Below are 129,446 nucleotides of genomic sequence, written 5' to 3'. Positions count from 1 at the left end.
CCGTGGGGTGCGCTGACACAGCAGGGCTGGGAGGGGGGCGGCCAGGAGTATGGGACGTCAGTGTGACAGATGGTCCCACATGCACTTCTAGAACCTCGCAAGTCCCCCATCAAGACGGGGAGTCTGATTCTTCTTCCCCTGAGTTTGGCTTGGGACCCCCCTAGTAACCAGTGGAAGTGACAGTGTGACTGCAGAGGGGGTCATACAGGGCACCACAGCCTCCACCGTGCCCACTGGAACACTCACTCTGGAAGCCACCGGCTGCCATGTAACAGCCCAACTGCCCGAGGCCGCCGTGTTGTGAGGAAGCCCCGACAAGTCCACGTGGAGAGACCGCCAAGACCACGGGAGGGGAGAGATGGCTGGCCAACCTCCAGCGGCTCCACCCATCCAGCCGAGCCCTCCCTCATTCCTGACACACTGAAACCGTGAGAGAATAAACTGAGTGTTGCTTTAAGCCACTAAGCTGTGGGGCCATTATTATGCAGCAACCATAACTGGAACATCCTAAAATAATTTTTCAAGTGACATGGGTCTAGTTAAACTCATGGAAAGATCTTTAGAACATTGCTAAGCATAGAAAAGCACTGCACAATGAAATGTCCAGCAAGAGAACGTTTTTGGTGCACATACCAGATCCTGGGTGTTGGCTCTGAACCATGTCACTGCCACATAAATGTTTAGAGAAAGGTCTATCAGGATACACCCCAAACACACCACATCCTGAACCGCTGTTACTCCTAGGGACAAGGGATAACAGGATGGAGTTGGGAGCTTCTCCAAGCTAGTGAGGTCCTGGACACATGTCCTTCCATTTTAGGAACCATTTCTTGATTTCTCACCAATGTTGAATTCACCAGAATAGTTGGTTTCTAGTTTATTTCCCTGTCTCAAAGATTTCTACTGCAGTGAGGCCATTCGTATCTTCTGGAGCATTCATACTTACAAGGTGGCCAAAGCCCAGCTCATCACAGCCTCCCACGTCCAGTTCTGACCCTGTGTCCGCACCTCACAGGTGGCCCCAGTGGCCCCCAGCAATCCGAGTCAGCTGTCATCCCTTTCCCTCGGGCCCCACCATCCCGCCAGTCTCCCAGTGCAGCCTTGTCTAAGTACCTCTTCAATCCGTCCACCTCTCCCTCCATCCTTGGCTCCCGCCTGGTCCACTGCCGCCACCATCGCTAGTCTGGACCAGTGTGGTCGGCTCCTCCCTGGTTCCCCAGCGTCCACCCTCACTCCTGCCAGGCTGGGCTTCCCATGTGGCCAGAGACTTCTAGACTCCTGCAATTCCTGAGTGCCCAGGGGGCCCTGATCACGTGAGCCTGCAACCCTCCAGCCTTGGCTTTGCTGAAATTTACACCACTCACTTCTGGGCATTTGCACACGCACCTCCCTCTTCCTGAAACGCGCCTTCCTCTGAGCCTCATCTTAGATGTCGCTTTCCTGCCCCTTCTCGCCTTTCTTGGTAACCAGGAAGAGGAGGCACGTAGCCCCTCCCGAAGAACATCCTGAAAATGATGTTTCCAAAGCGTCTCCATGACACCCATGAAGGCTGGTTGCTAAGTAACCAACAGGGGGCGGATGTGGTTAAGAGATGAACTGATGGAAACTGAAAAAGAAACACTAGCTTGTTTGCTAAACAAAATACACTTTGAGAAACCGACAGTGGAGTTCTTGCTGTTTGCCATTTATCTTCAGAAGCCCCACCGAGGAACCAAAAAGAAATACGAGTGCGCACGTGAAAAAAAGGTTTAGTCCCATTTAATCTCATTAACCACCAAGTGAATGCAAATTAAAACAATGATGAAATACTTCATCATTATTTTTTTTCTTAGCAAATTGGTAAAGATTTGTTAAGTGATAACACAATGTTGGCAAGGCGGTGGGAAGGCGGGCCGTTGTATTCACAACTGTACATGGACGCGGCTTTCTAAAAGGCAGTTTGAGGGCCGGCCTGGTGGCGTAGTGGTTAAGTTCACACCCTCCCCTTCAGCAGCCCCCGGGGTTCTCGGGTTTGGATCCCCAGTGCGGACATAACGCACAGCTCATCAAGCCATGCTGTGGAGGCATCCACAAATGAGGAAGAGGGGCACAGACGTTACCTCAGGGCCAATCTTCCTCAGCAAAAAAACAAATAAATAAAATAAAAATAAATAGATAAAAAGCAATTCAACAAGATGACTTAAAAATGGTTATACCTTTTCTCAGGAATTTCTCAGAGAATAAGAGATATGTGAACGGGTATCATTTCCGTGGTTTTGGTGGAAACAAAAGTGCTCAGGGGCTGGCCCCATGGCCAGCAGTAGTGGCAGTAGTGGTTAAGTTGGGCACACTCTGTTTTGGTGGTCCAGGTTCGCAGGTTCGGTTCCCGGGAGAAGACCTACACTGCTTGTCAACCATGCTGTGGTGGCGACCCACATACAAAATAGAGGAGGATTGACACAGATGTTGGCTAAGGGCCAATCTTCCTCAGGAAAATAAAAAAGAAAAAGAAAGAGCTTAATGAAAAGGTAGTGGCAACGCCTGCTCGGTTTCACCTGGAAGATACTGAACAGCCGTTAAACATCCTATTATGAGCATGAGAAAGGGCTTATATAGGGCAGAAATGGGCTACAAGATGATATTAGTCAATGAAATCCAAGTTAAGTCTACGGTCTTGTTTTTTTTGTTTTTTTTTTCATTAATCTTTTTTTTTTTTAATAATTTTATTTATTTATTTATTTTTCCCCCAAAGCCCCAGTAGACAGTTGTATGTCACAGCTGCACATGCCTCTAGTTGCTGTACGTGGGACGCGGCCCCAGCATGGCCGGAGAAGCGGTGCGTCGGTGCACGCCTAGGATCCGAACCCCGGCCGCCAGCAGTGGAGCACGCGCACTTAACCGCTAAGCCGCGGGGCCGGCCCTATGGTCTTGTTAATTGTACTAACATCAATTTTCTGGGTTTAAAAAGTACTATAGTTATGTAAGATGTTACTTACCATTGGGGGAAGCTGGGGGAAGGGTCCATGGAACTTCCTTGTATTTTTGTGTGTGTGTGAGGAAGATTAGCCCTGAGCTAACATTCGTTGCCAATCCTCCTCTTTTTGCTGAGGAAGACTGGCCCTGGGCTAGCATCTGTGCCCATCCTCCTCTACTTTATATGGGGCGCTGCCACAGCATGGCTTGATGAGCAGTGTGTATGTCCACGCCCCGGATCTGAACCTGTAAACCCGGGGCCGCCGAAGCAGAGTGCGCAAACTTAACCACTATGCCACCAGGCTGGCCCCTTCTTTGTATTATTTTTGCAACTTCTTGTGAGCCTGTAATTATTTCAAGATAAAAGTTTAAAAAAATGGTATCCGTCACGACAGGCTGGTTATATGCTACCGTAACAAACATCACCATTGAATAAGTGGTTTAAATCAACAAAGGTGTTTTTTGTGTGTGTGTGATGAAAATTGGCCCTGAACTAACATCTGTGCCAGTCTTCCTCTATTTTGTACGTAGGACGCTGCCACAGCATGGCTTGATGAGCAGTGCATCAGTCCGTGCCCGGGATTCGAACCCACGAACCCCAGGCCACCAAGGTGGAGTGTGCAAACTTAACTGCCACGCCACCAGGCCAGCCCCTTAATTTTTTCCTTCACATGTGACCAGTTTGTGTCATGGTGCTCACTCAGGGACCCAGGAATGTGGAGGCCCTGTCTTGACATGTGCCTCCACGGTCACCAAGACAGGAAAATAACACTTAGAGCATCTCCCTGGAGGTGACGCCTCTGCCCAACATCCTTGGCCACGACTAACTTCACTTGGGGACAAAAAGAGTAGTTTTGGGAGCCTAGAATAACAAGCATAGTGACTTCCACATTCTGCATAGCAAATACTCCCATTTCGTAAAGATGTCCATATCACATATGTGTGCGTAGAGAGGACTGGAGAAAATAAAATACAAACAGCAATGATCATGAATTGACTGTGGGTGTCTGTTGCTTTCTTCTCAGTAATTCTAAGTTTTCTGCTTCCTAAGGCTTTTGTATTTAAGCACGTGCGGTCATCAAAGATAACAATGAGAACAGACGGAATTTAGATCGACCTCAGAGGAATGTTCTAAGCGTCAGAAAGCTGAAAATTTGTGGATGTGGCACCTGTGGTTTTCCAGCCTCAGGTATGGGTTACCTCAGTTTGGTTTAATCTAACAGACGGTTTATTAAGCAGGATTCTTGTTTGCAAGCAGCACAAACCAGCTTGCAAAGGCTTCAGAATCAAAGGGAACAACGGGGGCCAGATGCCTAGCCTGGCTCTGGGGTCGAAATCGTGAGTGTGAGGATGTGATCAGCCATGCCCGGGTCACACGCTCGTGTTCTTGTGCAAGGCATGCTGGGAAAGCGATATCCGGCCTTCGGAATTTCTAAAGTCAGAGGTGGGAGGCAGGTCCCCACATGCAGGAAAGGGGATCAGACGCTGAACAGACAAAGCGGGGGATGATTGCCCGAGAAAGGGGAGACCAGCTCTGCCACCAACTTGCTGTGTGACCTTGGGCAAACCCCTTTCCTTCTCTGTGCGTGTTTCTTCTTCTGTTAAAGGGGGGATGAGCGATTTTGCCCATATTCTCCTTACACAGACAGACATTTAATATTTTAAAGACTTCTTGTAGAAACCGAAGTTTACTCGATGAAAATTCGTTCAAGCTCTGGGTGATTTCTTTAAGATGGGACACAGTGACATTCAGACTGAATTAACGTCTTCACCACCACCTCCTGGAGGGGTTTTTCATAAGGCGGAGGTTTGTAAACCTCTTATTCTTCGAGAATCTGATAAAAACGGGAGTCCCTTTCTCCAGGAAAAAAAAAAGCACATAGGCACAAAAGTTTTCATTTGATTTCAGGACATTTTAAATGAATAAAAATAACAATTTTCATTCTTTAAGTGATTCTTGAGTAGACTTTGGGAACTCCCGCTGTCAAATAAGGTTTCTCAAGGAAGTATTGCATTTATCATTCATTCACTCATTTATCATTTATTGAGCTCCATGTGGGAGCTGGGATGCTGAGATGAACAAGAATGAGGTCCCTGCCCTCAAGCAGTCCCAAGTCTAGTGATGGGAAAAGGCACCGAAAAAATCACAATCCCATATCGATGCATAGGGGAATCATGGGAGAACATAGGAGGAACTGAGGCCTCCAGTGGTGGAGGAGAGACTGGTGGGGCTTTTAGGAAGTGTGGTACCTGAGCTGAGCCTTAGAGGATAAGAGTTCATTTGTCATATCTGCCAGGGGCTTCAGTTGAGTGTGGCAGAAACTCAACCCAAACTGGCTTAAACAATACGTAACTGAAAAATCCAGGGATGCCTTCAGACATGGCTGTATCTAGGTGCTCAGATCTAGCCATGAGGTCAGGACTCCACATCTTGGCTCTGTTCCTGCTTCTCCGGGGGCTTCCCTCTTGGTGGGCCCTCCCCTAGTGGTGGCAAACGGAATGACTTCCCATTGCTCCATCCTCCCCAACTCAGCCACCCCAGCAGAAAGAGAGCTCCTCTCTCCCAATCCTCTCATTGGCTGGCTTGAGTCACACGCCCATCCTTGAGTCCATCTCTAAGGTTGGGGGTGATTTATTATTCTAATTGGTCAGGCCAGGGTCACGTGGCCTGTCCCTTGAGATTGGCAGGCAGGGACCTGGCTATGGCCTGAGAATCAGGGAGAGATGGGCCCTTCCTCCCCTTTGTTACTAGAAGAGGGGCAGAATGGCTGCTGGGCAGGCAATATCCCCAAAAATGCCTTGTAAGTTTAGATGAGGGGAGAAGCAGGAAAGGCATTCCTGGCAGAGGGAACAGCATGAGTAAAGGCAGAGTGTGTGGCACTGAGTTCAGGCTGAGAGAGGAGACCGGGAGGACCCGAATGCCATGACGAGATGCCCAGGCTCCCAGGGGCCCAGCTGGCATCCCCACACGACAGTAATAACAATAGCAGCTAATGCCACTAACTCAGTTGTTCCAGATGCTCGTCCTAATCAGAGAGCGATCCTCATCGCCATTTGATGAAGGAGGAAAGCCAGACCCAGACGAGTCAAACCACTCACCCCAGGCCACACAGGCAAAGGATTTCTCCTCGCAGGGATGGTAGTCTTACTGGGGCAGAAATTTCTACCTGCTTCATTGATCAGAACTGGCTCTCGGGGCTGCCGGCAGCAGCAAAGGAGTCTGGGAAAGTGTTTTTACCTGGGCACGTTATAGCCTGAATCAGGGTTGGGATTCTATAAACAAAAAGGAAGAGGAATGTAAATTGGTGCAGCTGCTGTGGAAAACAGTGTGGAGGTTCCTCAAACAATTAAAAAGAGAATCATCCTATGATCCAGCAAGTCCACTTCTGGGTACAAACTCAAAAGAGTTGAAAGCAGGGTCTTGAAGAGATATTTGCACACCTGTGTTCACAGCAGCGTGATTCACAATCGCCAAGAGGTGGAAGCCACCCAACTGTCCACCCATGGATGAATGCACCAACAAGACGTCGTCCATCCAGACAATGGAATATTATCCAGCCTTAAAAAGGAAGGACACTCCGAACAGGCTACACCATGGATGAACCTTGAGGACGTGATGCTGAGTGAAACAAGCCAGACACAAAAAGACAAACACTGTGTGGTTCCACTCATAGGAGGTCCCTAGAGGAGTCACATTCACAGAGAGAGGAAGTAGGATGGTGGGGCCAGGGGCTGGGGCAGGGGGATGGGAATTAGTGTTTAATGGGGACAGAGTTGCAATGTGGGAAGGTGAGAAAGTTCTGGAAACGGATGGTGGCGATGGTTGCACAACACTGTGAATGTATTTAACGTCACCGAGCTGTACACTTAAAATGGATCAGATGGGGGCATCCCGGAGCCCTATTCTGAGTTGCTGCTGCTTCAGGAGCCGAGAGGAGCGGGGAGGATGGAACTGGGGATGCAAAGATGAGTGGAGCCCTCCCTGCGGTGCCTGGGGTCACAGATCTGTAGGAAACCCCAGCTTGGCTGTGCTGCGGGCCGCAATGAGACGCAGTGGAGAACAACAGCCCCCCGACCTGCCCATCCAGGGTTCGACAGAGGCTGGGAGGCCCAGATGTTCACAGCTGACCCCAGATGGTCCACACAGGGCCCATTACGGCTTTGGCTGCATCCGCCACCCCGAGGTGCTGCCCGTCTACGCAGAGCTCCACCGGCCCTCCAAGCACAGAATGCTGGCCGAGGCATGTGGCCATGGCCCTGATGCTGCTCGTCTTGTCAGTGTCCTCGTCATGTGTGTGCCCACCATTCGGGATACCTTTGGGGTCGTCGGGTCCCCCTCAGCCCCCAGCCTCATCTTCATCCTTCCCAGCATCTTCTTCCTCCGCATTGTACCCTCTGAGGAGGAGCCCCTCTACTCCTGGCCCAAGATCCAGGCTCTGTGGTTTGGTGTCCTGAGGGTCCTCTCCATGGCCATCAGCCCAGGCTTTATGATGCCAGCTGGGCCACCGGCCAGAGCCACGTGTCTGGACACTGACCACGCCCTGCCCCTCCCGGGCTCCCGTGCGCATGCGCCCGTGCGTGTGGCGGAAGATGGGGTCGCTCTCCCCGGTCCCTCCTGCCTGGCGTGTGGCGGGGGCTGGTGCCCGTCAATGTGGCTGCAGAGTGGCCCGCTTCCCCCGCCCCAGGAATGCCGAGCTTGGACCACGGCGCCAACCCCAACCCCCAGGAGGGGGAGGAAGAGGCCAGATCCCTGGGGAGTCCCTGCCCAGCCCAGTCCTTTCTGCCTCCGTCTGGTGGAAGATGTTTGTCAGGATCGCCCTCGAGCTCAAGGGGGAGACTGAAGATGCTGAGTTGCAAAAAACAGACAAAATGGATAAGATGGTAAATGTTATGTGTGTTTCACCACAATTATTAATTTTTTAAATAAAAAAAAAAAAGAAAAGGAGAGCCCTCTGGGTGCAGGCAGCTAGCAGTGGCCAGGGCACCTGCAGACGGTGTGACACCCCCGCCCCCCGCCCCGGACCCCGAGTGCCAGTCCACTCTGCCCAGGAGGTCAGAGCCCGGATTCCAGGCAGAGATCGGGCGCAGGAGGGCGGCGGGCCCCCGGGGGTTCTGGCGGCCTTTCTCTCCCTGGGGTCTTGGGGGTCCTGGAAGCGGAGAGAGAGCAGTGGGGAGAGGAGGCCGTGCGCCCTCGACCCTGACCTGGGGCCCAGGCTCCCCGGGCTGACGCACGAGGGCGCAGGCGCCAAGGCCGGGATGAGCTCCAGGAGCTTGCCAAGGGGGTGGGGGGTGGGGGGTGTTTCTCTTTTCTTTCTTTTTTCCTTCCTTCCTTCCTGTTTTCTTTCTTCCTTTCTTTTGCCATTTCTTTCTTTCTTCCTTCCTTCTTCTCCTTCTTCCTTTCTTTTGCCCCTTCCTTCCTTCCTTTCTTTCTTTTTCTCTCCCTCTCTGTCTCTCTCTCCCTCCCTCTTTCTCCTTCCTTCCTTTCTTTTTCTTTTTCTTTTCTTTTTTTTTTTATTTTTAATTGTGACAAAATACACACAGCCATAAAATTGACCATCTTATCCATCTCGGGTGCACAGTTCGGTGGCCTTAAGCACATTCACACTGTTTGTTGTTGTTGTTGCCCTGTTCTTTTTTTCTTATGATTTTATTGAGGTCATAATGGTTTAGAACATTGTGTAATTTCAGGTGGACATTATTATAGTTCAGTTTCCACATCGACTGCATCGTGCTCACCACCAATAGTCTAGTTTTTATGCGTCACCAGACATATGTGCCCCTTTACCCCTTTCACCCACCCCCACCCCCTTCCCCTGGTAACCACAAATCCGTTCCCTTTGTCCAGGTGTCTATCTTCCACATATGAGTGACATCCTATGGTGTTTGTCCTTCTCTGTCTGCCTTATTTTGCCTAACAGAATACCCTCAAGGTCCGTCCATGTTGTTGCCAGTGAGACAATTTTCTCTTGTTTATGGCTGAGTAGTAGTCCATTGTGTATGTACCACATCTTCTTTATCCAGTTATCAGTCAGTGGGCACTTGAGTTGCTTCCACATCTTGGCTATTGAAGCTCATTCACACTGTTGTGCAACCATCCTCACCATCCCTCTCCAGAACGTTCTCATCTTCCCAAACTGACACTCTGTCCCCATTAAACACTAACTCCCCATCCCCCTCCCCCAGCCCCTGGCCCCACCATCCTACTTCCTGTCTCTATGAATCTGACTCCTCTAGGGACCTCCTGTAAGTGGAATGGTGCAGTATTTGTCTTTTTGTGACTGGTTTATTTCACTTTTTTCTTATCACAAGTAGGAAGTAATTACATGAATAGGACACTTCCTTGTGAGACGTCAAACATCACAGGAGGACACAGAGTGAAAGCATCCTTTCCCACTCGCCTCTTCAGATTGGGACCCAGGGCTGTGCGCCTCCCAGGGTGTAACTCCTGGCTACCCGGAGAGGTGACCTGCAGTCTTAACCCGACTGGTGTCGGGGCCTCCCACCCGCTTCACTCCTGCCCACATTTGTGTCTCAGCCTCGGTCCTTCAGCCGGCACGAGAATTCAGGGACATGGAGTCTGTTCCCAGCCACTGCAGGGAGATGCGAGCCCAGCTCTGCCCACCAGGGGTTGTGCCTGGGAGGCCTCTCCGCCCAGACCTTCACAGACCAAGAGCAGATCGTTGGTAAACAAAAACCTGATCTTGGTCTTTGGGACTCCCATGGCGTCCCAGCCAAAATGTGAACAGCATCTGACAATTCCTCATCCCCTCCACAGCCCCAGCCTGGTCCAGCCCCATTACCGCTCACCTGGACCAGTACAGTCACCCCATTCTCCTTTCCAGCTCCCACCCTGGACCCCTTCAGTCTGTTTCCCTCCACAGCCACCAGGGGGCACCCATGAGCACCCGAGTGAGGTCCCGTGCCTCCTCTGCTCAGAACCCTCCATGGCTCCCACCTTACTTGGGGTAAAAACCAAAGTCGTCCCGCCGACCACAAGGGCCTGCATGACCTGCCTCGTCCCCTCCCTGCCCTCACCTCTCCCACTCACTCCACCCCAGCCACACTGGCCTCTCTTCTGCTGGAACATTCTAAAGTTTATGCACTTTATTATATGTATATCTCAATAAAAAAGTAGTAAAAATAGGCATCTTCCACACTAGTCACTCTTTTTTATGTTATCATGAATTTGGTTACCAGAAACCATCTTCTTGATTTGTTTCATGTCCGTTTCCCCCACCGGAATGTTAGCTCCTGGAGGGGTGGGATATTTGTTTGTTTCTGCTGTGTCCCCAGTGCCTAGAATGTTCCTGGCACATAGACACCCAGGAAAAGTTTGTTGAATGCGGAATAAATATGCAGAAGTGAGACACAGAAAGGAGAAGTGATTTGTCCAAGGACACGGAAGTGATGTATTCGGGATGGAGCACTGACTCTTCCCACTACTGGCCAGAATTCCTACACCTCCAGAACTTTCTAGAGTCTTCCAGATCATTCCAGATATTTCCAAACCATTCAGGAAACCCTTCAACCAGGAGCAGTCTATAAGTAACACACTTCACACGGATATATTTCATAAACCATGACAAGGCGAGGACAATTAATCAGCAAACTTTTTATTTCGGGATTCATGTAGATTAATAACCAGCCCTCGTGTTAAATATAAAGTGTAACCTGAGAGGTGTTGACTCCTCCCTCTTTCCCTATGTCTCTGCCCCTCCCCTTAACTCTTTCTCAGGCCTCCTGTCCCCTTCCCATGACCTGAGTCATCTGCCAAGATTACCACTTTCATCCTGCCACACCCAGTCTTGATGGCCTCAAAGTCTTCTCACTACCCCCAAAATAGTTTCCTCCATTCAAAGGGCACTCGGAGGCCTCAGGTGTCTATCCCAATTTTATCTCGACCTCCCACCTTTCCACACTCGCGCCCTGCCCTTCAGCCAACTTCTCTCCCTGTCTCTCCCTCAGCATCTCTCCTGCTATTCTTAGAGCAGTTTTTTTTTTTTTTAGGAATTTTGGCCCTGAGCTAATATCTGTTGCCAATCTTCCCCTTTTTGCTTGAGGAAGATTGTCCCTGAGCTAACATCCGTGCCAATCTTCCTCTATTTTGCATATGGGATGCCGCCACAGCATGGTTTGATGAGTGGTGTGTAGGTCTACACCCGGGATCCAAACTCATGAACCTCGGGCCACCGAAGCGGAGGGTGCAAACTTAACCACTACACCTCTGGGCCAGCCCTTCATGTCTTTTTAGCACTGACTAATATTCCATTGTCTGGAAGGACCGTAGTTTATTTATCCATTCACCTGCTGAAGGACATCCTGGTGGCTTCCACATTTTAGCAATATGAATTTGTGTGCAGGTTTTTGTATGGCATGGGTTTTCAACTAATTCTGGTAAGTACCAAGGAGTGAGATTTCTAGATTGTATGGTAAAAGTATGTTTAGTTTTGTAAGAAACTGCCAGACGGTCTTCCAAAGTGGCTAGACCATTTTGCACGCCCACCCACAATGCATGAGGGTTCCAATTTCTCTGCATCCTCACCAACACCTGTGATTTTCTGTTTTGGGTTTTTTTATTTTTATAATGGCCATCCTAATGAGTGCGAAGTGGCCTCTCGTCGTTTTGATTTGCATTTCCCTAATGATTAGTGATGTTGAACATCATTTCATGCCCTTATTGGCCATTTTTTATATCTTCTTTGGAGAAATGTGTATTGAAGTCTTTTGCTATTTTTTAATTAAGCTGTTCGTTTTTGTTGTTGAGTTGTAGGGGTTCTTTATATATTCTAGGTATTAATCCCTTATCAGATACAGGATGTGCAAATATTTTGTCCCATCCTATGTGTCACCTTTTCACTCTGTTGATAGGGTCATTTGATGCACAATTGTTTTCAATTTTGATGAAGTCCAACTAAATCTATTTTTTCTTTTATTGCCTATCCTTTTGGTGTCATAAGCAAGAAATCATTGCCAAATCCAATGTCATGAAGCTTTAAAACCCTATGTTTTCCTCTAAGAGTTTTATAGTTTTAGCTCTTACTTTCAAGTCTTTGATCCAGTTTGAGTTAATTTTTCTAAATGGTGTGAGGTAGGGATCCAACTTCATTCTTTTGCATGTGGATAACCAGTTCTCCCACCACCATTTGTTGAAATGACTGTGCATTCTCCATTGAATGGCCTGGGCACCCCTGCAAAAATCATTTGACCGTATATGCGAGGGCTTATTTCTGGGTTCTCTATTCTGTTCCTTTGGTTTATATGTCTTTCTTTATGCCAACACCACAATGTTTTGATTACCGTAGCTCTATTGTAAGTTTTGAAATCACGAAGTATGAGACCTCCAACTTTGGTCTTTTTAAGATTATTTTGGTTATTCAGGGTCTCGTGAGAATCCATATGAACTGTAGTGTGGATTTTTCTTTTTCTGCCAATAAAAAACATCATTGAGATTTTGATAGAGATTGCATTGAATCTGTAGATCGCTTTGGGTAGTATTGACATCTTAACAATATTAAGCCATGAACAGAAATAAAACCTATTTATTTGTGTCTTTAATTTCTTTCAGCAACATTTTTTAGTTTTCAGTGTACAAGCCTTTCACCTTCTTGGTTAAATTTATTTCTAAGTATTTTACTCTTTTTGTTGCTATTGTAAATGGAATTGTTTTCTTAACTTCTTTTCAGGATTGTTCTTTGCTAGTGTACGAAATGCAACTGTTTTTTGTGTCTTGATTTTATATCCTGCAATGTTGCTGAATTCGCTTATTAGTTCCAACAGTTTTTTGTGTGTATGTGGACTCTTTAGGGTTTTCTACATATAAAACTTCTTTTCTATTTCTTCCTTTCCAACTTGGATGCCTTTTATTTCTTTTTCTTGCCTAATTACACTGTCTAGAACTTCCAATACTATGTTGAATAGAAGTGATGAAAGTGGGCATCCTTGTCTTGTTCCTCATCAAGGCTTTTTACTTTTGAACCACGGGAATGTTTCAACTCTTCATACTAAACGAAAATATACTTTTTCTCAAGTACCTTTCCACTTCTCACACTAAATGCAGCCTCTGAATTCTCAGGCATTGCATGGGCCCATTGTTTATAGACGATCCTGCCCTGTTCTCTCTCCTGGAGTCCTGGAGGACAAGGTCGTACCTTGGTCAGTTTTGAGTCTCCCCCGACCACCGACTCAGGGCTGTCTCTGTGTCCCCAATACAGGTTTGCTTTCGAGTCTGGTGTTCTGTCTGAAAGGAAGGACTGGCAGCCCAGGACAAAATTTGAGTTCCTAATCATCAAAATCCCAATGCAAGTGGAACTCAGGAAGGGTGCATCTCTGCTGTTGTTGCAGCCACGCCAACAAGAATTTCTTTCTTTTCATTTACTCATTTTACCTTTACTGCAGGCAGGCAGGGAAGGTACAAGCCATGGACTCTGCCCTCACGTGGCTTATGGGGGTTTTATGGAGATGATTGATGGGGACGGGGTCAAGGCAGGTCCCTAATGGAACCTACTGGAAGGCACCATGGCTCACGCAGTTATTCACTCTCTCTGCTGCCTGCTGGGCCACAGGCCAGACTGCAGCTGCCATGGCTCCCCCTCTGCCCAAAGGCCGGACTCCTTTGGCTGAAGACCTACTCTGGTCTGAGCCTTCTGGTGAACTAATGAGCCAAAACCCACGACAGGTGGGCTGTCTATTAGAATGAGGAAAACGCTTACCCTGGGTTGTCTCAGATGACTTTGCCAGCCCAGGATCTTCCAAATGAAGTGGCTTCCATGGAAGGATTATTTTTAAGTGCCTCTGAGGCAGAAGGTCTTCCTTGAGGGAAGAAAAAAAAAAAAAAATAGATGCAGTTGCAACACGAACACAGCCAAAAAAAAAAAGAAAAGCAAACTCCATATTTGGTGCTTATGTGCCTTGCACGGTTCTAATCGCTATATACAGACAGCCCTCATTTTATTGCTTTTCACAGATAATGCGTTTTTTACAAGACCCTCCACCAGCAGAAAGATTACTACTCGCTGAAGGCTCTGGTGATGTTTAGCATTTTTTAGCAATGAAGTATTTTTTAATTAAGGTATGTACATTATTTCTTTAGACATAATACTATTGCACACTTAGACTGCAGGATAGCGTAAACATAACTTCTGTATGCACCAAGAAACCACAAAATTTGTGTGACTCGCTTTATTGCGATATGCATTTTGTTGCTGTGGTCTGGAACGGAACCCACCACATCGCCGAGGGATGACTGTATATATATTAATTTACTTAATCCTCACGACAACCCTGTGAGCTAGTTACGGAAGAGGAAATGGAGGCTCCAAGAAGCAGACTAGAGAAATTACACAGCGTGACCCCCATCCTCAGAGCAACACGTGACCAGGTCCATTCGTGGCAGGGACAGAAGGGGCCTTGAGATTTCCAGAGGAAGGTTCAAGGCGGAGATGGGGAGAGGTGTCCTGGAGACCTTGCTTGGGCTCAGGACTTGGCACCCGAGGAATGTTCTTTCCAGGCCTTTTGTGGCCCTTTTCCAGGTCTGCCCTTACATCAGTGTGGAACTAGCTCTGGAAACATGCTAAACTAAGTTCCTTCCTGGAAGAAAACCTCTTCCCGTTAACCCTTTCGAGGCCCGTTGGGGAGAAAAGGCCTCCCACCACCAGATACAGAAAGTTGAGCTCACAACAGAAACCGAGCTTGCCAGGTCTTGTAATTTTTCTGAAGGGCAATCAAACCCAGTGCTCTTACAGACATAAAAAGAAAAAAAATGTGGCGTTCGGTATAAGGAATGGAATGCGATGGTGACACATTTGTAAATGTCGTAACAACTCGGAGAACTTGCCCATCCTTGTAAATTTCTCCAGGTGGTTGCTAACGATGTCCTCTGACCCTGACACTGAACCTGCCAAGTAAGGGAAGCAGGCTTATCTTCTCTGAAGGCTGATTGACTCGCCCTAGGTCTGTCCGATTTCCCAGCTGGGGCTCTGCACTGCCCAACTCTCTGCTTGTAAATTTCTGGATTGACCACCGGTTTTCTTTCTGAGGGTTCAATTGCCCCCTCTCTGCCTTCTCTCATAGGTTTCCCCAGCAGCCTGCTGAGAGGTTAGTACATCCAGCCAAGCTCGGTTTGTAAGACCCCAGAGAAATTCCTGGGGGAACCCTCCAAGTCTGCCAGACTTTTTGTGGGGTTCAGACAAGATCCCCACATGTGCTCTTTTGGCAAGGGGCCTCTGGCAAGCAACCTCATGAATCCCAAAACAGACTCTCTAGGGGCTGGCTTGGTGGTGTAGTGGTTAAGTTTGTGCGCTCTGCTGTGGCGGCCCGGGGTTCACAGGTTTTTCCCGGGAACAGACCTACACAGTGCTCATCAAGCCATGCTGTTGCGGCATCCCATATAAAATAGAGGAAGATGGGCACAGATGTTAGCTCAGGGCCAATCTTCCTCAGCAAAAAAAAAAAAAAAACAGACTCTCTGATTCTTGAAAGCTGCTCTCCATCAGCCCTCCGTGGCTCAGGCAGTCAAGTTCAACTCTGAAAGCCCTCGTTTTCTTTGAATTTTACTTTGGGGAGAGGAAGCTGCCCTTCTGTTTATGCAACTCCTTCTCCTAAAAGAATACATCAATATTTACATCCAGACTCCAGGTATCAGGTCACTTAACTTTAAAAATATTTTGGCTCATATGTCAAGCCTGGATCCCAAGAAACAAAATCAGTTTTTGGCTGTACTTTTGAAGATTTTTCTTAAATGCCTCGTTGATTAGTTTATATGGCGATTTGGAAGAACCACCTAAAAACTATGTACAACTAAACTCAGTTAAAATCTATCTGCAATTCCTAGAAAGGAAAAAGCTGGTAGAGAAAGGAGAGGGAGACATTTTCCAAGATTTGTACTTTTTCCTTTCGAGGCAGAGGGGAGATGTCGTTAACCACTTAGGCCATTTGGAAGGACAGATGGTTATCAACAATCTTTGGGTACCAAAGGGAAATGTGGCAATTAAAAGTTAAGACAAATGAAAGGGACATCTTTCAGGAGGCTCATCTCCAATTTGGGGGGGGCTCAGCTCTTCCGGGCTACCAAACCAATGACAAATCAAGCGGCCTGCCCTGGAGAGGCTTTGGAAAGGGCTGGAATGCGAGTCAGGGTTTCAGGGGTTAAGAAGCCCATGTAACATCAGCCGTTCGAAACTCCTCCTCTCCAAACTCCTCCTCCGGCAGTGAGGCGAAGATATTTGAAAATCACCCCACTGCAAACTCCTCCCCCGCGAGAAACCTCATATTGAAATGCCGCAAATGACTGGGGCCCCGCGTGCAGTCGCTGCCGGGCCGCGCGAAGCCCGGGTTTCCAGGGCCGACACAGCTGACAGGGGCCGGTGCCGGGGCGCTGCTGGCGGAGGCCGGGACCATGAGACTCGCGGGCTGGGGGCTGCGCTGGGCCATCGCCCTGCTGCTCGCCGCGGCGGGGGCTGCAGGTAAGGCTGGCTCCAGGCGCCCGCGCGGGGTGCGGATGAGCCTCGCGAACTCGGGGAGCCCCTTGGTAATTTTTTTGGGGGGTAGAGCGAAAAATAAGTCCATCTTTGGGAGGCTTGTGGGAAAATGGCACGAAGTCCTTCGCCAACGGCGAAGCCGCGTGGGGGAGCGCGGAGGGGGGCGCGGGGGTTCGGAGCAGTCAGGGGAATCGGGGTGTGGCTTCCCCCCCCGGGTTTCTCCCTTGTCTTCCTCAGAGCGGGGTACCGGCATCTCCAGCTCTGGGGAAGGAGGGACCCCCGTCTAGAGCCATTCTAGGGGCGACGGTGACCCGAAGCCCGGCTGCTCAGCCTGGAGGTCCCTGCGGGCGCTCCCCCGCGCGCGTCCACGGGCAGGGGTCACCGCTGCGGCCAAGCGGGCTTTGTGCCGCTCAAGGGCGCCGCCGGCTCCCGGAGCCGGTCGCCGCGCATCCTGCCCTCGCCCCTCATGCGCCCTTCTGCCCAAAGCCCCCGCCCCAGCCCCGCCTCCAGCCCCGCCCCCAGCCCGCGGCCCCGCCCCCTGGCTCCTATTGGGCGCGGTTCGAACAGGCGAGCCTCGAGCCACTCCCCTTGGCCAATGGGAGGCGGCGACTGCGGAGGCGCGCGCGGCGTGGGCGGGGCTTGCGCACGAGTGGGGCGGGGCTGGCGCAGGGCTCGCTCCACACCTCGTTCTCGGTGAGGCGACGACGGCGATGCCTCGCGTCCGTCCCGGGCTCCTGCCACAACAGGGCGACACGTCCCGGGCCCCTGGTGTCGCCTCCGCGAGCGTGGATGAGGCGCCCGTCGGGCGCCCGGGTGCCCCCGGTTTCCTCCCGGATCTGTCACAAGGCCTTCGTCGCCATTTAGTCCTCGGGGCCGCCCTCGCCCTGCCCGCCCGGGTCAAGTTCACGGAGGTGTCCCCAGGCCACCCTCAGGGCCCCGGTTCCTTCCGAGGCGGAATGTTGCTTCGGAAACACTCGCCCCTCCTCGGTCGGACGCGAAGGGCACTTGGCGGAGACCTTCAGCTGGGGGGCGACAGCGACACCGGACAGACCCCTCAGGGTTGCGTTGTTTGTTCAGAGGCTCCCAGCGGGTCCTGAGGACTTTTCATTTTAGGGAGATTCAGATTGAGGTTCGGGCAAGAGGCGAGTTGGTGCGCGATCCTGAGTAATCCGGTGGCTGCAAGTGAGCTGCCAGAGGCATTTGACGTCGCCCTGGAAAATAGATAAATGGTCCTTTTCCTGCTCAGAGCCAGCCCAGCCGGGCATTGGCTGCTCAACAGAATGGCAGGAAGCCTTTTTCATTGGCAGGGAGGTGGCTTTGAATTCGGAATCCGACCCTGTGACACATCCGCTTCCGCTGGGAGGGGAGGAAGGGAGGTGGCAGCCCCACAGAGCAGATTATTCTAAGAATTCTGCCACCCAGGTGTGTGAAGCCGGAGGAGAGAGGCTTGCTCAAGAGACACTGGGTTAACCTGTATTTCACACTGTGGGACTCCTTCCCTAAGAGAAAATAATGGCAGCGAAGTCTTGAGCAAGATGAGTGGCTTACTTTAGTTTCCTCTCTCACTGGGTGGCTGAGGATCTGATGGATCTTCGGTTCTCAAGGAGGCTTTCAGTTTTGATGTGCTCCCCAGACCCCGGAGAGCTGGCAGCTACGTCTCTCCACTGGGGTGAAAACCCTGTTGTGTATTTGTCGCAGCCCTGGCTGCTCCGGCTTGCTCCTTAGCTGTCTTCAAAGCATTTGCGGGAAAAGGATTTCATGTCCGTTTCCTTTGGCAATAGAAGTAGCTGGGCGCTGAACTGTGTGCCTTCACTTAGCCAGATCAAAAGCAGTTAATGTTGTGCGTGGGGTATCGAGTGTGCCAAGGGCACACCCAAACTCAGAGAAAGGAGAGCCTGCTGCTAAGAGCTGTGTCTGCTTTGGCAACATGCCCCAGGGGATTCACTGGTCATTACAGAGTGTACTTTGTTCCAGGACAACATTGGCCAAAGACAGGGAGACCTTTTTTGAGACTGCAAATCTTCAAGGAGCATTACATGCCTTATTCTAGTTAGTTCTGCTCAGATCTGTGGGGTTCCTCCCCTGATAAGATCTAATTCTAGATGCCTTTGTTGTTCTTCACATTACGCATTAAGTACATTAATAGCATCCCCACTTTGCCTGGCTGTCAAGCAAGTGACCGTTTGTTGCTAAGACACTGTGGAAGTAACAGCCGTGAACAGTGACAGAAACAGGCTACCCCTCCCCAAAGGAGCTGGCAGCAAAATCTACCATTGAGACCACTCCTGGGGAAAATACCTTGACGTCACCTAGTTTGGAAAAAAGTGCTGGTAAATTGATTTCTCATCATTTTCAGCTGAGTCTGGTAACGCCAGCCGTTTCTTTTTGCAAGGAAACATTCCACCTACCATTCGATTTCCCTGTACAGCGAGTATCTTCAGTAGCATGGGAAAGAAAACATCGACAGCATTTACCACCTCATTTGTGTGCTGACGAAAAAGCAGAAATGTGTATTCTCCTTTTCTGTTTCGATAACCTTGTTCGTGATCTGTCACCCGTGACAAGAGAGATCTAAGGGCTACAGTTTAGAGGGTTTTTTTTGCGGGGGGGCATGCACTGCTTAGGTAATTTTAGGCATCCTCAGGATGAGGAGATATGGGAGCCCTGTTCCAGTTTGCTTTTGCTGAAATTCAAATGAAACTGACATGGCAAAGCCAAACCTTGCTTCTGCAATGGGGAGGAAATAACGATGTCCAGTTTCCTGGGGCTGTGGTGTTGAAACAGGGCTAGTTCTGTCCGCTTGCTCAGGACGGTGTTGCCTGCTGTGGGCACACTCGTCTGATGTGTTGTCACTCGGTGCTCCCTGTTCCTGATCCCCGTCCCCGCCAGCAACGCATGGAACTTATTTCCCAGCTCATTGCTGTCTGGCTGCGCCTGGAACAGTCAAATCCATCCACTTTTCAGGCAAATGTTGTCTGCAGCTGTTGGCCAGCTGTTGGATGACCCGTTCTGATAAAAATAGGTAGTGGTGAAGTCTTCCTTCCTTCCTCTTTCCTCACCTGTTGGTGAGGGCTTCAGCCACCTGTGGCTGGCAAATACTTGGAGCACTGTCACCAGGGGAAGGCTTGCGGTCCAGGAAAGGCATTATTGTTCTTTATCATTACCCCTCTTTAAAGGGCTTTAAGATATTATTAATATCTCCAGGGGCATATTTTGTTTTTAAGACGGGTCCTTGTGCAAAGGCTGGGAGACGAGAGCAGTGGATTTGCGATCGCCTGGCGGCAGCAAGGCAGGGAAGTGATAGGGACGACAGAAGCTCCTCCTCCAAGATCCTCACTGGGAATGCCCCTTGCCTGAACTTCCTTTTGAATGTTTTCTAAGAGTCCTCAAATTCCAGTTGCTTTTTGCCCACCTCGTGTGCCAGCGGCGAAGCGAAGTGAGTCATTTCCCTATCCTGGCACAGTTATGATTCAGCTGTGAGTCAGTGGGGTGTGGGGTGTGGGGTGTATCGAAGAGGCCCCCCTGGGGGAGACATCAGTTGGGATCAGTGGTTGAGCAATGCTGTTATCAGTATGTATGACCCCCGCAGAGTCCATTCGCTTCTCTCTCCCTCTCTCTCTCCTTGTCACCTGGGCTCCACTGTGGCGACCTGGAGCACAGCCTCCTAGTAATTCAGTTACCAAGTTCTGTTGATTCTCCCAAACCCCCCTTGTGTTTCTCCATCTTTATCAGCTCTATCCTCTTCCTGGCCTGCCTTATATCTCTCCTAATCTCACCCAGCTGGTTTCTTAACCTCTGGCAGGAGCGTTGGACTTGAACTTTGAAGCCCTAGAATTCCTTTTCCTTTGAAATTGAGGTGTAACTGACATGCTAGAAAATGGACAGCTATTAAGTGAACAACAGTTCGGTGAGTTTCGGTAAATGTCTCTGTCGATGTAACCACCTCCCATTAGGATATAGAATATTTCTAGCCTTCCAGAAAGTTCCCTTGTGCGCTTTTCTAGTTCACTCAAACCCTCACACACCAGAGGCAACCGATAATCTGATTTCGATCATTATAGATTGTTTTGCTGAACAAGAACTTCACGTAAATGTAATCATAGTCCGTACTCTTGAGCAAAAGAAGCCAGAAGCACACACATAATGTTCCAGCGATTCATCTGTGTCAGTGTGTTTATCGGCCATTTGCCCCTTTTTATTGCAGAGTCATGTTCCATGGAATGAACACATCACCTGCTCCTTTTTTGTTCTGTTCTTTAAGCCTCAACAACACTCTCCTGGGACTAGGTACTGCTCTTCTCCCCCATTTTCCAGATGAGGAAACTGAGGCCCAGAAGGATTAAGTCAGTTACCCAAGTCGTTCTAGTGAAACGGCCTGGAAAGTCATTTATACCCAAGTCTGTCTGTCTAACCACCTCGCTACACTGCCTCTCAGGGAATCTACACGAAAGTGCTGGGTGAATCCTCAAAGCAGAAATGGATGAAGGAGCACATTTTTCTTCCGTGGATCCGTTTACCAGACATATCACATCAGATTTCTCCCTCTGTCCCTGCATAGTTAAGAACTCAAATACATACATACATACATACGTAAGTAAATAAATAGCAAATAAAGAAATAGTTATTAAAAACTTTTACGAGGAAAAGCAACCCAAATGTTAGTTTCCTCGTGCCCCATAGACTCCAGGGCGGTGAAAGATGATCTTTTTCCCAGGTCTTCCAAAAACCCTAAAAATGCAGAACATTCCTTGACACCTGGAATCGGGTCGTGGAAAATCATAAACCATCTTACGTTTTCCTGGCATCCTCCGTCTTGGGTTAATGTAATACGCTCATCTAGATAGTAGGACAGTTTACCAAAGCAAGCCAGAGGAAGTAATCAAGTACAGCAAATGGTGTCCCATTCTCCCCGACGGTGGTTTCAAACTGGGCCCCAGAGGCCCTGACCCGCAGAGCCCTCAGCCCAGGTTGGAGATTGGGTTCGAGGCTGGGTGAAATGTTCAAGGGCGTCCAGAGGTCTCTGGCCTTGTCAACCCCGTTGGAATGACCGAAGGCAACAAAAGCCACTTGGGAGGTTATAGAATGGGAGTAATTAGGGCTACAGCCATAGATATGCACTGACTGTTATTTTAGTTCTTTCCCTTAATTATTTTTTCTTTACTTAAAAATTTCAAGAACAAAGCATTCTGAGAGGAAAACCGAGTAATCCTGAAGTGAATTAAAGAAGCCCCCTTCCCACTGTTTCCTATGCAGAAACACAGATAAGATTGTGTTTCTTAGAGAAATAGGATCACACTGCAGACTATTACAGTCACGTGTCGCCTAACGACGGGGACACGTTTTGATAAATATGTTGTCGGGTGATTTCGTCGTTGTGTGAACTTAGAGTGTGCTTACACAAACCTAGATGGTACAGCCTCCTACACATCTAGGTTGTATGGTCCTAGTCTTATGGTCCAAAATATTGTGGGTAGCTTTCCACATCACAACTTAGGATGTTGACTTCATCTTTTTCAATGGCTGTAGAGAATCCACATTATTATCATAGATAGATTTTTCGGGCCGGCCCCGTGGCTTGGCAGTTGAGTGCTCGCGCTCCGCTGCTGGCGGCCCGGGTTCGGATCCCGGGTGCACACCCACGCACTGCTTCTCCGGCCATGCTGAGGCCGCGTCCCACATACAGCAACTGGAAGGATGTGCAGCTATGACATACAACTATCTACTGGGGCTTTGAGGGAAAAATAAATAAAAAGTTATTAAAAAAAAACAATTTATAAAAAAAATAGATTTTGCGTATATAGCTATATATCTACATTTAGATATAGATACACACTTTTAAAGTCAGGTTGTGTATTAATTATCTATTGCTGCATATCAAATTACCCCAAAACTTAGTGGCTGAAAACAACACACATTTATTATCTCACAGTCTCTGTGAGTCAGGAATTTAGAAGCAGCCTAGCTAGATGGTTCTGGCACAGGGTCTCTCATGGAGCTGTAATCCGGGTGACTGCAGGAAAAAAAATATTTGCAGGGGCTGCAGTCATCTGAAGGCTTGACGGAGGCCGAAGACGCCATTCCAAGATGGCGCACTCGATGGCTTTTGGCAGAAGGCCTCAGGTCCCCACCTCATGGAGCTCTTCCTCAGGCTGCTTCAGAGTACCTCGTGACATGCTTCCCCCAGAGCAAGTGACCCAAGAGAGGGTACAATCCAAGACATCACTGAGGAGGCTGCAGTGCCTTCATGATCTAGGCTCAGAAGCCACACCTCATCACGTCTGCCTTTTTCTATTGATTACAAGCAAGTCACTAAGTCCAGAGAACATTCCAGGGGTGGTGAACTAGGCTCATCTTTTCAAGGGAGTGTCACAGAATTTGCAGTCATATTTTAAATTACCACCAGTGGTTCCCTCCCTTTCTCTATTATAAGGAAGACTTTGGGCCGCCTTGAACTTAACATCGTTGAACACATGTGTTAGTATTTTTTCTGAGTCCCAGGGACTTTGCACTTTAAATTTTGACAGCTTCTGCCCTGTTACCCTGCTAAAAGGTAGGTCAGGGAAGAGCTGCCCTATTCGGGAACCTTTGCCCAGCTAGGTGATGGACCCGCCCTGATTTTCACCTACCTAGTGAACAAAATTATTGTGACTGTGTCAGGCATTGGGCTGTGGCTGTGTCATGCTGAAAGGATGAAAAAGACGTTCCTTACCCACAAGAGTTTGAGTCTAGGCTGGGAGATACACAGGTAAACAGCAGATTTCAATGTAGTGTGATAGGAGTGAGAAATGAGTGTTTTAGGAGCTCATGGGGGTGCCAAACCCAGTTTTTTGGAAGGTCACCATCAAAGGGGTGGGAGTCGGGAGGGCATGTTGCAGGCAGAAGGAACTGCAAGGATTTGGGGTCTGAGGTTGTGAAACGTTTACGGGATCCAGCACAGGGGCAGGATGTGTGTCACACGTGGGGTTCATTGCAAAAGGGGCAGAAGAAGGCTACTTCCACAGTGTTGCAATTCACACAGCTTTGGGGTGGGGGACGGCTGGGGAAATCTGGCGACCTCAAGGGTACTTTCTTTTTCTTGCTCGTAGGGAAGCTTTCGATTTACAGAGAAAACAGAAGTCTGCAGATGTATGTGGATGAAAGGAAAAGGGATGGGCGGAGAGAGTGCCGGCCATACATTCATGCTCTTGGAATGAAAGTTTCTAGCCATGTCCTTTCTGCTCCCTTCCGGCTGCGGGCCACCTTCACCTCTCTGCCGTCATATGTCTTGGCGTTAACTTAGATAGCGACCACAGTTCTTCCATTTGGGCCAAGAATGGGGTGAGCTGGAGACTCATAACTCTTCATTCTTTTTTTTTTTTTTTTTTTTTCTGGTGAGGAAGATTGGCCCTGAGCTAACATCTGGGCCAATCTTCCTCTATTTTGTATGTGGGACGCTGCCACAGCATGGCTTGATGAGTGGTGTAGGTCTGCACCCGGGGTTTGAACCCATGAACCCAGGGCACCGAAGCAGAGCGGGCCAGACTTAACCACCACGCCACAGAGCCGGCCCCTCTTCCTTCATCATTTTAAGGTCTTGCTTTCACATGGCTTCAAGCCCTAAAATCTGCCCCCCACTGCCAGAGATTCCACAAATCTTTATTCCCCTTCATTGTTCCTTTTAAAGAACTGAAGTCTTCTAATGTATGTAATCTTTCACCTCAAGGACTTTAAAAAAAATAACATTTTTATTTGGGAATGATATTAGATTTACAGAAAAGTTGCAAAGCTATTACAGCGAATTCTTGTCTACTCTCGTCCAGTTTCCTGCAACGTTAATATCTTACGTACCATGGTACATTTGTTAGAACTAAGAGATTAGCATTGACATATTACTATGAACTCTGGACTTTATTTGGATTTCATCAATCTTTCTTCTAATGGTTCTTTCTTTTTCCAGGATCCAATCCAATATTTCACGCTGCATTTTGCCCTAAAGTCTTTGATCATAATTTTAACCAGTTGGTTTCCAAACTCCTAATCCCACACCCGCAGAGATGAAAAGATTTTTATTACCACATGTCACCAACTGATAAAAGTTTGCTTCGATTCCAGTTTACACATAACGATGCATTCTAAACCAAAGCATGTTATCTAAAGCTAAGTGCAGTGAATATTATTTTGATCTCTTTTCCAACGCACAAAAATCATGTGTTTTGGGAAATTTCTCGAACGCCTACTTTGTCTTCAATTTTATCTAAAAATCCAAGTCTTTGTTTTCCTAGAAAAAGTTTTTCTTATTACATCTTTTGCTGCTATTTCTGTCCATTTCTTTTGATTTGACCTTCAGGTATATGATTATCTTTGCTGCTGGGTTTCTGCTCTCTGGCCTCCATATTAATAATTTCTCATAATTTTTATCTCTTTGTATTTCCTCTCTATCTGGTGGAGGAAGCTCCTCAAGTTTCCTTTCAGCATAATGGTTTTACAGTGTCAGTTTTCCTCATTACCATTTCCAATACAGGCTTGTAATATGCTAAATAATTTTCGTTATTCATGTGCACGGAAGTTCTAGTATTTTGTTCCCATAACCCACTCTTACACATTGTTGACAAGTCTCTCTCTTGGATACATTCTTTGCATCCTCCGCTGTGCTTTTGTTTCATGAAATTTAATTTATTGTGTGTGTTTCATTTCCTGGGAACCGAACGGTTACGATAGGATTCTATTTCTGGTGCGTTCTTCAGTTGGCAGGAAATAGACACAGATGATATGATCCATTTCTGATTCTAGCCCTTCCTTCCTCTTTCCTTCTCTCTCAGTGGAAGACAAATGTGGGAGAAAGGAGTTCCAGTGCCGAGACGGGAAATGCATCTCCTACAAGTGGGTTTGCGACGGGAGCGCTGAGTGCCAGGATGGCTCTGATGAGTCCCCGGAGACATGCAGTGAGTGCCCTTTGGACGTGACATGCGTCCCCTTTTTTGATGATAGTAGGTGCCAGACAAGGTGGAAATCAACCATCGGATTGATGTGTTCAGCCATGAATTGGGAGATGGGGAGAGAAGATATTACTGAAACTTTCCTTTAATGGCTCTTTTTTTTTGTTTGCTGGGAAAAATTCACCCTGAGCCAACATCTGTTGCCAATCTTCCTCTCTTTTTTTTTTTTTCATCCCCAAAGCCCCAGTGCATAGTTGTATATTCTAGATTTAAGTCCTTCTAGTCCTTCTATGTGAGCCGCCGCCACAGCATGGCTACTGACAGACCAGTGGTGTGGTTCCGCGACCAGAAATTGAACCCAGTCGGCTGATGCGGGGCGCAACGAACTTTAACCCCGTAGGCCATCAGGGCTGGTGCTCTTTTTTTTTTTTTTTAATTGAGGTGAAATCCACATAATATAAAATTTTCCATTTTGTTTTATTTTTTTTTTAATTTAATTTTATTTATTATTATTATTATTATTATTTTTGTGTGTGAGGAAGATTAGCCCTGAGCTAACATCCATGCCAATCCTCCTCTTTTTGCTGAGGAAGACCGGCCCTGGGCTTACATCTGTACTCATCTTACTCTACTAACATCCGTGCTCATCTTCCTCTACTTTATTTGGGATGCTGCCACAGCATGGCTTGACAAGTGGTGCGTCAGTGCACGTCCAGGATCCAAACCTGTGAATCCTGGGCCACCAAAGTGGAGCACACGCACGTAACCACTACGCCCCCAGGCCAGTCCCCTAAAATTTACCTTTTTTTTTTTTTCTTTTTGTGAGGAGATCAGCCTTGTGCTAACATCTGCCAATCCTCTTCTTTTTTTGCTGAGGAAGACTGGCCCTGGGCTAACATCCATGCCCATCTTCCTCCACCCTGTATGGGGTGCCACCACAGTATGGCTTGCCAAGCGGTGCGTGGGTGCGTGCCTGGGATCCGAACCTGCGAACCCTGGGCTGCCGCAGCAGAGCTTGCGCACTTAACCGCTTGCGCCACCAGGCCAGCCCCTAAAATTGACCATTTTAAAGTGACCAGTTCAGTATTGTTAATACATTCGCAATGCTGTGCAACCACCACGTCTATCTCGTTCCAAACCCTTTGCATCACCTAACGTCTGATTTTTAACAAGCTCCATTAAACGCCCTTCATTTTGACCCAGAAAAGTGGGATTGGGACTGACACCCTCTTTCCGAAAACTTGGGGTTTTTTCTCTGCAAAGTGAGGACTGGCAAGGCAGATCGGTCTTCCCTTTGGGTTAAGGCTGGCTCCCGTCTCCCCACAGTGTCTGTCACCTGCATGGCGGGAGACTTCAGCTGTGGGGGCCGTGTCAACCGCTGCATTCCTCATTTCTGGAGATGTGACGGCCAGACGGACTGCGAGAACGGCTCGGACGAGCAAGGCTGTCGTAAGTATGGGCCCTCACCTGGCAGCCCGCGTGCCCTGGCCGTGTCCACGGGGCCCGACCAGGTTCCGGGCTGCAGTCAGAGTTTGTCCCCAAGCGGTCCTGCCCCGCCTGAGTGTTGGCTGCCCTTCACCTGCCTCCATCTCTTGGGGGCTTGCACCAAGCCCCCTCACACCCCTTGAACCCCGCCTTGACTAGGGGGCATCATAGGGGCTAGTGATGGTGCCCTCTCTTAGGGTCGTCAACACACTTGGTGAGGCTTTCTTTGCAAAGTGCCCCCTGCCACATGGCACACACTCCGGTGAGCCATGGTGACCCCTGCCACCAGCCACCCCGGGAGGCTGACCACACAGTGGGTGCTTGCTGGCCGAGACGCAATCACCCAACTGACCACTGAGAAGAGAAAAGCTTCCCCTTGTTTCCCAAAGAAACAAGGCTGAGAGCCCTGGAGGTAGAGGCACTTGGAGGCTGGATGTCTGTCTTGGCTCTTTGATTTTATTTATTTATTTTTTTTCAATTGTGTAGATTTTTTGTTTAATGGTAAGGCTCTCAAAAAAAAAATCTGGGAAAAATTTAAATAACTAAGATCACATCAACTCTTCACAAAATACAAAAACCTATAAGAGATTCTTAAAAAAAACCAAGCGTATTTGCTTATATTTGCCTTAGAAATGCACGTCTAACCTTGATGAGTGGTCATCTGATGAAACATCTCCTTTATTATAAAATAAAATAGATTGGTGTTCTTTTCCAGCCACTCGTTTTTTTTTTCTTCCATCTTTAATGAAATACAATTGACATATAACATTGTGTAAATTTAGTGTGGGACGTGATGACTTAATACACGTATATATTGCGAAATGACTACGACAATGAGGTTAGTTAACGCCTCCATCACCTCTCATAATTACCACTTTTGGGGGGTTCTTTTCATAATAATAAGCAAACCCTTACATAGCAATTCCTGTGTGCCTGGCCCAACTTGAGAGCTTGGCACCTGTTAACTCATCAGTCCTCACAACACCGTGAGGCACATACAGATGAGGAAACTGAGGCACAAAGGGGGCCCACGAGCAGGGCAGGGAGTCCCACGTGGGCAGTGGCTCCCAGTCTGGGACCCACTCGCTACCCTCACCACCTCTTCGGGGTCTGCTAACCGGGGTCCAGCCTCTCCGTGCCTCAGTGTCCCCATCTGTGGAATGGGCTGGTGTTGGGAGGCGGGGGGTCCCCGGTGACCGGGCTGTCTTGTCCCACCCGTCCCCACAGCCCCCAAGACGTGCTCCGAGGACGAGTTCCGCTGCCACGACGGGAAGTGCATCGCCCGGGAGTTCGTCTGTGACTCGGACCGGGACTGCCTGGACGGCTCCGACGAGGCGTCCTGCCCCGCGCCCACCTGCGGCCCCGCCAGCTTCCAGTGCAACAGCTCCGCCTGCATCCCCGAGCTGTGGGCCTGCGACGGTGACCCCGAGTGCGACGACGGCTCGGACGAGTGGCCGGAGCGCTGCGGGGGCCGCGACACGTCGGCGCCCCGGGGGGACGCGGGCCCCTGCTCCGCGCTGGAGTTCCACTGCCGCAGCGGCGAGTGCATCCACTCCAGCTGGCGCTGCGACGGCGGCCCCGACTGCAGGGACAAGTCCGACGAGGAGAGCTGCGGTAGGGGCGCCGCGGGCCCCCGCCCGTCCCCCCGCGCCCCCAGCTGTGGCACCGGCAGCGCCTCTAGGCGGTTACACGCTTTGCAGCCACACGCTGTGTAATTCATGTCTCTGGTGCCCAGAGGAGCGAGCTGCAAATTGCAGTATTATTTGGGTCCAGAAAGGATCCTGGGCTCCAGGCCTGGCTGGTGACATCCGAGCTGTGACCCTCGGCCAGGACTCAACCCCACTGTGCTGTGGTCTTTTCCCCTGCCGAATGGGGCAACAGCGTTGGCCTTTGCCACCTCATCAAGTCCAGCGCCACCCCAGAACTTTCTGTGATGTTGCAGCTGTCTCAAGTCTGCGCTGCCCCATGCAGTAGCTGCTAGCCAGTGTGGCTGGCACGACTGAAGAACAGAATTTGTAGTTTTATTTAATTTTAATGAGTTGAACGTTAAATAGCCACACGTGGTTAGTGGTTCAGATAAAGGACACGGCCCTGGATCTGGCCGGGGGTCCTGCTCCTTGAATGAGGGTTATTATCGCTTGGCTAGTAGAACCACTGTGAGTCCAGAACGTGCTTTCGTTTTCCTGTTTCTTTGATATCTTTGCCCATGTGCCCAGTTTCGATAGTTGTAATTGCTGTGTAGATATAATTCGACTTTTTTAAACGTCACATTTTAAAAACAATTTAACTTTGCATATGATCTGATTTAAAACTTACCACAAATTCATTTAATCTCCATAATTTGTGAGCAGGCTTACCCCCCACTCTTTACAGTTGGGGAAACTGAGGCACAAAAAGGCTGACTCCCCTTCTGAGGACACACACTTGTGAAAACTAAAAATCCCGTCATTGTACTCAGAGTTCGTGTTTTGCTAGAGCTGTGTGCAGTTGGTTTTTCCCTCAATGCAAAGACATACAAAAGGATTACAAAGAGGATCATTCTCCTTTTTGCACATGTCACAGCTCAGCAAGTATCCACTTGAACACACAGAGCTCCAAAAATTTGCATATTTTTTTTTTTTTTTTAAAGATTTTATTTATTCAGTTTTTCCCCCCAAAGCCCCAGTAGACAGTTGTATGTCATAGGTTCACATCCTTCTAGTTGCTGTACGTGGGACTCGGCCTCACGTTGGACGGAGAAGTGGTGCCTCGGGGCGCTCCCGGGATCCGAACCCGGGCCGCCAGCATCAGAGCGCGTGCACTTAACCGCTAAGCCACGGAGCCGGCCCGCATATTTTTTTAAATGGTGAAGGGGGCATCGTTCTGCCCACAAATTTATTTTCTCTTTTCACTGTGATCCACAGGAAAGTGTGTAAAATGTAAACATACAGCTTAACAAATTAGCATAAAGCAAAAGCCTGTTGATTTGAAAAGTCTCAAAACGAGTTTATTCAGCAATAGCCAAAAGAATTACAATTCAGGATGTGCACGCTGGGGGAAACCATAGGCAAATCCAGAGAACAAGGCAGGGGAGCTGCTTTTATAGAGAAAAGGGGGATTGTGGGGGGCTGTTCTAAAGGAAAGTCCATTGGTGGAAAGTAACAGTTCAGGGTGGCAACGGCTTCTCATTGGCTGGGCTGTTGCCAGGTGGGGAGAGAAATCTTCCTTCAGTAGTGAAGTGGTTTTACCTTCCGCCCAAGATGCCAGCTTCGGTCTCTTCCTGCTTGGTGTAATTGACGATGTGTGATAGGGCGTGAGGGCTCCCCCTACAGGCCTTCCCAACTCCAACTCAGTTAAGATTTCTTTTAATTGCCACAAACCTGTGTGAGGTCGAGGTCTAGACCGCGGCCAGCATTAACCTAATCCAGTCACCAGGTGCCTCCTCCGAGATTTAATTGTAACAGCGGGTAGCGTTGTCTCATAACCATTTTTCATGTTCTCAGTCTTAGTCATTTGAATGGCTGTATTATCCTCCATGGTCTTGATCTGATTTATCACAATTTACTCGGCCTGCCTCTGTCAGGATTGGGACCATGTCATGGCTTTTCTGCTGAGAATGGGGCTTGCTGGGTCTGTAGCTTTTGAATGAATTTTCAAAGAGCTCCTGGAGAAAAACCCACACGTGCTCTGTCTTTTTCCAGCCGTGGCCACGTGCCGGCCTGACGAGTTCCAGTGCTCCGACGGGACCTGCATCCACGGCAGCCGACAGTGCGACCGGGAGTATGACTGTAAGGACATGAGTGACGAGCTCGGCTGCATCAATGGTGAGCTGTGCTCCACGCCGAGGGGGTCCTGGGCCGTAGGGGGACGAGCATGGTGGATCCTAGGTGAGGCAGCAGCCTCCCAGGCCAGCCCCCCACCAGCTGTGTGTCCTTGGGCAAGTTACTTGACTTCTCTGAGCCTCACTTCCACTTATCTGAAAAATGTGCATAAGAAAGCACCTCCTTCAGGACTGTGAGATTGAGCGAGGTCGAGTGACCCAAGCTCATGTCTTTGAGCTCAGAGTTATATGTATAATACAATTCCACGTGAAGCATTTTCCTGAATTTATAATGCAGCAGATCCACTCCGGGGAACGTCCTTGGGAGAAACTCACACTCGTGCACCAGGAGACAAAACAGCACTGTCCTAACAGCAAAACACTGGAAGCAACCTGTGTTCATCAGCTGTAGAACTAATTTTTAAAATTTTTAATTGTGGTAAAATACATATGACGTAAAATTTACCATCTTCACCATTTTTAAGTGTGCAGTTGTGTTAAGTACATTCACACTGTTACTCACCAATCTCCAGAACTTTCTCGTCTTCCCAAACTGAAACTCCATCCTGGTTAAACACTAACTCTCCATCCCCCTCCCCCAGCCCCTGGCCCCCACCGTCCTACTTCCTGTCTCTGCGAATGTGACTCCTCTAGGGACCTCCTATGAGTGGAATCACACAGTATTTGTCCTTTTGTGACTGGCTTATTTCCCTGCGCATAATGTCCTTGAGGTTCATCCATGGTGTAGCATGTGTCAGAATTTCCTTCCTTTTTAAGGCTGAATAATATTCCATTGTCTGGATGGACCGTATTTTGTGTATCCATTCATCCATCGATGGGCACTTGGGTGGCTTCCGCCTCTTGGCTGTTGTGAATAATGCTGCTATGAACATGGGTGTATGGAAATAATTTTAAAATAGTGCTGTAGTCACACTGTGGAATATCAGACAGCGGAGAAAATGAAGCTACAGCCCCCAGCAGCAGCTCGGGCGAACCTCATAACCTTAGGGTTGGGAGCAAGAGTCTATTATAGGAGATTACTGGATATGGTTACTTTACAAGGCTCACAAACCAGCAAAATTCAATATATTATTCGTTAATACATGTGTGATAGAACTATTCATGACAGAATAAGGAAATGGTAAGCTACAAATTCAGAATTATCATTACCTCTGGGGGTGTAGCAGAGGGTAGCCGGATGGGACAGCTCAGGCTGTTAAAATGATCTAGGTCAGGGGTCCACAAACCTTTACGTTAAAAGGCCAGATAGTAAATTTTTCTGGCTTATGGGGCCATAGTCTCAGTTGCAACTCACAGCAGAGTCGAGTTGCGACTCAGCTCTGCTAGTGTAGTGTGAAAACAGCCACAGACAATATGTGAACAAATGGGCAGGGCTGTGTGCCAATAAAACTTGATTATTTTTTAATTTTATTTTTTATTATTTTACTGAGGTCATAATAGTTTATCACATTGGGTAAATGTCCCATGTACATTATTACTTATCAGTTTCTGTATAGATTGCATCGTGCTCAACCCCAGTAGTCTAGGTTTTATCTGTCACCATACACATGTGCCCCTTCACCCCTTTTGCCCTCCCCCCACGCCCTTCCCCTCTGGTAACCACTAATCTGTTCTCCTTATCCATGTGTTTGTTTATCTTCCACATATGGGTGAAATCATACAGTGTTTGTCTTTCTCTGTCTGGCTATTTCGCTTAACCTAATACCCTCCAGGTCCATCCATATTGTTGCAAATGGGACGATTTTGTCTTTTTTATGGCTGAGTAGTATTCCATGGTATATATATACCACATCTTCTTGATCCAATCATCAGTCGAGGGACACGGGTTGCTTCCACTTCTTGGCTATAGTGAAGAATGCTGCGATGAACATAGGGGTGCATAAGCCTCTTTGGATTGTTGATTTCATGTTCTTTGGATAAATACCCAGTAGTGGGATAGCTGGATCATAGGGTATTTCTATTTTTAATTTTTTGAGAAATCTCCATACTGTTTTCCATAGAGACTGCAAAAACTTTATTTAAATAAACAAAACCGTGGGCCCGTTTGGCCAAGGCGGTAGTTTGCCAACCCTGCTCTGGGTGACATTCTAACTCTTAAGCTGGGTGGGGTTCACGCGTGTTCAGTAATTATTCTGTTTGATTAATGAACACATTGGCATATCTTCTTGTATGATTAACTGTGATATTACTGAAGAGCGCTGAGCAGGCCCCTGGCGCTCAGAAGCACTTGACCCTCCTCTTTGGTTCTCAGTGACCCTGTGCGAGGGCCCCAACAAGTTCAGGTGCCACAGTGGCGAGTGCATCACCCTGGACAAAGTGTGCGACTCGGTCAGGAACTGCCAGGACTGGTCGGACGAGCCCCTCAAGGAGTGCGGTGAGCCCTGGGCTGCGGGCGCGGAGGACCCGGGCATGGGTGCTGTGGCCCTGGGGAAAGACAGATGTGAGGGGGCTTCAGGAAACGTGGATTTGCTTCTCAGCCTCAGTTTTCACATCCATAGGATGGGGCAGTAACTGCTCACACACCCTAGGGCTGCTGTGCGCTGGCTGACGAGATGCTTGGGAAGTTTCAGGAGTCTCTGTGGTCCAGAGCTATGTCAATATTTTGCACTTTTCAGGCCATACTGTCTGTCACAGCTATTCAACTCAGCATTGTAGCGGGAAATCAGCCATACGAATGTGTATGTATGCAACCACATGCGTGTGGCTGTGCTCCCAGAAAACTTGATTACAAGACACTGAAGTTTGAATTTCATCGAGCTTTTATGTGTCACGAAATACTATTTTTCTTTTGATTCTTATTTTTCTTTTTATTTGCCAGGAAAGATTCGCCCTGAGCTAACATCTGTGTTGCCAATCTTCCTCCTTTATTTCCCCCTCCCCAAGGCCCCCAGTGCATAGTTGTATATTCTAGTTGTAAGTCCTTGTGGTTCTTCTATGTGAGCCGCCACCACATCATGGCTACTGACAGATGGGTGGTGTGGTTCCGTGACCGGGAACCGAACCCAGGCTGCTGAAGCGGAGCGTGCTGAACTTAACCCCTAGGCCATCCGGGCTGACTCTTGTTTTTCTTTTCAATGATTTAAAAATGTAAAAACATTCTTAGCTTTCGGGCTGTGGAAGAAGAGGTGGTAGGCCGGCTTTGGCCCTCACCTGGTGGCCAAGACGCTCAAGAGGGCGAGAGCACGGATTCCACAGCTAAGCGCCCTGGCTTCCAGTCCAAGGTGTGATCTCGGGCAAGTCATTTAACCTGGCTGTGCCTCAGTTTCCCTAGCTGTAGTTCAGCTACTTTTAGGGTTGTAGGGAGGATTAAATGAGTTAACATATGTAACTGGAATAAGTAGTATGTGCTTTTATTTTTTATAATTAAAAAAAATATTAATTGTGGTAAAAAACATAACAAAGTTTATCATCTTAACTATTTTTAAGTGTACAGTTCAGTGGCATTAAGCACATTCACATCGCTGTGCAGCCATCCTCACCACCCATCTCCAGAACTTTCTCACCTTCCCAAACTGAAACTCCATCCCCATTAAGCTCTGACTCCCCACCCCCCTCCCCCAGCCCGGGCCCCACCATCCTTCCTGTCTCTATGAGTGTGACTCCTGGGGCCCTCCTGTGAGTGGAATCACACAGACCTTTGTGATGGGCCTCTTTCACTCAGCGTCACGTCCTCCAGCTTTATCCGTGGTGCTCATGTGACAGTTATTTGACGTCCTCTTAGGGGTCATGTTATTTCACCGGCTTCCAAGTCATCGTTGTGACTGTGATAAAGATGGTGAAATCGCACTGGGTGACGGGGAAGGGGCGTCTGGAGGCCAGAGGGTGACCCATCTGTGTCCCCCGCCTGGTGCAGGGACCAACGAGTGTCTGGACAACAAGGGCGGCTGCTCCCACATCTGCAATGACCTCAAGATCGGCTATGAGTGCCTGTGCCCCGAGGGCTTCCGGCTAGTGGACCAGCGGAGATGCGAAGGTGAGTCCCGAGCAGGGTGGGATGGGCTCCGGGCCTCCTCAGCCCTTTCCCCAGACGTGGCCAGCAAACCCTCTGTGCCTCAGTTTCCCCATCCATTAAGTGGGCGTGAAAGCAGTCCACACCTCACAGGGCAGATGGGAGGATTTAATAAGATGCCCAATGCATGAGATGTCTAGCTGGGCCCTGAAGGAGCACTTGGTTCTTGCCTTTTTTTTTTTTTTTTTGCTGAGGAAGATTGGCCCTGAGCTAACATCTGTGCCCATCTTCCTCTATTTTGTATGTGGGACGCTGCCACAGCGTGGCTTGATAAGTGGCATGTAGGTCTGCACCCAGGATCTGAACCCACAAATCCCGGGCCGCTGAAGCAGAGTGCACAAACTTAACCGCTACGCCACTGGGCTGGCCCCGGTTCTTGCCTTTTGGGATTAATAATTAAAGAAATTGCAACTGATGCATTTCGTCCTGTTGGCTGTGCCCCTGAGGTGAATGGTGGGGTCGGGGTCACCGTTGGAGACGGCACCTGTCCGTTTCCATGATTCCATTTCTGAACCCGACCGTCACCGAGACCCTGGCCTCGGAGATCCTCCCCACCGGGGACGGGCTGGCCCCATTTGCCATCAGGAGGCATGGCTTTCGGCTGGAGCCCATCGCTCCATCCACAGCCCGTGGGGAAGACGCCCCAACCCCTTCTCTGTCCCGACTCGCAGACATCGACGAGTGCCAGGACCCCGATGCCTGCAGCCAGCTCTGCGTGAACCTCGAGGGCGGCTACAAGTGCGAGTGTGAGGAGGGCTTCCAGCTGGACCCCCTCACCAAGTCCTGCAAGGCCACGGGTGAGCATGAGGAGGCGGCGGCCAGGCTGGCCAGGCCGCCCGGGAGCAGGTGCGGGGCGGGGGGGGGTGGGATTTCGCCATCTGAACTTCGCACGGACTGAAGTGACCCAGGAGGGTGGGCTGTTTGCTCCCGAGACCTCTGGCCCAGGATGGGCAGCCCAGCTGGAAATCAGACTTGCTCAGAGGCTGCCCGCACGGGTCCGGCAGACACAGGTCAACCCCACGGGGGACAGCTTGCCGCCCCCAGCCCCACTGTGGCCTTTGGGGGGCAAGACGTGGAAAGCCGTGGCCCCAAACAGCCTGCACCCCCTCCAGCTGTTCTTATTAGCTGAAGGAACTTATACCCCAAAAAGCAAATGCATTTAAAAGAGACCAAAATATAATAGCTCATAAGGAAACAAAATAGAAATAGTTGAGTTTCTTTTCTACCTGAAGTTTAGGTTAGAACTGCAGCCGTGCACTAATTCTCAGAATCACCGAAATCAAGGAATCCCGTGGTTTTGGAGGTGTCATTGTCCTGGCAGAGTTGTCCGGTCACACAAATGCCCTTTGTTGCCTCATATTCCGCTCTCCCTGTGTGATTTCAATGAGGCCAGTTTTGCAGAAATATTTTACAGCTGTTTCTGTTTCCCCAGGGTCTCTTAGGCTGTCAGTCTCTCTCCCCTGTTGTCACCCTTTTGTGACAGCTCCCTGGCCTCTCTCTGTCACGTCCCCGTGCATGGCCCAGTTCTGGGCAAAGTGGGGACTGAGTCCGTGAACCCCTCCGGGATGTGAGATTTCACTGTCATCCCAATATGTGGGGGTCAGTGTCTAGACAGATGCCATTCCGGGGCTGGGAAGGGATATTCAGAGTGAGGTCAGTTGCAGAAGGGGTCAGTTTGTTGGTGAAGATTGGTGTCTTGGCTACAGCACAGCCCCCAGAGTCGGGGCGACCCAGGTTTGAATCCTGGCTCTGCCACTCCCTGGCTGTGTGACCTCGGGCAAGTCACTTCCCCTCTCTGAGCCTCAATCCTCTCATCTGTAAAGCGGGGTTGCCTCATAGGAGAGTGAGGATCGGTGAGGAAAAACAAGTAGGAAAAGCAGTGAGCAGGCTTCCCCGCCCTTAGGACTCGCTCCATACACGTGAGCCATTATCATTCCTTCATCTTTATGTTCTAGCTGTAACATGCTGGGGCCCAGGTGGTTCAAAATGGAGGTTTGATTATTATTCCGCTGTGGTGAGGCTAACAGATCAGGAGACGACTGCCATTGAAAGGCAGCTTGTTACTCACTGTTCCCGAGAGGAGGGGGCACAGGGCACCACGCAGGGCCACCCGGGGAAGCACCAGGGTTGGTCATGAGGTGGGGGAGGGGGGAAATGTGGGCAGGAGCCTTTGCGTGGTTTCCACCGGAAGGAATGGGCGAGTCAGGGTAAGCAGCCTTGGGATTGGCTTCAGCAGGCTCTGGGGTGTCTGGCCTGTCCCTGGTTGTCTGGTACCTGGGTGACCAGGGCAGGGGGACAGTGGCCTGGTTAGTTTGCGTTTTGAAGTCATTGACCATCCCTAGGAATTGGCTAGCTCTGGGGGGGCCGTCCCTCCAGGATCTGCGAGGCCCCAGTGTCAGAGTGTCAGAAGCTCGTGGTTAATACCCCAGGGAGGCACTTTCCCCCCTGTGTTGGGGGTCTCCCCTGGTTCAGCCACACCCTGCAGGGTGACAGGTGCGGGCTCGGGGTCCCTTCCACTCCCCTGAGCGTCCTTCCTGGGTCCTCAGGCACCATCGCCTACCTCTTCTTCACCAACCGCCACGAGGTGAGGAAGATGACGCTGGACCGCGGCGAGTACACCAGCCTCATCCCCAACCTGAAGAACGTGGTCGCCCTGGACACGGAGGTCGCCAGCAACAGAATCTACTGGTCCGACCTGTCCCAAAGGAAGATCTACAGGTGAGCCTCAGCCGGCGCCCGGCCCCACCTCAGGGTGAAGTGAGGGCCCTGGTGCTGACACACGTCCCCTTCCTCAGCACCCAGATCGACAAAGCCCCCAGCTTCTCCTCCTACGACACCGTCATTGGCGAGGACCTGCAGGCCCCCGACGGGCTGGCAGTGGACTGGATCCACGGCAACATATACTGGACTGACTCCGTCCTGGGCACCGTCTCCGTGGCCGACACCAAGGGGGTGAAGAGAAAGACGCTCTTCAGGGAGAAAGACTCTAAGCCGCGGGCCATCGTGGTGGATCCCGTGCACGGGTGGGTATTCCTGAAGCTGACGGGCACAGAGACACTGAAGAGCCAGCCGGGACTCCCGAGGGGGACTAGACAGTGGGGTGGGGGCTGTCCCGAGATCAGCAAAGAGCAGATCAGCAAAGAACAAGGCCGGGCATGGTGGGCCTTCCCCACTTCCTCTTTGGGGGTCATGGGGGGCGTAGGTCCCTCTCGATGTTGCTGTGTTACCTGAGATGGAATCAGAGCCTGACAAGTCCCGTCGTCGGAATAAGATTCCAAAATCAGAAATGAAAATCCTGATGGAAATTGGTATTAGAAGTGAACACTTATCAGAAATTAGAAATTTCAGTTCTGATTGAGTATCTATGGCAGAGGGTCATCCTATGCCAGGATAGGATTGGAGAAGAGTAATAACCCTCACGTCCAGTTAGTTGCTTGACAGTTGTGGTGAGGATTTCATGGGGTGTGAAGGTCGCCACCCAGTGGAGCCCCCAGGAGGGTGTCTGCCGGGCCCGGGGCTGACTCAGCAGCTCCAGGACCCACAGTGTCCCTGGCGGAAAGCGTGCCCCCCCCCCGCCCCCGCGAACTCTGCACCTGTCAGACCACATCTGCCGCCTCAACATGTCACATGTGGAATTGCACAATTCCCCAGGGCACTGAGAGCCCCGATGGGCAGCCTGATCTGGCTGCAATCACTGGAGAAAAGGGAGCTTTGGCCCCAGGGAGAGAACAGGAGAGAAGGCACACCTGGCCGTCTTCACGTGGTCTCCAGGGCTCAGTTCCGTCAGATCAGATGGAACTTGGGGTGAAGGGGGGCCATGGGCGGGTCCCAGCTGAACAGGACTAATGCTCTCATTTGGCAGAGGGGCACGCGGTCCAGTGAATTAGCCCCAACTCCCAGAAGAGAGAGGCTTCCAGAAAACATCCACTTAGATACAAGTGGTGGGGACTGTGTGTGTGTGTGTGTGGTCTGCTCTTGTGTTTCTCTTCCCCTGAACACCAGCACACTTCTGCCCTCTGTTCCCCACCTGCCCCTTCCATTGGCCTGTGGGGTTTGTTCCCTGTCGACTGGGTGGGCCGTGATTTAATGATCTGCTGTCCAGCACGTGGAAATTTAGATTTTTTTCTTGACCTCGCACTAAGCAGCTGTGAATACCTTTGAATGTGAGTCGTGGTGGTTTATTGGCAGGATAACATTCTAGAAGTTGGATTGCTGGTTCAGAGGGTGCGTGCATGGACATAGCATCATCTTGTCCTTCCAAACGTACATTGTAAGACTGACCCTCCCGCCAGAGGTGCACAGAGGGCCCGTCCCTGGTTGCCAGTCATGGCGGGGAGCGGGGTTTCAGGGTCATTTGCATTTGTATTTGGCTACTTGTGAGTGCGTTGGAGCATCTCTTCAGAGGGTTGGAAGCCCTTGGAGACCCACTTGTCAGTGTGGATGCAGGTGAACTGATAGCAGGGACGTGGACAGATATTTGCACACACATTCGGGTCCTGGCCTGGCGGCTTCGGGTCGAAGCTGCTCTTGGGCGTGGGCTGGGAGCCTCTGCCGACCCCTCACGTCTGCTCTCGCTGCTCTCCCACCAGCTTCATGTACTGGACGGACTGGGGAACCCCGGCCGAGATCAGGAAGGGGGGCCTGAACGGCGTGGACATCTACTCGCTGGTCACGGAGGACATCCAGTGGCCCAATGGCATCACGCTGGGTATGTTGGCAGGAGGTCGGGGTCGGGCACAGTCTGGAGGAGAGAGGAGAGTGGACAGGCTGCCCCTGGACCAGACCGCACAGCTCCCTGGGATTTTGTTGTTTGTTTTTTGTTTATTTTTTTTTGCTGAGGAAGAGTGGCCCTGAGCTGACATCTGTGCCCGTCTTCCTCTGCTTTGTATGTGGGTGGCCGCCACAGCATGGCTGACGAGTGGAGCAGGTCCACACCCAGGATCCGAACCCACAGACCTGGGCCACCAAAGCGGAGCCCAGAGAACTTGAACCGCTCGGCCACGGGCCGGGCCCTCCCTGGGGTTTTTATAATCTGTAACCAAACTGCCAGGCTCACACACGGTCTCTGTGGTCAGAGTTGCTTTCTGGGCTCATCTCTGCCAGGTCGTTTGGGGGCTCCTTCCTGTGGGGAGCGGAGAGGCCAGTCCACTCTGGCGTCAACACGTGACCTCCTTCTCCCCCCGTGGGTTCTAGATCTTTCCAGTGGCCGGCTCTACTGGGTTGACTCCAAGCTCCACTCCATCTCCAGCATTGACGTCAACGGAGGGAACCGGAAGACCATTCTGGAGGACAAGAAGAAACTGGCACACCCCTTCTCCTTGGCCGTCTTTGAGGTGGGGGCTGGGGGCAAGTGGTCGCTCCCTCCGAGCTTGAGGGAATTCAGGCCAAGTGCTGTTCACTGAGCGCCCCTGATGTCCCAGGCGGGGGCGCTCACGCTAACAGTCGACAACCTTGTCCAGTTCTTTTGAGCCTGTGACTTGAAGAGCTCTTAGACCTGGAATTATTTCCATTTTCTTATCAAAAGAGTCTTGAAAGGTCTAAGTCAGCAGTTCTCAATCAGAGGCTGTCTTGAACCCAGTGGCCATGTGGCAACTTCTGGAAACTTTTTAGTTGTTGCACTTGGAGTGGGGTTACTACTGGCATCTCGTGGGGGCCAGGGATGCTGCTACACACCCTCCAAGGAGATGAGGGTCCCCCCACACTGGGGTATCCGGCCCCAAGTAGCACGACAGTCAGGATATCCGTACACCCACGCTCAAGCAGCATGATTCACAGTAGCCAAGAGGTGGAAGCAACCCGGGTGTCCATCGACGGACGGCTGGGTGAACAAGATGTGGTCCATCCACACAGTGGACTATTATCCAGCCTTAGAAAGGAAGGACGCTCTGACACATCTACAACGTGGATGAACCTTGAGGACATGATGCTGAGTGAAATAAACCAGTCACGAAAGGACAAATACTGTGTGATTCCACTCGTAGGAGGTCCCTAGAGGAGTCACATTCATAGACACAGGAAGGATGGTGGGGCCCGGTGCTGGGGGAGGGGGATGGGGGGTCAGTGTTCAATGGGGACAGAGTTTCAGCTTGGGAAGATGAGAATGTTCTGGAGATGGATGGTGGTGATGGCTGCACAACAATGTGAATGAACTTAATGTCACAGAGCTGGACACTTAAAAATGGTTCAGATGGTAAATTTTATGTTGCATGTATTTTACCACAATTAAAATTTTTTAAAAAAGAAAAAATGATGCCACAAGCTAGTACTGCTTCTTCCCAGAAAACCCCAGAGATTGGGGGTGAGGGGGAGACAGTGGTCTGTGTCCTATCCCCATGGTTAATGGGATCTGTCATTTTCCTTAATGCCCATGTAGGATAAAGTATTTTGGACGGATATCATCAATGAAGCCATTTTTAGTGCCAACCGCCTCACGGGCTCGGACATTAATTTGATGGCAGAAAACCTGTTGTCGCCGGAGGATATTGTCCTTTTCCACAACCTCACGCAGCCCAGAGGTAAAGATGAGGTGGCCGACCCCACCTCCACTTTCCTGCCGGTGCTCTGGGATTTTCTGGAATTTTCTAGAAATTTCTGACCTCGTTCTCACTCTGACTCCCACCTCTTCCACCTCAGGGGTGAACTGGTGTGAGAGGACCGCCCTCCGCAACGGCGGCTGCCAGTACTTGTGTCTCCCGGCCCCGCAGATCAACCCCCACTCGCCCAAGTTCACCTGTGCCTGCCCCGACAGCATGGTGCTGGCCACGGACATGCGGAGCTGCCTCACAGGTGAGGGCGCCAGCCTGTGGGGGCAAGTCCTGCGGCTGCCCCCCTGCAGCTCGGCCCTGCAGCTGGACCGTCCCGAGCCTCTCTTTTCTCATCCGTCAAATGGGAGAGCAAGGCCCTGGGAGGCCGTTGTGAGGACTCCTGAGTTGGGGTAACCATAGTTGCCCTTCTCGAACGCTGGGGGGTGCCTGTTTTAGACAGACACCGAGTGAGGAGATAGCCCTCTTCTCGGTTCTTCTCACCCTGGGACAAAGTCACGATTTGAGGCCAGTGTGTCCGTAACACTCACAGATCTCCCTTTTGAACAACAAATAATAACGACAACAATATTAGCGGGTTTTTATTTTCATGGCATTCATTTTCAGTTATTTCTTTGTGGCCGATGGCCCTCGCTTCCCACCCATTGTTGTTAGCAGCACAATCATCAGAGCAGTGCTCGGGCCCCGGGCACTCAAGGGTGGTTCCTTCTTTCAGAGACTGAATCTGTTGTGACCACCCGGGGGCCCTCTACGGTGAGGATGACGGTCAGCTCAACAGCCAGCTCGACGGCCGTGGGGCCGAAGCACACAGCCAGCCCGGGGTCCGTGGCCAGCCCTGAGCTCACCACAGCCGAGACGGTGACAGTGTCCCACCAAGGTAAAGGCTGGGCCCACCTTGGCCCGGTTCCCTGGGATGAGCATCTAGATGGGCCCCTTCCGAGGCCCAGAGTGTGAAGAGAGGGAGATAGTCTTGGCTCCTGCACTGACTGTCTCTGCCAGGGCCCGTGCATCTCTGAAGCCTCAGTTTCCCTACCTGTAAAATGGGGCTGGTACCAGTGTCTGCCCACCTCCCGGTAATAATGGAGGCCACATGTGATAACGTGTGTGAAGGGCCTGAGTGCACAGTGTCAGCTTATTCGAGTCCTCCAGGCGCGGCCTGGGTGTCTAAATGTTATCAAGGCCCATTTGCTGCCCAACAGGGCCAGGTCTAGGGTGAGACGGGGTGGCACCTCTCAGGCAGCGTCTGAGGGGGAGCCAAAATCCCAGGCCTCAAATAATATTTTAATGCGATAATATTTAATGTGATATTTAAAAAAGCCGACCACTTGGTCTCATAAATCAAGTTTGATTGGAGCGAGGGTCCCAGTGAGGCGGGATCGTGCAAGTGCAGAGTCAGATCCTGTCTTTCTAAAAATTTCGATAGTTTGTACATCATGGGGTATTGGCATTAATTTTGATTTTTTTAAATAATGCATTAAGATATTACTAGATTACTGAGTTTTGGGGGGCCCTTCAAGTTTTTTGCATGAGGCCAGTGCCTGGCTCTCCTCACCCTAACCTGACTTCAAGGTCATGACCTCCAGCTTCAAGGTCATGACCTTGTGGGAGGCGGTCAGAGCTGGGCTCTCAGGGAATTAACGGAAGACCTGCCATTCATCGCTTTGTCCACCAGAGGGCGCCGGGCCTGGTTTTTGAGCAGCCGGGAAATGGAGTTCGTAGACTTTTCTAGGCAGAAAAATAAAGCACATCAGCAATTTTCAATTTTTTTTCTCAGCTGAAGTCTTTGTTCAGCCACAAACGAGCTAAAACAGGAGCTGCCCTGCTCGAGGGAGGCCCAGAGCCTTTCTGGCTCCGGGGGGGCCACTGCTTAAAAAACTATTTCACAGACAAGCCCATCCAGGGCTTCTCGAATTTCGCCAAGGAGCCCTTTTAAGGGAAAAACTTCTCAAGGACCCCACTGCTGCCCTACATTATTTTTATTACATGGTTTCTTAAATATGTGCAAATATAAAACTGGGTATAAACTCCGTACACACACGTCCAACGGCCGTAGAATGAAAACCCAGGGGGGTTTGACTATGACCGTGGTGTCAATCACGGCTCACTGGCATGCGTGTGGCTTATCCAGGCTTCCCAGCCCGTTGGCCGCTTGGGAAGCTTTTAAACTTCCCTTTGCACGGGGCCGTCACGGTGTCTGGCCCAGACGCACACGCGCGGTTGTGTGATAAGGTCCCCCTCCCTGCCACAGGCAGTATTTCTTGGTAGCCGGGGCCAGCTGGCGCAGGACTGTGGGGCTCTGGGGCGACCCAGCCCAGGCTCTGGAATTGCTGAGCATCACGGAGTCAGCAGGTGGCCCCTGCCCCCTCCGGAACAGGCTCATTGCCATTGGACGCAGAAGCAGGTGGAGAAACCCCACCCGTGACCTCGCCAACCATTGGGAATCGGAGCCAAACCCCATAACCCCGACTGCTAACGAATGAGGGCCCGGCGGAGCCAGCGAGGCACCTCTCCCACCTGGGGGATGCTCCACGTTCCCTTTGAACTTTTATGACAATGACAAGTGTCCGGTGTTTCCTTTGGCACATTGGCTGTCAGGCATCTGCTCTGTTGTCCACAGCCCTCGCTTTGGATCTGAGCTTTGCTTTGTCCTTTCTCCCATCCAGCCCTGGGCGACGCTGTGGGTAGAGGCGGCGAGGAGAGGCCCAGGAGCGTGGGGGCTCTGTACATCGTGCTCCCTGTCGGTAAGCATCCTGGTCCTCCCCCGGTTCCCAGCTTCCCACAAAATGGCCTTCCTGCCCAGCCTGCTGGTCCCATCCATTTTTTCTCCCAAGAATGGGGCGGCCCCACCGAGGGTCCTGTTCATCACTGTGCCCCCTTTCTAGCTTCATTCACTTAACAAATATACTTGAGTGCCTGCTGAGTACCAAGCCCACTTCTGGGCACTGGGGACACAGACAGGTAAGAGAAACATCTGGCTCCCTTGGAGCTGACAGGGAGCAAAGTGAGACAGCTGATGTGTCACATGGGGAAATGGGGCCAGGCTGGGGGCCCCAGTGTGCAGTGATGGGCACTGCAGACAAGGCCTCATTGACACCTGAGGGCTGCCAGGGTGCCAGCATGCACGTCTCCTCCCCTTGCCCTCCCCACCCCTGTCAGTCATGGCTCAGTTAGCATCACACCCATTTTTCCCTTTCTGAGGACATCCTTTCAAGGTGTCCCTCCAACACCCCGCTGGCTCACAGAGACCTCCATTTCAGTGCCCTACAATCGTCCAGCTGGGTTGACAGGCGGGACAGGTGGGACCCTCACCTTCCTGGTGGCCCCGAGGGTAACATCTGCCCGGCATCTTCCCAGCTGAGCCTGAGTCTCTCCTGCCCTCTGGGCACTGGCCAGGCTGTCCAAACCCAGGTTGTGGAGCCTTCGGCTGTTCCCTGGATGGAGATCGGTGGCTGTCAGAAGCCGGGGGAGGGGACAGGGAGTGCCACCCCGAGGCCCACCGTAAATGACACACAGAGCGATCCGGCCCCACTAGGCCACCGGGCCGGCCCCAGATAGATTTTTTATGATGGGCTGACATTGCTTTAACTTGGGACAAAAACGTTAACAAGTGACAAGGCGGGGCCCGAGCGGCCGAGTGACGCACGCGTCCCCCACAGCGCTGCTCATCGTCCTGTGCTTCGGGACCTTCCTCCTCTGGAAGAACTGGCGGCTGAAGAGCATCAACAGCATCAACTTTGACAACCCCGTGTACCAGAAGACCACGGAGGACGAGGTGCACATCTGCCGCAGCCAGGACGGCTACTCCTACCCCTCGGTGAGAGGCCACGCTCCCCGGGGGGCGGGAGGGCCTCCAGGGATGTGCTCCTGGGGGGGACAGGGGCAGTGGGTAAGCAATGAGGTCAGAGGTCAGATGGTGACAGAGAAGAAGCCGGAAGGCGGACAGAGAGTGGCTTGTGTGCTGGAAGGGAGGGAGGGGTGCAATTTTGGATAAGGTGGCCGGGGCAGGCTTCCCTGAGTGGGGAGTGCATGGTGTGCAGAGGGTACAGCCTGTGCAAAGGCCCTGAGGCTGGACTGTGCCTGGCGTGTTTGAGGAGCAGGGAGGCTGCCAGTGTGGCTGGAGCTGAGAGAGGGAGGAGACGAGAGAAGGGAGGGGACCGGACGGATGGAGCAGGACCTTGTGGGCCACAGGGGGGACTTTGGCTTTGCTCTGAGCGAGGTGGGAGCCACGGAGGGTTCTGAGCAGAGGAGGGGCATGGCCTGACTCAATGCTCACACTGCCCTCTGGCGGCCGTGGGGGGAACAGACTGCGGGGGCAGGAGACCAGGCCAGCACGGGTGGGCCCTCAGGGAGGGCGGGGTGGGTGGCCCCTGGCCGTGTCTACTGGATGCTGGACTCATGGCTTCCGGTTTTCTGGTTCTGTCGACAGAGACAGATGGTCAGCCTGGAGGACGACGTAGTGTGAGCCACTGCCTCGAGGCCTGTGGCTCCCCGGAACCTGCTGGGCAGGAAGAGCGCTTTCTCCCTGGACCCGTGACCTGCCCCAACCCTTCCCAAGACCTCGACGCCCTCCTGTTGCGTTCAAAGCAAGAAGTGACCGAGAGCACCGCCGTGGCTGCAGCCTCCGCGCCGGCGGCCGCGCTGTCTGCCAGAACCTTGTTCTATATATTTATTCGTCTGGGAGGCAGAACGGGCTTCCGACGGCGCCCAGGGAACGGGCTCGGGTTGGGATTCTCCTGTCTGTCTTTCCGTCTGAAGGAGAAGAGGAGAAAGCCGAATGAGCTGGGGGGACGTTCTGTCCTCTCCGCAGAGGGTTGACCTTCCAGCATCTTCCACCGGCTCCTCGCCTGAGGGTTGGCCGGACAGAGGGACACGGAGTGAGAGAAAGCACGTGGCCTTGAATAGTCGAGAGCAGGGCCCCAGGCAGCCACCGCCCCCACTCTCCAGCCCGAGCCCCAGACTCAGGAGTGAATGTGTTCACCTCCCCTTGCTGGTTGCTGGACGGCCAGAGCAAGCCTCTCGGCCACCCTCGATCAGGATCCAACTGGGGTTTCCCAAGCCGGGTTTGTGGCCTCCCCTTAGGCCGGGAAGGGGCCTCTGGCGTTGACACGGATGTGGCTGAATCCAGCAATCCGGGGGTGGCACCAGTTAAGCCCCGTCCACTCACAGAACCTCGACAGCTTCCAGGGACAGCCTGAACCGCCCATCGCCCTTAATCTTTTCTGAAGTGCCTGAGACGCCGGGCACCCCGTGCGTGTAGACGGCAGCCTCCGAGACCCCCAGGCGCGTCCTTCGGGCCCAGTGTGGCTGTCCGGACCCCAGCCCTGCGCCCCAGCCCCCGCTCCTTCAACTCTCCTCGCACTTTTCCGTTCAGGGTCATACGTTCCGTAAAGGCGACGTTCGTTTTGTTAGTTTGCACTGTCTCCGTTCCAGCTGGGATGGACTCCCAGGCCCGAGAGGGCCCCGGGGGTCACCGAGCGCTTCAAAGCCAAGATCGTGACTCTGGCTAGCGTTTCCACGTCTATGCAGATACCCTTGAGCCGTTAATTTCCCCGACAGGATGGTTGTCACGGATGGGTGTCCCTCTGAAACCTGCACAAGCGCTTCAGCCCTGGAGGACATCCCCGGGCTCTGTCATTTTATGGGGCTTCTGAAACCAGAATTCTTTCTGAAATTGTCACCCATGTTGTTGCATTTAAGACCGAAGAGATGGGCAGGGGGGTCCAGCCGCAGTCGCTTCCTGCACGGAGATGTCGGAAGGGACTGTCACTCATTCATGACCCGACCACGAAACACTGTGTGCCCCCCCCCGTAGGAAACTGTGAAACCTTGTCTCCGTCTGAAGCTGTAAATAAACCCCTGTCCAGACGGGGGCGGGGGGGCTTTTTGTTATATTTGCACTTTGTATATTGGTTGAAACATTTATCACCTATATATATATGAAAAAAAAGATCTATTTATTTTTGCAAATCCTAGTTGCTGCGTTTGCTTGGTGACCCCTCGGGGGGCTCTGCTTTGGGGGTGATTGTCTCTGAGACGCCTCGTCTTTCTGTACAAAGATTGTTTGCGCTGCTGTGCGCCCCGCTCTTCAGGAGAAGCGTGTCTGCGTTGTATATATGGGTTGCTTTGGGGGATGGGTGTCGCTTTTTAAACCACTGTGTAGAATGTTTTTATAGCCTGAATGTCTTACTGTGAGGGATGAAATTTCTTAAATGAACCCTTTGGCTAAATGTGACGTGGTTTTGTCTTTTGTTCAGCCCCTTGTCCATCTGTTAATGGGCTGGACTCCCCGGGAGAAGGATCTGGAAAGGGAACATTTCCCCAGAGCTCAGGACAGGCTGCAGGCTCCGGGGGCAGGTGTCACAATCTGGGGGGCGATGTGCTCAGCTGGGGAGCGATGCTTACCTCCTCCCTCCCACTCTGCTGGGGGTTCTGAATCTCCTGCTCGTTCAGTCATTCAACAAACATGTACTGGGCGCCTGTTGTGTGGCAGGTCCTGCTCTAGGCACGTGGGACACTGCAGTGAATAAAAGTGCATAAAAGGCTGTGCCCTCAAGGAGCTGACATTTTGGAAGGGGAAATACAAACAATTACTATATGTTAGAAGAATATTCTAGAAGAATATTAAACAGGGTAATGGGATGGAGAAGTGACTGGGGGGAGGGGCTCCTTTATTTAGGGAGGGATTCTGTCAGGAGGTGACATGTGAGCTGAGTCTAGGAGAATAAGAACTGGCCGGGTGAGGATCGGGGGGGAGAAAGTGATTTGAGGCTGAGACCACCCCCCACCACTTGGCTCCATCAACATATAAGTGGTCTTTCTGAAGGACTCTTCCCTTCGAACCCTAGGACCCCTGAAGTGGTAGGTGTGAGGTCCTCTTTAAGAATAAGACAAAGGATAAAAATGTGACTATTGAAGTCATCGCTAAGATAAACCGAACCAAGAGATTTCACAACACGAAGCATAAGTTCTGGCGAGTGTGGCTTCAGACTCCATCGTGGGAACACGTGGGTAGAGCCACGGGCGTCCGTGCGCTGTGGTCCACTCAGTACCCTGCGCCCCCATTCTCCCCTGCCCCCCAGCTGACCTGAGCCTGGGCCTCGGGGGCATTTCAGACCCCTGTCCTTGGGTGTGACAGGTGGAACCACAAAGTCTCGGTGGGGCATCAATGGGGCGCGGTCAGGGCCACAGCAGGTCACTGGGTAGAAAGAACTGCATACAGGGAACTAAGTATTGAGGACCAGACGGGGCAACCCACCCTGAGACGGCACCTCACGCCCATCGGGACGGCGGTAATACAAGACAAAGCAAAACGCAATGACGAGTGTCGGCGAGGATGGGGAGAAATTGGACCCCCGTGCACTCCTGGGGGGCATGTAAAATGGTGAGGACGCTATGGGAAACAACACGGCAGGCCCTCGAAAAACTGATAATAGAATTAGCATATGATCCGGCAATTCTACTGCTAGGTGTACAAACCCCAAAGTATTGAAAGCAGGGTCTCAAACAGATATTAGCACACCCGTGTTCATAGCAGCGTTATTCACAAGAGGCAAGAGGGGGAAGCAACACAAGTGTCCATCGACGGGTGAATGGCTACACAAAGTGTCCCTCCATACAGTGGAATATTATTCAGCCTTAAAAAGGGACATTCTGACAAGCTACAACACGGATGAACCTGGAGGACATTATGCTGAGGGAAATAAGCCAGACGCAAAAGGACAAATACCATATGATTGCACTTACATCAGGTCCCCCATGTGAGGAGTCACATCCACAGAGACAGAAAGTAGGATGGGGGGGCCAGGGGCTGGGGGAGGGGGATGGGGGGTTAGTATTTAATGGGGACAGAGTTTCAGTTGGGGAAGATGAGAAAGTTCTGGAGAGGGATGGTGGGGATGGTTGCACAGTGATGTGAATGTGCTTAACGCCAAGCGTACAGAACTGTACACTTAAAAATGGTTAAGATGGTATATTTTATGTGTTGGACCAATTAAAAATAATGCTCAATAATGATAATTTTTGTAAAGACCAAATGGGGGCCAGTGAGGCGGCCAGAAGGAAGCAACAGCAGAGGCAGCGGTGGCGTTCCTGGAGCCCGGGGGCCGCGGAGGAGACACTGTCGGTGGCAGAGACGGAGGAGCAAGACCGCAGCCTCTCCCCTCCCGGCCCCCAGCAGCGCCCCCCATTGGCTGAACCCAGCAGGACCCGGGAAACGGGGTGCCCTGCCTTACAGGGTGTGACAGCGGGCAGGGACGGCCCCAGGAGCAGGCGACCCGGAGTGTGGGGACAGCGAGGTGGGACAGAGCGCAGACCGGGCCAGGCCGCCTGGGTCGAGATGGGTGACCTCGGGCCATCAGAGCCTCAGTTTCCCCGACCGAGACTGCGGCCGATGCCTCCCGGGGCCCGAGAGCGCCCGTGGCCGGCGGTGGCCGGGGCGGCACGGGGACCGCCATCTCCCGCGTCCACAGGGCGGCGCCCGCCCCCTTCCTTCCGCCCTCGGTCCGGGGCTCCAGGCGCCTCCGGGCAGAGCCGAGCCGCGCGCGCGGGGTCGATAATCGGGCGATCGAGCGAGTCCAAGCTCAGCCGCGTGGCAAATGGGACAAGTGAGGCTGAATGGCCGGCCCGGGGGTCCCGCGCGGAGGGCGGGGGTGAGGGAAGGTGCCGCGAGCTGGCCTCGGCCGTTTCCTGTTGAAAGAGCAGTTTCCAGAACCCTTGGGCGCCCCCACCGGGCACTGCCGAGGGCACGGCCACGCGGGGTCACGGCGTCCGGACAAATCAGGGCGTTTGCGCATCGGCTCCTCGGGCGGCGCCGAGGAGGGCACGGGACCAGCGCCCATTTCACAGACGGGAAAGGGGAGGCTCGGGCCCGCGGGCTCGGCTCACGCCCCTGAGCGGTGGGGGGGGCGGCCTGGGAGGGTCACCCAGGTGGGGGTCCTCTCTCTGGGCTCAGACGGGGTCCGCCAGCGAAAGGCACGGATGTCACCCGGGGAAGATGCGCCCCCTGGACGTGCGGCCGGCCCCCTGCTCTGGGGCTCAGCGCCCACAGGGGTGCGGGTCCCGCAGGGGGGGGCAGCCTGCCGCCCCGGGACGGGGTCACCGAGGGCTCAGCGGCTCTGGCCGGACGGGGTGGGCGGCGGGAGGAAGCTGCTCCCCCAGGCCTGACGCCCCAACTCGTGTCCTCTGCTGCCCCCGCCCCCAGCCGGCCTCCCAAACCGCAGCTGCCTGCGGTGAGTCAGGCTGGAGCCCGCGGGCCGAGCCCAGGTCCGCGGGAGGGAGGGGGACAGGGGGTGGGGGAGGGAGGGGGACGGGGGGGAGGGGGCTGCCCCACCCCCCCCGCCCCTCCCCACAAGTGGGGGGTGGACAGCGCCCCTCCCCTCCCTTCCCAGGATGCTGCAGGGATGAGAGAGCGCTGCGGGATCTGAGTGTGAGGGGCCCCTGCCACATCGCCCACCCTACTGAGCAGAGGCGGGGGCAGCCCCCAGGATTCCTGGGTGCGGTCCAGCCTCCCCTCCCGGCAGCTCGGGCTTCAGCGCAGCTTCCCGCCCTCGGTGGAGGGGCTCCCTCCTCCCCCAGCACCCCCTCCCCGGCCCAGCTGCTCTGCTCAGCAGGCCTCCTCTCCCACGCTGTGCCTGGGATGGAGCGGGGAGCTTGGGGGTCACAGCGCCAGGACCTCTAGTCCAGCAGGGCCTCTGTACTAGAGGCCAGCATCAGCCTCCCTTTTTCTGGGCCCAACTCTGGGCCCCTCGGAATCTGAAAATCCTTCCCATGTCTCACTGTGGACTGCAGGCGTGGTGTGATCAAGCCTCGCAGCCTCACAGCTCGCTCCACGCTGGCCTCTCTGCTGTCCCTGAACACCTGCCTTTGCACTTCTGTTCCCTCTGTCTGGATCACTGTCTCCACACTATGTCCCCTGGGGGCTCAGGTCTGGGCTCCAATGACACCTGTCCCCTGGGGGCCTTTTATAGAGCCTCCCCGCAAAGAGCAAACAGCCACAGCACTTATCACTAACTGAGATGATCTCATTCGTCGGTCGGGGTTAGGAGCACAGACTCTAAATCCAGTTCAAACCCCGGCTCTGCCACCACCAGCAACGAGACCTTATACAAACATCGTGACCTCTCTGTGCCTCAGTTTCCTCCCCTGTACGGAAACACTGAGCCTGGCACATGGCACCCACTCGACCCGGTTCGTCATGGCCTCCACTGGACTGTGGCTCCCTAAAGGTCACAGACGCCCAGTCCACATTTCTGAGTCATGGGGTGGGGGGTGGGGTGGTGTCCTGGGGTGGACCAGCGCGGGCCACACACGGAGGGTCCCCAAGAGCCCAAACATCGTCATGTCGGTGAACCCTGAGCCCGTGGGAGGGGCAGGGTGCGGCTACCCCCTCGGCTGTCCTCCCCCAGAAACATTAATTTTAAGGCAGGTGGGCCAGGCCTGCGGATATCCGACCCCGACCGCCGGTCAGTAGTGACTTTGAGTAGCTGGGACTCCAGCCGCCCCGTCACCCTCGAGGGCCCGGTCAGGCGCAGGCGTGAATCCCAGTCCTCGCTTGGTCCCTCTGCCTGGGTGACTTTGGACGAGGGCAGCCGCCTGAGGCTGGTTCTCATCTCAAAAGCCCCACTGCGGGCCCCGACTCCAGGGGCGTGACGGTCCTGAGACTTTGGCAAGTGACTGCACCGTGCCGTGCCTCAGTTTCCGCATCCGGACAGCAGAACCTCCTCCCTGGTTTGGGATGGTGCTGGGCCGTTGCAGGAGGAACGGGCGGCGCTGCGGGGTCGTCTGGGTTCTGCAGGCGCAGGGCGGGTGACCCGGTTCCCCACCCCCTGGTCCCGGGGCCGAGAGGCTGGCTCCCGCCCGGCGGGGCTGGGCCGAGGGCTCCGGGGAAGAGCCGGTCGCCCCGAGGGGCGCAGCGGCGCTCTCGGGGTGGGGGGCGGGGGCCGGGCCGTGAGTCAGGGCCCAGGCACGCGGAGGCCGGGCCTCCCGCGCTGAGCTCAGGCGCCGCGCTCAGCCCGCCCAGCGCGTCGCGCGCCCACCCAGTCCCCGGCCGCCGCGGGCCCCGCGCGCTCCAGCCTCCCCCGGCCGCCTGCGTCCCCCCGGGAGACCCAGCGCCGGGCAGGCGGCAGCTCCGCGGCCCCTCCCGGAGCACAGCCAGGGAGAGCAGCCGGGGAGGCCCGGGCCGGGCGCAGGGGCCTGGGTCTGCACGTCTGGCTGAACCGCAGGGAACTCCGCCTCTCCGCCCACGAGGACTCCGCTGGGCCGGCCCCCGCGCGGGGAGCGCCCCCGGCCCGGCACCCTCACTCTGCGGGTGGGCAGGCGGAGGCCACCTCGGTGACGGCAGCTACCCAGCTGCCCGTGGCAGACGACTGAGCGGTTCCCGCGGAGGCTGCCCGGGCGGGAGGCCTGGTGTGTGGCCCCCAGCTGTCACGACAGGGGCGCGCTGCTGGCATCTAGAGGGCGCAGGCCAGGGATGCTGCTACATGCCCTACAATGTCCAGGACGGCCCCCACCGCAGAGAATGACCCCGCGCCAGGGCCAGCGGGGCTGAGGCGGCAAACCCCGGTCTAGGTCGTCTTTTGCCCTTTGGGGGCCGATGGGACAAACGGGGGGCTCTGCTCCCACTTCACGCTGTAAAAGACTCTGTGGACTTTGAAAATGACAACAGTCCCGAGGGGCTCGTGTGAACGTTGACTTGAATGTGTAAAGCCAGGCCCTCGGCATAAAAGCAGGGCCTCCCAAGTGCTTCTGGGAATCGTTGTGGGCCGGATGGCCTGGGGCCTCTCATATTTGAGGGACGGACTAATGACCCCTCTGTTTGGGGTCTATCTCCCCAGAGCCTGACAGACAGGCTTCCTCGCCCTAGGACCTCCAAGGAGCACTGGAATGGGCTGTTTTTAGTGCCCACTTGATGGGCTCAGGTGCTGCTAGAACTTACTGTTCCCTTCACCTAAAATGCCCCTCTCTGATTGAAAAAACCTAACAATTCAACTGTACAGAGGTGCACACAACCCAATACCCAGAGGTTCATGTGACCAACAAAGCTTCTGGCTTCGGGCAAGGCTGTATCCAGGAGGCAAGTGGTGTCAAGGGGACCCTATGTTCCACTCTCTACCCTCAGGCAGGGAGGCAGGCTGCAAGCTTCTCACTCTTAGTAGTACCCCAATCACTGAGGATGGAGGATAGGTTAACACATCAACTGGCTGGCCCAGGCCTGGGTTGCATGCTGAATCAGTTAGGGTTTACTTTGGCTGTCTGTGATTGAAAAACCAAAATAACAATGGCACACACAAGATAGTTTACCATCCCACCCCCCCAATCCAGCACTGATACCAGGATTGTATCACCCCTAGAGGACTGCACTCCTCCTTAAATGTGACAATATGACTGCCAGGGCTCCAGCCATCACACACAAATTCCAGAAAATAGAGGGGAGGGGAAGGGAAAGGGTATACTCCCTTGCCTTTTAAGGATCCTTTTACAAATCTCATACAACACTTCCCCTTACATTTCATTGGCCTGAACTCAGCTGCAAGGGAGGCTGGGAAATGCTGTGTTGTGACTGGGTGGCTAAAGGGGTTCCCTTACTAGGGAGGAAAGGGAGAACAAGTATTAGGGAGGCAACCAGTGGTCTCTGACCCACAGCCCACCCTGGAGCCAGGCATGGGCCCCTATACATCCCACAATGTAATCTCTTCATGACTGACTCATCCTTTCAAGTCTCGCCACAAAAGTCGCCTGCATCCTCCAGGCAGCAGGGCCCTGCCCTGGACTCTCTCTAGCTCAAGGGTGGCACCTGATCACTCTCGACTCCACCATTAGCCGAGGGGATCCTTGCCCCTCCATCTGTGTCTTGGGTACCCAGCCGTTCTGGGTACACAGTGGCGCTCAAAGACGTGCCCGGAATGGATAACAAAGGGCCGAACTTGAATCACGAATGACAAAGACCTGGACTTTGTCACTGTTTACTACGGTGGCATCTGTCCCGTGTTGTCACTGACGGGCAGTCGCGGGCCCAGCACAGTGAAGTCAGTCTGCTACAGTTACCTGGCCGAGGACGGTCCAGCATCTGAGGCTGAAATCGGGAGCGGGGGACGGGGAAGCAATCCAGTAAAAAACTCATTTACGGATCAACATTTCATTTCAAGCTGATCTCACCACGGAGGCACCGCCCACCCACCAGGCAGACTCCTGCGCGCCGGACGCAGTGCACGGGGCTCCGGGCTACCACTCCGTGTCCACCAGGCTCCAGAGATAGTCGCTCACGAATTTCTTGGAGAGCTGGGTGCCGTCCAGGTGCAAGGGCTGGGCGACGCTGGGGCCGTGATGGACTGCGGGCAGATGTAAGGAATCCAAGCACACACAGCCCTCCCACGGCCCCCGGGGAAGGAGATTGCCTTTAAAAGTTTTCTTCAGCTATTTGGAGACTGAAACAAATTTTCACGGAAAGTTAAATTCTGATAATGCACTGTTTTTTTAAAATTGTGGTAAATATATATAACATAAAATTTACCATCATAAACGTTTTTTTGGCTGAGGAAGATTTGCCCTGAGCTAACATCTGTGCCAATCTTCCTCTATTTTGTATGAGGGTCACCACCACAGCGTGGCTGATGAGTGGTGTAGGTCCACGCTCGGGAACCAAACCTGGGCCGCTGAACTGGAGCGCGCCAAACTTAACCACTAGACCATGGGGCCAGCCCCCTCATCGTAACCATTTTTAAGTGTCTGGTTTAGTGGCATTAAGTACACTCACATTGTTGTGCAACCATCACCACCATCCATCTCCAGAACTTTCTCATCTTCCCAAACTGCAACTCTGTCCCCATTAAACACCAACTCCCCATCCCCCTGCCCCCATCCCTGGCCCCACCATCCTACTCTCTGTCTCTGTGAATGTGACTCCTGTAGGGACCTCCTACGAGTGGAATCACACAGTATTTGTCTTTTTGTGTCTGGCTTATTTCACTCAGCATCATGTCTCAAGGTTCATCCATGGTGTAATGTGTCACAATTTCCTTTCTTTTTAAGGCTGAATAATATTCCATCATATAGATGGACCACATCTTATTTACCAGCTTTCTTTTTTTTTTTGGTGAGGAAGATCAGCCCTGAGCTAACATCTGTGCCCATCTTCCTCTACTTTATATGTGGGACGCCACCACAGCATGGCTTGACAAGCGACGTGTAGGTCCACACCCAGGATCCAAACCTGAAAACCCCGGGCCGCCAAAGCGGAGCGCGTGCACTTAACCACTACGCCACAGGGCCGGCCCCTATCCACTCCTTTTCTGATGGACACCTGGGTTGCTTCTGCCTTTTGGCTGTTGTGAAAAGGCTGCTATGAACATGAGATCACAAACATCTATTCGAGTCCCTGCTTTTGATTCTTTTGGGCGTTTATACTCAGAAGTGGAATTGCTGGCTCACGTGGTAATCCCACGTCTCATGTTTTCAGGATCTGCCGTACTGCTTCCCACAGCGGCTGCACCATTGACACTCCCACCAACAGTGCACAGGGTCCCCCTTTCCCCACAAAGGATACTGCCCTTGATCATCCCCGGCTCACACTCATAATCCCACTCGATTTTACTGATTCGGTGATAGAGCTGAGCCACGTACCTGTACAAGGAGACAAAAACAAGAGAAGAGAAAGTTACTCCAGCGTCGACTCCAGCAAAAAGCTGTGGGAATGAAATCACACACAGACACGCACTCACACACGCAGACACGTGCTTGCACACACGGCTGTGGCACCTACACGGCTGAGGGGATGGTGACCGTCGTGTCCTCGTCCACGCCCCTCTCCTGTCTCTCCAGGTCGGCCTCGATCTCTCTGAGCTCCTCCAGCTCCCGGGTGAGCTGAGTGGGGCTGCCAGTTAAGGAGCCTCGCTGTGGCGGGAGGGCTGCACGTGCTAACCCGCCAGGCCGGGCGAGGGCCTTTGGCTCCGAGCATGTTTTCTGGTGTGAACGAGCTCCCGCCCCCCAGCCGCGCCCCGAGTTTCCACGCACGCAGGAAAGGATATAGGAGGCTGGCCTTCAGACGGGCGTCCTCCTCGCCGGCCCTCTGAAGCTCGGCCTCGAGCTGCTGCAACTCAGCGCCTGCCTGCTGCGCCTGCTCCTTAGCGTCAAGAAGGCCTTGGGCCACTTCCTTCTCAGCATCGAGGATCTCTGCGGGGCGGAGGGAGGGCTGCGACCCCTCAACGGGGCGCCCCGGAGTCTGTCCTTCCCCGGGGCAGCCTGGACCACCCATCGACGGCGAGGTCCCCACTTCCCTGCCTGGAGCTCCCTGACCCGTCGTCCTACTTCCTAACGCCCAGCAGATGGGTCCACCTGGACCTCACACAGGTGCTTTCCTTCCACAGAAACACATCTGAACCCACCAGAATTAATAACGATAAAATGCACTCCTTCTTCCCTCGACTGACGATTGGATTAAGAAAATGTGGTATATATATACAATGGAATACTACTCAGCCATAAAAAAAGACAAAATCGTCCCATTTGCAACAACATGGATGGGCCTGGAGTGTATTATGTTAAGTGAAATAAGCCAGAAAGAGAAAGACAAACACTGTATGATCTCACTCATATGTGGAATATAAACCAACACATGGACAGAGAAAACTGGACTGTGGTTACCAGGGCAGAGGGGGTGGGGGGAGGGGGTGGGGGGTGGGCACAAGGGGTGAAGGGAGTCATATATATGGTGATGGACAAACAAAAATGTACAACCCAAAATTTCACAATGTTGGAAACCATTAAAACATCAATAAAAAAAAATATCAATAGCTTTGTTTAGAAGAACTGACTTAGTAAACAGTAAGATAAACTACAATTTAAGAAAGAACCCTTTAACAACAACAACAAAAAAAAGCACTCCTTCTTTGCACACCTAGTCTTATTCATAACGTCACGGCCGAGCCTGTCGCCCGAGCAAGGAGCCCGGGGCTGACTCGCTTTCTGCATCCAGTTAGCAGTCCAGGCCTGGCAGGTCCCCTCGCTTTCCTGGGCCCGGTCCTTCGTCCCCGCGGGGCCACCTCCCTGCTGTGGCCTCTCCCGTTTCCAATCTGCCAATCCCTTCTCTTTGCCCCAGAGTGGCTGCCTGAGAGGCCCCATGTGCAGTCACTCCCCTGCTCAGAGACCTGCCATGGCTCCCCAGTGTCTCCAGGATAAGACCCAGGTCCCTGTGAGCATCTTCACCATCCCTGCCAGCCACCTTTCTCCCTGTTTGTCACCACACCATGTGCTGCTAAATATCTCTGCTCTGGCCACAAAGACGCCTCACCATTCTGCAAACAGGCCACGTTTTTCACAGTCCTGGGCCTGTGCTGCCTGTCTTCTGTGGGATGCCTATGCTCCTGCCCACCGAGCACACTGTTCCCAGCCTTCCAGACGTCCTGGGTGATGCCTGACTCGGGCAGCAGGACCCCCTCCTCTCCCATGACGGCCCCTACCACACTGAATTATTTATTCCTCCTCTTTCTTCCTCGAATCAGCGACTGTATCTCATAGTCACCTTATATGGCCAGCACCTACTCAGAATAAACACGTGTTGAACATCCAGAAAGATCAAAAACACCCTAAGAAGGTTACTATGTTCCTTTCTAGAGAGTCAGAGAAACCGGCCACCTCAGAGAAGGCACAGATGAGCATGCCCCCCAAAGGGCCGGCATTTAAGTGTTCACGAACTTCCATTAAGTTAATTTTTAATCCAAGTATTACCTGTATAGGGTTGTGCAAATTTCAACACACACAGCCTCTCTCGAAGGCTCTCCACTCCCCTGAAGCAGCCACTTTCAACTCCTCGCTGTTTTCTCTGGCACTGACTTTCATATTTCTACATAATTTGCTTACGCGGCTATTTCTCGGTTTGTCTGTCTTAGATGGTGCCTGCTGATTTCCTGTGGGGAGAGCTGAGGGTCTGGCTCTCTTCCGCAGCCTTCCCACCCCTTCTCCTCCACTTGCCCTCCTGACGAACAGCAAGTCTCAGGGAGCTTATCCACAGGCACGGAGCTCCGAGGCTGGGATCTGAACTGGATCCTTCTGATCAGAGCCCCAGCTCTCTAGAACACCGACTCTCGTCTCCCTAGCCCCGATCCGTCTGTTCTGCTACAACCCAGGCTGGGTCAGGCTGATCTTCTCCCCAAACCACAAATGGAGGGGAGAAGAAGAAAGAAAGAAGAGATGGGGGCCGGCTCCGTGGTCTAGTGGTTAAGTTTGGCGTGCTCCGCTTTGGCAGCCCGGGTTCGGTCCTACACCACTCATCGGCGGCCATGCAGTGGCGGTGACCCGCATACAAAATAGAGGAAGATGGGCACAGATGTTAGTCCAGGGCCAGTCTTCCTCAGCAAAAAGAGGAGGCTTGGCATCAGATGCTCAGGGCTAATCTTCCTCACACACACACAAAAAATTAATTCTGACACGTTACACCATGGATGAACCTTGAGAACATTGTGCTGAGTGAAATAAGCCAGACACCACGGACAAATATTGCATGATTCCACTTACATGAAGTCACTAGAGGAGTCAAATTCATAGAGACAGAAGGTAGAATGCTGGATGCCAGGGGCTGGGGAAGGGGCACAGGGAGTTTAATGGAGATTAAGTTTCAGTTTGGGAAGATGAGAAAGTTCTGGAGATGGATGGTGGGGATGGCTGCACAACAATGTGAATGTATTCAATGCCACTGAACTGGGCATTTACAAATGGTTACAATGGTGAATCTTATGTTATCTCAATTTTACCCCCCCCCCTAATTTTGTAGCCTCAAAAACAAAAAAAAGCCCTGGCACTGAGAATAGCAGCAACAATGGGTGCTATTAACAGGCCCATTTCACAGATGAGGAAACTGAGGCTTGAGAGGGAAGCCACGGAGCTGGGACCACAGGGCTCCTGAGTTAACAGCTGCAAGCCAGGTCGGATGCTCTGGGCGAGCCCCTCCCACCTGCAGGAGAGGCTGGATCTAGGCCTCTCTGCAGCGCGTTAAGACATTTATTAGCAGAGGTTTTTTCCCTTTTCAAAGCCTTACATCTGACGGTGTCTTACATTTAATCCGCACCATAGCGCAGGCTCCCTCCCTCACCTCCTTCGAGTTTCTGCTAAAGCATCCTCTTCTTATAAGGCCTTCGCGGACCCGCCCCCAAACATCACCACTCCTCCCTACACGACCAGCTTTTCTCCTTAGCCCATCGCCTCCCGAGAGACCCATTTTTCTTGTTTATCCTCTGTCCTCCCCCCACTAACATATCAGCCCCCCCCCGAGGTATTCTGTCTCTTTTGTCCCTGCTGCCACCCCAAGGCTGGCCCTATGCCAGGCACGCAGCAGGTGCTCAGGAAAACATCTGAGCAACTTCAGGAAGTGGGGGCGCTGGGATTCCTGAGCCCCAGTTCAGACCCTGAGTCCCCCAGCTCCTGCTCGCGGAATGCTCAGAATGGGGCCAGGCCCTGCGAGCTCCTATATTCCCCGCTAAACCCCTGGGAGGGGGCTGCTGTCCTGAAGCCCATTTCACGGGTGGGGTAACTGCGGCTCAGAGCGGGCAGCGCCCACCCGCTGGTCCCACCGAGGAAGAGGGCAGGGGATGGGGGCGCCCGGCAGGGAGCGGGTCTCGAGGCCGGCTGGCCGCCCCTCCCATCACGCAGGCGCGGGCCCGGCCTGGCCCCGGCCTCACCTCGCAGCCGCTGCTCCGCACCGTCTTGCGTCTCCAGCAGCCGCTCCACCACCTGCTCGTGGCGCCCCAGCAGCCGCCGCTGCTGCGCCTCGGCGCGGTTGGTGCCCAGCAGGCTCAGCAGCCCCTGGCTCACCTCCTCCATGTCTCGGAAGGCCGCCATGACTACGCCGGGACCAATCCCGCGCGAATTTGACTGCCCGCGGGGCCCGCCCCCTTCCCGGGGAGACCCGTTTCCATTGGCTTGATCCTCCGTCAGTCACCAGCGAATGGGCGGCCGCTTCAGTCTGACCTAGCGCGCCTGCGCCGGCTCCTCCGTCAGTCATCGGCGATGGCCAATCGGCGCAGGGAGGGGGCGCCTCCGGGAGTCCTGCCTGATGCGCCTGCGCAGACTGGTAAGCGGCTGCAAGGGGCTGACGCTGTCTGTTTCTGCTTAGATCCAGAGACTGGGTGTTGCACACAGGGCGGGCTTCTTGTGGAGGTGACGTTCTACAGTGTGCGTGGGAGATTCACATTAAACAATAAATAAGTAAGTTCTGTAAGAGGCTGCATAGCAAAATGGAGTCTGCACACCAGGTTGATGGGGTTCGAATCCCAGCTTTGCCACTTAATGGCTGTGTTACGAGGGCAAATTACTTCAACCTCTCTGTGCCTCACTTTCCTCCTCAGTAAAATGAGGGCCATAATAGTGCCTACTTCTGAGTTGGCGTGAGGATTAAATGAGGATGGTACCTGGTATTCAGTAAGCACTATATAGGTATTAAATGAAACACACATACGATGCTAGCCAGTGAGGTGCCTTCCTTGCACCTGACACCATGCTGTGTTCCAGGTTACAACCGTGGAAAAATAAAGGGCTCACTTTTGTGACATGTTTGTGAAACTGAGATAAAGAAATCAATTCAGCAGATCATGACCAGCATTTTCTAAAATACAAGGGGAAAAAAATCAGTGCATTGTGTATGGAAAGTTAAACAATCGTTTTGGGAAACTCCCACTCTGCATTTGTGTCCTGGGAGTGGCAGATTGTTTTTTCCAAAACTGGCTACAGAAATAGTTCCAACCTTGCCACTCATCATCATTAGGCAGACTCTAATTCCCCTCCTCTTGAACTTGAGCAGGACTTTGTGCAACAAATAGGACGTGGCTTCCAAGCTTAGGTCAGAAACCAGCATACATCTTTTGCCTGGTGCCAGCTTGCCCTCTCCCTCACTCTCAATTTCGGGATACCCTCTCTTGGAGCCCAGCTGCCATGTTGTGAGGAAGCCCAAGCCATGTGAAGAGTCTCCCAGATAAGGTCCTAGCTGAAGCCAGCATCAACCACCAGACAATAAGTGAGTGAGCACTGAGATGATTCCAGCCCCAGCCTTTGAGCCGTCCCATCTGACACCCGGAGGAGCAGAGATGAGCTGTCCCCAGCAAGCCCTGCTCAAACTGCAGGTTTGTGAGCAAGATCAATGCTGTTGTTTAAAGCCAGTAAACTTGGGGGTAATTTGTTACACAGCCATAACACCTGGATTGCTGGGTCACATGTGAAATTTGTATCTTACTGTAGGTCACATAAAAAACTGTAGAAAGCCACTGCTCTGGTGGCGAAACCTCCCGAGAAGCAAGGAAACAAATGAACAGGATCATTTTAGATGGAACACCTGCTACGAAGGTGGTAAAACAGGGTCGTCGGGTAGAGTCACCAGAGTTGGCATCCAGGGCAGGGAATTGGCTTTAGGTCAGGTGGCCAGGGATGGTCTCCCTGAGCAGGGCACATATGACCTGGGACCTGAGTGATGAAAGGTGCTGGGAAACAAAGCTCCAGGCGGAAGAAAGAGCAAACGCAAAGGTCCGTGAGGTGAGGAAGTTTAAGGAATAGCGAGGAGGTTGGTGTGGCTGGAGAAGAGTGAGCGAGAGGGCTGCCGAGGGCCTGAAGCTTTATTCTGGTGTATTGGGAAACAGTGGAAGGCATTAAGTAGGGGAGAGCTATGGAGTGGACTGGCTCCAGATCTTCCAGAATTGCGAGAACTTGCCGGCAGGCTGGATATACAGAATGAGGAAGAGGAAGAGGATGCTTCCTGGGTGTTTGGCCCAAATACCCGGATGGGTGGTGGTGCTAGTGGCCGGGATGGGAAGGAACAGGCTTGGAGGGGAGGGGCTGCAGGAAATGAAAAGTTTGGGGCAGTTCCCAGTGCCTGGGATATGGCCACATGCAGCTATCCAGGTGATGGTTGCTTGGCTATAGGAGTCCACAGAGACATTTGGGCTGGGGATAAAAATCTAGGGGTTGTCAGGGTGCAGGCGAGATCAGATGACACCACCCTGGGGGACAGTATGGAGGGGAGAGTCCAAGGACCAAGCTCTGAGACCCTCCAATTCTAGAAATCACAGAAAAGAGGAGAAGCCAGCAAGACAGACAGAAAAGGCACAGCCAGGGAGGGAGACGCGAAGCCACAACAGAGCTGTCAGGAAATATGATTTTGATTTACCATCAGGAATCTGACAGGTCCCCAACCCCAGGCCTGGGGCCACCCTCCTCCTCAGGGCTTACTTCCAGGAGAGAGTTTTTGCAAAGACCCCAGAGGCTACTCGTATTTTTATATTTTTACAGTGATCACGTAGCCAGGGACAGCCTTAAGACTAATATATTTAGTTTTTCCCAGGTCACAGATCCCTCTGAAATCAGACAAAAGCAACAAGAGAGGCTCTTCCTTGAAAAATATATCCAACTTCCACACATTTTTGGGTTTTGGGCAGCTTTGGGGTTCAGGACCCCAGAAGGCCATCCCCAGGTTGAGAAGCTCCCAGCCTTTGTCTCGGGCACAGCCAGCAGATGTAGAAGTGATGACAGCTTCATTGTTTCCTGAAGAAATATCGGTGTCCCGGCTTGGAGCCAGCTCCCCAGTCAGCGTTCATGGTGAGCATAGCTCACCCTCCTGATGGCAGAGCATTTGTTGCTGAGGTTGCTCTGTCACCATCAGCTGAGTGACCTTTGGTGGCAGGGAATCACCTTCTCTGTGCCTGAAGGCAGTGGGTTACATAACAATGCAGAGCAAAATAAAGAGGAGATAAGACCTGTGGTCTGTTTCTGGCTCTGCAGTTTACCTGTGACCTTGGCAAGTTCTTAACCTTTCTGAGCCATGGGCTAATGATAGCTCTCTCTTATCAGCGGGGGTGGGATGTTCAAGAGATAAGCCAAGAGTTTACACAACCATAGCCTGCCAAATATAAATGCTTCTGTCAAAAAAGGCCCTTCACCTCCCTTCCAAACACAAATCAATTACCACCTCCCAGCCATTAGGGTGGCTACTATAAAAAAACACCCAAAACAGAAAATAACAAGTGTTGGAGGGGATGTGGAGAAATTGGAATCCAGTGCACTGTTGATGGGAATGTCAAATGGTGCAGATTCTATGGAAAACAATATGGCGGGTCCTCAAAAAATTAAAAATAGAATTACCATATGAGCCAGCAGTCTCACCTCTAGTATATACACCAAAAATTGAAAGCAGGGACTTGGAGAGAGATTTGTACACCCAACATTATTTAAAATAAGCAAAACGTGGAAGCAATTCCAGTGTCCATTGATGGATGAATGGATAAATGAAATGTGGTCCATCCATACAATGGAATATTATGCAGCCTTTAAAAGGAGGGACGTTCTGACACATGGTACAACGTGGATGAATCTTGAGGACATTATGCCAAATGAAAGAAGCCAGACACAGAAGACAAATACTGCATGATTCCATTTCTGTGAGGTTCCTAGAGTAGTTAAATTTAGAGACAGAAAGTAGGACGGTGGGTGCCAGGGACTGGGGGAGGGCCATGAAGAGTTAATGTTTAACGGGATGGAGATTCTGGAGAGGGATGAGGGTGATGGTTGCACAACAATGTGAATGTACTTAATGCCACTGAACTGTGCACTTACAAATGGCTAAGATGGTAAATTTTATGTTATGTGTATTTTACCACAATTAAAAATAAAAATATACATCAAAAAGGCAAAGCAGGAATCGGGGAGGTGGTGGGCAATGGGGTCTTAAGCTTGAGCTGAACAAGATAATAAAGATGATGACAAAATGGTCCTGGGAATTGCGAGAAAGAATTTTTTTTTTCCCCCAAAAAGCCCCTTCTCGGGTCACAAACCACTCTGGGAAGCTGACAAGAACACTGGACCTTCTGCTCAGAAATACACGAGGTTGCATAAAATTTCTGCGACTTCCTACAACCTCTGAAAGCCACCCATTATCTCCTGGTGAAAAAGTCCAGAGGAAAAACTGAGGAAGTCAGAAGTCAGGAGGGCGATCATCGATCATCGATCTCCCTTTGGGGGAGTGAGGGGGGGCCCTGGGGCTGGGGGGCCCCCGAGGATGCTCCACTTCCTGTCCTGGCGCTGGGGACTCAGGGATGTTCAGTTTGTGAAAGCCGTGGAGCTGTACACTTTTGCACACGGACTTGTGCTCAAAATGTATGCATATGATACTTCACTAAAAAATAAAACAGCAAAATGAAATATTTTAAGACCCAACCTTTTAGAAAAAAGTTTGACAGGAGATACTCCAGAGTGTTGACAATGGCAGGCATTTCTACCAAGTGGGAGCACAGCACCCTCCACTATGCCAAACGTTTTCTGTATTGTTTGAATTTTACCTTCTACAATCACTGTCAATTATTTTGTCATGAGGCAAAAAAAATGAGTAAAGATTTTTCCTGAGGTGTTTGCAGTGGGTGTTCATCAGAACTTTCCGTCACAGTGACAATGTTCTCTAACTTTGAAGCCCAGTACAGTAGCCACCAGCCATGTGTGGCTATTGAGCACAAATTAATTATAATTTACACTTAAATGGAAACAGCCACACGTGGCTAGTGGCTATGGTATCGGACAGGCTGGTCTAGGGCAGAACATAAGGGAGTTTATTGCAATAGTCTGGTAACTTCTCTGTAGCTTTGTTTGAACATTGTTCAAATTAAGTCCATTTTGATAGAGATCCATTTTAAAGCTTGAGGAGGAGGACAGTGTGACAAAGACCAGATACAGACACGTCAGCTTATCATAAGGTAGCTTTATTAAATTCCTTTACCTTCTAAAAACGATTACAAAAAGGAATACTTCATTTAAGTGTAATACTGTATTTATGGACGTACCATGGTCAGAGTGAGGTTAAAGGTCATGGATACATGTGAGAAGAGAACTGGGACAAAGGCAGGACCCCCTGTAGCCCACCATGCCAAGCCCAGTGGGCCCGAGGGAGAAGGGAATGCAGGGATTCTTCTAGAAACTTCTAGAAGCTTCAAATAAACGCACCCGCTGACTCCGGGGCTGGACACCCAGGCACACAACTCTTGTACCGTGGCCTTCCATCAGACACCAGTGGTCAATCAGCTTGGTTTTGGCTTTCTCTCCAGTTGACACGCACACACAATCTAGGGTGTCTCCTTTGAACATCCAAGCTCTCTCGTCTTAGGTAAATCCCTTCAATGAAAATCAAAGCAAGCCAGACTCCATGGAGCTGAGAAACCTACTTTTCTAGGATGGACGCCAGCACCCTGCTTTATTGAATGGACACATAAGCTCTGAGGACTCAGTCTGTCCAGCTGGGTCTGGCTTCCACCCTGGCGGCTGAGCTGAGCGCTGGACCAGAGAGGGCAGGACACCTATTTGCTGTGGATCTTACTCCCCTGACCCAAGGCACTTTCTGAGGCTCAGAACCCAACCCCTTTTTTTTGGTTCACAGAAGGAAGGAACAGGAGAGAAACTATGCTGAGATTCTGGGCACCCAGGAGGACGGCAGGAAACTGCGTGTCTGGCGAGCCCGCTCTCCAGCAGGCTCCGTTCCAGGCGGCTCCGGAAAGCCTGGAGGTTGTTACGAAGCCCAGCTGGCCCTTGTTTGGTTTTCGGCAAAGGCCTGTCTCTTTAAGTTTGTCCTCGGGGAGCAGCCAACTTTTAATCGTGCACACATGGGGCCTTCGGAGCTCGCCCTCGGCTTTGCCAACAAGCACAGGCCTTGTTTTCTGGGAGGAGAGCGATTCTGGAGTCTGGGGAGGACGAGGACGGCCCGTCACCAGGATTCCAAGCCCGGGGACTCAGCAGCCGCTCTGGGAACCGGATTCACTTCCTGCATCTCCAGCCCTGAAGGATTTTCTAGGAAAATTAACAGGGGCCAGGGCCTCCATGCGCGGAGGGGACAGATTCTGGTTCATTTCTCGAGGCGAAATGCACATCTCGGCTGCTGGGTCCTGAGCCCCCCCACCGGAATGGGGGTGACAGTGGCAGCAAGAAGGCAGAAGAAACGAGTGGGCTTCCTGCCCCGGGTGACCAGGCCAGAATCTATTCTGTGACGAGACCACAAGAAAAGTCTCCCAAGAGAGCCGTCGGCGGGGGGAGCGGACAAAACACTATTATATACCAGACAATTAAATGTGGGGGGCGAGGGGGGCGTACAGCCACTCCAGACGTGACCCATGCATGGTGACATTCAGGATTAAAATGAAAGTAGGCGATTCCAGTGACTTTCAAATTTGGCAACAAGTAGTAGGATTTTCCTCCCCTCCCCCGACGATGATCCCAAAATCCGATATTTTTCCGTCTCATCCTCCTCCATCCGTAATTGCCAGTTGATTGTTCTCGATGTTCCTCATAAACCCACCCCCCAGCATCAGCCCCTGGCGCCCATTTCTGTAAGAAGTCAGCGTCTGTTGGTGCTGCGGCTGCTCTGAACGGGGTGCTGGGAAGAACCCGCTGGAGGCTGGAGTCGTGTCGCTGCGGGGGTCCCCTGGGAAGCAGAAAAACCCACTTGCCCTTGAGATGGGGCCTTGGTGGGTACGGGTGGGGGCTGGCGGGGAGGAGACGAGGACGAGGGCCCAGGGGAGGGACGGTTTGCTCTGGGGCCGGCAGGCCCGCAGGAGGCGCCTGGCCCCTCGCGGCTACTCTTCTGCGGAGGAAGATGCAAGACTCTCGTCATCTGACATCGGGGCGAACTGAAACAAGAAGCACAATTCCTCATTTGGCATCCTTTCCAAGGCCCGCGAGGCGCCGACTTTGTTGGCTGGCCCAGTGGCCGCCGGGAGTGAACAAGAGGCCTCGTCCCTGGGCCTCAAGGAGGCGACACTGAGGGGGAGAAGCACACAAAGGAACGCGGGAGAGGATCTTCCTCGGGGGTGACGGCTGGAAGGGGATGAAAGTGGAGAGCGAGTGGGCAGGGAGGGTGATGTCTGAGCTGAAGGATGCCAAGGGGCCAGCTGAGGGGGCAGGGCATGCCAGGCAGAGGACACAGCAAGTGCAAAGGCCCCGAGGCAGGAGCAGAGTGAGCGAGGGGAGGGGAAGGAGAGTGAGGGAAGGTGAGGGTGACTGTGCAGGGCTTGGCGGGCTTTGGTGGCTTTTTCTCCAAATAGGGTGGGAACCATGGAGGGCTGTGAGCAGAGGAGGGATGTGCCCTGACTCGGGTGTTCACAGTGACCTCTGGCTGCTGGGGAGAGAACAGATGGGAGGGGGCAGAGAGGGTGGGGGTCAGGGGACCAGGACAGAGGCGATGGCAGTGGGCCAGGTGGACAATGCTGGAGGGTTGGGGTTCGTCCCGCAGGACCACAGATCAGACAGGAGGCCATCACCTGACCCCATCGCCCCCATCTTCCAGTTGAGGAAACTGAGGCCCAAAGCTGATCCCCTAAGCACAACTGAGGCCGAGGTGTCCTGACACCCTGGGGAGTGAAGCCGGAAAAACTCAGAGCCCCAGGAAGAACCTGGAAGCCAGGTGGGAGACTGATGGCTTATGGTCTCAGCGACCTTCTCTCTCCTGGACCGTCTGGGGAGCTTCTGTGGTCGACACCCACCAGGCCACCCTTGAACCCGGCCTCAGACATGCCTCAGGGTGCCGGGGCAAGTGCCAGGTGGGGGTGAGAAGGGGGCAGCGAGGCTCCTGCCCGAGGTCTGGAGTCAGATGGACCCCGGACCTCCACCCTTCCTGGATGTGAGACCTGGAACCAGGGAGGGAACCTCTCTAAACTGCAGCTTCCCCAGCTGAAAAATGGCAATAATAACAGTTCTGTATGCAACCGAATCGGGCTATGGTGGAGGGTTTAAGAAACCATGCCTGGGAGGCACTTAATATAGTCCATGGGACTGGAGGGCATGGCCTCCTCCATCAGACTGGAAGGGATGGTCTCCTCCATCAGACAAGGGTATCGTTTGGGGGACCTATGAGGAGTGCCCGTCTCCTCCATCAGGCACTTAGCGCACACCAAGTATCAGTATCATCCTCCCGTGATGCTTCCAGAGAGTGTTTTGCTAACAGGCGTGATTTTTAAAAACCCCAGATTTCCGTGGTCAGATAGAAAGGCTGGGTAAGACACGGTTAGGTGAGGTTTCCTTACAGTGAGGCTTCTCGAGGCCTTCAACACACTGACAGGCTTGAGTAGAAGCCCGAGTCCTCATTGGGGCCCCCAAGGCCCTGTGTGATCTGCGGTGTCACCTCCCTGCCCTCTCTTCCTCCCACTGGGCTCCAAGATGCTCCTCAGACACACCAGGCGTGCTCCTGCCTCAGGGCCTTTGCACTGGCTGTTCTTGCTGCACAGAGAGCCACACTCTCGCTCCCTCTCTTCCTCAGGTGGCAGCTCAAATGTCACCTCTTTCCAAGGTTGCTGTCCCTCTTACCCTGTTTTATATGTCTTCCCAGCACTGACCATCTGATGGCTGTGAAACACTGATTTGCTTGTGTGTTTCTAACTTGGCGTGGGTGCCACACGCCATCAGCTCTTCGTAAACCTCCGCCCCCCCAGAACCCCCGCCCCTGCCCTGCCCGGGGACTCACTGAGCACTTGATGTTCATGCGGGAGTACAGCATGGACGCGACGTCACTGTGCCCCGCGTCCAAGGCCACCATCAGAGCCGTGCTCCCGTCCTGCAAAGCAGCCGTTGCTATGGCGACGCCCAGCGCTGTGCTCCCGCCCTCCCCGGGTGCGCCTGGGTGGGGACTCACGCGGTCAGTGAGCGCGATGTCGCAGCTGGGCACGGCCAGCAGCAGCCCCGTGATCTCCTTGTGGCCCTGCTCGCAGGCGCACATGAGGGCCGTGGAGCCGTCGTCGTCTTGCACATTGACATCCGCCTCGCAGGCCAGCAGGGCCTTGACCACGTCCACGCGCCCGTGGCTGACCGCCAGCATCAGGGCTGTCTGCCCTGCCTGGGCAGAGCAAGGAACACGGTTATGGACCACGCAGGTGACACCCCTGCTCCAGAACCTTCCGTGGTTCCCGAGTACCCTGATGCTAACAGCACCCTACTTGCTGGCCTCCTTCTGGATCTCAAACCATCCTCCCTACCACTGGACCTTTGCACTTGCTGCAGGTCTCAGCTTAAATGTCTCCTCCTCAGGGAGAGCTGCTTGCCTCCCCAGCCCCACGGCCACGTAAAGGAGGTTCCTAACTCGCAGGGGTAAAGAAGTAAAAATTTATGGAGCTAAGATGTGTATACTTTTCTGTACATCAGTTAAAATAAAAATTAAATCAATGTTCATCAGTGAACGAACGGATAAACAAATTATAGTATACACACACTACAGAATACTGTTCAGCCTTAAAAAGAAATGCGGCACGGACGAACTTGAAATACATTATGCTCGGTGACAGAAGCCAGACACAAAAGCCCACATATACGATTCTGTTTATATGAAATGTCCAGAATAGGCAAACCCGTCGAGACAGAGAGCAGACTGGTGGCTGCCAGGCGCCGGGCAGAGAGGGGAGAACGGGGAGTGCCTGCTAACGGGGGCCGGGTTTCCTTTTGGGGTGATGGGAATGTGCTGGAAGTAGATAGCGCTGGCGGTTGCACAATATTGCGAATGTACTAAATACCCCTGAATTGTATGCTTTAAAAGGGTTAATCTTACGTTATGTGAATTTCACCTCAATTAAAAAAAAGGAAACCACTAAAAACTGTTTTTAATTAAAGAAAAATGAAATTGATAAAACAGCAAGCAGGGTCTGCTCCTGTTATGTGCCGTCATGGCGCGCCCCCCCCTTTTTTTTCTGCTGAGGAAGATTGGCCCTGAGCTAACATCTGTGCCCATCTGCCTCTATTTTGTATGTGGGTGGCTGCCTCAGCATGGCTTGATGAGCGGTGTGTAGGTCCTCACCCGGGATCCCAACCTGCGAACCCCGGGCCACCAAAGCGGAGTGTGTGAACTTAACCGCTACGCCACCAGGCTGGCCCCTGCTTTTCTTCCTCTGCTTTTAGGCTGTTGCAAATCCTGCCCCTCCTTGCTGTCCCCTTGGAGTCCTGGCTGCTCTTATGCCCGGACACCCTCCACGCTTCGGTCGCCCCCACCGTCTCCCAGCTTCTGCTCCTCAATATGCAGCCGAAGGGAGATTTCAAACCAGGGAGCAGGCCCCGCCACTGCCCTCAGACGCCCCTGGTGGCTTCCCGCAGCCCCCGAGTCCCAGACCGCCCCGCCCCTGCGTGCTGCCTGAGACGCCTGGCTGGCTGGCGAGCCTCGGGAGGTGGGGACCGTGCCTGCTCGTCCACCACGTGAGCCCCCGGCACCCTGCTGCCCCTCAGTGAGCCACCACGCAGGATGCGGGACGGGACGAAGGAAGGCGGAGGCCCCCACGTCCTCCCACACCCCCGCCCCGTTTCCATCAGAGGCAGCCTAGCAGGCGGGTCCTAAGAACGGGGCTCCAGGGCTGACCCCTGGGGTCAAACCCCGCCCCCCCCCAGTTTGACCTGGGAAATGACTCTGCTTCTCGGGGCCTCGGTCTCCTCGTCTGTGCAGTGGGGACGTCTGCAGCGTACCTGGCTGGCTTTGGCGTTGACGTCCCCGAGCCTGAAGAGCTGCAGGACGGTCTCGAGGTCCTCCTGGGTCTTCAGGGTGGCCAGGGCCGTGAGCATGACGGGGCTGTAGCCGGCCCGGTTCTGCTTGTCCACCTGGCAGACGCCTGGGGGGCAAGGAGGACATGAGCCCTCACACCCCGCCGATGCCGGCCGGGCCCGCCTGGAGGCCGGGGGCGGGGCCCCGAGGACCGGGCCGCGTCTCCGCCGTCAGACTGGAGGCCGTGTTCCACTCTGTCATGACGAGCCCTGGGCGTCGCGCCTCCTCCATCCGTCTCGGGGCGGCCTACTTTCTCCCTCTTCTCAGGCTGCCCCCGGGGTCCCCATCTCCATGGTGCCCTCAGTAGACAAGGGGCTCCTCCAAGTGGACACTGGGCCTCCTCCACCAGACGGGGGCCCCTGACCCTGGCACCCACGTTCAGGGCTGAGAGCAGGAGCTGTCTCCCCCATTAACCTGGAAGAGCCAATCGCTCTTCAGATGGGCCGTGCCTCCCCCATCAGACTGCGGGCCGTGTCTCCCCCATCAGACTGCGGGCCGTGCCTCCCCCATCAGACTGCGGGCCGTGCCTCCCCCATCAGACTGCGGGCCGTGTCTCCCCCATCAGACTAGGAAGGGCTAGTTTCTGCCTGCCAAATTGAGGGCCACATCTTCTCTCCGCGTCCCAGACTGGAGGCACGTCCTCTGAGAGGAGGGCTACAGAGGTGGGGCCTTCCTTATACAGGGGTGTAACCCTGAGGGTGGGGGAAGGTCCCTGTGACTTCCAGAAGACCATGTCTGCCTTTTCCAGTACCCTGGGGCTGCAGATAGGGCTTGTATCTCCCTCACCAGACAGGGAGGGCCGCATCTCCCCCATCAGACTGGGAGATCGGCGTCCGCCCCATCAGACCGGGAGATCAGCGTCTGCCCCATCAGATGGGGGGCAGCGCCTCCCCCTCAGACCCCAGCCCGGGGCGGCGCTGCGGCTCACCGCTGTCGAGCAGCTGGCGCACCACGGGGAAGTTGGCGTGCGACACGGAGTAGTGCAGCGCCGTGTTGCCGTTGCTGTCGGCGATGTTGACCACGTAGTCGAGCAGCCGCACCGACATGGCCCGGAAGGTGACGAGGTGGCGCCGCACCAGCTCGGGGTGGGCGTCGCTCCGGCAGGCCAGGCGCAGCCACTCCTGGAGCACGGTGGTGTAGGCCACTTTCTGGAAGGGTCGGGAGGAGGGGGGCGTGAGGGCGGCGGCGGCCCCAGGACCCACCCCCGACCGAGCCAGAGCCTGGAAGGAGAAGCATGGGCCCCCCCACCCCGATGAGTCAGAAGTGTAGGATCCCCATCCCGGACTGGACTCCAAAGGGAGGTGTAGACACGGCCACCCCAGACACGCTCCCAAGACAGGCGTGAGCATCTCCATCCGGAAACGATCCTCAGAGGCAAGTGTGGACCCCGCAAAGGGCACTGTGGCAGCCCCCTTCCCTCAAGCCCCGAAGGAACAGAACCCAAGACCAGGTGGGTGGGCTGGCGGGCCCCTCTCCAACACGCGTGACTCAGGCACCCCCAGCTCCCGGCGCGGACGCGGGGTGCCCTGGAGGCAGGCACTGGAGACACTGGAGGCGGGGAAGCCAGGGTGGGGGTGCAGGGGAAGGAGGGCCCAGGCCCTGGCCCCGCGCACCAGCTCCCGCTCCGTGAGTGCGTTGGGGTTGTCCAGGTACTTCTCCAGGGCCAGGCAGGCCGAGATGAGGTCAGGGCTTAGCTCCAACCTGCGGGGACAGACGAGGGGCAGTCTACCTGGCGAGCACCCCCTCAGCCTCCTGGGTGCCCCCCACATCCAGCTGGTGTGCTCCAGGAGGGCCTCAACGCTCCCCACCACACACTCACCGGGTCCTGCCAGGGCTGACCTGAGGGGTGGAATCTCAGATCCCCCTTCGCCAGGGACACGATTTTACACTGCACCCCAAGGGGCAGACATGGGGACACACAGACCCCAAGAGAAAGTGGACACAGGCTGAAGTTTATTCCAAGTGGCCAGTGGCAGATGGAAAATCTTCCCAAGGGCAGATTTATCATCAGGGAACAAAAGGAGACATAGACAGCATAGGCAGGTGGGGCAAATGTCCCAAAGAAGGTGGGTGGCTTAGCACAAACGCCAAGTTTGTCCTAAGCCCAATTGCCCTTCTCAGGCCTTTATCAAAGCCTCCAGACCTTCAGAGGCCCAGAGGGAGCAAGTGCTTCCTCCCTAATTCAGACTAAAGTGTGCATGACTGACGGGAGGGTCCCTCAGAGGGAGTGAACGGTGGGGTCTGAGGTGGGGGTTGCCTCCCAGCCCTGCCTGAGTTCCTCCCACCCAGAAAACTGACCGGATCTCCTCCTCCGCACTGGCCCCTGACGCCCCATCGGCTGCGGGCACGTGCTGAGGCTCCCGAGACGGCTGGCGCTCCTCCGGGCCGGTCTTGGCTCCCGCCGTCCCCTCGGGCCTGAGCTGGGGGGCTCCGGCCACACTCGGCGCCCTCCCCGCCGGCTCTGGGGCCTCGCCCTCTGTGCTCTCATTGTCCGAGAAGTTCTCCGCAGTGCTGGAGTCCTCGGACGAGGACTCGTACCTGGGGAGGGGGACGGGCAGGGCGGGGGATGCTGCGGGTGGGCCGGGACGTGGGGGGAGGGGCGCGGGGCTCTGACTCCTTGACGTCTCTGGGCCTCAGTTTCCTCATCTGATAAACGGGGATCACGGCAGTCTCGACCTCACAGGGCTGTGGCTAACGGTACCCGGTATACAGTAAGCGCTCAATAAACACCAGCTGTGACTGTGATCATGTGGGGAGGCAGGGACGGCGGACACTGCTTTTCCCTCCTAGCCCTTTGGTACCTCTCACGCCATCTCCTTACACGGGCTGTGCTGATGCAGACACTGGCCCCACTGCGAGTAGGACCCTCTGATGCTTCCTGCCACCCCTGGGTAAAGTCTCAGCTTCTGGGCCCGGCATTCAAGGCCCCAAGCTCTCCCCGACCAGCGCTCCCCACGGCTCGGCTGTGTCTCTCTGCTTCCTCCAGCTCCCAGCCTTTATCCAGGCTGCGCCTCCCCCAGGAGGGCCTCCACCCCGCTCTCCACCTTGCTAGCTCCTACCTGCCGGCAGCACGAGTCCCCTCCCTCAGGGACCTCCCTGGGGGCATCAGGGCCTCCTCGAGGCCCCGCACTGCCCGAGCGTCCCCCATCACTGCTCCAACCCCACTGTGTCAGAACCGCCCATCAGTGCCGGGGGCTCCAGTGGACCGGGAGCTCCGGCACCTTCCGCGGGGTAGTGTGGTGCAGTGGTTACAGCACAGACTCTGGAGCTGGACCACCGGGCCGACTCCTGCTCACCGTGTGAGCTCCAGCAAGGCCCTTGGCCTCGTTGTGCCTCAGTTTCCTCCTCTGTCGATTGCGCTTTGGTGACATGTACGAATCAAAGGGAGGATCCAGACCAGGGTCCTCGGTACGTTCTTGGGCGCGAAGGACCCAGGGAACGGACAGGAGGGTGGAGGCTAAGGGCAGGGAGCGTGGGGGGGTCCTCTCACCCGCCGTTGACCCCCACGAACTGGAGGCTCCTCTGGTGGGCCGCGGGGTCCGCGGGCTCCTCCTTCCGCTTCATGATGGAGCGCACGCCCGCCTGGGGCCCGCCTGGGGGAGGGGTGGCGTCGTCAGAGCCTCCAGGGCCAGACCCCTGCCCGTCCCTCTCGTCCCTCTCGGCAGCCACCCCCGCTCACCCGCGCCCTCGGCCTCCTCCGACGCGCACGAGGCTGCTGGCCTGGAGGGCTCCCTGTCGGCGGCGGCGCTGGCGGGGCCCTGGCCTGCCTTCTCCTCGGGCTGTGCCAGGGAGGCCGCCGTGGACCCCGCGGGTGAGGACGACGACTCTGCAGGAGGCTGTGGGACACCTGGAGGGGCAGGAAAGGCCACTCACCGTGGGTAACTATTAATACCCGGCTCCTGGGGGCCGGGGGTTAAGTCTTGCATGACTTCATCAAATCTTCCCAGCCCACGAGGAAATGGGATTATTACAGACGAGGAAACTGAGGCACAGGGGGCTGCTGAGGTCACCCAGCGAGTGAGCGAGCAGCAGAAACTGATTCCAACCTCAGTTTGTTGCCTGTCCCACAGCTGGTCAGGGGCAGGGAGGACCCTGTGACCCACAATCCTGGCCTGTGACCCCCCCCCCACGACACCATACTGAGTGGTGGTCACCATAGGGACTCAGATCTCCCCAGATGAGAGAGCTGTGTGACCTCAGGCAAGTCACTTAACCTCTCTGTGCCTCGGGTGAATAACATTTCCTACTTCCTGGCAAGTCGTGCAGAGTAAAGACAGTAACTGGGGGAGAGGGTTTAGAACAACGCCTGCACATCAAGAACGCTCCAGGCGCATTTGCTAATTCCAGAGAATTGTAAACGTTATTTTGATAAGACTTAATATTACTTTTTTTTTTTTTTTACAAAAGCAGGGTTGTGTTGGGGATATCATTTCGTATCCAGCTTCCTTTTCTTCTTCTTTACTTAACATTAAGTAGGTGTTACTTTAATCATCAGGAAAAATAAACAATCAGGGCTTTTGGAAAATGAAAAACCGTACTCCAGCAGTTTAAGTTTGGGAAGACGAAAGTGCTGGAGAGGGATGGGGGTGATGGTTGCACAACAATGTGAGGGTACTTAATGCCACTGAACCGGACACTCAAAAACGGTTAAGATGGTAAGTTTCATGTTATGTATATTTTACCACAATTAAAAAGAAAACACACACCCAGGTTGGTCTGAGGCCGAAGATGACTTTGTCAGGGTACCCGCTGCCCAGCTGGGAGTGGGGTTGGGGATCCAGCCCCGGGTCACCAGCCTGGAGCCAGAAACACAAGTCCCAGTGGCCACTCTGAGTGGCTGCCGTGTCTTGGAACCTGCTCGGGTCCCCCCAGGCCACGTGTGGCTTCCGTGCCACCACTTCCCCAGGACGTCCCATCCTGCCACTGGCCACGGGCTCTGCAGACCAATTCATTTTAATGCCCTTGAACAGTTGAAACTTTTCTTGACAGACACAGTAACTACTTCCTCAAGTCCGAGGGCGACACTCGACTCTGGTTAGGAACGGGAGTATGAGCTCAGCACAGGCAGAACGCACAGACGCTTTGTCATGAGGGTGAGTGACAGCAGCCCAGCCCAGGGCGTGGCCCGCCCAGGCCGCTTCCAGCACCATCCAGGGAATCAAGAGCACACGCCGGGTTTTGATGTGAATCTCCTGATTTTTTTTTTTTTAAACCTTGTCAATAAATTCACATCAAACAAAACCCCTGTGTGGCCAAGTGGATGTGTCAGGAGGTGGACAGGCCAGCTCACGATCTCACTGTCACCCCAGACTCAGGGCTTCTGATTTAAACACCCGGCAGCGTCAACAAGTTTGGGGCAGTAACATTATGCTGAGTGAAAGGGGCCAGTCACAGAAGGACACATACTGTGTGATTCCACTCATAGGAGGTCCCCAGAGCAGTCACATTCATAGAGACAGGAAGTAGGATGGTGGGGGCCGAGGGCTAGGGGAGGGGGATGCAGAGTTAGTGTTTAATGGAGACAGAGTTCCAGTTTGGGAAGATGAGAAAGTTCTGGAGATGGCTGCACAACAATGTGAGTGTACTTAATGCCGCTGAACACTTAAAAATGGTTAGGATGATAAATTTTATGTTAGACGTATTTTAAAAATTACAATTACAAAAACAATCTAAAAAAAGTGAAAAAAAAACAATAACACGGAACAGCATGAGGCCCCTTCTGCCCCAAGGGAAAAGCAGGCTCTGCCTTCCACAAGCTTGGATGGCTCCTACCAGCCTGAGGAGTTCAAGGTCGACACTGCAACACTAAAATAACAATAACAATACGGATCATGTTTATTATTATTATTCCCGTGGGGGAAGAGGCAACGTGATACCGAAATTCATATGCAAGAAATAAAGTCCATGAACAGCTAAGACCATTTTACAAGAAAGGGCAGAGATGGGGAGCCCGGTCTACAAGAGAGAGAGAATAGAACATATTCCAAAGCCACAACAATCCAAACAGTGGGGTATTGTAGTCGGAAGAAATGGGCCGAGGGAAGGAAGGAAGGAGAGAGAGCCCAGCACAGGCCCCATCTCCGGGGACTGGGGTGAGACAGAGGGGTTTCCACACATCAGTGGTAAAAGCTGGGCTCTCTGGTGTCGGGTTGGGAAAAGCAGCTTCTCTACCCAAGAAAACTCAGGCCAGATCCCTACCTCACACCTTACACACAAACTAAACCCCGAAGGATCAAGATGAAGACGGAGCTACAGGAAGAAGACAGGGCCAAATATCAGGGGCCTCAGGGAGGGGAAAGAGTCCTTTAAAAATTTCTCAAAGCACAAACCATATATGAAAAATACTGTATAATCTCACTTATATGTGGAATCTAAAGAAACTGAACTCAGAGAGAGAACAGGTTGGTGGTCGCCAGAGGCAGGAGGTGGGGAAATGGTGAAGGGGTCAAAAGGTACCAGCTTCCAGCTATCACATCAAGTTCTGGGGACGGAATGTCCAACGTGGTGACTACAGTTAATAACACTGTCCTGTACATTTGAAAGTTGCTAAGAGAGTGGATTTTCAGTTCTCATCGTAAGAAAAAAAATTATAACTCTGTGAGGTGATGGATATTAACTAAACTTTTCGTGGTGATCATTTTGCAATATATACAACTATCAAATAATTAATTTGTACACCTTAAATGAATACAATGTTATATGTCAATTATGCCTCAAGAAAACTGGAAAAAAATTAAAAATTAAAAAAAAGAGAAATATGATGGGTTTAACTACATCCAACACGAAGACTTCTGTTTGATTAAAAAAAAAATCTCATAGACAAAGTTAATTGATATAAGAACACAAACTGGGAGAAGGTAGTCATGCATCGCTTAGCGAGAAAGGCATCATTATGCAATTTTGTCATTGTGCAAACATCATAGAGTGCACTTACACAAACCCAAATGGTATAGCCTACTACACACCTAGGCTACATGGTACTAATTTTTTTTTGCTGAGGAAGATTGGCCCTGGGCTAACATTCGTGGCCATCATCCTCTACTTTATATGGGACACTGCCACAGCTTGGCTTGATGAGCAGTGCGTAGGTCCGAGCCTGGGATCTGAACCTGCGAACCCTGGGCTGCCGAAGTGGAGTGTGTGAACTTAACCACTACGCCACCGGGCTGGCCCCTATGGAACTAATCTTATGGGACCACCTTCACATATGTGGTCCATCATTGGCAGAAACATCGTTATGTGGCACATGACTGTACTCCCGATGCCAAAAATGGGTAAGGGATTATCTTCTAGAACAGGAGTCAACAAACTTTTTCTGTAAAGGGCCAGATAGTAAATATTTTTGGCTTGGTGAGCCAAAAGGTCTCAGTCATCAACAGTGCAAAAGCAGCCGTAGGCAGTATGCAAATGAATGGGCATGGCTGCGTTCTAATAAGTCTGAATTTCATATAATTTTGCTCATGTTGCACAACGTTATTCTTCTTTTCATATTGTTCAACCATTTAAACATGTAAAAACCATCCTTAGCTTGTGGGCCATATAAAAATAGGCAGTGGGCTGGATTTGGCCCACAGGCTGTAGGTTGCCAGCCCCTATTCTGGAATATGCTAGAAACTTCTGCCCAAAGAAAAATGGACAAAGTCTATAAATAAGTGATTCAGGGAGGAATCGTATTAAACACATATGGTGATGCCCATCCTCACCAGAAATTGAAGAGATGCAAATTAAAACAACAAGGAGATACCACTTTGCCCCATGGTCAGATGGGCAAAAAATTAGAAAGATACATAAAACTACGTGTTGGTGGGCTGTGGGGAAATGGGCACCTCCGACTCAAGCGTGGCTGGTGGGAGTGTGGACAGGGAGAACTTCTGCAGAGAGGATCAGACAAAATCTGGAGTAAAGTTGTGCATTCTCTGTGACCCAGCAGCCCCACGGGACGGGACATGTGAGGATGGCCCTAGCACTGCTCATGGCAGCCAGGAGTTGGAAGTAACCCAGGTGCCCACCGAGGGGGGATGAGATAAGAGTGTAGCACATACCCAGGGCAGAAATCTACACAGTCATTAAAAGTGACGAAGCAGATTTATGAACATCAGAGTGGGGAGTTCAAAAACAGTATGTAGAGAGGAAAAAATAAGAGACAGAACAAGATTTTTTTTCTTTCTAAAGCACAATACCATTTTAGGAAATTAAACACAGACAAGGCATATTTTTCAAGGACACCCGAATAGCTAAAGAAGCTTCTGGAAGGTGGATTGCAAGGAATGATATTAAATGGGGTGGGGGTGTGTGAATCGCATAGAGCAGAGGTTGGGAAACCACAGCTTGTGGGCACAGTTGTTACATTTTTAAATCGTTGGGAAAAAAAATTAAAACGATCATTTTATCTGGCACACGTGAAAATTACCTGAAAGTGAAATTTCAGTGTCGACACATAAAGTTTTATTGGCACACACACGTTCATTCATTTATATATTGTTTATGTCTGTTTTCACGCTACCAACGCAGAATGGAGAGATCAAACTCAACAAAATGTATATATTAAAAACGTGCAACTTTCTGTCTATTAAGTATACCCCAAAAAAGCTGGAAAAAAAAAAAAACTGAGCAGAATCGAGTCATTGCAACAGAGATTGTACGGCTCACAAAGCTAAAAATATTTACCGACCCTCAGCATTGAAGGTGAAAGATGAAGGCACAAAAGAATAAAGAAGGTTCCATGCACAGACCAGTGCGGATGGTTGCCACGAGCTGAAGAATTAGATTAACTCAGGTTCGGGCTCCTTAAGTCCAAAAGGAATTTTTAAAAACTTAAATCACTCAGCCACCCACTGCGGGAAGGGCGTTGAGCCCACGAGGGCTGTAAAGCAATTTGGGGACAGTCCTCAACATCCTCAAAAAATGCCCTTCCAGAAGCCTGCCCTGAAAAAACAGATTGGAGGACAGGAGGGGTTCCCAAGGAAGGACAGCTGTGTGGCACCCTTGACAGTAAAGAACGACGTGGCTGTTAAATAGTAAACGGCGGGTCCCGAGAATTGTTAATAACATGAAGAAATGCCCCTAGGATAATATGAAATCAAAGAGTTTAAATCCTGGCTTCAGGAACCATGAGCAAATCCCTTAACCTCCCCGTGCCTCAGTTTCCCCATCTGTAAATTGGGAATAAAAACACCACCAACCTCACAGGGCCACTGGAGATTTGCTCCAGGAAATTAAACATGAAAAGAGCATCAGAAAACGCCCTGGCCCACAATAAGGGCTGCCTGAATGCTTTTAAAAATAAAATAGAGCCAAACGATAAATTCCTGCAGCTCTGTGTTGCCAGGCTTGAAAAACACATGTGATTTTCTGCCTTACAAAATTCAGAAGGAAAGAAGCAGAAGTGTTGACAGCAGCTGCGTCTGGGCGGTGGTGGGTTTATAGCGGTTTTATTTTTTGTTCTAGATTCTTCTGCACTTTCCAAACCTTCCACTAAGGATATAAATTGCTTTCACAGGAATACGTTTCCAACAAGGGCAGAGGGAATCTCAAAGCCTTGGAGAGATCCCACGGGTGCACGTGCCCAGCCGCCCCTTCTCCCGCTGATCTCTCTGGGGGGGCCTTAGCCAGGTGGGCGGGATGTGACATTGTGGGGTCCCCAGTCCTCTAGCAGCCCACCCACCCTTGCCAGCCTGAGGGGAGAGCTGCCTCCCACCCTCCCTGCCCTTCAGGCGCAGTGAGCGAATCTGAGATGGCAGAGAGGTTGGGCTCCTCCTTGCCTCCTCCCCCAGGGAGCCCTCCCTGACCTACACATGGAGCTGACCCACCTAAGCCAATACATGGTCTGAACACTCGTCACGTCCTGTACCATCTCATTTCCCTTCCCATAATGCTTCTCCCCAGTCTAGGAGCCCTGCCGGACCCACTCTACGCTCAGGCTCCCCTGGACCTCGCTTCTCTGGCCTCATCTTATTCCACATTGTTCCACACCTTGGATGCGCCCAAGACCCTCCTCATCTCAGGGCCTTTGCTCCTGCTGTGCCCTCCTCCTGGAACACTCTTCTTCCCATATCTTGGTTCAAAGAGCCAGCAGCTAACCCTCGGGTACCTACTACGTGCCACGTCGAGCCACGTCAAACACTTGACGCAAACAGACACATTTAAGCCTCATGTTAATCTGGTGACATCCGGCTGTCACGACCCCCGATTTGCAAACGAGGCTCAGAGAAGTTAACTAACTTGCTCAAGGGCACAGAGCTAGGAAGCAGGGAAACCAGAATGTTACCTGGGGCCCCCACCCCATCCAATCACCGCCCACCCCATGCCCTTGTTTGTTTCAAGCATGTATTCTCTGAAATGACATTTCTCCACTTATTTATTGTGGTCTCTTATTTGTTTATTGCAGGGGATTGTGTCTGTCTTGTTCACCGCTGTGTCCCCAGGGCCTAGAAGAGTCTGGCAAATCGCAGGCACTCAATAAAGCGTTGCTGAATAAGAAAACACTGAAACGAATGAGCACACTCCAGTTCCACTCAAGCAAGGCAGAGATAGGGGCTGGCTGCAGCATGCAGGAGTTAAGTGAGACACAAGGAAGAACTTCTGGGGGCAGCGGCTTGCAAAGGGTGGGGACATCGCTGTGTCTGCGGGTCCTGCAGGCAGGAGGCGCCCCGGCTGCCCTGGGGGCTGCCTCTGAGATCCCGAGGTTGGGCGGGCGGGGCCCCTGGCTGGGGGCCAGAGTGGGATGGACACAGAACAGAGGGGTGGTGTCTGCAGCTGGCCCGGAACAACCGGGAAGAAAACAGCTGGGGCCCCACCCTCCAGCCCACACCCTCTGGTCCCTCCGGGGGGGCTCTGGCCACCTGACATGCGGGGTTGGGACAAGGACCCGGGCGCCACCTTCGAGCCCTCCTGCAGGTTCAGGTCGACCTGGGTTTAGATCCTGGTTGTGCGACGCAGGGCAAGTGCAGCTTGTCCCTGAGCCTCAGTTTCCCCAGCTATAAACAGCTGACTCGAAAACTATCAGCAGAAGCTGCCAGGAGCACTGAAGGAGTGCTTACTGCGTGGGCTAATCCACAAGACTCCTAGAAGTGGGGGCTGTTATTATTCCAATTCAGATACGGAAGCTGAGGCCCAGAGAGGTGAAGCCACTCCCCCAGGGTCACACAGCAAGAAGCGGAATCTGAACCCTGGTCGCCGGGCTGCACAGCCCACCCCGTTAGCTCCTCCGTGGGCGAAACCCTTGGCAGGGCTCCCGGCACCAGGCTGGTGTTCGATAAAGCACAGCTGTCGTCATTATTATGAATCATCCTGGCAGCTTCTCCAGGGGCCTCGGGGCGGTCACGGAGGGGCAGCTGCCATCCTGCACATCCCACATCCCCTTTCCTGGCACGAGGAATCAGCATTTTCTTAGGGAGCACTCCTTCCTCCCTCAGGACTCGGGTGGGGCTCCTTCACCCCCAAGATCCAGGGCTGGGCAGTGAGAGACATAGTGATTTGCTCAAGGATGGGCACACAACCCATACCAGCCAATGAGGGCCACCTCTAGGATTTTTATTGATGCTGTTTAGACTGAGAGGTTCTCTTTCTACTGAGTTGCAAGGACAGATGCCTGGAGCAGTGGGGCCACCTTTGCCTGCCTGAGGGAGAAGCCTCCAGGGTGCACAGAAAGAGAAAGAGAGAGTCCTGATGATATTTGAGCACCTGGATCCGGCTATGCCTGAAGCTGTCACTAAGTTACATGACCCACACATTTCCTTTTCATTGCTTAAACTGGTCTGAGATTGCTTCCTGCCACTTAATGAATAAACAGGGAGGGTTTTCTGCCCAGCAAACCAACAGCCTTGGGACCCCTCCCCCAAATACGTCCTGTTTCCTGGACACTTACAATGTGCTAGACACGAGGATACACACTTAACAGACACTCAATTTCTCCGCATGGTCCCTACAGCGTTGAGTCGGCGGCACAGTTGTCCCTTTTTTGCGGATGAAGAAGAAACAAAGGCTCCGAGAGCCGGAGTGGTCTGCCTGGTGGCGGGCCAGGGCTGGGGCTGGACCCTGGCGCTCGGAGGAGGAAACAGGGACCCTCCGCCGTCCCCCCCTGCCCGCTATGGCTCACCTGCAGCCCCCTCGCAGCTGCGCTCGGTGATGCTGATCTTCTTCACCAGGTGGACGTTGGCGGCGGGCGCGGCGGGCGTCGGGAGCACCGTCTCCACCACCTCGCGGCTGCGGAACACGGGGGCGCTCTCGGCCCCTGCGGACGTCGCCAGGGCGCGCAGCCCCGCCCCGTAGGGCTCCAGACTCTGGGCGCGCTGTGCAGGGGCCCCGGCGGCCGTGCTGGCCGCCACCTCCACCTCGCGAGGCCCCTCCACCACCCGGACGGTGTCCACGCGCCCCGCGCTGTCCGGCGGCGGCCGGGCCTGCGCCGCCTGCAGCTCCCGGAGCGCCTTCTTGAGCTGCGTCTCCAGCACGGCCACCTTGGCGGCCAGCGCCGCCTCGCCGTCGGGCACGCCCAGGTCCCGCTCGCGGACCCAGGTGCCCACGCTCCGCGTCCCCAGCGCCGCCGCGTCCTCGGGGGCCTCGGGGAGGTCCAGGCAGAGCTCGCCGCGGGCCCGCGCCCCCGCGGGGTGGCCCAGGAACTTCTGGCTCTTGAGCTGCACGGTGAGCTGCCGCTTCTCCTCCTGCAGCACCGACAGCTTCACCTGGAGCACGGGGATCAGCTTCACCTGCTCCTCCAGCTGCCGCAGCTTCCGCAGCGCGCCCGCCATCTGCTCGCGCACGTGGGCCAGGTGCCCGGCGCTGGGCGCCACCGGCGTGGACAGCCCCGAGCTCCGCGGCGTCGGCGGCGGCAGCCCCACGCCCACCAGCGAGCCCGTGGAGCCGGCCGCGCTGGGCGTCAGCGAGCCCAGGCCGGGGGGCGCGGCCGCCTGGTCCTCGAGGCGGCGCCGCGCGTCCAGCAGCGTGCGCTCCACGCGCGGGTTGAAGCCGGCGCGCGTCTCCAGGGCGCCGTACTGCGGGTAGAAGCCGCGGCCGCAGTACGAGTAGGCCGAGTGGCGGCTGTCCCCGCTGGCATTGGAGCACAGCGACTCGGTGGACGTCCACCAGGAGCCGGGCCCGCGGGGCAGCGAGCCGAGGCGGGGCCGGCGCTGCACGGCCACCCGGCGCAGCGTGTGGCCCTTCTCGATGTCATCCACGTACTTGAGGAAGTCCAGGTCCAGGCGGTAGCCGTACGGCGTCTCCACCGAGTAGGGCGGGTCGGGCTCCTTGGCGGGGAAGGCGGGCGGGGAGGCTGGGCCGGGGGTCCCTGGAGGGGGAGACACGCAGGGCCTCCGAACGCTGCTGTCCCCTCCTCCGGCGAAGGCTGATGGTTTCTTTGCCCAAGGGATGGGAGCCCACGGGGGGCTCAGCTGCTCAACTGTGTCTCCCACCCAGGGCGAGGCCCTGTCACCCCCCAGTCCTCCCAGGACAGGGCCCTGCCTGCCCCGTCAGATCCTCCAGGGCAGAGCTAAGTTGTCCCCATTGAGGCCCTCGGGGCAGGGCTGTGTCCCACCCTCAGGTAGGGCCAGATCCCTCCCCCCACCCCCAGACCCAGGGCAGAGCCCTCTCCCCTCCCCCAGGCCACGCAGAGCAGGGCTGTGTCGACAGAGCGTATCCCCCCACCTCCAACCCCAGGGCTGGGCCCTCTTCCCCCGAGACCCCTGACCTGGGAAGGGGGCTGGCACATGCAGGACCTGGGCCATCCTCCGGTCTGCGGTCGCTCCTCAAGGGTCACTTTGGGGACTGTGATTCAGACTGCCTGCAGCACGGGCTGAGGCTTACCTGGGGAGGGGGCGAGGGAGCCGGGAGTCAGGACCAGTGTGCAGGGGGAGGGGAGGGGATGTGGATACCCGCCCCCCTCCACAGAGCCCCCTCCCGGCCCCTCTCTCCCCCAGGTCCGGGACCCTCTCAGAGGCACACCCCAGCCTGGCTGTGGGCAGGGGTGGGGGGCCCCCGAGGCCTGGAACAAAGAAAGCAAACCTCAGGGCCCGCCGGCACATCTGTCCAGCCCCTGGACAGGCTCCAGCTGTTCCCACGGCCCCGCCTCCACAAGGCCCCCTGAGCCGGGGGGCCCTAAGCCTGACAGACCCCACCCTTCCTGCACCCCTCCCCTCGGTGCAGGCTAGGAGCAGCCTCCGGGGACGGACAGGGGCTGAGGTGGGCAGGGGCTGGGGCACTAATGGGGGACAGCCTTCCTGCATGGATCCCAGGAGACAGAGACCCAGGGGCACAAAAAGAGAGAAAACGCGGGGTAGGGGACCCCAAAGCAGAGCCGGGTCAGGCCAGGCAGGGTGGGGGGCTCTGGGGAAAGTTGGGGGGAGGCAGCGAGCACAGCCTTTCCCCTTTATGGAAACAATTTTCTCTAAAAATAAACAGTTTCGCTGCCGGGCTACACGAGAACTTCCTGCCCCCCCAGGACGCGTCCGGCTGAGGGGCGCAGCAGAGATAGAAGGCCGGGCGGAGGCCCGGGAAGTCATGGGGGTGCGGGGAGGAAGTAAGAGGGGGCGCCTGGGGGCTGCAAAGGGGAGGGACAATCAGAGCATCTCACTAGCCCCCACACCCCCGCCCCCAGCCCTGGAGTCCGGCCAGGACTTTGTCCCTAATACTCTGCCTGAGCTCGGCCAGTCCTTTCTGCTGTCTGACCTTCAGCCACCCTGCTGCAGAGGCCCCAGCCCACCCCACCATCACAGTGGACCCTTTCCAGCCTGTGGGGGCCAGGGCAGCGGGTACCTGGGAGGATGGGCCAGGTGGGGCACCTGCCGGGCATGAAGGCGGGGCTGGAACTCCACGGCCGGCCGAGCTTGTCCTCTCTCTCACTCTGCGTGTCTCCTGCTCAGTCTCTCTCCGCGTTTCTCTGCGTCTCTCCGCGTCTCTCTCTGTGCCTCTTTCCACTTCTCTCTCTGTCTCTCCACGACTCTGTCCTCACTTCTCTGTCTTTCAATGCCTGAAACACACGGTCCCCGATGACAGGAATTTTGGTTTGCTGCCTGCCTGGAGGCGCACCCCCTCCACAACGGGGAGGTGATCAAATATATTTTCTGGGGACCTGAGAGAGACTGGAGGCAGCGAGCAGGACTGGAACAGCCTGTGGGGGCCCCCGGAGGTGCACAGGGGTGGGGCGAGTAATAGTAATGACTATAGCAAACATCACCACAACCCCACCAAGCGGTAGCTGCCACCCTGTTTTACAGATGGGGAATCTGGAGGTGCAGAAATGGACAGCGACTTGCCCGGGGTCACTGGAGGGGGAAGTGACTGGGCCTGGATTTGAACCTAAGCCGGGCAGAGGGGGAATCTGCCGGCCAAGCCACCCGCACCCCCATGCCACATCCCTCTGCCCATTTCCCAGACAGAGAGACTGAGGTCTGAGGGTGTCCAGCCATCGGAGCGCCCTCCATGTGGGCAGGTGACTCCAGGCGGAGAAAGGAGATGGGGGTCAGGGGAGTGTGGTGGGGGAATGTATGCGTCTGAGGCCCCTCTTCCTCTAGGGGACCCCTGGGGGACAGGGAGGAGGACACGGGACAGGACAGACAGAGATGGAGAGAAAGGGAGACAGGACACTCCAGGAGGGGACAGGCAGGAGGCTCGCGGGGTCGGGCGGGGTCTCCCTAAAGCCCCCATCCCAGCCCGGCCTGGACGTCTCTGGGGTCTTCGCGCCCCCCTCCCCGCCCCAAAGCCGGGGGTGAGGAGGACGACCCCGCCCCGCGCAGGGAGGGGGCGGGGCCTGCGGGGTCCCGGCTAATGGCAAACAGCTGCGGCTCCCCACGCCGGCCCAGCCGCCAGGCCGAGGCCCAGCCCGCCGGACGCCCGGCCGCCTTCCCGCCCCCTGGGGCCTGGCTCGGCCGGGCCGCGGAGGAGGGCGCGGGGACAGCAGAGAGGAGGAAGGGGAGGACGGAGATGGGGCGGAGGGCAGAGGAGGGGCGCAGAGTGGGGAGAGAAGCGGGGACGGGGTCCGAGCTGGGCAGGGGGCAGAGGCGCGGGGACCGCGACAGCCAAAGTCCGCAAAGTCTGGGCACAGATGGTGGCGCTGGAGGCTCGGAGGCGCCGGCGAGGTCGCGCCCCGGGCTCGGGGGGTGGAGGGGTTGGGGCCCACGCTCGAACCCCGACCCGGACTCGAACCTCGAACCCCGATCCCGCCCCGGGTTCCACTCGCCTCGCGCGCTCCGGCCGCCGCCGTCCCTGCGTCCCGCCGCCCGTGCGTCCTCCGCGCCGCCGCCCGGCCGCCCGGCCCTCGGCGCTCGCCCCGCCCACGCCCCGCCCCTCGGGCAGGCCACGCCCTCCGGCTGACCACGCCCCTCCAGTCGCCAGCACGCCCGCCGCGCTGCGGGGATGCACGGGGGACACACGATCGCACCTGGTCCGCAGGTGTGCGCGCGCGCGCGTGGGGGGTCCGGCCTCGCCCCTGTCCCCCAGGCCCCGGGGCAGGGTCCCCCGCCGCTGTCCTCCCCCGCCCGCTGCAGCTGGGCCGCTGCGGGGGACGGGAGGGGGCGGGGCTGGCCGCGGCCCAGCTCCGGGAGGGCGCGGAGGGCGGCGGCGGGAGGTCACCCCTCCCCCTGCCGGGCCAGGGCTGGAAGCGGCCCAGCGCAGGCCGGGACACGGTGGCTTGACCGCCGCGGGGCGGGGAGGGGGCCGGGTCAGCGCGAGACTGCACAGGCCGTGCTCAGGGCTGGGCTCCGTGGTCAGCCAGACCTGAGCTCCAGTCACAGCCCCACCAAGCCTTCAACTGCCCCATCTCTAAGATGGGGTTCAGAACGCTGCCTAGCTCACAGTGGTGTTGACAAGACTCACTAACTGGGAGGCAGGGACTTAATGGAGGTCCCTCCGGCAGAAAAGCCCATAAATGGGGCAGTGTCTTTCTGGGAGCCATTTAGTACAGCAAGGGTCTAATAAATGTTACTATTATTCCCCATGTGCGCATGTGACACAGTCATTTGTGTGTGGCCTTCCCCACTATAATGTCAGCCCCACAGGGCAGGAATGTGTGGCTGTGGTCACTGCTGTGTCCCGGGCACCCAACAGGTTCTGTGTCTGTCCCTCGACAATCAGGGTGTATGGGCAGGCTGCACACGTGACCCAGCCCCCAGGGACCACACCACACTGGCTGCTTATAAAAACCACTTTAAATTAAAAAAGGTAAGCATCAGTGCACACAGATGGGAACAGACAGACAGACAGACAGAGGGCCCAGCCCCGTGTGCAATGTGGTCACCCCACAGCTGAATGGGCAGTGGGGGAGACCCCCAGGAAGGCCAACAGCTGAGGCCAGGGTGCTGGTTCCTCTGGGTGGGGCTTCATGCCCTGTGGGCTCAGAGGTCAGCCTTCCGGAAACTTGCTCTGTTCAAGGAGTTCCTGGGGGAGGAATGAGGTGGGTCAGCACGGCCACAGGACCCCCAACTCCACAATGCTCCCCAGCCCTCCTCCTTCTCCTCCAAAGATCATTCTAGGCTCTTTCTTGCTCCTTTCACATCGCTTCTGATCCAGCTGTGGATTCACAGATTCTTGCTTGGAATCCACCACTAGAGATACGCATCATGCCCATTTTACAAATGTGGAAACTGAGGCTCAGAGAGATGAAGTCCCATGTCTGGGAATTGACCCACCAGAACCCAAAACGGCTGCCCAGAGCCTGCCTGCACGCACACATCCACGTATTCACATGCTTGTGTAAAGCCGTAAGCGCACGTGTTGACGTGCACACAGACAACAGCCCCCACCCTGGCTTGTCTTTGCCCGCCTCCTCTTCCCCTCTCTAGAGTGGGGGGCCCAGTCAGGCACCTGAGGCCGGCCGTGGTGGGCGCCAGGAGCTGGGGCAGACGCTGGGTGAGCAGAGGCTGCAGAGCCTCGCGCAGGCGGGAATAGTTGCGTTCCAGCTCGCGGTGGTACTCCTTCTGGTCCGGCCCAATCAGGGCCTTGTTCTTCCGCAGCGCATCCTCACACCTGAGGGCCGGATGGCAGGAGATGCTCAGGGGCGAGCACCCAGGAGACAAAGCACGATGGAAGGTGGGGGAGTCCATGAGGTGGGCTCAGGAGCTCTAAGGGGAGTCTGATGGGTAGAGGGGACTTGATGGGAATCAGAGACGTGGGGGACCCCTCATGGAGACTGCGCACAGAGGGGCTATAACAGGGGTCAGGCTGACAGGCTGTACTGGGGCTCAGGTCGGCAGAGACCCGTAACGGGGGGCTGGCGGGCGGGGCTGTAATGCGGCGTCAGGCCTACTTTTTGCAGAAGTCCTTGAAACAGAGCCGCAACTTATTATGATGCCTGAAGAGCTTGGGGTCTTCCGGGATCTCTGTCAAGAACACCTGGGCCACCTCCAGAGGACCCTGGGGGGTGAGAGGGGCTGGTGAGGGTGCCTGCGTGGCCCCCGGGGGCCCCGGGCAGCCCGCGTCCCCCGCCGGCCGTGCCTGGTTCACAGTGGGCCCCACGGAGCCCTGGAGCACCATCTGCAGCATCTTCGCGTCGGGCGGGTCCTGCTCGGTGGCGAAGGCCAGCTCCCGAGTCTTCTTCTGCATGTCCTCGATGGCCACCTCCACGGGCGTCAGCACTGTCTGGGGGTGGGGGGCGGCACGCGGTGGCCGGGGTCTGGAGGGTGGAGGGTGGGGGTCCCCTCGCCTCCCCACCCGGGTCTGGGGTACGCGGGCCTCCCTCCGCGGAACGAGGTCCCCCGCCCACCTCCTCCCGGTGGCACACGCGGATGCGCGTCTTGATGTAGGGGAAGGCGTGGGCTGTGCTGAGCAGCGTCTTCCGCTTGTGCTGTTCCGGGAGCTCGCCGTGCGCGCGCCCGTCGGGCGTGAAGGGCGTGCAGAACAGGAAGGTGCGCAGACCGTAGTTGCGGTCGAAGTAGGTCACGCGGTCCTTGAGCTCATAGGTGTCGAAGTGCGGTTCCACGTAGGTGATCTGGATGTAGGCCTGGGGCGCGCGCTTCGGTGTGAGGCTCCCACAGCCGCAGCACACACACCCGGCGCGTGCCGGCCTCCCCGCGGGGCCCCTTCCCTGGAGAAAGGGGATCTGGGCCTCCCTGATCTGGGGCTCCCAGGTCCCCCCACATCTGGGTGTTTGGAAATCCCCTGAGGAATACGACTTAGGGTCCCCGAGGAAAATAAGCTTTGGAGTTTCGCAGAGAAACAGGATCAGAGGGTCCCCAGGAAATAGTACTTGATCCTCCCTGAATGTAAGATTTGGTCACCTTCTGGGGGTCGAGCTTGGTCTTGTCCACGGGGTTCGAATCTTTGACAATCTCGACCACGTCCTCCCCGAACCTCTCGGTGTAGAACTCCTGGGGACATAGGCAGACTCAGGGCCGCCCCGGTGCAGCACCCCCGCGCCCCAGGGCGCCCCGCCCCCGCCCCCGCCGGCCGTGCCTCCAGCCGGTGTGAGATCTCGGCCAGCTTCGTGATGGACGGCTCCTTGTACACGAACTCCTGCTCGTCCAGGTCGCCGAAGCGCGCGCCGTAGAAGCCCACGCGGAAGTACGTCCCGAACACGCGCTGGGGCTGCGGGAAGGGGGTGGTTGCCCGGAGGCCCCGCTGGAGGCCCCCCTGCCCCGGAGACGCGCGTCCTCGGGCCCCGCGTGCGGAAGAGGTGGGCGTGGGCGGGTGACCCCGAGAACGACACCACACAGGCACAGGCGGGGGACCCCGAGACTATCGGGGCATGGACCCAGACGACGGCCAACTGCCCACCGCCTCGCTCTTCCTCCCCAGCCTGTCTTCTCCCTCCCTCCCCCAAATCTTTCTTCTCATCTAACACAAGCCCCTCGTTTCTGATTCTCCTCTCGGGTCCACGCAGTTTTTCAGGGTCTAGATCTCAGTGTGAAATTAGGACTAGGGTTCTATCGCTCACAGCTGGGCTGGGTATACAGCAGGTGCTCAATAAATGCTTGAGTGGCTGAGGGAAGGCATGGCCGTCTCTTGCTCTGGGATAGAGGCTCTGGCTCCCTTATTCTAGGGCATCCTCTTCCCCCCACAGCTCTAAGTTTGGAAGAAGGGAACCCCCCACTCCCCGCTGGTACACTACCCTCCATCGGAAAGGAAGGGGGCCTCCATGTTCACTCACCAAGGCAGATCCGGGCAGGGTGGGGTGGGCACCGGGAGATTGGGGAGGGGGGCAGAGAGACCAAGTCATGGGAGAGGTCAGAGGTCAGAGCCCCCAACCCCCAGGGTCCTGGTTATGCAGCCCCGTGGAAACCATTCCCCGGGCAGAGACTAGAGATCCGGGGAGACAGGGGACATGCCCGCCCCACCCGGCCCCCACCCGGCCCTCCCGCCTCAGCTCTGGGTCCCTGCCATCTTTGGCCAGAAAATTCTCCCCAAACTAGGAGATGCCTAAAAATAGACCCAAGTCGGGGAGTGGCGGGAGAGGGGGGTAGTAAATGGCGAGGGGGAGCAGAGATTCTGGGGGAAGCTGGGGAGACAGAGAGAGAGGGAGACCAAGAGAGAGACAGAGACAGGGAGAGATGGAGGGAAAGAGACAGAGAGACAAAGAGGAAGAGACAGAGGGAGGGAGTGGAGCCCCCCCTTTCAGGCAGTGACCGAGCTGGCCCTGCCCGAGGGAGGGGTGACTCTGGAGAGTTCCACGCTGCGTGAGTCACAGGCTGCCCTCCAGATCGGGGGCAGGGAGGGGATCTGGGGGGAAGGAATGGGGTGCGTCATGGCCCACCGTGCCCCAGCGGCGGGCAGCCGTGCTCCTCCAGCGCCCCCTGGTGGTCGCTGACCACTGCGGACTAGCTGTCATGGGGGCCCAGAGGCAGGTGGCGGCCGCCGCTGACTCACCTCCCAGCCCGAGCTCTGTGGGGCAGAGAAGTTCAAAGTCAGCTGAGCCTGGGGGGAGCGAGGGCCAAGGCTGGGGTCTGGGAGGGCACCCAGGGCCCACCTGGTGCATGATCTTGGTGAACGCCTCCTGCAGTTTGCCGTGCACGGCAGCCAGCTTCTTGTAGTCGCGGTGGGCTTCCAGGATGGGGATAAGGGTCTTGTAGACCTCATTCACCGCCTCGTAGAGCCCGCCCTGGGGGTGGGGGCGCGTCATGATTCCCAGCAGCCTCCCTGGTCTACTCTCCTGCCTGGAACAGCCCTCTCTCCACGCTCCTACCCACCCTCCAGGGCTCCAGCCTCCATCACCTCCTCCAGGAAGCCCACCCTGACCAGCCCCGCCCCAGATGGGGCACCAGCCTTTCCACTCAGCCCCCATAGACCCCTCTGTGGTCTCTACCACACTTATTATAGACCAGGTGCTGTGTACATACTTCACCCATTGGTGGGAGGAGCTGGAGTTTTTTCTATTCCTCAGAGGAGAAACTGAACCTCAGAGACATAGAGGGGCTCCCCAGGGCCAGGACCCGAACGCCAGCCCTTTTGGCCTGATGCCCAAGACCTCCAGGCCCAAGTGCCTCCTGGCACGTGGTAATGGTTGCTCCTGAGTGCCCCTCAGCCCCAGCCGGTGCCAGTATCAAGCCTGGCACACAGCAGGTGCCCTGGGATATTTGCTGACTGACTGTCAGAAGGTCTGTGTCTACCGTCTGGCTTCTTCTCCTGATACCTTTGTCTCTGAGACTCCAGCAAAGTGACAATAATGAAAACAACATCACTAGGGGGACTGGCACCACAGAAACCTCGCTAGAAAACCTGACCCCAAATCTGAGCAGGGCCCCAGATCGAATCGCCAGTTCCCAGAAATGCGGGGAACTAAGGAACAGGTTAAGTGACACCACAGGGACACAAGCAGCCCCGTGTAGGCCAGAAAACCCCCGGAAACAAAACCCGGGTCCCCTACAAGTGAAATGCAGACAAAACCAATTGCTTTCACACTGACGAGCCAATTGGAGGAGAAAACCCCTTTACGACGGAGGAAAATAAAACGCCTGGGCGTCAACCTAACAAAAAATGCATAAAACCTCTTTTGCAAAAAGAGGGGAACTGAGGCCCTTTTTTTTTGTTTTCTTCTGTGGATTAAAAGAGACTTAAGAGACTTGTCAGTCCCAGCCATTGTGGGTCTCATAGAGATCCTGATTCAAACAAACCAACCACAAAAAAAATCGTTTTGAGATAATCAGGGACCTCTAAGCATGGACTGGTATTAAAGAATTCCTGTTGACTTGGTCATGCGGGATAAGAGTTGTGTAAGAGGGACTTCATCAGCCCGGGCCGCACAGAGAGGAACCTGTGGGTGTGACAGGGTGAATCTGGCATTTGGTTTAAGCCGGAACTTCTCCGACACCAACGCACACAGGAATCTCTGAGATCTTGTTAAAATCCAGGGTTGCGAGGGCTTGGGGGCCCCATGACTCTGTATTTCTAACAAGCTCCTGGGTGATGCCCACCCTGCTGGTCCTCAGACCACACGAAGTAGCCAGGATTTAAAAATTCTCTAGCCGATCGGTTACATTCGGTTTCATCAATTTGTGAAAACTGGGATCTTGTCTTTTTAGGTGTCCAAAAATAATAATAATAATTCAGCAAGAAACAAACAAAAAACTAGAGGCAAAGAGAAGATGAGACAGGATGGTAAATAGAGGTAGTTGCTGAATTTTTGGGCTGGGGCTAGGTGGCAGGGGTACAACTTTCTTTTACATATGCTTGGATTTTTTTTTTTTTTTTGGTGAGGAAGATTGGTGCTGAGCTAACATCTGTTGCCAATCCTCCTCTTTTTGCTTGAGGAAGACTGTCCCTGAGCTAACATCCATGCCCATCTTCCTCTATTTTGTACATGGGACGCTGCCACAGCATGGCTTGATGAGCGGTGCGTAGGTCTGCACCCAGGATCCAAACCCGCGAACCCTGGGCCGCTGAAGCGGAGCACGTGAACTTAACTGGTATGCCACCAGGCTGGCCCCAGAATTTTCTATAACAAAAAGCATTTTTTAATAGTAGCTAAACGTATGGAAGGCTTACTATACATCCAGCCTGTGTGCCAATGGTTTTATGGGGAGAAAGGCAGTAACGGGGGCAATTCTCTTTCTGCAAGTCCCCCGCCTGGAAAGTGCCTGGGCAACCGCCTCTCCCCGAGCCTCTGGGAGCACGTCTTGGCCCATTGGCGGGTCCCTGAGGCTGCCCTGCCTGAGCCCCCATCCCCGGCGCCCCTGGTCTCACCATGGTGAAGTAGGCGGCCGCCTGCTCCAGGAGCCCAACCAGTCCCAGCTCCGTGAAGTGCTTCCCAGAGCAGAAGCCCTCCTCGTCGGGCGATAGGATGTCGTCGGAGATGGCGGACTCCTCCAGCACGTTGGATGAGATGTTCTGGGGGGGGTGGAGGTGGCGTCAGAGCTTGGTCCCCTCCCCACGTGTGCCACCGCCTGGCCGCCCCCCCGGCCGCTCACCTGGAAGGAAACGCAGCCCACGGGCAGGTGGCGGCTGTCCTCGAGCAGGGCGAGGTACTCGGCCACCAGGGCGGCCGCGTGCACCATGCACTGGGCGGCCTCCGCATGGTTGCCCAGCTCCGCGTGCTTCCCCGCCATGTTCTGCAGCCATGTCAGCCGCAGGTCCGGGGAGCCCTGGTAGCCCCGGGCAATCCTGCAGCCCAGGCGGGGGGAGGATGGGGACTCACTGTGCCCCCCGCCCGCCCCTCACCTGTCCATCCCCTTCACGTGGTGCCCCACCATCTGCCCCACGGACCAGCCAGTCTTCTCACCCGTGCCCCATTCACCCGTCCATCCCCTCACCTGTCCATCCTTCACCTGTCACCCCACCTGTCCATCCCCTCACCTGTCTCCCCACCTGTCCATCCCCTCACCTGTCACCAACCTATCCATCCCCCACCTGTCCATCCCCTCACCTGTCCATCCTTCACCTGTCACCCCACCTGTCCATCCCCTCACCTGTCCATCCTTCACCTGTCACCCCACCTGTCCAACCCCTCACCTGTCCCCCAACCTGTCCATCCCCTCATCTGTCTCCTCACCTGTCCATTCCTTCACTTGATTCACCTGTCTGTCCCCTCACCTGTCTCACCTGTTCATCCCTTTGCCTGTGTCCTCACTTGTCTCCCAACCTATCCATCCCCTCACCTGCCCCACCTCTTCATCTACTCACCTGTTACCCCATTCACCATTCCATCCCCTCACTGGTTACCCTACCTGTCCATCCCCTCACCTGTCTCCTCACCTGTCCATCCCCTCACCTGTTCCCCCCGCTGTCCATCCCTTCACCTGTCTCCTCACCTGTCCATCCCCTCACCTGTCCCCCCAGCTGTCCATCCCTTCACCTGTCTCCTCACCTATTGTTCTACTCATCTTCTGACTTGTCCTTCTACGTGTCTCCCACTGACCGACAATCTCCTCATCTGTCCATTCCCTCACCTGTCTCCTCATCTGCCCATCTTCTCACTTGTCTCCTCACCTGTCTATCCCCTCACCTGTCTCCTCACCTGTTCCCCTGCCTGTGGAACACTTTGCCTGTCTTCCCATTCGCCTGCCCATCATCTCCCCTCTTCTTCTATTCACCGGTCTTCTCACTTATCAACCCGTCACCTGTCCGTCCCTTCCCTATCCAACAAGTGTCATTCTCTCACTTGTCCTTCTGCTCGTCACTTTATCTGAGGAACCGTGAGCCACGCCCTACTCACTGTTCCCTTAGCTTATGCACCATGTCACCTCTCTACCTCGGCCCCTCACTCCCACAGGTCCCCTGCCTTCCCTGTGCTCCCATCTCCCACTCCCCGATTTCTTACTAAACACCCCTCACCTCTCCTCCAAATCCCTGCTGCCCTGACCTGTCACCCCTTCACCAGCTAGCACCTCACCTGTCTCTCGCACCTGTCCCCTCACTGGTCCTTGTTCTCATTTGTCATCTTCATCTGAGTATTCATCTCACATCCTTTTTAACTGTTCATTTACCTGCCCCCCCACCTGTCCGCTCACCTGCCCGCTCACCTGTCTCCCACCTGCCCGCTCACCCGCTCGCTACCTGCCCGCTCACCTGCCCCCTCACCTGCCTGCTCACCTGCCCCCATCACCTGTCAGCTCACCTACCCCCGACCTGCCTGCTCACCTCTGTGCTTGCTCACCTGGTCATCTTCCTCTGTCTGCTCTCCCAGCGCCTCTTCACCTGTCCCTCACTTGTCCCTCTTCTCACCTCCTCACACATCTGCTCCCCTGTCCCTCTCACGCCTCCTCTCCCCTCACCACCTGTGAGTGAGTATAAAGGCGGCCCCCTCACCTGTACATGAGGTCGATGAGCATCTCGGGGTCCTCCTGATGCTCCTTCATCTTCACCGTGTCGGTCAGGATCATGTGCAGGTTGAACATGAGGTCCTGGACCTGGGGTGGGGGATGGGCGGGGGGGCCAGTGAGGGAGTTGGGAAGTGACGGGCGGAGGTGGCGGTGTCAGGGGTTCAGCAGGGCACCCGGGTTGCTGGGGGCGGGAGTGGGGGGGGGCAGGGGTGGGCGGTGGGTCACCTGCTCTGCGAAGGTGCTGTCACGCAGCCCCACGTCCTCCTCGGCATAGGTGAGGATGGTCTTGAGTGAACGCCGGAGATGCTCCTCGCTGAAGTTCTGCGTCGTCCCCACCAGGGATGAAAGTGACATGGTCACCTGCATCTTCACACGGGCGAAGTTCTGTGGAGGCCGGGAGGGAGTGCACCTGAGGGCCTTGGACCCTCACGCCAGCGCCTGCTCGACCTGCTGACTTCCCCCTCCTCTCCCGCCCTCCGGCTATCCCCCCAAAGACCAGGCCCCCACCCTCTGTCTAACCCCCGAGACCACGCCCCCGCCCTCCCCAGGGACTCGTGTGGACCACGCCCCCCGCCCCCACTCACGTTGCCGATCTCGAAATTCTGGCGCATCAGGAGGTAGAGAGAGGCACTGGCATGCGTGCGGATGACGCTGATGCGGCTGCCGCAGTGTCGCAGGAGCCTCAGGCAGAGGTCGGCACATAGCTCTGTGTCCTCCTCGAACAGCAGCTCTGGAAACTGTCCCACGAGGGTTGACACAGACACAGGTCAGCGCCTCCCGGTTCTGGCTCAGGGGCCTCCCTGTTCTGTCTGTTTTCTGCCTTCTTTGGCCAAACACGGCTTTGGAGTCAGACGTGGGTTTAAGCCCTTGCTGTGTGACCCTGGCTGAGTTACTTTGCCCCTCTGATCCTCAGTCCCCTCCTTTGTAAACTGTGGCTAAGGAGCAAGTGTCTGCCTCATGGAGTTGCTGAGTACACAACAGGTGCTCAATGAATGAGCTGCGACTATTCCTCTAAGAACCGTGGCTGGCGAGTGGTGCTCACCTTGGACACCAGGGCCCGCTGTGTGGCCAGGCCGTGCTGCAAGAAGAGGGCGCTCTGGGCACTGCCCAGACTGTACAACACGACTTTCAGTACTGCACCCAAGATGCTCTCCCGGGCCTCCGACAGCATCACTGTCTGGAGGGTCAAAAATCCAGCTGTTAGAGACTGGGGTGGTCAGAGAAAGAGAGGTCAGAGGTCAGGGAGATGCTGGATCAAGCCCTACCTGCACAATGATCTCCAGTGTATCCAGAACCACCAGGCTCGCCTCGGTTGCCAAGTTCCCGTCCACCAAGGCCTCATGTTCCATTTCATCCTTGGTCCTGGAGGGAACAGGAGAGGCTTGGGGGGCCTCTCAGAGCCAAACCCCATCCCACGGCTGAGCTCTCTCCCCCTCCCTCGGCTGCCCTGGAGGCACCGGTCCTCTGTCAACAGGTCTGACCCGAGCAAACAACTTCCCGCCCACACCCACTTGTCCACACGGTCTGAGGTTTGTCTCCAGTGTGTGACGCTCTTCCGCCAGCGTACGTTGTCTTGGTTCCCAAACGGACTCCTCTCTGAGATGCATAAGCACATGTCCACAGATGTGCAAAAACATAGAGACAGGTGACCACGAGAAGTGGACAGGCACAAGGAGACACATGTAGGATGACCCGTGAGGACACCAGGTGACGCGGATGCTTGCTGAGTGGATGCACACAGTCAGACAGGAATGACACGGGACGGGGGACACAGACACGCACGCATATGGGGATGACGCACGGACTGCTTTCTGGGAAAAGTGAGCTGACAGGGAGGGACGGATGGCCCCTGTCTTGGGGCCCCCCGGATGCAGGTTGGGAGCAGCCAGTGGGGACGTGCATAGGGGACATGCGTAGGGGATGTGGCCCTCTCACCACGGCTCCGTCGCACCATCTCTTGTCTTGCTCCAATGGTGCCCAAGATGGCTTCCTCCAATCGAGCCTTCATGTCCAGTGATTTCTTGAACGTGAGGCTGTTGATCCTCTCAAAGGCCTTTTTCCCCTGGGAGGGCAGAGAACGGGTTCAAGGTTGTCTCTACCCTTTTCCGTAGGGACCATGCCTGGTCCCACTCCTTCTGGCCCTTTCCGACCTTAGAACCTCATGTTTGAAGACACAGATTTCCCCTTTACTGCGAGCTCTCGGCACCTTCCAAGTTCTATTCGTGAAGACAATCCTCCCTTGTCTCTTTGGCCTGGCACAGAAACAGTCTACCCCTTTCCCCCTCAGGAACTGGGGCACTAAGACAGTCCACCCCTTCACATCCAGCTCCCCACGGCATGCCTGGGCCCCGGACGCATCCTCGGCCTGCCTCCTACACCCCAGTCCCCTGCCCACTCCCACAAACCTTGTACTCGAAGGCAGCCAGACAAAGGTACAGCAAATCCAGGAGACGACCCAGCTGAGGGAGGGCCAGGTCAGCAGCCCAGCGCTGCAGGAGGGCCGGCTCGGCGTTCTTCAGCACCCACAGCACACACACCAGCAAGGTGCGGCTGGACTCGGCAGACAGGGGACAGCCTGAGCGAGAAGCCTGGAGCCAGAGAGGGGAGAGGGAACTCAGAAAGGACAGAGTCGAGTTACGTTTTCTCCATATTAAGAGAAGACCTGGCCAATTGGTATTTCATTCCATAACTACTTCTTTTTTTTTTTTTTTTGGTGAGGAAGAGTGGCTCTGAGCTAACATCTGTGTCCATCTTCCTCTATTTTACATGTGGGATGCCACCTCAGCATGGCTTCATGAGTGGCACGTAGGTCTGCGCCTGGGACCCGAACCTGCGAACCCTGTGCCGCCAAAGTGGAGTGTGCGAACTTCACCACCATGCCACTGGGCTGGCCGTTCATTCCATAACTTCTATTACTGGGGTGGATGGTGTCTTTGGGGGCCGGCCCCGTACTCACCGTCGCTGGGCCCTGGGAGATGCTGGCCCGAGAGCCAGGGGCCAGGGGGCCACCGGCGATGGCCATGGCCACTGAGGGGTTGATGGTGCCTCCAATGTCCCCTTCCCCTTCTGTGTCGGAGTCGAGCATCGAGGCCAGTCTTGACCGTTGACCTGGGCCCTCTGGGGGGAGGGGCAGAGGGAGAGAAGAAGGAGGCCTTGGTAAGTGCTGTTCCTCTGTCTCAGATCTCAGCTCAAAAGTCACCGCCTCAGGGAAGCCTTCCTTGATACCACCTCCCAGACCAGGGTGGGACTCCAGTTACTCAGTCCCAGAGCTCACTTACTGGACTTGTAATTAGAGACACTCATTGTGCGACTGTTGGGAAGACCCACAAAGGCCTGGGCCGTATCTGCTCTGGCCACTGCTATAAGCTCAACACTTAGCACGCAGCCTGGCCACAGGAGTAGTAATTGTAAAGAGGATAACGATGACAACAACAGTAATAAATGATGCTGCTATTATTATAGCATCCATGTGCTATATCCTGGCATCTCCCATGTGCCAGATGCTTTTCTAAGTACTTTGAAAATATTAACTCTTAATCTTCAAACCAGCCCTATGAGATAAGTGCTTTTATCATCCCTACTATATAGATGAGGAAACTGAAGCACAGAGAGGTTAAGTTACTTGCCTGGGGTCACACAGGAGGTAAATGGTAGAGTTAGGATCTTAACCTAAACAGTCTGGATCCAAAATCTATGATCTTAAAAGAGTACCCCTTACCCCCCAACCAGAAAAAAGTCTCACCAGAGAGAGGAGCTGCCAACAATACAGAACACGTCTCACCCTAGAGATTCTTGAAACAAAAGGTCGACTGAGTCTAACTAAAGCTCCAGTCCAGCTTAACCTAGCTCAATTTCTTCCCGGATTGAGGTGATCAGCCCCTTACCCCATCTGCCTAAGAGGAAAAGAGGAATCCTCACTGGGGAAAGATGACATTGCTTCCATTCCGATGGCTCTTCTACACACAATGTCCAAAATACAATAAAAAATTACCAGACACGTGAAGAGGCAGGGAAATATGATTGGCAGGAGAGAAAAAGGCACAGAGTTGACCAAAAGTTAGCAAACAAGGACTTTAAAACTAAAAGTAGGGGCCGGCCCTGTGGCCTAGTGGTTAAGTTCAGCGCGCTCCGCTTCGGTGGCCTGGGTTCGTGTGTTTGGATCCCGGGTGCGGACCTACACTGCTCATCAAGCCATGCTGTGGCAGTGACCCACACAGAAAACAGAGAAAGATGGGCACAGGTGTTAGCTCAGGAATAATCTTCCTCACCAAAAAAAAAAAACAAAAAAACACCAAAAAACAAAAGTAGAGGAAAAGATGGACAAAAATTGGTAAAAAGATGGAGAATTTCAACAGAGAATTGGAATCTACGAAAAAAATCAAAGGAATGTTTTACAACTGAAAAATATAATATCTGAAATTCAGAGCTCAAAGGATGGGGTTAACTGCAGATCCCACACAGCAGAAGACAGAAGTAGTGAACTCTAAGACGTGCACAGAAAGTTTCCCAAATGAAGCACAGAGAGAAAACAGCACACAGCACAGCAGACACGTGTGACATGACCAAAATATCTAACATACGTGTAATTGGAGTCCCCGAAGGAGAGAAGCAAGGAAACGAGGCAGAAAAAAAATTCAAGAGATAATGATTGAGAATTTGCCCCAAACGATGAAGGGGATCAAACCACATATCCCAAGTCTGTGCTTCCTAGCACTGCACATATGTCCCTCAGTAGCATCAATGAATGTGCACACGAGTGAATTAAAGATCACAGGGCTCCAACCCCCCTCTCACCGTGATGTTCCCTTCCCCTTCTCACATCCTCTCCACTTAGAGAATAATAAATGTTATAACAGCTCCCATTCATTGTGTGCTGACAACACCCCAGTATGACACTTCCCCAAATTTTCACATAATCCTAGGACCTAGCTGGTGTTACTACTATCCCCATTATACAGGTGAGAAACCTGAGGCTCAGAGAGGTTAATGGTTTTCCTGGGGCCCCACAGCAGGACCTGAACCCACTCCTCTGACCCTAACATCTGGGCTTTCGTTCCTAACTGCGCTCTCCCACCTTTCCCGACCTGAGCCTCGTGTGACTAACAAGCCCCTGCACCGTGACCCTGTCCAGCCCCGGCCCACTGACCAGCAAAGTCGTGCAGCCGTGGCAGCGTGTCCCGTGCGAGCGACAGCAGCGGCAGGTACAGCTCGGCCACACGGGCCTTCACGGTGGCATCAGTGTAGCGGGGGTCAGCGTCGTGGCTGCAGAGCAGGCTGTGGACGGCACTGATGGCCTTCTTGTGCAGCAGGGACACCCTGTGGGGGAGTGGGGTGCTCAGGATGGAGTACATACAGCTTCTGGACCTTCCCACCCGCCCAGAGGCCAGACAGGGCCCATGCTCACCCCTCAGCCTCCGGTTCCAGGGCCAGCGCCAGTTCTGTCAGCAGGAGCCCAGCCAGGAAGTGCTGCTGTCGGAACGGCCCGCTCAGCTCGAACATGCTGGTCACCTTGGGGTCTGGGGCTTGGCTGGAGAAGGTGGAGCTCTGCAGGGGGTGTGGGGAGAAAGCAGAATGGCAGGAGGCCAGCAGTCAGGAGTCAGAGGTGAGAGATTGGGATTAACTCATCTGAGGTGATGTGGATATGAAAGTGAAGGTCAGAGGTGAGAGACTGGGATCAACCTATCTGAGGTGACAGGGCCTGGGGTCAAAAGTCAGAAACAGTGGATGGAACACTGTTCTGGGAGTTACGATTTAGGGGTTAGAAATTAGAAGCTGGTCCTTCCAGGAAACTGCCGAGAAGGAGGCGTTAGAGGTGAAGAGTCAGGCCCCTGGGACAGTAGCCCGCTGTGAAATGGACAGAGACCAGGGAATCCCAGAAGATGGTTGAAAGCAAGAGGTCATAGGTCAAGGTGAAGAGTCAGGCCCCTGGGACAGTAGCCCGCTGTGAAATGGACAGAGACCAGGAAATCCCAGAAGATGGTTGAAAGCAAGAGGTCATAGGTCAAGGTGAAGAGTCAGGCCCCTGGGACAGTAGCCCGCTGTGAAATGGACAGAGACCAGGAAATCCCAGAAGATGGTTGAAAACAAGAGGTCATAGGTCAAGGGGAGGAGCCAGAAGTGAGGCAAGCCCACCTGGGAGGTGGTGGAGGATATGGAGGGTGAGGGCGAGGCCGGGGGCGACAGGGGGCAGCAGGGGAGGTTGAGGGTCACGTAGTGCTCGTGGCTGCACAAGATGCGGGTGAAGTCCATGCGCAGGGTCAGCAGGGCCGCCGGGTTGGGGGCTGACTGCAGCCGTGTGGCCACCTGCAGGGAGAGGGGTCAGCGGCAACATTTACGTGGCCCCGCCCACCACGCCCCGCCCCCTGCAGGTGCTCCGTGCCCGCCACGCCCACTCCTACCTGCTTGTAGTGGGCCCGGACCAGGCTGAAGACGAAGCCGCGGTCTGCCAGGGACAGCAGGTCACTGAGGAAGAAGGCCAGGCTGGCGTTGAGGTGCTCGGCCAGCTCCGCGTCCTGGGGACACAGGGCCTGTCAGCGCACGCCCGCGCGCCCCATCGAGCCTCGGGCCCGCCCTGGGCCACCCAGACCTCCGGCAACCGCGTCACGGCCCCAAAGCCCCGGGTCTCCTGACACGCCCTCATCTCTGGGCTCCGCACACTCCCAGCCTGCCTGATTGTCCTCCTCCCTCTGACTTCCCCTTTCTTCCCCACACTTACATGTCTACACTCCTCCAGACTCCGTTCAGAACACTTTTCTTTCCTCTCTCACCAGATTTGAATAACACAACACGGATTGGGGCTGACTCCCCTATAGATCCTGAGTACTGAAACTCTTATCAGAGCTCAGAGCTGGGTAGAAACTACATTTCCCAGGCTCCCTTGCAGCGGAGACTGACCATGTGACCACATTCTGGCCAATGGGATTTGAGGGGAAGTGAGGTGCCCCCTCAAACAGAAGGGGCAGGTCCTTCTGTTCCCAATGCCTGATGTGGCGGGCACCATGGTGAACCGCAATGGCCAGGCCCACAACACTTATCCTCAGAAATAAACTTTGGTCACATTTAAACCATCTGTGATTATGCTCAAGCAAATTAACCCCTGCCCCAACTGATATGCCCTCCGCAATCTTTAATGAGCATCTACTATGTGACAAGCCCTGTGAACAAGGCAGATGCAGTCCCTGCTGCTTGTCCAGCTCACAGTCTCATGTGGGGGGAGATAAACAATAAACAAAAGAATTCCAGATAGTTCTACGTGTTTTTAAGACAACAGAACAGCGTGCTGTTTTGAGAGAAGCTCAAAGGATGAGAAAGAGCCGAGGGGAGAAAGGCATTCCAAGCAGAGGGAACAGTATGTGCAAAGGCCCTGGGGCAGGATGTGCCCTGCAAGTGCGAGGAACAGCAAGGAGACTGCTATGGCTTCGAGGCCCAGCTGGGACTCGTTCTCCCCTCGTGCTCTCGTGAGCCACTCCGTGGCCTCCCAAGTCAGCCTCAGTGGCCTTCAGTTCCCTGTGACCCAGATAAAGAAAATATAAAACCTGCCGAAGCTGAGTCCTTGTGGGGCAGAGACTGGGTCTGCCTTGTGCACAGAGCCTGATACAGTCGGTGCTCAATAAGTGTCAAGTAATGGAATGAAACAGCTGTAGCCCATCACCAATGCCCCACTAGCAGCTGCAACGATGCTGCTTCTCAGGGGCGTGTTCGAGCCCTTCCTCGGGTGGTTTCCTGACAATCTGGGTCAGCCCTGGGAACATCAGCCCTTGGAGAGGCTCCAGCGAAACAAGGTCGAGACCTTTGAGACCAGTCCAGAGGTTGCGGGAGATTGCACAAGAGCCAGCTGCGGCCAGACCAGTGTTTCGAAAATCTAGAAAGTTCCCATCAAATCCAGATGTACCATTTTGCTTTAAAAATCAGACATTCCGGCCCCCGCTAATGGGCACACGCCTTCTGATCCACCATAAGCCCCACTCTCCCAGCTGAAGCTGGTGGCTTGAGTTCAAATCCCCATTCTTCCCAGCTGCGTGGTATCAAGTTGTTACTCAGTCATTCTCTGCCTCAGTTTCTCCATCAGTCAACTGGAGATAACAATAATGTTAACTTCACGGGGTTGTTGGGAGGATTTAATGATGTGATCTAGGGCCGGCCCCGTGGCTTAGCGGTTAAGTGCGCGCGCTCCACTACTGGCAGCCCGGGTTCGGATCCCGGGCGCACACTGATGCACCACTTCTCCGGCCATGCTGAGGCCGCGTCCCACGTACAGCAACTAGAAGGATGTGCAGCTATGACATACAACTATCTACTGGGGCTTTGGGGGAAAAAACAAATAAATAAAATTATTAAAATATTTAAAAAAATGATGTGATCTATCTAAAGTGTTTAGACACACAGTAAGTGCTTAATAAATGCTGAATATTATTACTATTATCATTATTATTATTGCCTGCCTAGCTCCTATGGGCACTGGAACCAGTGATCCACAACCTGAACAATCATCAAGGTCTCCAAACAGCAACGTTCATTTATTGAGCACTTCCTGTATACTGGCACCACAGGAAGGGGTAATTAATCTGTCCTGTCCCTTCCCTGCCCTCACCAACTCCCATTCCTGCCTCTGCTCACTCCATTCCAGCCATACTCATCTCCTCGTTGTTCCTCTAACAGCCCAGGCACAGTCCTGCCTCAGGGCCTTTGCATTTGTTGCTCCCCGCTGCCTGGACCGCTCTTCCCTCAGGCATCACATAAATCGCTCCCTCACCTCCTTCAAACCTCTCCCTAAAAGTCAGCCCCAGGAGGGCGAGGATTTTGGTCTCTTTTATTCACATTTGTGTCTCTAGCACCCAGCACAGGGCTGTGCACACAGTAGGTGCTCAAGAAATAGATGCTGAAGGAACAGACCGATTCCGCAAACGGGACTCGTGGTCTCGCAGCCATGAGGCACAGGGAAGGACTGGCGCCCCCATCTGGCTGCCTCTATGTCTGCCCTCAAGCCCCGCCCCTCATGGAGGCCCCGCCCCCTTCACCTTGTGGCCCCGGGTGATGACCTCCAGGCCCACAGAGCCCGCCAGGGCCGCGATGTCATCCAGGAAGCGCCCTGGGAAGCGCAACTTGCGGGGCGTGTCCAGCCGCTGGCTGAGGAGCAGGTGCAGCGTCATGCTCTTCACCTGGGGGCGGGGCGAGAGCCACGGGCGGGGCTTGAGGGGTGTGGGCGGCAGGGCCGGCATTGAGGCGGGGCTTGAGGGGTGTGGGGGCGGGGCCTGCAGAGGGGCGGGGCTTGAGGGGCTGTGATTGGTGCTTTAGCAGCAAGGGAGGTGGGCATAAGGAGTCCTAGATGGAGCTTAAGCCTTGTAATTAAGGGCTGAAGGAGGAGCCTGAGGGATGTGGGCGGGGCTTGAGGCAGCCATGGGCGGAGCCTGAGTGGGTCCCAGGCAGAGTGGAGGGTGGGAAGGCTGAGGGAGTGTGGGCGGGGCTAGAGCAGGTCTCCTGGGGCACAGTCTGTGGGGAGGATGGAGGGTGGGGCTTGAGGGGCAACGTTGGGGGGAGTCCCAGCTGGGGCTTGAAGGCCCACCGGATTGCGGGGTGCTGTAGTCAGAAGGTGTTGTTCAAGGTACCTCTTAAAGAGTTTGGGGAGTATCTCAAGTCTATCAGTGTTTCCCTCTCTTTCTGGGGATATCTCTTGGCAGCGGGGGTTGGGGGGAGTCTCCTCACTGGCTAGGGGTCTCACTGGCTAGGGGTCTCTCACTCCAGATAGTCTCATAGGGAAGGGGGGGTCTTCTCTGGGTGGAGGGGGCATCTCTCTAGGGAGAGATCCCGAGGCATATCTTCCCTCTCTCTCTGTGGGGGTCTCTTAGGGCGATTTCTCGGGGGTCTTAGGTGCACTCTCAGGCAGTTCTCTCCCCAAGGAGAGGGGCCCCCTGGGGTTCCCCTGTTCTCCGGCGGGGAGAAGGGCATCTCACCATGAGCTGGAAGAAGAACCAGGCGTGTTGAAGGACAGCCTCGCGCACAGCACTTCCACTGACCACCCACTGGAGGGCCAGCTCCTCGTGAAGCAGCTGGGGGCAGGGGCAGGGGTCACAGAGAGCAGAGGAGCCCCCCCGTACCCCCCTCTGGAGGCCATGACAGGGGAGGAGGCAGCTGGAGGGCTCGGGGTTAGAGCAGCGGGAGGCCATGCAGGAGGAGACAGGGGGCAGAGAGAGCTGACGTGCCTTTTCCCCAGGCTCTCCAGAGCCTGCTGGGATCGGGGTGACCAGAGCTCTGGACCCCTCTGCTGGGGACCAGGCCAAAACTGCGCCACCCACCCCCTGCCTCCCGCTACCTTCTGCACAGTGGGTCTCGGCTGGGTGGCTGGTGGGACCGAGGAGGAGCCCTCGAGGTAGGAAGAGGTTCGGCTAGAGCAGCGGTCGATGGCCTATGACGGGATGGGATGAAGAGGATGTGATGGCGAGGGGGGTTAGAGTGGGAGCAGGCGGTGTGGACGAGGAGGAGAGACGGTTGGCACGGACAAATGAAAGAGGTGTCCATGTGGATGGGCAGTGGGGCCATGGATGGAGGGAGCCGTGTTAATAAACACAGAGGCGAGTGGGTGTGGATGGAGGACAGAATGTGACAGAGAAGATGGGAATAACAATGAAGACACAGTAAGGAGGTGATAAGCAGGGTGAACAGAAGAGGTGAGAATGTGGACGGGAGATGGCGAAGACAGAGAGAGGGATCAGAGGAGGTGAGAGTGAGTGTGGACGATGCAGGGGATGTGAGTGAGTGAGTGAGTTCAGGGGTGGACAGAGGAGGAACAGGGCACGGAGGTGGAGGGAGAGAAAGAAGAGGATGAGAGATAAGGACAGAGGAGGTGAGATGTGGATGAGAGGCAGGGAAACAGCCGAGAGCCCCGGGTTCCAGGCCCGGCCCCCTCCAGCCTTGCTCGGGGCCTCGCTGGGCCTCAGTGTCCCCATCTGTGAAATGGGTATGGCGGCTCAAGCTCCACTCTCCCCTCCTCCTTTGCTGGTCAGGAGGCGAGGCCGCTGACAGGGAGAGGAGGGCAGTGACGGAGTGGCCCTGAGACCTGCCCAGGCCCCTGTCTCGGCACGGGAGGGTACCCCGGCTCCCACAGTCCCAGCCACACATGCTGGCTCCTCGGCCCACACCAGATGGGCCATCCACTGCAAGGCCAGCCTCAGTGCCACCTCCTGCCTGGAATGCCCTCCCACTACCTTGTCACCTCTTATGTGTTCTTCAAGGCCCAGTCCTACTAAAAATGCTGGGGGTGGGGGATGGCAGGGCCCACAAACCCAGATTCCCAGCAACCCCAGGAGAGGACTTTCCAGAAGTCCCCCTGCCCACGTGCTCAGAGCCACATGCGGTGCAGGCTGTCTGGGTGACACGTGCAGAGCTGGGACAGGGCCTGGTACCGAGTGTGCAGAGAAACAAGCCCTGTGGCTTCCTCTTGCTGCCCAGAGGCCTGAGCTTTCGAGCACACCGTGCACTTACACACTTGTGCGTGTCTGATCCGTGTCTGTCTCCCCAACTAGCAGGCAGTTCAGGGGCGAGGCTGGGCCGAAGACCTAGCCCCCCAATGACATCCTGCCTGCGATGCCCTAACTCCTTCCCAGGCCTGGGACTGCTGCGCTGAGCACTTTACTTCGAGTCTTTACTGCATCTGAAAACTCAGAGCCTGGGGCACAGGACTCGAACCCAGGCCAGTCTGAAGGCAATGCTCCTCCCCACACCAGGTGCCTGGGAGGGGGCAGAACAAAGGGAGCTGCCTACAGGGGGCCCTCTCTGCCTGAAACAGGATGGGGGAGCCCAGAGGTTCAGTTCCGCCCCTTTGAGTTGCTCTGTCAAGGCACCATTTGAGTTGCTCTGTCAAGGGGACAGTGAGTGCATTAAAGAAAGAGATGAGGCCATGCAGGGCAGTGAGGTTATAGTGGCTGGATTTGCATATTATTTGCATGCTACTTGCATACCACCCCTGTCTCTTCTGTCTCTGCCTGAGGCTGTGGTCTGTGTGGCAGCAAAAGGCGGGTTAAGATGATCCTGTGATGCCTACAGCACTGACTCCACAGCCCCAAACAAAGGCAGGAGGGGTCTGCCGCCTCGTTCAGGCAGCCCTCCTAGGTTAGTCGGTTACAGTCAGGAAGTGGGCAGGAGCTCATGCTGAGGTGGGATCACACGCGAGCAGGGGCAGGTAGGGAGGGCACCTGTCTGGGGTCGGCCCCGCAATAAGGGGGTGCTCGTCGCAGCACAGCCTTGCTGCCTCCTGGAGCATAAGCAGAATTCACCCAGGAGTGTGAGCGGTCGATACCCTGGAGATACATGGGTAAGAGGGAGGAGCCATGGGCAGAGGGCGGGGAAACCAGCATGAAACACCAAGTGTGGTCACTGCCCGGGACCATACGTGTGCCTGCATGGGCACCCACACACAACCCTGAAAATGTGTGTGCAAATATGTACATGTGTATATGCAACCGTGTATGTATGTGCATGGAGTGTGCACATACATGCACCTGTCTACATACGTGCATGGAGTCATGCATATATGCCCCCGTGTGCATATGTGCTTGGAGTGCACACATATATGCCATGTGCATATGTGCTTGGAGTGCACGCATATATGCCCCCATGTGTGTATGTGCACAGAGTGCATGCGTATATGCACCCATGTACGTATGTGCACGGAGTACATGCGTATAAGCACTGTGTCTGTATGTGCATGGAGTGTATGTCCCGTGTCTGTGTGTGCATGGAGTGCATGCATATATGCCCCCGTGTCTGTGTGTGCATGGAGCGCACGCATATATGCCCCTGTGTCTGTGTGTGCATGGAGTGCACACGTATATGCCGTGTCTGTGTGTGCATGGAGTGCAGGCGTATATGCCCCCATGTACGTACGCGCATGGGATCCACACGTATATGCCCCCGTGACTTACGTGCATGGGGTCCACAGGTATATGCCCCCGTGTACGTATGTGCAGGGGGTACACACGTATATGCCCCTCTGTATGTACGTACATGGGGTACACACGAATGCGCACCTGCTGCACTATGCACACACAGCTCTTTTTCAACCAGGCCCAGCTCCAGCCACCCCTCCCTGCTCAGCCTGGGAGCATGCAGCCCAGAGCAGAGTCCAAGTCACAGCCCCCACCTGTGACAGCCCCGCTCCCCAGAGTCAAGCTTCGTCCGTACTGTGTTTCTGTTGCGTACTGTCCTGTCAACACCGAGATCCTTCACCAGCCCGCCTGGCAGCCACAGCCTGTGGGGCTGGAGATGCCAGGGCCCCCTCGCCCTACCTTGCTGGCCAGGATGCGTGAGACCTCATCGTCCACAGAGCCAGGGCCCACGGCCAGGTCAGGATTGCTGCTGCTGATGCTCTTGGAGCGGGCCAGGTAGAGGCTGGCAGGGCGGCCAGGGCCACGGGCCAGTGTGGCAGGCTGCACCGTCACCGGAGGGGACCCTGAGGATGGAGGGAATGTGGTCAGCCACCCGCCCACCTGCCCTGATGACCCTCTGCCCCTTCCCAGTGAGCCATGTTCCTTCTCTGAGCCTCCAGGTTCCTCATCTGTGAAATGCGTGTGATAGTGACTGCTCCCTCAGAGAGATTTGGGGAGACTGAAAAACACTGAGAACAGTGCCTGGCACACAGTAAGTATGCAGAGAGGTTACTATAAATTATTGAGCGAACGAAAAACAAAATCCAACTTTATTGAGTGCTCACTATACCAAGCATTTTACACGGATTACTATGTCCTTTACTATTACCAGCACCCCAAGTAGGGAGGTACCATTATTATCCTTGTTTCACAAACGGAAAACAGGTCCAGAGAGGTGAAGTCACTTGCCCAGGGTCATGGAGCTTGTAGGAGGCAGAGCTGGGATGCAAACTCAGGCAGCCCAGCTTGAGTCCCTGCTTCAAGCTACTAAAGATGCTTATTGACTGGCTGAATCACCCGCCAGTCAAGCACACTGACCACACCCCTAGGATGGGGCAAAAGTGAGCAAAACGTTCTCTCTCTCTCGCAAACCAGCCAAGGCCTGTGCGGCCTCAGGGCCTTTGCACATGCTATTCCCTTTGATTAACATGAGTATTCCCTTTGACACATATTTCCCGTCCCCCAGGATCTCCCACCAACACTCACCACCCGGGAGGCTGGGCTCAGTGCCAGGCAGTCGGAAGGCGTAGTGAACATAGGCAGCCAGCACTGGGCAATGACCACGGGCATCTTGGGCAGCTTCCAGGCTCCGGTGGACAAGGCTGACCACGTGGGCCATTGCTTCAAAAGCCCCACGACCTAGGTTTACTGCCGGGCAGAGCAGAAGTCAAGGTCCAGGGCCCAGGGCCTCCTAACTCCCCAAGGAAGAGACTTTAGGGTTCAAGGGGTCATATGGCCACAAAAGGTCACAGAGGACCCGCTCTGGGCCCAGGAGGGTGGGGGCCATTTTCCAGATGGGGAAACTGAGGCAGAGAGATAACTGGGCTACAGGTGGTCACCCAGGAACAGACTGAGGAGCCATTTTCCAGATGGGGAAACTGAGGTCTGAGGCCGTGCCTGCTCACCTATCTGGCCGCCGATGATCGGGGGCCGCACGATGAGATGCACGAGCTTGTCCAGCACGTGGTGGGAGAAGGCGACCAGGGGCTCGGGGCTGGCGAGGCGCAGCGCGGCCAGGCTGGCCCGCAGCTCCTGCTCCACGGTGGCCTCGCTCAGCATGGTGTCCTTGAGCCGGAAGGGGAAGGCCCCCTCCTCCAGAACGTGCACCAGAGTGAAGAACTTGTCCAGCTGGGGGTCCTGGAGGGGACCGGGGGTGAGCGGGGCGTGCCAGGGCCTCTGGCCCAGGAAGGCCTTGGGGGACTGGTTGAGGAGCAAGGGACGAACACGGGGAGGAGAGACCACGCAGGGGGCCAAAGCCACAGCTGGGGTGGTCACTGGCACGGCCACCCCGCCTGGGTCAGCAGCCTCCCTGGGAGCCCAGCACAGCTGACCCAAGTCACGTCCACGGCCCGAGGCCAGCCTCCCTGGTCAGTGGGAACGGCTGCCCGACCCCAGGGCCGGACTCCGGGGTCCCCGCCCCACTCCCTACCTGGGGGTGCACGGAGGACACAGCCGTGAGCTCCACGCTGAACACGCCCTTGTGCCCATCCACCCAGCGCATGCCCGGGAGCGCCACCTGCGGGAGGGACGCACCGGCTGGGCGCTGGCCGGCCCTCCCCCAGCGATGGGGTGACCGATCACCCAGCGGTTGCGACACGGTGGCCTGAGCACGGCCCCACTTGGGGGGGCAGCCGGGCACCCTGGCCCCTGCCCAGCCCAGGGGAGGGGGGCAGATGGGAGAGGGCGCTCTGGGCGGGGGGTGCACTGAGCAGGCTGGACGCCCGGCATGCTAATGGGGAACGGAGACCAGAGACCCAGGGTGAACGGTCCTGGGTCAGGAAACAGCCTAATGGGAGGCCCCGGGGAATTAATGAAGAGCTCACGGGTGAGAGGGAGGGTGACAGGGCATGAACAGGGGTGATCAGCCCCAGAAATACTCCGGGGGGCAGGCAGGGCTGCTCTGCTAGTGGAGGCCTGAGCCAGAGACCAGGGGAGTCCTAGTGGTGGGAGGTGATGGGGCAGGGCTGGTGGGGACAGGGAGGGACACACGGGAGCAGTGGGACACACAGGGGCGATAAGAGGGGGTGATGAGGCAGCCAGGGGCCCTGGAGACCCTAACGGAGGACAGCAAGGCCCCCGGGGGCGTTGATGGGAAGGAAGGCGGGGCCCTGAATGGGGGACCACAGGGCAGAAGCGTCGAGAGCACGCATGGGCGCACAGGGCGATGGGAGGCAGGGGCCAGGGCACTCACGTCCGGTGTGAGCACGGAGTAGCTGGGCGGCGGCTGGTCCACGGACACCGGGAGGCAGAAGGGGCCAGTCCTCAGGCGGCCGTGCTGCAGCAGCGGGATCCACTGGGGAGAGGCGGCGGGTCAGGTGGGGGGCCGGGCAGGGCCCGGGGGGCGGGGGGGGGGGGGCGGGCCGGCGCGGGGCGCTCACAGTGAAGCCCACGGGCGTCTCCAGGGCCGTGCCTGGCCGGGGCTGGCAGCTGACGTGGAAGAAGGTGAAGAGCAGGTGGTGGTTCTCGGTGACGCAGGCCGGCAGCCGCACCTTGAACTCCTCGTAGAACTCGGGGGACCTGGCGGGGTCGGGTGGGTTCTGCTGGGGGCTCCCCTGGCGGCCCCGCCCCCTCTGCCACCCCGCCGGCTCTCTCCCCGCCCCCCCGCCCCATCGCACCCCCATCGGCGCCCCGGGCCCCCACCCCGCATACTTGTTGTGGTAGACCACCGGGGTGAAGGCCTCGCGGGTGAACTCGCTGCAGCTGGACTTGCCAAAGATGACCTGAGGGAGCGGGGCCGTGAGGGGCCTCCCGGGGACACCCCCCGCCCCCCCCGGGCACAGCCACTGACCGGCAGGGCCTGGCTGGGGTCCTCGCCCGCCATGTACTGGACTCGCACGGCGAGGTTGCGCACGGAGCCCTGGCGGCTGCTGAAGTTGAGGCAGTGCGGGTACACGAACAGCAGGTTCCTGCGGGCATGGGGGCGGCAGAGGCACAGGAGAGCTGGCCGGGGACACGGGGAACAGCAGCCACGCAGCTGGGGCATTGAGGCCGGGTGAGGGGCGACGATGGGCACCGGGCGGGAGATGTGAGTGGTAGAGAGTGGGAACACAAAGGGACTTTGGGGGCAGCAAGGGGGGACGGTGAGGTGGAGGGCCGGGGTTCCAGGAAGGTGGTCCAGGGAGCCAGCGGTCGGTCCGGCCCGAGCCCCACCGTGGCTGGCCCGCCCCTCACCCAGCTCGCGGCCTGATCCCTCTTCCCCCAGGAGAGGCCACTGGGGTGATGTGGCCTGACTCTCCGGTGGGGAAACTGAGGCCAGACTCAGAGGCAGGGGCTGGGCTGCAGCCAGAGTTCTGTCTCCTTCCCCCAGGGGTAACTCTGTGCCAGCCCCAACCTCCTGCTGGGCCTCAGTTTCCCTATCTGTATAACGGGGTCATTGAGCCTCCCTATTGGGCCTTCATAACAATACCAATGACAGTAAACAATAATGACAATAGATGCACCAAACACTAATGTGGCACCTACTGTGTGCAGACTCTGTTCTAAGCGCTCAGCACAAAACAACTCATTTATTTCTCACAAGTGGCCTGCGAGGCGGGACTAACATCACCCCCATTTGACAGGCGGGGAAACTGAGGCACTGGCCCACAGTCATCTGGCGAGCAAAATGGCAGTTAGCATTGATCCGGGACACGGGTGGGTCCTGGAGTCAGGCCGTGTGGCCTTGGGGGTCTGTGCTACCTGCACCCGCTCCCCCAGCTCTCGACTGGGCCAACAGAGACGGGCCACAGGCCTGTGGGAGCAGATGAGACCAGCTACAGGTATGGCGGCTGGAACAGCTCTGGGCAAACCGTGTGGAAACCGAGGCTCAGAGCCTGTCCTGTCCCAGTGCCCCCAGACCACACTTGGCCCTGAGCCCCAGCCAGCGTGATCCCAGCGTGGCCCAACCGGACATTCGCCTGATGCAACTGTCTCGCCACCTCCAGGCCCTTGCATAACACGGGACACCTGGCTGTCCCGTTAACAATTGACCAGGGGCTGGGGGGTGTGGGGGCATAAAAGGCGGTGGCAGTGGCACTGTGGCCGCACTCCCAGGCCCTCGGCCATGCCCGTGCTTGTGCTGTGCCTGCTGTGTGCCCTGGCGACGGTGGCCCGGCCCGTCTCTGCGGCTCCTGTGGGTGGCCAGGAGCTGGCGCAACAGGAGGAGCTGATCCTGCTCTCCCATGGGGCCCTGCAGCTGGGCCAGGCCCTCAACAGCGTGTACAGGACCACAGAGACACAGCTGAAGGAGGCCGGGCACAGTGTGGGCCTCTATGGCGGAGCACTAGGGCTCCTGGGGCAGGAGGTCAGCCGGGGCCGGGATGTGGCCCAGGAGCTACGTGGAAGCCTGTTGGAGTTGCAGGTGGGCACCGCAGTTGGGGCATTGCGGGGTGGGTAGGAGTCTGCGGTGGAGTTATGTCTCGGGTGATCAACTGTCTGGATTTGCCCAGGACTGAGAGGGTTCAATGTTACAGGGCTTTCAGTGTTAAAATCAGGCAAATAAAGACAAGTAGGTCATTCTACTAATGCCCATTATCTATTCATCAGATGGAAGAGGATGCTCTGCAGCTCCAAGCAGAGGCCACAGCCCAGGAGCTGGGGGAGGCAGCCCAGGAACAGCAGGAGCTGTGGGAGAGCCTGCGGGGGCTAGAAGCCCGGCTGAGGGGCGCTCGGCTGGGCCACACCCGCCAAGAATTGGAGGCCTTAAAGGTACGGGGCTCCCAGCCCCAGGGGAGTCAAGAGCCTGATTCCCAGCCAGAACTCACTTCTGAACCTTGAGTCCCAGAGACACCCCCCCCCCCAGGTCAGCCTTCCAGCACCACAGCCCACCCACGTCCCGTCCCATGCCTCAGTTTCCCCATTTGCACATAAAGGCAACAACTGATGTCTCAGAACAGAACCAGGGACTCAGTGCAGACAAAATACTCAGCATGGAGCAGGATGCATGCAGTTAGTTACTCAATAAACGCACACTACTAGAGTAACTAGTAACATTTCTTGAACACCCAATACATACCCAGCACACAATAATCCATATCGTGCTCATAACAAGCCTGTGAAGCCAGTCCTATGTCACCCCCACTTTACAGACGGGAAAGCTAAGGCCAGAGAGTGGCAGTGACTTGCTGGGTCACAGAGATGTAATCGGGGGAGGGGGGCCGGGCACGGTCCGGGGATGGACGGTGAGGTGGCCCCCAGCTAAGGTTTCTGTGACCCCCCAGGCCCACGCTGACAAGCAGAGCCACATCATGTGGGTCCTCACGGGTCATGTACAGCGGCAGAGGCAGAAGATGGCGGCCCAGGAGCGCCGGCTGCGACAGATCCAGGAGAGGTGTGCCTGGCGGGGGCTGGGTGTGCCAGGGGCACAGGGGAACGGGATGGGGGCCCCTGTGCCTCGGCTGAGCCTCGTCTCCCCCCCAGACTCCACACAGCGGCGCTCCCGGCCTGAGCCTGCCAGGATGGAACCGAGGACCAGTCACGCGCTGAGGATGCTTCCACACCCCACGCAGCCCCTGCACGGGGAGGAGCTGCCTGGCCGCTGGGGTCAGCCAGGGCCCTGGACCCCACTTCCAGCCACGGAGCAGAGACGGAAGCAGGGGGGGACACAGGCAGAGGACGTCGACGGGGGACGGAGGAAGAGCACGTACCCCTTCTTGTCTGTCTACATACCCACTAAAGCAGAGCAGCGGGGTCACGCCCTGGGTGTGTGTGTGTGTCTGGGAGAAAGGGGACCTCACTCCGCACTATGCCCGCATGCCCCCCATTCCAGGGCCCGGCCGGCCCGAGGCCATACCTGTAGCTGGTGTGCGGGGCGTAGACCTCCCGGGCGGGGAACTCCAGGATCTCCTTGGTGGGCCGGCCCCTGGGGTCCGGGTAGGGCTTGACATGAAGCAGCTCCGGGGAGAGGCAGAAGTGGGGGTTCTCGGGGGCCGGGGAGATGTCGATCTTGAGCTGGGCTGGGGAGGGGCAGCTGGTTTGCACCTGCCTAGGAGCCTCCGGGCTGGGCCCCACCCTCTCTGGCCTCAGGGTCAGGGCTCTGACTCTCCCACGATGCTCTCTGGTGGCTGACATTTGATCAGCTCTGCCCTAGGACCCATGTCCCCACTGCCACCACGTCCCCCATTTGACCCACCATCTGTCTTATTTATTCTGCTTCTCGTCTGTGGCTCCCATTAAAGATCCAGCCCCTGAAGTTAAGGCTTTGTCTCTCACGGTCACCACTGGGTCCCCAGGGCCCGGCACAGCAGGTGCTCAGGCTGGGTTTGTTGAGTGACTGCATGAGTGACACCTCTCCTTTACGGGGTGAGCCACGCACCGGTCACGGGCCGTAGGCGCCGCAGTAGAGAAGATGGGCGTCGCATGTCAGCCAGGAACTTGAAGAGGTCCTCGTCGCTGAGCCGCTCGGCCTCCTGCACCAGACCCGCCCCGTGAGCCGGGGCTGAGGGGCTGGGGGTCCCCGGGGCCTGTGTGGCCACAGAGGGGTCATGGGGGGAGTCCCTGGGCGCCCTTCCCCAGGCCACGACACCTGCTTAAAGAAGTTGGTGACCGTCAGAGTGGCCGGGCGGAAACCGGAGAAGCTGCAGGCGTCGTCCCCGCTACTCGTCCTGTCCTGGGGCCCCCGACGGCGGCGGTCAGTCCAGGCGGGTCGGCGCTCTAGGGAAGGCGGGGACAGCGATGGAGGGAACAGAGATGAGAGAGAGGCGGGGAGGGAGGGTCCGCGCTCTAGGGAAGGCGGGGACAGCGATGGAGGGAACAGAGATGAGAGAGAGGCGGGGAGGGAGGGTCCGCGCTCTAGGGAAGGCGGGGACAGCGATGGAGGGGACAGAGATGAGAGAAGCGGGGACTCCACCTGTACCGACTCTAACCAGCAGAGGTCGCTGCGTCCTCTCCCGTCACCCGCCCTGTGGCCCGGCGGCCCCGCCCCTCCCCTCCCCGGCGGCCCCGCCCCAGCCCCCCTCCCGTCAGCCCCGCCCCTCCTCCGGCCCGGCAGCCCCGCCCCTGGCCCGGCGGCCCCTCCCCTCCCGTCGGCTCCGCCCTCCTCACCCGACGGACACGCACCTCCCGGTGGCCCCGCCCCCGGCCCATCAGCCCTTCCCCTCCTGCCGGCCCCGCCCCTGGCCCGACGGCCCTCCCCTCACCCGGCGGCCCCGCCCCATCCCCCTCCCCTCCCATCAGCCCCTCCCCTCCCGTCAGCCCCGCCCCTCCCCGCAGCCCCGCCCCCGCCCGGCGGCCCCGCCCCCTCACCGCCCTCCGAGTCCGAGTCGCGGTCGGGCTGCCCCGCGCTGCTCACGATGTTGGCCAAGTGCACGGCCGTCCAGGCGAAGGGCATGCGGTAGCGGCCCAGGCGGGTGCAGAACTGCTCGGCCGCCAGGCGCAGCTTCTCCAGCTTCTCTTTGTTCTGTGGGGAGACCCCCCCCCCAGGCCCCCGCAAACTCAGCGCACCAGGCCTGCTGAATCCAGGCTCCGCCCGGCCGGGTGGCCCCTTCCCGGCCCGCTCCAGCCTCCTGGCGCCTACCTTGGCCGTGTCCACCTCCTTCATCACCATGTAGGGCTCGCAGCACTCGCTGATGTCCCCCTGCTGTAGCACCTTCTCCAGCTGCGGGGCAGGCAGGCCCAGTGAGGCGCTGCGGGCACCCCAGCTCCCACCCTCCCCCCACCTCCTAGACACCCCGACACTCGATCCACCTAGGGGCCCCCTCCAACACCTCCCATGGCTCCCACTGTCCTCAGGATTGTGCGCCAGCAGTCGGCTTGCCCAGCTAGGTGCCCCCGCCCCACCCTCTGAACCCACCCCAAACCCAAGGCTCCATATTTCCCCTACGTTTACTATTTCCTTTGTTAGTTATCAACAGAGGCCACTCTGAGCACGGCTCTGGGCCACTAGGCCTAGACTCCAATCCTGACCACTCGGGGGCTGCAGGATCCCGAGCAGGTCCCTCACCCATCCTGTGCCTCAGTTTTTCCATCTGTAAAATGGGGGCCAGGGCAAGCCCCACCTCCCAGGGCTGCTGTGAGGACTAAAGGCAGAAATCCCCGTGAAGCCTGACTGACTAGCAGTGCCTGCCTGGACGTGCTCAATTAGTGTCACTAGTGTCACCAAATTGAGTCTTTTGGGAAAGGAAATTCGAGCTCACTCCTGGGAACAGAAAATCCCAAACGAATGTGCCAACTAGGTCTTCCCTAATAAACTGAAACACTCTCAACTTAAAAAAACATTTTAAACATCTGTCTTTAAATGTGCCAGGATGCCATTTCTCCTCAGGTGGCCCACGCATGGGTCTTGGCTCAGCTGTCACCTCTCCTTGGAAGCCCTCCGTGATTTCTCCCCACCTGAGCTGGATCAGGAGCCTCCTCCGGGCTCAGAGCTGCCTGTGCTTCCCGCACAACAGCCCTGATCCCCCTCCTTGGTGACACACTGTCCTCTAGCACGAGAGCAGGGACTGCACCTGTGGCATCTGCCATGATCACCCCCTGCCCAGCCCCAGTAGGCACCTTGATGACCAGGAAGATGTCGGGTGAGGGATAAGTCACAGAGAAGATGGCGGAGCGGGCCAGGGTGGAGATGGCGGGGTGGGTGCCGTGGGCCCGCAGCAGCCCCTTCATGGAGTCCGAGTTGAGGTCGAAGTAGAAGTTCTCTGAGATCTGGGGGCATGAGAGGCAGCCGGGCCACCACTTCCAGGAAGCCTGCCGCCCTGAGACAAGGAGGGGGTGGGGGTGGGGAAGGGGAAGAAAGGGGCTCCTACCTTCTTTCTCTCCCGCACATCGTACAGGGCCAAGATGCCAAAGATGGGCTCAATTTCGATCTCAAACCTGTGGGTGAACAGGGGCTCTGGCAGAGGCTGTGCCGTCCACACCCCCCACTCCCTCGAGGCCCAGCCCAGCCTTGGTGCATCGTGGGGGGGTCATCTGATTCCCAGTGGGCCACACGAAACCACCACTTAAGGGCTTGCAAGAAAGGTTTGTCCCATTTTGCAAAAGGTAAGTCACTCACACAGAGCCACGCCAACCAGGGCCCTTGTTCAGTTGGGATGGAATTTGAGGCTCCCCATTGCCCTGAGAACAAAACCGTGTGTGGCCCGGCCCTGCCCACCCCTTGGCCTCATTTTCCTGTCTCCTGATGTCCCCACCTAGAGAGCCCTGTGTGGTCATCCCACGGTTCCATGTCCTGTATACAGTTGGCGCTCAATGAGTGTTTGTTGAATGACTGGATGAGCCTACAAAGCCGTTTCCCAAGCAGCGTGCTTGGGTGAGCCCGGGGCCTCCCTTTCCTGCCCATGTCCAGGCAGGAACCGGGGTGGGAGGGGCAGGGCCGGGCTCCGGTCCAAGGCCACATCCTGTCGGCTCCATTCCCACGCACTTCTGGCTGCTCCCAGAGGCCGGTGTGGAGGGGGCCGTGGGTGGCTGGAAGCCAGGCCCAGGGTCACCAGCGCCCCCTCCAGCCTGGGTCCCCACAGCACAGCGAATGCCGGCTTCCAGCCTCCCAAGTTGTGTGATCTTGGGCACCATGACATCACCACTGTGTGCCTCAGTTTCCCCACTTGCGCCCGCTTCACAAGGTTGTGGGGAAGCTGAGGTTTAATATACGTGAGGGGCTGAGAACAGGGCCTGGCGCTTAAGGACTGGCGGCTTGGAATAATGAAAAAGGAAGTCTCATTTTCTGGCCTAAATGCCCCGGGCGGCCTCGTGGGTCTCAGGGCCACACACCGTAATGGCATGGCCTGTGTGAGCGCCAAGTGTGCGCCACACCATCACCCACGTGGTCCCCTTGTGTGTCTGAAGGGAGGGCGGGTCAGCACACTCACTTAAGCGACAGACACTTGACCAGGATCCTCTGTCCGAAGTGCTCCCGGGGCGGCTCCGGGTGGCTGCAGCGTTCCACGGCCTCGTCCTGCCAAGAGCCGAGGGGGCAGTTGGGACACATCCTCCCAGAAGGGCCTGGAAGGCGCAGCCTGAGACTGGCTCTACCCCGGGCCTGACTAAACGTCTTGCAGTCCCTTGCCTCTGAGCCTTTGCACATGCTGTTCCCCCTGCCTGGAATGCCCTTTGCCCCCTGTCCTCCTTGTCTGGTGACACCTGCTCATTGTCAGGTCGTGGCTTAGCCAGCACTTCCTCCAGGAAGCCTTCCTGACCCCTGAGGCCCAGGCAGGCACCTTGTCTGGGCACCCACAAGGCCCTGTCACAATGGGCCCCGTGGCTGGACACTGAGGGTCGAGGAAGGGACCACTGCCACACCTCACGTGGCACTACCCTGGGTTCTAATTTCCCAGTAGGAGGGTCTCTCCTACACTAGACTGAAGTCTGAGAACAGGGACTGGTCTCTCTTTTTCACACCTGTATCCCCAGTGCCTGCCATACAGTAGGCACCCAAACATGTTGGTTGAATAAATACAGAGGTATACAGTAGGTACCTACTAAAAGTTGGTTAGCTAAACATAGATGTATACAGAAAGCATTCAATTAATGCTGATTGGACATACATAGGGATATACACTAGACACCCAATCAGTACTGATTAAATAAAAATAGGAGTATATAGTAAGCACTCAGTAAATGGCTGAATGAAAACATAGGCATACACACTAGGTACCCAATAAAAGTTGGTCGGATAAATATAGGCATATATAGTAGGTGCTCAATAAATATTAGTTGCTTAAATGCTGTTTGATTAAATAGAGGACTATACAGTAGGCATACAATTAATATTGATTAAATAAATATAGGAGTACATAGTAGGTGCCCAATAAATGCTGGCTGGATAAATATAGGGGTATATATTAGGTATCCAATAAAAGCCATTGAATAAAAATACAGAGTATATACTAGGTGCCCACTAAATGTTGATTAGATAAATATAGGCATATATAGTAGGTGCTCAGTAAATGTTGATTGATTAAATTCTGTTTGAGTAAAGAGAACACTATACAGTTGGCATACAATAAGTACTGGTTGAAGAAATACAGGGATATATAGTAAGTGTCCAATAAATGCTGGTTGGATAAATAGAGTATATAGTAGGCATCCAATAAAAGGCACTGAATGAAAATAGAGTATACAATAGGTGCCCAATAAATGTCGGTGGGATAATGTATAGGGACACAAGTCAGCGGGACGGGTTTGGCCTCCGAGCCCGTGCGGGCGCGGGCACCCACCTCCTCGGGCGCGGGGTAGAGGGCGAGCAGCGCCCGGGGCCGGTTCTGCCTCCGCAGGGTCTCATTGCGCCGGTCCACGTCCTCCGGGGCCGCGCGCTCCAGCAGCGAGGGCAACAGCGAGTCGGCTGCCAGGTTCCTCAGGTCGAAGATGCCAGAGGCGCCGCTGCTCCGCGGGGTGTCGTCTGGGGAGCCCGATGAGTGCCGGGGGTCATCCTGCCAGCGCAGAACGGGCAAGCACTGAGCGCCAGCTGGATACACCTTCATCCCACTCAGGGGAGACTGTCCTCATGCCCACTCTACGGATGGGGAAGCTAAGGCCGGGGGTGGGATCACCACCTCAAGGGTCCCGTGGGGGCCTTGCTGACCCTCTTTCTAGAAACTTCTGTCTGGGGAGCCCCCCTCCTTTATCCCTGTCCGGGGAGGCTAGTGTCCAGTTGTAGTTTTCACACGACCCTCGTCTGGCCAATCAGAACACAACACGTGCTGGCCCCAGGGATTGGCTCTAACATCAGGACGTGCCTCTGCTGGGCCAATGAGAGCCTTCCCCGGGACTCTGCTCACTGTTGCTACGGGGAGGAGAGTTCTTCCCCTGGGCTGTCACCGGCCGAGGACCCTCTCTGACCCCCTGACTCAGCTGCCGTCAGAGCCAGGCTGCTCTGGTTCAAATCCCAGCTCTGCTCTGTGACCCCAGCTCTCTGACCACCACCCCCGCCAAGGGCCTCAGTTTCCCCCTCTACATCTCAAAATAGTACCAAGTAGAAACAATAACAATAATTCTTGGGATGATTCTTGTTGGTATACAGTAGGCGCTCAACAAGTGTTGGCTGACAAAATACAAGCTCAAGACCCAGCGGGCCTTAACTTTTCACTCACACGAGGGATACATTTCCCTTTGGGCTGAAGGCTGTTTGGGTCATTTCCCTCATGTGTGACTGAGGATGGGGGCCACACGCATACCCCTGTGGCGACCCCCACTCGGCGCTCCCTCACCGAGTCCTCCGCGCTGGACTTCTCGTCCCCAGAGGCGTCCTGCTCATAGACCTGGCGGGGGAGGCCCCTCTGCCGCTCTCGCTGCGTCTCGGTGGTGATGGGGCTGTAGGCCGCACTCAGGTGCTGGTACCTAGGAGGGGGCGGGGCTGGGTGGGTGGCAGGGATGAGGGCTCCCAGGGTCCCGGGTGTGCTGCCACACCCCCATGGGGCCCACGTGACGCGGGCAAGCCCATCCACCCTCCCTGCGCTTCACCGGAAAAGTCCGGCCGCCCGTGCAGCGACAGTGGGTGGATAAGCAGGGGGACCGGTCGCTGGGGACCACTTGGCTCTTCTGGGCTCAGACCCGGCCTCTTGGCCCTCTGTCCACCCCGAGCTGCCCCCGAGCCAGACCCACCTCCTGTGGGCGATAATCCAGTCTTCTGTGTACATCTCCACCGCGGCCCTCACCTGGGCATCCAGCTTTCTGCGCAAAATAAAGTCCGGGTAAACTGAGGCAGGGCCCGGTGTTACTCTTTCCAGGGGCCTGTGAGGTGGGGCCTGTTTCAGAGATGGAGGCTCAGAGAGGGAGGGTGCCCTGTCCAAGGTCACACAGCGGGCCAGGAGCTGACCTCGGGGCTGTGGGGGGCTTGATGGGAAAGGGGGTGCCGGGGCGGGGGGCGTGGAGCCCGGCCAGGGAGGCGGGGGCCGGACCCACCCCTCCTCGGGGATCCCGGGCTCCGCGGTCCGGCATTCCCGGGGCTGCAGGAGCAGCTCCAGGTCGTCGGCCGGGAACTCCACCAGGTCGCGCAGGGGCCCGGGCTCGGCGTCCGGCGGCCGGCTCAGGAGCACATCCTCGAAGTCCAGGGGCTCAACGACTTCCGTCAGTGGGACCTGCGCGGGGCAGAGTGGCTGTGAGCCCGCCCGGGGCCGGGAGCGGGGCAGGGGGTGGGCGTGGGGCTGCGCTGTCCCGGGACTGCGGAGCGGTGGGAGCCATGGAGGGTGTTGGAGCGCGGAGGGGCGTGGAGCGGTGGGAGCCATGGAGGGTGTTGGAGCGCGGAGGGGCGTGGAGCGGTGGGAGCCATGGAGGGTGTTGGAGCGCGGAGGGGCGTGGAGCGGTGGGAGCCATGGAGGGTGTTGGAGCGCGGAGGGGCGTGGAGCGGTGGGAGCCATGGAGGGTGTTGGAGCGCGGAGGGGCGTGGAGCGGTGGGAGCCATGGAGGGTGTTGGAGCGCGGAGGGGTGTGGAGCACACAACCTCAGCCGCGCCGCGCGCCCCTCTTTCCAGGCAGGAAGCCACACCCTGCGCCCGAAGGGCAGGGAACCAAGGGTGGAAGGAGAGGCACGTTGCCCGCGGCGAAGGAAGCGACAATCCTGAGGCCCCAGGCAAGCCGGCCCCGCCCCCTGCCACTGCAGCCGGAGGTCCTCCCATCCCCCAGCCTGCCCTCCCCGCATCCCCATCTGGGTGGTCCAGGCGGCGGGAGGTTGGGCCCGCCCCCGCCCCCCAGGACCACCCAGAGGGCTGCCGCCTCCCCCTCCAGGAAGCAGCTGCAGAGACCGGGAGGCAGGGATGGGGACAGCCCCGGAGCCAGGACGGGCCGCCGCGTCCCCGCAGGATGGGGCACTGGGAGAGGGTGGGAGGGGGTCCTGGGGGCGCCCCCAAACACTTACCCCCAGGGAGCTGCTGCAGCGCCTGCTGGACTGGGGGGAGCCACTGCGTTCCCGCGACACCTGTTTCCGCACCTCGGCGGCCACCGTCCTGGGGGCACAGGAAGGGGGCCATGGGGACACGGAAACCTGGGCCGCGGGGCTCTGAGAACCCGGGCTTCGGGGCCAGCAAATTCATTCTGCGAGAGGAAAACCCAGGCGGCGGGCGGAAAAAGCAGGCTGTGGGCCAAGAGAACTCAGGCTTCGGGATCCACAGATCTCAGCCTGGGGGCCCCCCGGGCTGTGACAGACACCTAGCCTCCAGGCCCCCCAGGCTGGGCCTGGGGACCTTCCGATCCCCTCCAAGCACAGATGGGGAAATAGGTCCCCCTTTTCCCTTCCCCCGGCCGCCGCCTGGGGTCTGAGTCCTGCTCCGCCAGCCTGGCTTTCAGGTCTAGAGAGAGACACTCTGGTCCCCGGCCTCCCACCCTGGGGTCCCCCAAACACCCTGGCCCTGCCCCTGCACCCCATCCAGAACGTGTCCTCTGTCCCATGCTTGCTCTGGGGCCTCGGACAAGTCACTTCTGCCTGTGGACAAGTCACTTCTGCCTGTTGGCCTCAGTTTACCCATCTGTAGCTGCCCTGACCTCACCAGGCTGGCGCAGAGCTGAGCAGGGGCCTGGCATTCAGTGGGCACTCCACACATGCACCTTCTCGGGGAATCTGAGACGAGGCTGAGTGTACAGGAGGCCAGCATGACTCCTGAGCACACCCCGCAACCAAGGTCAGAGCTGTGGCCTTCCTGGGCCACTTGTATCTTCTTTGCTGGCCTTCAAAGTCAGGGAGGAGGAAGGTGAAGGGGCAAGATCCACAGGGGAGGGGCCCGCACAGGAATCTGGGGCAGATCCAGGGATCCCTCAGGCCCTCAGCTCCTTCAGCTGAGCTTGCATGGAGGGGAAGGAGACAAAGCCATGCAGTAATCTGCGGGAAGAGTGTGCCAGCCAGCGGGAACAGCAAGTGCAAAGGCCCTGAGGCTGGGGTCTGTGTTGTGAGCCTGGAGATCTCTGCTCCCAGTGGTCTCTCTGAAGGCAGGAGCTAGGACTATGTGGTCCCCATGGAGGCCTCAGCACCAGACCCCGTACACAGTAGGTGCTCAATAAATGTTTTTTTGATGGAACAAGTGAATCCCTCCCAATCTGCCTTCTGGTCCAACTTGCCTAAGTCCCCTGTGAGTCACAGGAGGCCCCAGATCTTTTAGCTGTGCAGCTTTGGGCAGGCGGAACACCCTTTCTGGGCCTCAGTCCCTCTTAAAATCGAGACAGCAATTGCCTGGGCGTTCGGGCCTCACTCGCTCCCACTTCCCACTTCCCTGTGTGCTTGGAAATTTCCACAATAAAAAGCTGTGCCCCCAAAGCGCTATGCTGGGGATCGCAAACCTGATGGGCCAGCAATGAGATGGATGCGTGCGGTGGGCCCAGGTGAGACAAGAGGGAGGTGGGGGAGACTGGGGCCCACTGGGAGCCTCGGTCCCGCCTGGAAGCCTCAGGATTCACATCCACGTGGGTAAAGCAAAACTTGACCGTGACCCCGGCCCCCTCCAACGTGGGGGCCTCCAGTTTGAGACCCCAGCCTCCCTCCTTCTCTGTCCCGGTGTTCCATTTCTTTTCTCCGTCACCTGCCCCCGAGTCTTGTTTCTATCGGCTTGGGAGAGGGTGCGAGAGGGAGGAGCTTCTAGAAAATTCGAAGGGTGTTCAAAGTTGGAGATTTGTCCTCAGATGCCCAAAGTTGGGGCTGCCTCTGGAAGCCTGGACACACAGGGGCTGGGGGGTGATTTACGAATGATGCCGGGGGGTGGGGGGGGACAGCGGACCCGGGTGCCAGCTGTTCTGCAGCTGCTGCCTCAGAGCAGGGAGGGGGAGGAGGGAGGGCCGGGCCTCTGGTCTGGGGGGGGGGCCGACACAGAAAGGCCGGGCCACAGTGCCAGGCCTCGGGACCAGTTAGAGTCCCAGGCTCTGACCCCGGAGCTGGGCAAGTGACAACCCTTCTTGGACCTCTGGGCTGGGGACAGTACCCAAGCCTTATTGAGCTGTTCTGAGGGTAGGGCCTGGCACACAGTAAGTGCTCAATTAAGGCTCGCTGTCACCACACTGCCTCCAAGAGGCTCCTGGGAAACTGGAATTTCTGGCCCTGCTTTTTACACCAAAGGGGAGTGAGGCTCAGAGAGGGGGTGCGAGCACCCAGGGTCACACAGCAGACACGGCGGGGCCCAGAATGGAACCCTGGGCGGCTGGAGGCCAAAGTCGTGCCCTTGGGCGTCAGGCATTTCATGCCGCCCAGGACGGGGGCTCCGGAACCGGCTTCTTCCCTGTCCACACTCATCCGCACAGCGGTCCCATCCAGTCTCGGCGCTCCGACGCCATCCAAACGCTGACGAACCCTGGGGTCCGCCCCCAGCGCCACCCGCCTGCCTTCACGTGGGGTCCTGCACGCAGCTCGCCCGGAACCTGCCCTCCCTGCACCCGCCCTGCCTCACGAGGGGCTGCCCGCCCTCCTGCGAGCTCGGGGCCCGCCCCGGGGCCTCCCCAGCTCCCCTCTCTTCCCCGCCCCACATCAGAGCCGCTTCAGATGCCCCCGACGGAGCACGTCTCACAAAGAGGCGAAATGTTGAGCTGATTGTAGTGGTTTCTCCTCGGAAGGGATCTCAGAATTATAATGAGGTGGCAGGTCATAGGTACCCATGAGATAAATCCTCCAGAGGTGAAAAACTGACCCTCAGAGGGGAGAGATGAAGCAGCAGCACCATCGGGAATTCATGTGAGACCGTGGCCCTCACTCCAAGGCTGGCCAGATTAACAGAGGTCTACCCTCCCAGCGGAGGAGGAGGAGAAAGCCAGAAACAAGAATGACAGAAGCCTCAGATGCTGTGTGTGCCCACTTGTGCAAAAAGTGAGAGAAGAAAACGAATCCATGTAAAACCCTGAAAAGATTCCTCTTCACACCCCAGCCTACCCCTCCGGGACTGAAAGAAAATTTGAAAGACAACACGAGCGCCGGCGAGGACACGGAGCAAGGGGAACTCTCATCCTTCGGAAAACCATGGGTAATTATCAAGCAAAGTTGAAGATATGCCAATCCAACAATTCCACCGTGAGGAGTAGATAGTCAAGTGGAAACACGTGGCCGAGAATGTTCAAGGCAGCCCTGATCCCAACATGGCCATAGTGAAACAACTGGCACATTCCTTGCCTGAAGATGGGGAAACACACACAGGTGGCAGAATACTATACAGCAACGAAAAAGGATGAACCTGGCTACAGAGGAGCCCTCTCCCGACATGAGGAAGCTGGGCACACAGGACTCAACATCCCACCAGATTCTGTTTATAGAACATTCTAAACAGCCAAAACTAACGTACGGCGACTTGGATGGTGTAATGATCACGCCAGTGAGGAAGGGGGGTGGTTGCCATCAGCATGGCGGTTCCGAGGGGCGGAACTAGGTGCAGATCGGGAGAGGCTGCTGGACTGGGGGAGGCCCGGGAAGGTGGAAACAGCCCGTCTCGACTGAAGTGCTTTATAATTATTCTTTAAACTTTGCGCTTTTCTCTAGGAGTGTGACACGTCATGGTTTTTAAAAGGTTTTAAAAACACGCTTGTGAATATAAGAGCAGGAAGAGGCACAGTTTCCGAGATTGTTCTGGGCTCTGAGGCCACATGCTCTTGCGCTCCCTTCCCCACAACAGACCCTCGAGAGGGACCCAAGAACTTTACATCTCGCTTTCAATAGTTAAACCTATGTCAACAGGCCCTGGTGACAATTTAACAAGTGCCATCGCAGACGGGGACCAGCCTGCGATAAACACATTTCAGAGCTGGTCACGATCACCATTTATAGAGTATTTTATTTTAAATAGGACAAGTGGGAAAACAAACAAATTATATTACATCCAATAACATTTGTCCCTGTTATTTACATTCATAAGAATTTGTATTTTTAAGTTGTCCCCCTAAATCTTTGTTTTAAAAGAATTTGTTCAATGGTGGGGGGGAACTGTCTAATATTCAGGTTAATATGGCATTTGTGGGGTGAATGATGGATTGAATGAACGAGTAGATGAATACAGGCCCAGGTCTGAGCATACAGACACCTAGCAGTCCACTAGGCTGCTCTGGCTGGAAGCTTTGAGCCATTTGCTTGTGGTTCACTGGGGCCCCAGGATCTTTCTCTGCTCATCTTATCCTGTGCTCTGTAGCTTCTGTTCCCCAAGGTGGGACCCAGGACCCCTCTTTTTCACTTGAGTGGAAGCCAGGACCCAAGGACATAGGGACTGAGAGGCAAAGAAAGAGGCTCAGAGACGCCAAAGGTCCAAGACAGAGACACAGAGATAACAGAACGTAAAAATTGCCCGACCACTATGCCCCAGACACCAGGCCACGTCCCTCCTCTGTTCAGAACTCTTCATGGCTCCACCTCACTCAGGGTCAAAGTTAAAGTCCTCCCTACAACCCACAAGGCCCTGCACCCTCTGCTCCCACTGTCCCCTTCCTGACTCTGCACCAGCCGGGCCAGTCTCCTCAGACGATCTGCGGACACACGATGCACGCTCCTGCCTCAGGGCCTTTGCACTTGCCCTTCTCTGTATTTGAACTGCTGTTCCCCCCATATGGACTGCTCTCTCACCTCCTTCAGATCTTTGCTGAAATGTCACCTTCTCATCCAGGCCTCCCTGACCGACCTCCCGTATCTAAAACAATGCCCCTAACACATCACCACCATATAATCTACTTTATGGAGCTTCTCGTCTGTCTCTCCGGCTATAGCTGTCCCCAAGGGGGGGACACTTTGCTTGTGTCTCCAGCAGGCCAGCTCTGGACCCTCAGGGCTGCTCTGCCACCTGGGGGTGGTCGGGACAGGTCCCCCAGTGGAGCGGACCCCTGAGTAGATTCGGACCCCGCTGTGGAGGCAGAGACCGGGACGGGGGGCGGCTGGTGGTCCCCAGGGCCGCCACCCCCTCCCCGGCCGAGTCTCTGAGTCTCCGAGTCTCCCGTGGCCACGGAGACGGATCCCCCAGCGCCTGGCGCCGCGCCCTCCCCGCCCGCCCACCAGCCGGGCCCGTCCCAGCCCCCACTCCCCGCGCCCAACCGCCCCTCCGTCCCGGCCGCTGCGGGGAGCCGAGGCGGCCCGGGGGGGCACCCACAGCTGTCCCCTGCGCCCGACAGCTGGCGAGAGCACGGGGGCCTCCCCGAGGGGTCAAAGGCACCGTCCTGCCCCGGCCCCGGGCGCCCGCGCATCCCGGCCCCGCCCCGCGCGCAGGGGATGCGGCGCGAAGGGCCCCCGACTCTCGGGACAGGGGCTGGGGGCGCCGGGCGCGCGCCACCCGCTCTGCCCGCGCCGCCTCCTCCGGGAAGGCCCCCGGGCGCCGGGGGAGGGTCTCGGCCGCCATCGCGCCCCCAGCCGCTCCCCGGCCCCGCGGGAGGATGCGGGGGGCGCCCCGGCGGGGGAGGCCCCGGGGCGGGGCGGGGACACGTGGGGGCGGCCCGGGGGCCGGGGCCGCGCTACCTGTTGATCTTGTGCGCAAAGGCGCGGCGCTCGGCCGCCGCCATGGAGCCCCGCGCGTCCCCCGCCGCGCGCCGTCCCCGCCGCCGCCTCCCGGGTCTGGGCAGCCGGGCGGGGCGGGGCCGGGCGGGAGGCGGGGCCCTTCCGGGTGTCCCGGGCCGCGCCGTGCTGCCCCTGCCGGCCGGAGGGGTCCCCAGCCGCCGGCGCGCCTCGGGGCTGGGCGGGAAACTGAGGCTCTGCGGGGGGCGGGGGAGGAGAGGCGCGGGGCCGGAGGCCGGGGGACGCTCTCGACCATCACCGTCGTCGTCGTCGCCCGCATCACCTCCAGCTGCGCTAAGCTCGACCCTCAATTCACATGCGCGCAGGGAACTCGCATTTCTCCCATTTGACGGATGGGTAAACCGAGGCACAGGCGTCCGGGCGCTCGCCGGGCCTGAGTGATCACGGGGGTCCCCGAGCCTCCAGGGGATGCGCCCCAGTCCGGGGTGAGAGAGGAGGAAGGGTCCGCCTGGGCTCTGAGGCACCCGGGAGAGGTGACTGAGAACCTGGTGGGGGGACCTGCGGGAGCCAGTCCGGGAGGCTGGACTGGCCGGGCCACCTCCACTGGAAGGAGGAGGTGGGGATGTCT

The 129,446-nt window shown here is 55.7% G+C and overlaps 5 protein-coding genes across 12 annotated transcripts; 2 read left to right on the top strand and 3 right to left on the bottom strand.

The window, feature by feature from the left end:
- Positions 1–16,235: 16,235 nt before the first annotated feature.
- Positions 16,236–47,430, top strand: LDLR (low density lipoprotein receptor). Its single transcript, XM_004442680.3, has 18 exons — positions 16,236–16,412; positions 25,226–25,348; positions 26,669–26,791; positions 28,055–28,441; positions 30,508–30,630; positions 32,899–33,021; positions 34,501–34,620; positions 35,328–35,453; positions 37,203–37,374; positions 37,452–37,679; positions 39,246–39,364; positions 39,850–39,989; positions 41,030–41,171; positions 41,290–41,442; positions 41,914–42,075; positions 43,862–43,939; positions 44,855–45,012; positions 45,625–47,430. Exons 1-18 carry the CDS (start codon positions 16,346–16,348, stop codon positions 45,658–45,660), a joined length of 2,580 nt encoding a protein of 859 aa, XP_004442737.1. The 5' UTR covers positions 16,236–16,345; the 3' UTR covers positions 45,661–47,430.
- A 6,884-nt stretch (positions 47,431–54,314) lies between these two features.
- On the bottom strand, positions 54,315–60,039 carry SPC24 (SPC24 component of NDC80 kinetochore complex). The gene is made up of 5 exons (XM_087425443.1): positions 59,864–60,039; positions 56,201–56,363; positions 55,954–56,064; positions 55,738–55,814; positions 54,315–54,523 (listed from the first exon to the last, which is right to left on the bottom strand). Exons 1-5 carry the CDS (start codon positions 60,021–60,023, stop codon positions 54,417–54,419), a joined length of 618 nt encoding a protein of 205 aa, XP_087281569.1. The 5' UTR covers positions 60,024–60,039; the 3' UTR covers positions 54,315–54,416.
- A 4,858-nt stretch (positions 60,040–64,897) lies between these two features.
- On the bottom strand, positions 64,898–86,931 carry KANK2 (KN motif and ankyrin repeat domains 2). Of its 3 annotated transcripts, none has more exons than XM_087425441.1 (13): positions 86,879–86,931; positions 85,456–85,669; positions 84,392–84,507; positions 82,808–83,992; positions 74,390–74,557; positions 74,201–74,303; positions 73,009–73,248; positions 72,324–72,411; positions 71,639–71,858; positions 70,635–70,777; positions 68,827–69,027; positions 68,659–68,748; positions 64,898–66,829 (listed from the first exon to the last, which is right to left on the bottom strand). In XM_087425441.1, the coding sequence occupies exons 3-13, from the start codon at positions 84,426–84,428 to the stop codon at positions 66,776–66,778; spliced, it is 2,529 nt and encodes an 842-aa protein (XP_087281567.1). In that variant the 5' UTR covers positions 84,429–84,507; positions 85,456–85,669; positions 86,879–86,931; the 3' UTR covers positions 64,898–66,775. The 3 variants fall into 3 exon arrangements, with proteins under 3 accessions (XP_087281567.1, XP_087281568.1, XP_004442700.2); XM_087425442.1 differs by having other exon boundaries at positions 86,845–86,909; XM_004442643.3 differs by lacking the exon at positions 86,879–86,931 and having other exon boundaries at positions 85,456–86,816.
- An 896-nt stretch (positions 86,932–87,827) lies between these two features.
- Positions 87,828–128,916, bottom strand: DOCK6 (dedicator of cytokinesis 6). Of its 6 annotated transcripts, none has more exons than XM_087425435.1 (50): positions 128,822–128,916; positions 123,287–123,374; positions 122,336–122,511; positions 122,036–122,104; positions 121,642–121,771; positions 120,652–120,864; positions 119,305–119,390; positions 118,246–118,312; positions 117,995–118,144; positions 117,018–117,098; positions 116,747–116,900; positions 116,028–116,155; positions 115,818–115,911; positions 115,296–115,458; positions 112,314–112,431; positions 112,175–112,245; positions 111,904–112,042; positions 111,717–111,818; positions 110,955–111,041; positions 110,431–110,662; positions 110,012–110,173; positions 109,166–109,329; positions 108,074–108,178; positions 106,195–106,287; positions 105,836–105,931; positions 104,903–105,043; positions 102,284–102,397; positions 102,018–102,188; positions 101,290–101,429; positions 101,032–101,201; positions 98,842–99,002; positions 98,291–98,473; positions 97,821–97,947; positions 97,397–97,481; positions 97,151–97,247; positions 96,928–97,062; positions 96,470–96,622; positions 96,111–96,269; positions 95,872–95,972; positions 94,035–94,227; positions 93,811–93,954; positions 91,598–91,729; positions 91,498–91,512; positions 90,088–90,219; positions 89,913–90,002; positions 89,399–89,635; positions 89,131–89,274; positions 88,943–89,049; positions 88,501–88,662; positions 87,828–88,074 (listed from the first exon to the last, which is right to left on the bottom strand). In XM_087425435.1, the coding sequence occupies exons 1-50, from the start codon at positions 128,863–128,865 to the stop codon at positions 88,032–88,034; spliced, it is 6,348 nt and encodes a 2,115-aa protein (XP_087281561.1). In that variant the 5' UTR covers positions 128,866–128,916; the 3' UTR covers positions 87,828–88,031. The 6 variants fall into 6 exon arrangements, with proteins under 6 accessions (XP_087281561.1, XP_087281562.1, XP_087281563.1 ...); XM_087425436.1 differs by having other exon boundaries at positions 90,088–90,213; XM_087425437.1 differs by lacking the exon at positions 106,195–106,287.
- On the top strand, positions 113,568–115,178 carry ANGPTL8 (angiopoietin like 8). The gene is given in 5 exon segments (XM_087425264.1): positions 113,568–113,864; positions 114,050–114,211; positions 114,724–114,833; positions 114,934–114,961; positions 114,963–115,178. Coding segments are annotated over 5 exon segments (813 nt in total).
- Positions 128,917–129,446: the final 530 nt, after the last annotated feature.

This window comes from Ceratotherium simum, chromosome 39 (genome assembly GCF_057802395.1).
Source record: "Ceratotherium simum simum isolate JZ-2026a chromosome 39, ASM5780239v1, whole genome shotgun sequence".
Lineage (NCBI taxonomy): Eukaryota > Metazoa > Chordata > Mammalia > Perissodactyla > Rhinocerotidae > Ceratotherium > Ceratotherium simum.
This window is presented reverse-complemented; position numbering and strand designations above follow the sequence as displayed.

Coding starts and splice junctions, on each gene's coding strand:
- LDLR (XM_004442680.3), top strand. CDS start 16,346: ATGAGACTCGCGGGCTGGGGGCTGCGCTGGGCCATCGCCCTGCTGCTC. Junction 41,443..41,913: donor CATGCGGAGCTGCCTCACAG/GTGAGGGCGCCA, acceptor TCCTTCTTTCAG/AGACTGAATCTGTTGTGACC. Junction 43,940..44,854: donor GTACATCGTGCTCCCTGTCG/GTAAGCATCCTG, acceptor CGTCCCCCACAG/CGCTGCTCATCGTCCTGTGC.
- SPC24 (XM_087425443.1), bottom strand. CDS start 60,023: ATGGCGGCCTTCCGAGACATGGAGGAGGTGAGCCAGGGGCTGCTGAGC. Junction 56,364..59,863: donor TGCGGAGCAGCGGCTGCGAG/GTGAGGCCGGGG, acceptor TCCGCCCCGCAG/AGATCCTCGATGCTGAGAAG. Junction 55,815..55,953: donor GTCACCATCCCCTCAGCCGT/GTAGGTGCCACA, acceptor CTCCTTGTACAG/GTACGTGGCTCAGCTCTATC.
- KANK2 (XM_087425441.1), bottom strand. CDS start 84,428: ATGGCCCAGGTCCTGCATGTGCCAGCCCCCTTCCCAG. Junction 83,993..84,391: donor TGTGCCAGCCCCCTTCCCAG/GTCAGGGGTCTC, acceptor CTCCCCCTCCAG/GGACCCCCGGCCCAGCCTCC. Junction 73,249..74,200: donor TTCGTGGGGGTCAACGGCGG/GTGAGAGGACCC, acceptor CCCCCTCCCCAG/GTACGAGTCCTCGTCCGAGG.
- DOCK6 (XM_087425435.1), bottom strand. CDS start 128,865: ATGGCGGCGGCCGAGCGCCGCGCCTTTGCGCACAAGATCAACAG. Junction 116,901..117,017: donor AGGAGGTGGACACGGCCAAG/GTAGGCGCCAGG, acceptor GTCTCCCCACAG/AACAAAGAGAAGCTGGAGAA. Junction 97,248..97,396: donor ACCTCAGACCGTGTGGACAA/GTGGGTGTGGGC, acceptor TGTTCCCTCCAG/GACCAAGGATGAAATGGAAC.